The sequence below is a fragment of the Acinonyx jubatus genome, chromosome A2 (genome assembly GCF_027475565.1).
Source record: "Acinonyx jubatus isolate Ajub_Pintada_27869175 chromosome A2, VMU_Ajub_asm_v1.0, whole genome shotgun sequence".
Classification (NCBI taxonomy): domain Eukaryota; kingdom Metazoa; phylum Chordata; class Mammalia; order Carnivora; family Felidae; genus Acinonyx; species Acinonyx jubatus.
The window spans coordinates 24,055,367-24,196,716 of record NC_069383.1 but is presented as its reverse complement, the minus strand read 5'-3'; the positions used below and the strand labels follow the sequence as shown (position 1 = coordinate 24,196,716).

Genomic DNA, 141,350 nt, shown 5'->3' with positions numbered 1-141,350 from the left:
GAAACATTCCCAAAGGGGAGAACAACATTGGGATGGACAGAGCAGGACCTACACAATGTGGAGAAGTTTAAAATAAAGGAACACAGGGTCTTTGCTTTCTTTATCTGGGGATTTCCTTATCTGGAATCCTTCTACCCAGCCCTGGGGAGCTACTGTGCCTGGGCAGCCCAAGGTGGGGGACACGATCTGAGGCCTCCCCAGACCTGCTACCTGCTACAGGTCACACCACAGCCACAACCTGCGAGAAACAAGGCAGCAGGAAGTTTCCTTCCTTATGCAGAAGCCGCCAAGAGGCAAGTCTAAGCCAACACCAACACATGAACTGGTGTGTGGCCCACACTGAATTCAAAGGTGCTGAAGGATCCTAAGTGGGGCTGTGGGTTCACTGTGGGGATTCAGGAAGAAGGGCTGGGTGTATGGGGACCTGTAGCTATTGTCTCAGTGAGATCAACTGAGACCCCCCCCCCCCCAGATGCAGCCAGACGTGAGTGGGAGAAGGCAGGATGGTGACAAAGTCTGCAGGGCTGACCAATACCTGTGACTGTGAAACTCCCTCCCCTGGTGCTACCCTGACCTCCCATTCCCACCCAGCTGCTGGCTGGGCCTGGCTTGGCCACCTGCCCCCCAACATGCCTGGGGGGGAATGTGTGTGCAGCTCAAGGGTGGCATCGTGTGGTCATAGTGAGGTAGTGCACCCCACAGCCTCCAAAGTGCTCCACTTCTAGGTCGCTCCACCAGCGAGACCCTGGGCTGGACTCTGCTCTAGGAGGGCAAGGTCTACAGATTTTCCCACAGAACCAGGGTTTCTTTGAGAAGCAGTCCTGAGACTGATGAGGGATGGTGGAGAGAAGAGAGAGTGGCCACAAGGAGTGGTCACCGCCCTAGAAAGGCAGGCCCCCGACTGAGCCTAGGAGTGTCAGCTCTGGGGAGGCACTGGCTTGCTGCCTGTGCATTGTGACGTCTCTGCATTTGTGCGTATGTGTCCATCTGGCAATACGTTGTTTGACTGAAACCAGCCGTGGTTGCGTGCCCCCTACCTAACCCACCCAAGCAGATGGGAGGTGTGCTGAGAGCCTGAGGGTTGAAGTAAGTCAACAAGGATGTGGGGGTGGAGGAGTAAGTCTGCTAAAAGGCTGAGCCTTTGGGAGAGGGAGGAAGGAGAGGGGGAAGTGGCCTGGAAAGGGCAAAAGAAAGTCAAGAAAGGAACAGGAGAGAGGGGGAGAGCGCGCGATGACATGGGAAGTCTCTCCAGGTGGCTGGTGTCCCCCAGCAGCACCCGGCGAGGCATCCTTCTGATCCACGCTGGGCCACCCTGCCGGAGTCTCCTTGCATGGGTCCACTTCCTTCTCTGGGCTGCTACTTCTGCACCTGTAAAATGAGACAAAGTGCTGGATTCGTCTCAGCCATCTCCTCCCCTCCCAGGCCACCTCCCCGGCAGGCGAGGATGGGGGCCCAGCAGCGGTCCTTGAGAGGGGGAGCCGTTGAGGGCACCGGAGGGTGTGCCGGCCGAGGGTGGGGGCAGGCTGAGCGTGAGCGCCAGGCTCTGGGAAGAAGGAGTCAGAGAAATTACCAGTAATGAAAACCTGTAAGTTTCTCCAAAATACCATTTAAATAGAAATGTCAAGTGCACCTGGAGTTATTACACCCTGGAATCCGAATGACATATAGTCCGATATACCAACGTGATAATATCCCGAGCATGTATGGCAATACGGCCGTGCGTTAATCCTGCCTTTTTCCACCGTGAGCTTGCGCATCCCACGGGGCCTACAGAGCCTCCTTTGTTCTTCCCAGAGGTGGCTTCATGCCGATGGGGCCTGTGTAGTCGCAGCGGGAAGACCAACGTGCTCCCAGAATGGAGCTCTTGTGTCAGTAGCAGGGGCATGGACAGTTGTCACTTGGTGCTTTCATTTTTGCCCAATCTGGGGTGTGACCTAGTCCCCTGGAAGCTGCTAGGCCCGACCACCAGCCCCTCCCTTCTCCGCCACCCTCCCACTCTATCCTTTCCTTCTCCCACTCCTCCTTCCCCGTCTCTTCTTTCCCAGCAGCTAGGCCTTGTTCTGCCAAGGATACCCTCAGACATGGTTCTTCCCTTTGAGAGCCCCTACGGGTAGTGGGTACTCCTCCTGCTGGCTATGCTCCTTAGCTGCAGGGTTTGGGGCTGGGAAGGGGGAGCAGATCGTTGCATGAGCTGGAAGCAGCACGGTTAGTGGTTGGTGGGCAGGGGGCTTTCAGAATAGGGACAGAACATCCAGGCCAGTACAGCACCTCAGGATGGACCCTGGGCTTGTCGTACCTACAGCGTAGCCCGTGCCCGTCCCCAGGATGTAAAGCCACATTTGCTCTTAGAGCAGGAAATCTTCCGGACTCCTTTTAAGGAAGTGGGATTTTTAAGGTCAAGGTTGCACAGTTCGCACAATGCAGGAATCCCTTCCCAAACCCCATACTCCTGTGCTCAGCCTTGTAGGACAACAGGTCTAGAAGTGTAGTCCCGGTATCAGCAGCTTCAGCATTACCTGGGATCTTATTAGAAATGCACATTTTCTGGGCACCTGGGTGGCTCAGTCAGTTGGGTATCTGACTTGATTTCAGCTCAGGTCAGGACCTCACGGTGTGTGGGTTTGAGCCCCGCGTCAGGCTCTACGCGGACAGTGTGGAGCCTGCTTGGGATTCTGTCTCCCTCTCTCTCTCTCTCTCTCTCTCTGCCCCTCCCCTGTTCTCTCTTTCTCTCTCAAAAATAAATAAATAAACATAAAAAAAAAAAGAAATGTACATTCTCAGGTCCCGGTGCCAATGGTTAGCGCTGGTGGGATCATGAGAGAGACTGGAGGAATCTAGAGGTTGGGAATAAAAAAGGCTGGAGATATCAAAGTAGCCAAGGAGTAAGGTTTTGCAAGGGAAACTTTGGGGGAAGGTAAAGAAAGAAGAAAGTAAACCAGACACTGGGCCTTCCCTCCGGGCAAAAGGGCAGCCGACATTTGGCAGGAGGCCCTCCGGGACAGAGGTGAGCCCTCCAGCCCCCGCGCCGGGAAGAGGTGCTGGGGAGGTCTGGGGGCAGCCTACTTTGAATGCTCTGGTTTTTCCAGATATCTGGATGAGGGAGACCAACTAATCGATTACTCTGAGTCACGAGATCAGGAGGGCATGGAATAATTGGCTGGAAAAATGCCCCTCCGGATGATATTTCTGCAACTAAGAAAAAGACATTTACAAGCAGTCTGTTGGAGATACAAAGAAGGGAAATTCTGACACAGAAAATGGAAAATCACAGCACCATATCCGTTACTGCTCATGTAAATGTGTGCGAAATGCCATGGGAAATTTCTTTCCTTTTTCCAATTTTGAAATATTTCAAACATACAGAAAAATATAAGGAGTAATATAACAAAAGCCTTGCACCCACCACCAGAAATAGCAAATGTGAACTTAGGGCCACGTTCATGTCGGATTCTTTAAAAAAAAAAAAAAATACAGCCTTACGAACATGGCACAGTCCCCTTTGTCTCCCTTTTCCTTCCTCCAAAGATGCAGGAGCTATCCTAAAATTGGTGGGTATTCTTCTCGTACATATGTTCATACTTTATCACATATGAATTACTCATACATGACACCTAGCAAGGTTTGGAGTGCTTCTTAATTTCCATAAGTGGTATCACACTGAACCTATCACTCTGGAACTCACTTTTTTATCGCCTAACATGATGCTTCTAAGGTCTGCTCATGTGGCTGCAGGAAATCCAACTCATGCATTTTAACTCATGAATAACAATAAACTGTATAAAGAGACCACAATTCATCCATCAACCATTGGACATTGAAGTTATTTCTTTTTCTTTCTTTCTTTCTTTCTTTCTTTCTCTCTCTCTCTCTTTCTTTCTTTCTTTCTTTCTTTCTTTCTTTCTTTCTCTCTCTCTCTCTCTTTCTTTCTTTCTTTCTTTCTTTCTCTCTTTCTTTCCTTCATCATCTCTATACCCAACGTGGGGCTCGAACTTATGACCCTGAGATCAAGAGTCACCTGCTCTTCCGACTGAGCTAGACAGGCGCCCCAACTGAAGTTATTTCTAATTTTTCACTGTCCCAAGTGATTCTGCAGTGAATATCCTTGAACTTGTTTTTCTAGAGTATGTCCCTAGAAGTGGTGCTGCTCGCCCTTGGGAGAAGGCATTCCCAGTTATAGACATGTTGCCAAATTGCTCACAAGCTTGGCTGGACCAGTTCACGCTGCCATCAACGTGGGTATGATACATCCTAACGCGTTCCTTATTCAGTGCGCTCCTGGGTTGTAGTCTTTCCTGAATGTAAAAGCAATTATAAAGATCTTCTCAAGTTCATTTCTGACTTTTCTCCTAACTTTACTTTCTCTTCAAGGCTTCGGTTCTTCAGACACAAATTCTCCTACCACTGGGGTTTTCCCGAATCTGAACCCAGTGGCCAAGAAGAGATGACTGGCATGGGCACCGTAAGGTGAAGTGGTGTGTGTGTTCGTTCGTGCGTGTGAGTCTGTGTCTGTATCTGTGTGTGTAGCTTTGTACCAAAGCCAACAGGAAGACGGACTGGGCAGGGTAAGTCTTTCACAATGTCTGCTCAACAATGCATAAAACCAGGAGAAGGGTACCCGGTATAGCCTGGAATCTACTCTCATGCCCCGGGTCCCTTCCGCTCCCTGTCTCATTTGGTATGGGTTAGGGAAAGACTGGTCCCAGGACGTCAACCTGCCGTTCTGTCTTTCTGCTCCCCCCCAACCTCCAAATACTTCCTAAGCCATGTAAACAGGGAAAGAGGTGTGCTGTGCAGGGGAGGGACAGTTCCCGCGTGCTCCATCTGGGGGAAAGGGCTGACTTTTTGGCCCTGAGCCGAAGAGCTCTCTGTCCGTGCCAAGGGCTGCCTCCTGCGTCTGGCCGTATAGGGTTGGGAGGACTGCCAAAATCCTAGCCTGGACAGTGACGATGGACAGCCTAGGTCATGGCCACTGACCCTGACCCTCAAGCCCAGGGCCGTGCAGAAACGGTCTGGGCTGCCTTCCCTCCTGGGCCCTGAAGCAGGGAGCCTTCAAAGCCCCTGAAATAAACTTGGGAAGAGGGGGATAGATTGAAGGGACCTCCACAAAATCACCTGTCTCACACTAGAGGTATTTGAAGAGGAAGGAACCCAAAGTGAGCGAAAAGTTTCAGTTCACAATTCCGAGGAAGTACGGAGGGCCTTGATCCGAGGACTATTTTTGAATGGGAGTTTTGTTGCCCCCTTAATGCTTTAAGTATGGCCAGCATGAGGTGTTTGTTGGGGAGGGGGGGGAGTACTGTATTTATCCTTCTTCAAAAATATGAAGCCTGAGACCCTTGGCTTTCTGGTTCCACAGAGTCTATTGGCCCTGAACAGCCTGCCCTCGTGGGCAACAGGTAGCTTACTTCAGGCTGGAGGATACCCTTATGCCAAGGAGATCCCCAGGGGAGACCTCACCTCTGAGCCCTGGTCCACCGGCCAATGAGGATGGGCGGAGGTGACGTCACTACATCCTGTTTCCCAGCCCAGCCTGAGAGGATGGCACCAGCTGAGGAAAAGAGCCAGTGTCAGTGACGGATGCCATGACCGATGTCAGTAGAGAAGTGGTGTAAGGCAGATGAGTCAGCAGCAAGTTTAAGCAACGAACAATTGCACCATGGGGTGTTTCTCAAATTCTTGTCTACTTTTAGAAAGTATGCAATACCATTCAGCTGAGCATCTTGATTCTGAAATAGCTACAGAAAATGTGAAAAATGCTGTGGGTGAAGATGTGCCCGCCCGTGCCTCTTTTCTAAAACAATAGTCAACAATTGTGCTGCGTGTCCCTCAGCAAGTCTTCCGACCTGGCTGTTCCTTCGTTTCCTCGTCTGTAACATGAGGGGAATGTATGAAAAATGTCTCTGGAGATTCCTTCCAGTCTAACATTCTGTGATTTGGTATCATGCTCACATTCTTAATCCTGGCTGGGTATACACAATGCCAAGAACACCAGCCAATTCAGTTGGTGTGGACAAAACGTCCCCTCCAATCAATTCTTTGGCACAGTGTCGATAAAACAACTAGTTAATTGACACAATTTTTCATTTCACAACTGGTTGCCCTGGCATCAGCTTGACCAGCGGTTCCTCCGCGGGGGGTGTCCTGACAGGCTGCATGTCTGGAGCAGTTATAAGGTGTGTCACAGGCAATTTGCTGTTGCTAACGAACTACCGAGGTTTTGAAGTGACTGATGAGTTTTTTATCAATTAGGACAGAGTCAATGTATGCCTGTGATAATCTCTATCACTCACTTGCATTCTGATATCCTACCCCATAGGGAAGGAGAAGGGTGGGACCTCTAGCTTCCAGCCGGGGATTGCCTGTGGTCCTGAGCCAATCAGAGATGCCCATGGGAGGTTATCGTGTGTTGCACACGTGAGTATCATCCGTCACCTGCAACGTGGCACTTGAGGATGACTGATAGAAACCTCTGATACGTAGTTAGACGGCAAGCTTTGGAGACCGGGGCCCCGGAACAATCTGATCCGGATGGGGACGGCCGTCAGTATCCTATGATCCAGCTGCAAGCCAATGGAGAAAGAAAGCGCTGAACAGAGTACAAAATGAGAGGCCTGCTCATTACGCCTATCTCTTGATCCAACAACTATTTCACCATAATCCGTTCAGAGTTGGAGAAGGGGAAAGGGGTGTGTGAAATCATGTTTATTGAGCATGTAGGTGCAAAGTCCTGTGTCAGATACTCATGGCAGGTTTCAGTGCTACCCGCCGTGTACTTTCTGTTCTTGGCTGGCCAGTGGGATTTGCACTTTGTGGTTTGGAATATTCATGTAATATTCGGCCCAGTGACTTGCAAGTACAAGCAATGTGCGTCAATTCAATGCCGCCGACCTGGACTGCTAGCTTTAGACCCTCCAGAGTCTCCCCTTCCTCTACCGTAGGGACTGGCAACAAACCAGGGGCTGTTCCATCATCAGCTGACTCCTGGGGGACTACAGAGCAGAGTCCCCAGCCAACTGTGATGCACATGAATGACACATCACACGGGAGGATAACGTAAAACTTGGTTGATATAAGCCACGAAGATTTTAGGGTTGCTTGTTACTATAGCACGACCTAATTTTATGCTGACCAATGCGATGTTTTGTATTACATGGTAACGTAGTGGGAAAATGTGAGCTTTTGAGTTTAAGAGACTTGGCTCGAATCTTAACACTCACTGACCTTGAACAAATCCATAACTTCTCTGGGTCTCAGCCTTTTCATCTATAAAATAGTAGTTTTTGATTCCAATCTCGTGATGCGATTCGTTTTGGAAATGGTATTTATAAAATACCTAGCACAGGATTTGGCACATAATAGATGTTCGATTGTAATTATTTTAATTTTCACTGATTCCTCAAAATAGGCCAATGGGTAAACAGAGACCACAGGAGTATAAGAGGAAGGCTCATTAATTATTGATGTTTCAAATGCCATGATACGTTACAGGGGACACTGGCCAGGGACCCCAAGGGTAAGCGGATGTGTGAAGTTATCTGTGCCCACCCTCCCCCAAGCTCAGAGAAGCTCTAGAAAGGAGAAGAGGCCCCAAGGATACCATGTCCAATTTAGCCTTTCTATTGCCAGAGGAAAGGAGGATTTCACTTACAGAAGCGATTCTTGATAACTTCAGCATATAGAACGAGAGTACGGCAGTGGTGTAGGCTGGAGCACTGTTAGTTTCACTGAAGCTTGTTATCCTATGAAGCAAAGTGCCAGCCAAGGTCTTTCCCAAAGGTCCAATGAGCTGAACTCTTCCCTCAGATCAGCTTATTAGTAGCATCATGCCCACTTCAGCCAGCTCACTCAGGACCCAGGAATAATCTGGAGAACAGAATACAGAGGAAGGGAGACGAAGAGAATACACATGGGGTGGAGGAGGGGGGATTGAGGGGCCCTTTGCCTCCTCCTGCTCCTGACCAAGCCTGGCCTGATACAGCAGCAGGGGCAGAGCCGGGGAGAAGGGGACAAACTCTACAAATCAGAGCCTGCCTGCCTTCTCCCTTCTTTCTCCTTCCTTCCTTCCTTCCTTCCTTCTTCCTTCCTTCTTCTTCCTTCCCTCCTTTCCTTTCCTTCCTTTCCCTGCCTGCTTTCCTTCCTTCCTTCCTTCTTTCCTTCCTTCCTTCCTTCCCTCCTTTCCTTTCCTTCCTTTCCCTGCCTGCTTTCCTTCCTTCCTTCCTTCTTTCCTTCCTTCCTTCCCTCCTTCCTTCCTTCCTTCCTTCCTTCCTTCCTTCCTTCCTTCCCTCCTTTCCTTTCCTTCCTTTCCCTTCCTCCTTCTTCCTTCCTCCCTCCCTTCCTCCATTCTTTCTTCCTTCCTCTTTTCTTTCCTCCCTTTCTTTCTTTCTTTCTTTCTTTCTTTCTTTCTTTCTTTCGCTAGTTTACCAAGGTATGCATAGCTTTTGGCAAAGCCATTTCTTTCATTGGTAAAGCTATTCCAGGGATAGGGTAAAAGAAATCAAGTTTGTCTATGGGAAGAAAATAGCCCTCTAAAACCTTAGACAGCTATGAGAAATAAAAACAAAACTAAACATAAAATAAAAATAATACTGATAAAAACTTTGACCAGATGGGCTGTGGCTTCAGCCCCTCTATTGAGATGATGAAGTAAAAGCTTTCGCTGAAGTCAAAAAATTACATGTAAATATTGGCTTTTATAAAGCTGCAAGAGTCTGTAAAAATCCTCAGTGGAAGCAGTGGTCTTTCACGGTTGTGGATTACAGGGAGCAGTCTCCAGCTGCCTAGTCTTGCAGAGGAGAGGACACTGGGGACTCAGCTGACTGCCCCATGCAGTGGGGCTGCTGGAGGAGGGACACAGAGCTTTGAATCATCTATGGTTAGACTACATTGCGTCCCCTCAAAACTCCCATACAGGGGCGCCTGGGTGGCTCAGTAGGTTAGGTGTCGCACTTCAGCTCAGGTCATGATCTCACGGCTCATGACTTTGAGTCCCACGTCAGGCTCTGTGCTGACAGCTCAGAGCCTGGAGTCTGCTTCAGATTCTGTCTCCCTCTCTCTCTGTCCCTCCCCCACTCGTGCTCTGTCTCTGTCTCTCTCTCAAATATAAATAAACATTAAAAAATATGTTTTAAAATTCCTATACTGGAGCCCCAACCCCAGATGTGACTGTATATGGAGACAAGGCCTTTAAGAAGGTAAAGTTAAATAAGGTCATAAGGGTGGGGCCCTAATCCAATAGGACGGGTGTCCTTATGAGAAGAGACACCAGGGATGTTCACACACAGAAAAAGCCATGTGAGGACACAGTGAGAAGGCGGCCATCTGCACTTCTCACCAGACATTTACCCTGCTGGCACCTTGGTCTTAGATTCCCAGCCTCCAGAACTGTGAGAATATAAACTTCTGTTATTTAAGCCACCCAGTCTGTGGGGATATGTTACGGCAGGTCTGGCCAACTAACACAATCTACCGAGAATCGCTTGTTTTCTGTTTTTTGTCTGCTTATTGATCAGTTTTGCAATGTAAGACACCTTTCCACAATTCTTCAGACCCTCTCAGCCCTGCCTGAGATTCTCAGTGGTGCCAGTCACCCCGCTGCGAAACCAAAGGGTAAAACCTCGCAGGCTGAGTCACAATATTGGCAGATTACCATAGCGGGGGAGGATGGAAGCTGAACACGGGAGAACTCAGCTCTCTCAGCCTCTGGCTGTAGGATCGTGGACAAACTCTCGACCCTCTCTGCCTCAGTGTCCGTGTCTGTAAATTGGGGGCAAAAGTACCATCCTCCCTTACAGGATCACAGTGAGGATAAAGCAAGATAATGTGACAATAAGCCCATAGCACCTTGCTCAGGGAGCCGTCCTTCCTGAAGCCCAGGCAGCCTGGCGGGGAGCCGGATCTGCTCGCCCTGGCAGCGGTGGGGGTCGGGGTACCTGGGAGGGTAGGATCTTTCCTCCCCGGTGACCTGCACTGGGCGGGGGAGGAAGTTATCTGGCTAGGACGGCTCTCTTGCCATCAAGACCTGCCCCCAGTTGAATTCTTCTCTCTCCTGCTTGTTCCCAAACAAGATGAGAACTTCCTCCTCTGTGGAGAACGTTGCGCATCTTCATAAATAAGATAATGAAGTAAAGCTTTCACAGACAGCCTGGTTCTCAGCAAGCCCTCAATAAACGTTAACGATTCCTGTCTACACACCTCCCACCAGCCGTTTTCACGCCACCCCTCAGTGCAATTGTGGTTACAGGGCTGAGCGTAATTTGCACCCTTTAGATAGGAATGGCACTGAGGAACTTTATTAATCAACTTGGTGCGGCTTTTCTAAGAGGGAAAGCTGTGTTCACGCCCACGTCTTCCCCAAGCTTTCCCGAACACCTGGGATTAAACAGGCTGAAGCCCACCCCCTAGTGACTCCAGCCGAGGGGCAGCAAGGCCCGGCAGTGGTCCTTCCTGACCTCCTGATCTTCCTCACCACGTGGGCTGTTGGACAGCTCGGCTTTGTGGCTTTACTGAACTCCAGCCGGCTTGCCTCAGGGCTCTCGCGTCCTTCACCAGGACTGAGAGCACTCGTGACCGTGACCGGGAGGAGATAGAAACCAGCGCAGACAGGAGGAGATCTGCAGCCGGAAATGGCTCCACTGACAGGTGGACTGAACCCAGGGCGGGTTGCCTCACTGAGTCAAACTCAACGAGCTGCGACCTCTGGGCCGTGGTGCCGTGCGTCTGACACCCTGGGTCAGGCTGAAAAATGACCGAAAGCTCTTCCAGCACTTTTCTGCTTGAACTTCCCCGGGATCGTGCTGAGCACACGGGGATGCTCGGGTAGACGTCCCTTTTTGCTCTGTGTCACCTTCTGCTTAAAAAGTACTTTGAAAGCCATGTTCTGGGATGGCCTGCTTTGTACCCACAAAAGAGCAGGCTCTGCAGAGTCCAATGACATTAGGGGTCAGCTTACAATCTAACCTTGTCAGGGACCTGCTTGCCAAGGGACCTCTCAATGGAGATTAGAGATAACTAACTCCGCAAATAGCTGACACTGAGGAAGGAATTCAGGTAAGGAGACTCTTCCTGCTGATTCAGAAAAAGGCGGTCACAAGTTTTGAACATTCTAGAAACATCGCACCTCACTATAATTTACTCTCTCTCCTTCTCTCTGCAGACTACAAGGAAACAGGGCTAAGACAAAGACAAAAACAGAAGAAACCGAAGCCCTCTTCCGAGAAGTTATAAGGGGGTCAGGAGAGGTCCTTAATTGAACACTGGAGATCAAGGCTGGAGAAAAGCCGAAGACCAGGACCCTTGACAAATCCGATCAGATTTGGCACACAGCTAAGAAAGTTAAAAGACTCAGAGTCCGTGAATTCTCCAGAAGCCTAAGGAGGACCAGGCTTACACTAAATAAAGGACCCCAGCACGGGGAACGAAGACACCGGTTTACGCCTAGGTGCTGGCATTTCTCTGGCTTTCACCCCAACTGCATATCTTATTTAAAAATAATATTTTTAATTCTTTGTTCTTGGCTACTTTAATAAAAAGCCTTGTTTTCATTTATTGAAAGAATACCAGTGCCACTGATATCTGAAGCACACTTCAATCACTAATGCCTTCGGGGAACTAAGCCCAGCTTATCACTGATGCCTTCGGGGAACTAAGCGATTCAAGCCCAGCTACCTGGTGGCAGTTTGGTCTACGCACACAGACGAACCTCAAAAGGCCTAGACAATCTGTGTTCAAGAGAACGGTTGTTCTGTTCTGTGTTGTCAACCCACAGAGTTCTGGTAAATGCCGTAATGTTTGACCAGTACTCATTAATAAACCCCACCCTGGCAGGGAAAAGATTTTAAAGCCTGAAAATACGGATAACCAATGTTCTAACCACGAGTGAACTGACCGTGAGGGGGAATCGGACACAGCATTTCCCTGGGGTGATGCTCCCGAGCCTTAGGAAAAATGGGAGTAATCGGTCCAGGCAATAGGGCCAGAGGGAGGCCCAGGACTTCTGGCAGATCTTCTTCCTCTGGCTCCATTTGTTTAGGTGGAAGGGACGACAGGAATGTTCCCTAAAATCCTCACACACACAGATTGGTGTAAGTTCTGTAGCAGAGACGGTGGGGACGTTCTGTGCAAAGTGAACTCCGACTCCTTGCAGGTTCCCAGAGCCCAAGCAAGATCCTTGGGGTCCTGAGATATCCTGGGGCAGCTCCTTGGCTCGGAGATGTAGACAGGGAAACACTGGGATCCCAACAAAGAGATAGAAAAGTACCCGGTGTCAGAAACACATCTTTCTCACCAGATATCCATGTACTCGTCCACACTCCCAGCTCTTTTACCATCTCTCGCGAGAGAGACGTCAGGGCAGGATGTGGAGTAGAACTCCTCCAGCAGCCTGAGTTCACTGCGCGCGAATACGAGAGGCCTGGAGTTGCCAAAGCGGAGCCCCCGCGGCGGAGCCCCCGCGGCGGAGCCCCCGCGGCGGAGCCCGGCCGGATCTATGTTTCCCCATCGACCTTATGGATCCATCCATCCTCCCATTTGACTCCTCTTTCATTCGAAAGGGGGCTGGGACAGTTGGAAAGGTGTTTAGCCTCAGCACTGTGCCCTCCCCTTCCCTGCACCCCCAAGGACCCCAGCCACCCTTCGCTGTGATTTTTAATTTCATGTGTTAACCGGGCTGGGCCAAGGTGTCCGGGTAGTTGGTCACACCTTATGCAGGGAAGGGAAGGGCGTTCTGAGAGGGTGTTTTTGGGTGAGGTTAACATTTGATTAAGTGGACTTGGAGTAAAACAGACTGCCCTCTATAATGTGGGTGGGCCTCGTCTAATCAGTTGAAGGCCTGAATTGCAGAAAAAACAAACAAAAAAACGACCAACCATCACCAAGTAAGACAAATTTCTCCAGCAGACAGCCTTCAGTCTTGAACTGGAACGTCTGTCTTTCTGGGCCTCCAGCCTGCCAGTCCACCCCGCAGATTCTGAGCTTGTCAGCCTCCATAACCACATGAGCCGATTCCTTATTAGATTACCCTTTCGGTTGTGTTTCTCTGCAGAATCCTTACTAATACATTTGCCCACAGGAAAGTAGAGTGGGTCCCTGGGCCCAAATGTGGAGAAGGGATGGGAGTCCAGCCAGGAACATTTCAAAGGGGCCAGGAGCCCAGACCATCGGTGCGCTGCTTCCGTCCTTCATTTTCCAAAATATGATCTGTCCCTCCTCCCGCCCTGCTGACACCTACACCTTTTAGCAACCAGTGTGTCAGTGGCTTGGGGCTTTAGGGCATAGCTCCCCAAAGCCTGTTTGCTGCAGGTCACAGCCTCCTTCTTTCTGTGGGCCCGGCCCAAAAGGAAGGACTGCTCTTGGGCTGCAGAGCAGGGACCTCGGTGGTCGGGAGACGTGGCTAGTTGTTAACCAGTCCAACCGCAGGATCAGGAATGACAGCATTCGCCTCTCCTGCACACTGAGCTGCCGGGGGATGAACAGAGAATCACAGACGTGAAGTGCTCCGTGAACGGGACGTGTGATGCAAATATGAAGTGCTGTCACCCCAGAGTCACTCGTTTCACAAGCCCACTGTCTGCCAAGAGCTGTGCCGGGAAAGCCGAGGATGAAAGATACGATCTGTTCTCAAGGAGTTCTAGGGGCTGAGATGGACCAACAGACAAGGGAGTCTAATAGGGTGTGGGTGTGCCTGGGAGACCCGTGTCCTGGGTGAGACGGTCATGGTCCCAGAAGAGGGACTCCTTCCTCATCTCAGAGCAGTGGAGGAGGGCTTCCTGCAGGAGGTGACCTTTCTGAAGGATGGGCAGAATTTAGCCAGATGAGGAAAAAGGGGAAGGGTGTTCCAGGCAGAGGAACCTGCAGGTGCAAAGGCACAGAGAGCTGACACGTCTGGAGTTATGGCCCCCGGCCGTCAGCAGCCAAGTTTTGGGCCAGGAACATGAGGAACAGAGGATGAGGGTACAGCCTAGGGGATGTGGAGAGGCAGGTAGAGGCTGCTTCCTAGTCCCATGAGGACGAGGCCCTGTCAGTACACCATCCCACTGTCAAAGACCCTCCCCTCTCTGCTGACACTGGTTATGACCAAGAAAGCGCCGGACTGCCTCACAGCCATGGCTTCCAAGGTAGAATCTCACGGAAACCTCCCTCAGCACCAAGGGCAAGAACACACACACACACACACACACACACACACACACACACGTTAACACTCAGACAGCAAAACATGTCCAGAGACGCACATGGGGGCAAAACTTTAGGATCCTGACCATAATTGCCTAACACAAAAACGGCACACCCCCCACACACTCACAAACTAAAAATGCAAGGTCCTACTCAGAACTTGCCGACACAAAAGGAGCCCAGCCGCTGTCGCTGTCGCTGTCTTAGTCCCTGCCCCTCAGAACAGTCCCGCCCTCCCCACCATACCCCCTACAGAGCCCAGAGCCCACTGCTCCTCCAGTCAGCAGTCCCAGTTCGGATCCCACAGCCCCATTGCCCCCCCTCGCTCCCCCTCCCCCCTCCTCCCCCCCCCCCCCCCCCGCAGGGATGGCCCCGCCGGGTTCTTGTCACAGTGAACACTGGGAGCTGGAGAAGCATAAGCAGCAGTTGATGCTGTGCTTTGCAACCCCCTCAACCCTTCAATTTTTTTTTTTTTTCTGGAGAATACTTAGCAGTAAAGCCTAATTTATGAAGTCCCTAAAGATTTGAACTTTCCGCAGAATTGGCTGCAGTTTCTAGTGGGTTAGAGTCACACTGGAGTGGAGCAGAAGGCAGGAGCTCAGGAGCTGTGGTGGGGGGGGGGGGACCGGGAGGAGCCACAGTCTGGGAGCCACACACCAGGCCAGGGTCCCCCAACCATCTTCCTCCCCAGCAGGGAGCTGAGAGTCCCCAAGAGCATGCTGGGGGCGCAGGGGGAGAGTGTGACGCGGGGCGGGGGATGAGTCCAGGAAGGCAGAGGCCCCCCCACCCCCACCCTGAGATCTGTGGTTTGCGAGACCACTCATCACTGCTAACACCCTAGACAAATCCAGAAACTCCCCAAGCGCGTCCACCCTTCTCTCCCTCCCCGGGGCGCAAGATCAAGCATAGTTTTAAGACTATTTCTCAGATTTTGCTCAGGTCTGGGGCCACACCTGCCCTGGGCCCTGGGGTCGAAGATTCACATACCTTCCCCCATCAGGTACCACCTGAGGGCAAGGCCGAGATCTGCCGGGCAGGTAGGAAGAAAAAATGAAAAGCCAATTCTCCCTGTTGAGAAAACAGCAGAGACTTCCCCACTGCCACTTCTCTCCCTTGTCTTAGAGCATTTACTTTCAGAGATTCATAATTGCAAGGGCTTTCTCTGTCTCTCTGAAATGTATGTAAATCTTTTCAGAAGCTAAATAAGCCTCTTGCCAGCTTTATGACCCAGGCCTGCCTTTCTCAAGGACCCTGGATCCGTTTCTTTGAAATACAATCATCCGGGAAGAAGACATCGCCCCATCTCCTAGTTTCTGTGGGAGGGTCGGACCCTAACTTGGGCTCCAAATTACAAAACCAGCTCTTGTCATAAAAAGGCAAGATGTTTCCTTTCCTTGGAATAAAAGCAATTAGCAAACACAGATGGCCACCCCCAAAGCCAGGTGAATCGGGGAGGAACTCTGCGTGACAAACGGTGCTGTCACCCGATGGGTGATAGCTACTTATATAACAGGGCGATTTCTCTCCGTCTTTGCAAACTTTGAGCAGATTGCCTGTGATGGGCATCAGGCTCGGGTTTAATGCTAATTCAGTAAGAAACCTGGTTTTCTTTCCCTTCTTCCTCTGTGGAGAGGTTTGCTGGGTTCCGAGGAGACTTTGTCCCCCTCTTTCCTAAAGAGATTTCGGGACAAGGCCCAGCCTGGGCAGAGAAGGGAGGCCAAGGAGGCAGTTTGAGCAGGGGAGGGAGGACAGGAGGATGGAGAAGCCAGAGACCCGGGGCCCCCCAGCCCCAAGCCTGCCCTCCTCACGAGGCCCTTTGCCCTGGGTTCTCAGAGCTCTCCTTTTGTTTCCCCCAGTCACAATCCTGTTGAGCAGTTCTCTCCCGCTTTACATACAAAGCCCAGGCACGACAGGTGCCTGGTGGAGGCTGCAGATTCCCGTGCTCTCTTTCCCCGAGTCCCCTTTGTTCGCACCGAGAGACTCATTCATCTGGACTTCACTCGTGACCATTTTTTTCCCATCACTTTTCTACGCAAAGACTAAAGTGCACTTTGCTTTTCCTGTGAAGAAAGATTATGTCGAGTAAATTTGTCAACGAATTTGCGGGGAAGCATTTAATTGACTTGAGTAAAGACTTTTCCCGAGCATTGAATGATGTCTTTGCGCACCGGATTGTTGGATGTCGAGCCTTCTCTCCTTTGTCTTTCCTGCCCACGGCTGGCTAGGAAGCCCACAGAGGGTGGTTGCCTGTCCCCTGGTCTCTGACCTGCTCCGGCTGGGGCCCCTAGGCTGCCTAAGGGCCTGGAGAGGCCATTTGGTTCAAGCCTCTGGATTCTAATTCTCAACACAGGCCAGGCCACACTTTTCTCCATCACCTTGGGAGCTTTAAAAATGCACGTGCCTAATGCACATGTCCCACCCCAGAATTTCTGCCTTCATTGGGTGGTGCCCAGGGCAACCGTCTGGCTTAAAAGCTCCTGAGCTGTTCTAAGGTGAGAGGGGTGAGGGCTGAGAGGCAGCGTGGCACAGGTCAGGCCGTCTCTCTTAGGCTGCTCATTAAAGCACCTGGGCAGCTCTCAAAAAATACCAATGGCTGGCACCAGGCCTAGTGATTGTGACTTTTTTAGGCTCGGTTCAGACCTGGGCATCAGGAGACACTGATAGACAGCCAGGGCGAGAGCCATCCCGGCAGGGAAAAGAACCCTGACTACTCAGACTGATCACGACTAGAATCGGGGCTCTGCTGGGCGACTTTGAGCAGGTTGATTAACCTCTCTGAGCCTCAACTTTCTCATTCTCAACATCGGAATGGTGTTGCCCACCTTGCAGTTACCCACCTTGAAGCTGACATCTTGGGGGCTTTCTCCACGCTCCTGGCACTGCGTGGGTTAAGTATCTCAGTAACTCTCTCTCTCTTGCAAATTTACTGTCAGTAATCAACTGTACTACCAGTAAAAATTCAGTTTGTATTAGTACAAGGGGCTGCTTTTTGAGATGGGGAGCAGAGGATGCCAGGGCCTGCTGTCCTTCCAGTCTTGGGGAAGTGTCATGACAGTGGCTCCTTATCTGAAAAAAAAAGAAAAAAACCCATTTCATGGTGCTGGCACTTCTGAATCAAATTTCAGCTCATTAAATCCTCCCCTGCAATTTACCAGGAGAACTCTTGGCACATATTTAAATTCCTGTATGCTTGATGGTTAAGAAAGGCACTCTTTGCTATTAGAAATAATCGTATTTGTATCACAATATAAATATGAAGCAGCTTGGCTCAGGAAATGAGCCTCAAACTTAAAATCTGATGACACCGGGTCTACACCATTTGTGTGCCTTTGGCCGAGGTCCCTCACCCCCTCCAGCTTCCATTTGCTCCACTAAATTTTAATTTTATTTTATTTAAAAAATTTTAATCTAATGATTTATTTTTTATAAGTTACATCTAACTTAGCTAGCACATGGTGCAACAATGATTTCAGGAGTAGATTCCTTAAGCCTCTCACCCAGTTAGCCCATCCCCCTCCCACAACCCCTCCAGCAACACTCTGTTCTCTGTATTTAAGAGTCTCTTCTGTTTTGTCCCCCTCCTTGTTTTTATATTATTTTTGCTTCCCTTCCCTTATGTTCATCTGTTTTGTCTCTTAGAGTCTTCGTATGAGTGAAGTCATATGATTTTTGTCTTTCTCTGACTGACTCATTTCACTTAGCATAATCCTCTCCAGTTCCATCCACGTAGTTGCAAATGGTAAGATTTCATTCTTTTTGATTGCCAAGTAATACTCGATTGTGTATATACATATATATATACACACATACATACACACCACATCTTCTTTATCCATTCATCCATCGATGGGCATGCATTTGGGCTCTTTCTATACTTTGGCTATTGTTGATAGTGCTGCTATAAACATGGGGGTGCATATGTCCTTTCGAAACAGCACACCTGTACCCCCTAGGTAATGCCTAGTAGTGCAATTGCTGCTCGTAGGGTAGCTCTATTTTTAATTTTTTGAAGAACCTCCGTACTGTTTTCTAGAGTGGCTGTGTCAGTTTGCATTCCCAGCTCAACTACATTTTAGATTGAGAACCTAGAAAATGGGTTTGAAACGTCCGCAGCTCCTATGAAGAGCACACGTTTCCAGGGCTCGTGCCCGATGCCAACGTGCCGACATCAGCGGGCAGAAGGGTGCAGCTGCCCAGCACTGCCGGGCGTGCAGAGAACATTCTGCTCCCAAGGCCACCCTTCTGTCAGACTTTCTGAGCCTGATGTCAGTACTGTGATCGGCCAGGTGCGGAGGAGGATAAAGATAAATTAGGTGCGGATTCTGCCTGCTTACCCTCCAATAGAGTGTGGTCTCGAAGTTCAAATAAGTCATGCATGTAACTCACTCTAACACAGTGGAGAAGATGTCCCACGGCAGGTCAGGGCAGGTGCGCTAGAGGAGGTAGTGTTTTACCGTCTTGAGGAGGAGGGGAGTGAGGGTCATGGGGCAGGAAATGCTTCCTCCCAATGGCACAGATGCCAAGGAGCCCAGGATGCAAACAGAGAAGTGGAGTGAGTGAAGGGGGTGTAAAGAGAATCAATGGGAAATTGATGGGAAAGGCAGGCGGTTGGGGGGGGAGGGGCTTGGCTTACTTGTATCACAATATAAATATTCACCTCTATTCCTACAGGTGAGATTGCTGGTCGAAAGGTATGCATATTTTAAGGCCTTTGGTATACATTGCTCAAGTGCCCTCCAGAAAACATGCTTTCATGTAGGCTTTGCTGGCCGTTAAGGTGCCAACAGCCTTGACCTTGACCTGAAAATGCAGGACAAGAAAGTGCAGAGGCTGTGAGTTGGGGTAGAGTTTGTCATGTCAGTTCAACAAATATTTACCAGTCCCTGGGCTGGGGGTGGGCGAGCAGCGGGGAACAGACACAACCCTGCCCTTGGGGAGCTCAGTCTGGTGGGATAGACAGACCACAGTCCAGAGGCGTGGGCACATCTGGGCCTCCCTTGAAAGCTACAGGCAGGTTTTGGAGCTGGGAAGTCTGTCCGTTCTGAGTCTTTCCTCTTTGAGGAACTGCACTCACCTCCGCCGGGCTCCTGGGTTCCATCAATTCTGGGCAGGTTACCCGGCTCTCCAAGGGGCAGCTAAATTTTTTAGTTGCATATCAGCTGACACCACTTTCTGCTACATTCCTTGTCCCGGCCACTTTCCTTCAGCTTTGGGGAAGTTTGTAAGGTGCTTGGTGGCATCTCCCCAGCTCCCTGCAAGTGGTATGGCTGGGTCTTCTCAGGACCATGGGGTGTCATCAGGGGAGCCCTTGCAGTAGGCTTCCAAGGCCTTAAAATATGCATACCTGTTAACCCAGCCCGTGGAAATGATCCTAAGGAAGTAAGCATGAGTATGTGAAAGATTTATGTATAAAATTATGCATGGGAGCATTGCTTATGAGATGAAAAAAAAATCATTGAAAAGGATCTAAATTTTCAACCAGAAGAGATAGGTTAAACAATTTATGGCATAGTTGAACAATAGCACTATAAATTACATCATGGAAGAATATTTAACGACATGAAAAGAACGTTGAAGACAATTGAATAAATCACATTGCAAAACAGTATCCACTGGATGATCCTATTTGTGATAGAAAAAAGTACATATACACGTAGAGCGAGCCACACGGAAGAGAGAAAAGTTGTGCGTAAAAAATATAAAACATTAGTTGATTTCAGGGTAATGGAATTATAAGAAATGTAAAGCATCTTCTCCGGATGTGTCCTACAAGAAATGTTTGTGACTTGTATAACCAGAGCAAAAGATACTCTATTTTTTAAAGTGACATCTCCCTGGACACAGGACAAGACATGCCCAGGCAGGTGTCAGGTGCTGGGGAACCACATTTCTGGGAGCAGGCCCGGCCCAGGAGGGTCCTCCAGAGCTCCTAACCCTGCACGGTGCCACGCAGCAACCCTACTCACGCAATGTACTGCAGAAACGCGTTCGGCAGCCTTGCTCAGCCCTGGGCACACAGACCTTCCCACTCTTCAGCCTCACCGTGGATCATGACGGAACAAAGCAGGACTCGGACCGGCCAGTTGCATAAAAGCAGAATGGACGGATTTTCTGGTCACACTGTGTTCCATCCAGCCCAGCAGGCACATTTGAATTCCTTCCCTCCCTGACTGCTCAGCCCATAGAAACCTGGTGCCTTCCTCAGGAAGCCCTCCAGACTTGACCCCACCATGCAGTGTGCTCTGAATGCCCCTGCTCGAATTAATAGTTAACATTTGTAGAGTGGTTACCGAGTACTTTTACCTGAATTAACCCAAGCTGTCCTCACAACAACCCTATGAGGTAGGAGGACAGCGCTCTCATTACAAATGAGGAAACTGGCAGAGAGGGGGTAAGTAACTTCCCCGAAAGCACCTGCTAATAAATGGCAGAGTCAGGATTCAAACCCAGGCAGTGTGGCCCGAGGGTCAGCCCTCAGAAACACCATGCCACACAGGCACTCTGGCACACAATTGATGTCACAGTCATGTTTCCGTGGTGATTTTGAATTGTTCCCAGATTTTTCCTGGGAGACTGAATTCTTTAAGGGTCCCGGAGGAGGTGCTGCACACACCCAGCACAGTCACTACTCTAACTGCAGGAGAAGTGGGTATATCCCACTGAGCTGGCCTCTAGCTGCTGGAGCGTGTCTACAGGTGATTCTGCAAGCATCCTGGTAAAACACCTCTTTCAGGGACAGACGTCATGCTGGAGACTGGAAGCCTCAGGATGCGTCAGTTTTCAGCTTTCTTCTTGCCGTTTCTCTGCAGCACCTTCCCAAATGCCTGTTCAGTCCCCAGGTTCCTGGGGAGGGTCCAGATCTACACAGGATCATGGCCCGAGTCCTCCCACTCCAACCGCGAGGAGAGATTCGGTGAGGAAAAAAGAGCACGCAGCCCAGAGTGTGAGCCTGTTGGAGTCGACCTCTTGGCTGTCATTTCTTTCTTCAGAGTCTCCAGGCTGGATTCCAAGCCAGGATGGAAGAGGCTGTTACGACGCCTGGGCAAATCAGCACAACCATATTAACAGGGGTTATCTCAGCGTGGGGGGATTAGGGATGGCTTTTTTTTCATGGCTTTGCTTCTTTGCATTTTCTAATTTTCTGCAATGAACATGATTATTTGGGCAATTAAATAATTAAAGGCAGGAGGAGGGGAAAACCGTACGATTCTTGCTCTGTTCTTCACAGGGCTCTTTCTCCAACCTTCTGTAGACAGCCAAGCTCCAGGGCACCCTCTGCTTTGTGGGGCTTCCTCAGAGCTCCCTCTGAACTTTACCCCAGCAAATCTCCCCGCTTCTTTCACACCCCCCACTGCATACTGCTGTACTCAGACCTTGCAGATTACACAGCGTTTCACAGGCCTGAGCCTGCTGGTCCGCACAAACCTGATGTCATGAGAAGTCATCCTTCCTGTCTTTGAAGATGATGCCTGGAACCACATCTCCAGCCTTGGCGTCTCGCATGGACTTAAGCCCCGGTTCAGTGCTGGGTGTCCGCAACTGGCCATTCCAAAGAGCCACGGTCACAAGCATGGAGGCCCCAGCCTGCCCTCTCCCCGTCACACCCAGGTGCCTCCCACTTCCCTTGTCTCTGACAGCAGCACCGTCACTGAGCCGTAGGCAACAGAGTTTATGGAACCATGACTGCTTTTCCTTCCTAGGGCTGGTCATTCAGCCAACAGGGAGGGCTGGTGTTCTTGTCTTCAAAACATCTCTCGGGTCTTCCTTTCCTGTTTCCCCACGCCCCCTCACTCATGCTCCAGGACCATTGTAGAGGCCAACCTTACCATCTCTTCATCTCTGGGGTCTAGCACAGGACCCAGAACATGTATGCTCTCCATGTATGCTTCCTGGTTGAATGACTGAAAGAACAAATGGGCAAAAAATAATCTTTTCTAATTTTCCTCCATGATTTCAGCTTTTTCCTTGCAATCCTTCCTAATTTTTTCTGCCGGCTGAATCTCCCAGAATGGTTCCTTGACCATGTGAATCCTCTGTGGTGCCTTTAATGGTTCCTACTCTTTGTCAAGGCCCTTTAAAATCCAGCCCCTCTTTACCTTCCTTTGTAAAGAATTTGATCTCTCTCTCCCTAAGTCTCTCCTCCACTGACATGACCCTTCAGGTGTAATCCCATGGAGACCAGCAGAGCTCATGGTGGGTTGTCTGTCCACCTGGGGCACTGCGGGATTATCTGGCACCCTGACCCTGCTCTGCTCCACCCCAACCTGTGACAGGTGTATTTTCAGGAAGTCACTGTTGTTCAGTCAAGGTTTCTCTCATGGATATTTACCGAGGGCCCCCTATGAGCCAGGCACTGCTAAAAACTAGGGATACAAACATTTTCCCAAAGCTTTATTTACCAGTTTATAGAGCCCTTACTATATATCAGGTCCAGATCAGGACCCTCTTGGAGCTTACATTATCATGATGCAGGTAAAAATACAGACAAATTAGTAATTAACTGATCGATTGATTGACTGATTATACTTTTTGATTGGTTCTATGTAGAAATAAACCAGGTCCTCTAACATAATAACAGAGAGAACATCAGTCATCAGCAGAAATAACTTAGACCATTCGTGCATCTGACGGGCATTTATGGAGCCCCTACTATGTTATCCGGTGCTGGGTCAGGGGCGGGGAACGGTGAGGTGCCTACGAGAAGGCCTTTGCCCTTGGGGAGCTCATGGGTAAGGGGCCATATACATACCAGTCCATCCCCCCATATACACATATTTAATATTAATTTTATTTAATAGACCTATTATTTGACTGAAGTATCCAGTTGCTTTTTTTTAAGTTTACTTATTTATCTTTGAGAGAGAGATGGAGACAGTGAGCAAGAGAGGGGCAGAGAGAGAGGGAGAAAGAGAATCCCAAGCAGGCTCTGCACTATCAGCCTGGAGTCTGATGTGGGACTCAAACTCACAAAATCCGAGACCATGACCTGAGCCAAAACCAAGAGCTGGATGCTTAACCAACCGAGCCACTCAGGCCCCCCTCCAGTTTGCTTTTTTAGGTCCAATTTATAGGCCGGTGTAAACTCCTCCCCAATGTAGATTGAAAGGCATATTTCATACAAGAGAAGCTCCTTGGGATTACCTAAAACCAGAGCGGAGATTAAATCTCTGTCTACCTATCTTCTCCCTCAACAAAGCACAGGGCTCTGTGAGGCCACCTTCCAACCCCAGTGCACCGTTGTGATCCTGAAGCTCATGGCTGACATCCGTGCAGAACCACAGGGGCCACCTTGACTGACAACTGTGGCATCTAATGATGCCACTTGCTGGGCAAGTCCTCTGACTGTTCCGAATCTCAGGCTCCCACCTGTAACGTGGGAGTAGGACCTGCCCTACCTCCTTATGTGAGTTACTGCCAAGATCAGATGAGATTATGAAAGCGTTTTGAAAAAGAAAAAGCAGTATTGAAATCCAAAGGGCTAGATTACTTTTTTGTTTATTGTGAAGGTTGCCAAGGCTCAAACAAAAAGGACTTTTAAGTTTTACTACTTAATAGTAAGTCAGGTCTATCAGAAGTTTGATAACACACCATAGTTGAATACAGCACGCACTATTTGCTGTGTACCCAAGAGCCATTTCTACTCTCCTTCCAAGGTCGTTGAACCCTAACTCTTTCAGGTAAGGACAGAGCTTTGCTTCAACTACCTTGATCTGCCCCAGCCCCAGGGGGAGACTTAGGATTGGTGGAAATCAGTCATGGCAATCACATTCCACTTTGCCAGCGATTGGTCTAGGGGTGGGCATAAGTCCCGGTTCTAGCCAATGAGAAATAAGGGAAAATGTGACTTCCCTTCCCCAGCTTGAAACAGAATTTCAAGACAAGAAAACCTTTTGCCTCTGTCTTACTGGGCACTCATGTGAGGACATGATGGCCGAAGGGGTAGGATCTATCTTGCAACTGTGAAGCAATAAGCACAAGGACACAATGGAAGAATAGAAGTCTGAAGGAGCAGGATTCTTTTCTTCTTCTTCTCTTCTTCTTCTTCTTCTTCTTCTTCTTCTTCTTCTTTTCTTCTTCTTCTTCTTCTTCTCCTCCTCCTCCTCCTCCTCCTCCCTCTCCCTCTCCTCCTCCCCTTCCCCTTCTTCTCCCCTTCTTCCTCCTCCTCTTCCCCCTCTTCAGCTCCCCCTCCTCCCTCTTCTCCTTCTCCTTCTTCTCCTCCTTCTCCTCCCTCTCCCTCTCCTCCCCCTCCCCCTCCCTTTCCCCTTCTTTTCCTCCTCTTCCCCCTCTTCCGCTCCCCCTCCTCTTTCCCCTCTTCTTCTCCTCCTTCTCCTTCTCCTTCTTCTAAGTTTTACCTCTGAAGTTTATTGTAGGGTCAAACAGACAAAGCACAGTCAGATGAGGAAATGGAACATTTATGTGTGATTATCTTAGGTGGAAAAATTGTATCTGAACTAACAAAATCTATTCATACATACATCTATGTGCCTTTGGTCCAGGGATGTTTAGAAGAAGCAAAATCCTTGATGATACCACTGAGTTACTGCATCTGCCTTCCTCCAGGCTTCTAGTTATAAGAGATAACTAAATGCTGTTGCTGCTTAAGTCACTGTTACTTGCATCCATTTGCATATGTAAATTGGCACAATCTCTAAGGAATGTAACTTGGCAATGTATTTCTATTTGAATGTGCATACCCTCTGACTCAACAGTTGTCCCACAGGATTATCAGAATTTCTCCCACAGATATACTCACACATAAGTAAGCATATTTAAATAACTATTTATTCATAAGGATATTTAAATATAATTATATTAAATAGGTAATTAATCCAATGAAATATATTGATTCAAACGTCATGTATGCAACAATATGGTTAGACTGATGACAGCGCATCCATAAAATGAAATATATGACTTAAATGCATACTGGTAAGAAGTGATATTCTGAATATAGTAAGTGGAAGAAGTGAGATTAATAATGGTTGAAGCTGGATGATGGGGGTTTGTTAGGTCATGTTTTCTTATAAATGTAGTTTGAAGGGGCGCCTGGGTGGTGCAGTCAGCTAAACATCCAACTCTTGATTTCAGCTCAGGTCATGATCTCATGCGTGGTTCATGAGAGAGAGCCCTGCATCAGGCTCTGCAATGACAGTGTGGAGCCTGCTTGGGATTTTCTGTCTCCCTCTCTCTCTGCCCCTACCCTGCTTTCTCTCTCCCTCAAAATAAATAGATAAACTAAAAAAAAAAAAAAATAATAATAATAATAATAATTTGAAAAATGTAGTATGGAGATTTGAAATTTGCCAAAATAAAAAAAAAATTTCAGGGGCACCTGGGTGGCTCAGTCAGTTAAGCGTCCGACTCTTGATCTCAGCTCAGATCTTGATCTCAGAATTGTGAGTTCAAGCCCCGTGTTGGGCCCGGCACTGGGCGGGAAGCCTACTTAAGAATTTTCTTTTGTTGTTATCAAGTCAAGAGGCAGCAGAGTAGTAGTGTGTTTACCTACTATTAGTGTGGGTTTTTTTTTTTTTTTTAGAGCGAATAGATATAGGAAGGATATAACATGAATATATATGGAAGGACACACCAGAAATTGGTAACAACAACTGTTTCCAGGGAAAGAAAAAGGCCTGGGAAGAGACTGAATTTTGATTTCTCTTTGCCCCCTTTTGAGTTAAAAAAAAAAAAATCTTATATATTTCATTAAAAATAAAATAATATCAAGATTTATTAATGAGCCAGATGTGAAAATAGGTAGGTGATGGATAAACAGAGAGGCAGTCTGCAACCTTGCAATGTGGTTGCAAGAGCTGCTTGATGTTCCCACGGTAGCTCTGTTCAAATCCACCCCGTCATGCTGAGGCAAGAACCCTAGGCTGCTAAGGGCCCTGCAAATAAGCTAAGTCCTTACTTACAGCCAAGTTAGAAAGATGTTGGGGACAAAGAAAACTTGATGGCAATGACTGCAATAGCCGATACATGAAAACAACACAAAGCACCATTTTTTCAGGAGGTAAAATATTTCTCTTTGGTTTTTTTTAACGTTTATTTAATTTTGAAAGAGAGAGACAGTGTGAGTGGGAAAGGGGCAGAGAGAAAGGGAGACACAGAATCTGAAGCAGGCTCCAGGCTTCGAGTCATCAGCACAGACCCTGATGCAGGGCTCAAACCCACGAATTGTGAGATCCTGACCTGAGCCGAAGTCAGATACCTAACCGACTGAGCTACCTAGGCGCCCGAAAATATCTCTCTTTAAAATGTAATTCCATTGCAGACACTTTTTAAATGCAGAACGGCCCCAAAAAGAGATTAAAAATCATTTCTAATCCCACTCTCAGTAGTGATGCCATATATTTTGGTGTGAGTTTATGATCAGAAAACACTAATTTTGTAAGTGAATTCATTTTTTAATTAATAACAGTTTTTTTCAGTAAACTCTACCCCCAATGTGGGGCTCAAATTCACGACCCCAGGATCAAGAGTTGCATGCTCTACCGCTGAGCCAGCCAGGAGCCCAGTAATAGGATTCTTCCTAGTTCACAAAATAGAATGATTTTTCCTGCATCATTAAATATAGTTGGCAACATATTTTTTAATGTGTGCATATTGCTTTTATGTGGCTTTTCAATAATCTTATCAATTTCTTACGTTGGACATTCAGTTGGTTTCTGACCTTTTCAGTGGTAGTACAATGACAACTCACAGGCAATGCTAACAATTTCTGACTTCCACAAATATTAGCTCAATTTCCTGTCTTCCTTCAATAAATACTTATTAAATAAGTGCAAAACAACCAGGCTCAATCGAAGTAACTATGAAGGACATTTTTGAGATATTTGGGGGACTTTGACTGTAGACTTGCTCCTTCGCGATGCTAAGGAATTACTATTGTGTGATAATGGTCTTGTGGTTATGTGGAAATCCTTATTTTTTATTTTTTTATTTTATTTTTTTTTCTTATTTTTTAGAGTTACATACTGAAGTATTTAAGGATGAAATGACACAATGTTTGGGGGCACCTGGGTGGCTCAGTCGGTTAAGCGTCCAACTTCAGCTCAGGTCACGATCTCACGTTCCGTGAGTTCGAGCCCCGCGTCAGGCTCTGGGCTGACGGCTCAGAGCCTGGAGCCTGCTACCGGTTCTGTGTCTCCCTCTCTCTCTCTGACCCTCCCCCGTTCATGCTCTGTCTCTCTCTGTCTCAAAATAAATAAACGTTAAAAAAATAAATAAACAGGACTTTAAAAAAAAAAAGGAGAAGAAATGTTGTGATGTTTGTAATTTGCTTTAAAATATTTTAGCCAAAAAAATAAATGAAGCAAATACAGGAAAATAATAATTATTAAATCTAGGTGACGGGTATATTGCCTACTTTCCCTTATGCTTGAAATTTTCATTTAAAAATATGTCTTAGTGGCACCTGGGTGGTTCAACTGGTCAAGCATCCCACTTCAGCTCAGGTCATGATCAGGTTCATGGGTTCCAGCTCTGCACCAGGCTCTGTGCTGATAGCATGGAGCCTGCTTGGGATTCTCTCTCTCTCCCTCTCTCTTTACCACCCTCCCCCCAAAAAATTTAAAAAATAAGAACTTTTTTAAAAAAACCCTCAACATTATAAAAAATTAAATGCTTCATGCTAGGTCCTGGACTATGAACTGGGGATATAGCTGTGAAGAGAACAGACCCCTGCCATCTTGGTGGAGCACACAGCCTTAAGGGAACGTGTCTCCATCAGGAAGTTTCCAATGCAATCTGATGGTGCTGCCTGGACCCGTGTCAGCCTGGCTTTCCTGGTTCTCTCTACACCATCATCACTGAAGGTAAGTTTCCCCACATTTTAAATATCTACCTCTCAGCGGCCGTGAGTCTGGAGGAATCCCCAGACTGTGGTGCACTAAGAGTGCATGTCGGAAATCAGCTCTGTGGTGCATAGTGTCCCTGGGGCTCCATTCAGGAAACTTTTCCTGGGACCCCACATATGCCTGGCACTGTGAAGGTACCAGGACTTAGGAGGATGGCCAGACCCCTGCTTTCCACTGACAACCCTAGGAGGAAATGGAGGAGCTCACCCAAGCCAACGGGAAGGAAAGGAGTTGGCTGGGAAGGCCACCAGGACAAGCTACTTCAATGAGGGAGGAAGAGACCTCCCCAGTGCAATGGGGCGATTCCACTTGAAGAAGGGTTGGATGAGCAGTCCTGCAGGCCCGCCCATGACTGGCAGGAGCCAACGGGCAGCATATTCTCTAGTTCAGGGCTTGGCAAACTTTCTCTCTAAAGTGCTGGATAATAAACATTTTAGGCTTTTCAGACCAAGAGGCAACATCAGAGATACGTGGCTACAAGAGGGGAAAAATTCCCCCCCCCCTCATTTTTTTTGGACAAAATTCAAAACTGTATTTATAGTCCCCAAAATGTAAATTTCATATCGTGTCACGGGGCCTTAACTGTTCTTTGTATTATTATTTTTTCAACTCTTTAAAATGCAAAACCCATTCCTAGCTCAGGGCCATACCAAAGCAGGTGGGGGCAGGATTTGGCCCACCCACGTAACCTGCCAGCTGCTACCTCAGGAGATGGGTTGGTTCTTAATGGAAGGGTTTGATGTCAGAGCCGCACTTTGCGGTGGGGACGGGAACCAGCCGGATCTCGTTGTTGGCGCCTGGGCTCCCGGCCCATCTCCACTTACCAGCTAGGGGTTCTGGGGCAATCACTTAACCACCCTGGACGTCAGTTTCCTCGTCCCCGAAGCCCGACAGAGGCTCTCAGGCTGGGTTTCGTACATTCTCCTGGGTACGTGGGAAATACAGGACTCACGGGCGCGCAGAGCATCCCCAAAGGCTGCAGTGCCCGCTCCTCCTCACAGCTCTCCGGAGAGGGCAGCGCACCCAGTATAGCGCGGGGGCGGGCCCCTCACCACCCAGGTCCGCGGGCCTGAGCACTGGCAGCCGGAGCAGACCCCCATCCTGGGCGGGGGCGCGGGCTGTGCCCGGCGGGGCCGCTCCAGCTAGCACTGGCCTCCCAGGCGCTGGGGGCCCTCGGGTCGCGCGGCCCGCCCAGCTGTCGGTGCGCCTCCGCTTAGTGGAGGGCGCCGTCCGAGCTCCCAGCCGGCTTAAGGGAGCCCCTCGCCACCACCCTGGCCCCGAGAGGTCGGCATCTCAAGGACTTCCCGCTCCCGCCAGACGTTCCCAGCCTTCCGCGCCGTACCCGAGGGTGCGCGCGTGGCTCCCGGCGCAGCGGATGCCTTCCCTCGAGGCCCCGGACCCGCCGCCGCCCGGCCCTACGGTGTCCAACGCTGCCCGGCAGGGCGGGGCCGGAGCTGGCACTCGGGGTGCGCCCGGGCCTGCCGGCCAGTTGCGCAAGTTGTGCTCGGCGGCTATAAGAGGGGCGGGCAGGCATGGAGCCCTGGAGGAATCGCGGTGCCAGCAGCTGCGAGGTAAGGCCCCCGCACGCTTCTTTTCCATTCTCCGCGGGTCTTTCTTGGCAAGCGACCCCACCCCGCCCTTCCCTGAACGCCGGGGGAAACTGAGGCGGGCGAGGGGCAGGGCAGATGCCCTGGTTCTGGCCTATGGTGGCTTTGTACCAGAGTTCTATCGGGAGAGAAGGCAGCCGGGCAGATCTGGATTCGTGAGCTGTGCCGGTGCCCATGGGGCAGGAATCTGTGCCATGGAGCCAGCCAGGGTCCCAGGAGACTGTCAGAGCAGCCAGCCCCGCTGCTGAGATGCTTGGGAAATTGCCTTGAGCACACCCCCAAAGATCAGGGTACCCTGCCCCCATCTGGAGGCGATAAAGTTGAGGGTGCTGGGGAATTCTGGTATGAGCGTTCAGTTCCTGAAGTCTAGCTTCGCTCTGCGTAGAAGAATTCAGGCATCATTTTCCAGTGGGGGTCTTGATCGCCGAAGTCTGAATGCCAGTGGCTGAGGCGGAGGCCTAGAAACAGGACCACTGCGGAGTAGAGGTGGAGAGAAAACTGTCAGGAAGAACCTAAATATCTCAGAGAAATTGTTCTGAGTCTCACCACATCTGGCCTCAAAGCCAAGCAAATTGCTTTCTTCACGATGGATAAAATTGGGGTATTCTGAGGTTATAGAGCAGCGGCTCACCGGAAGTCCTATGGTATGTTTCTCATTGTTACCACCTCTCTGGTCAATACCGCAAATGCCCACTGTTGGCAGGTGAGACCTACTAGGCCTGCCTATAGTCCGCCTTCTCTCCTGGCTTGGTTTAGATTTCACTGTGGGTGTGGTTGCCTTTACCTTTCAATTTCTATAGCTTCAAGATGGTGGCATTTTGGAATTGTGAATCTTTAAATACAGTTACATCCAAGACAAGTGGCCTGCTTGTCATTTGAGAATACCAGTTTTGGAAAGGAAGAGATAGATGATTGATTTCTGCTAGAAGGGTGGTCCTGCGGGCAGAGGGCGGGTCCTTGCAGGCACCACCCTGGGAGCACGATGGCTCCCCTTTGTAGGAACTGACCTCTGTCATCTCTCTTATGTCCATTCTGTAGAGTTCCAAGGTGGGCAGCAGTCAGCTGGGACCGCTGAGAGCGAGGGTACCCAGTGTCTTTCTCACCAGGTTCTGCAGAACATAGTGCCTGCCATTCTGTGTCCTCAGGAGCAGAGAGGATGCCACGCTGATCATTTCTCTTATTTAGGTAGGGGGAAAAGGCAAAAGAAAAACAGTGGATGTTTTTAGGTTCTTCCCTCTTCAAGCGATTGAGGACATTGGGCTGAGGGGAACATTTCCATGTTGGCCAAAGGAGCGTCCTTCTCATATTTTGTACATCTTATGCCCAAAATAACTCTTCTTGGTATTTGGGGGAAATATTTCCCCCCCCCCCCACTCCGTTCCAGGAAATGTCTCCAAGCGCCAAGGACAGAGCCAGGGAGATTGCAATGAATTCCTGCCTCTCGGCCCCAGGCAGATGCCTCTCGTGTCTGAGTGGCCCATGCAGGGTGCGGAGGTGGCCACTTGGGAGAGCCCTCCTCACAGAACGCAGGTCATTGTCCCCGCTTCAGCCTAGGTGCCGCCCAAGGGAACAGAGAGGAGGGGCTTCAGGGGAGTAGAGTCCTTGTGTGTGTGCATCCTTGAACAGCATGCATGTGATTTAAAGGAAAGTCGAGCCAAATTGTCCTGCAGTCGGTCAATCAGTAAGCCCTGTCCTCCCCAGCAGCAGGATTCCAGAGCCTTGAAATTCTTCTTTGTCCGCACAGTTGTCTCACAGAACTAGAAAGAGGTTGTGTCTGCCGAAAAACAGCACACCTGATGCCGGGGCTCATAGAATTCTTTGCACTGATTCCATGTGTGACAACGGATGTGCCTTACTTCTCAGCAAACTGCATTTTACAGTCTTTCCTGCTCAGTTTGTCAGCTGCCTGGAACTGGATCGGTGATCGATGCCCAGGCGGACATCTTGCTGATGTCACTGAAGATTTCATCCCGCATCTGTGTGCACCTTGAGTTTGTTCTCTGGGGAGAAGCACAGACACAGTGGGAGAAGCCACGGTGGGGAGAGAAAGGCGGGGCAGCAGTCTCTGAGAAGGAAGGGCTGGAGGCCCAGCACGCTTCCTAGGGATTCCTGCTGGGCAAAAGCGAATTCTACGATGTGACTTTAAGATAGGGGCAGGGGCGCCTGGGTGGCTCAGTCGGTTAGGCGTCCGACTTCGGCTCAGGTCATGATCTCACGGTCTGTGAGTTCGAGCCCCGCGTCGGGCTCTGTGCTGACAGCTCAGAGCCTGGAGCCCGTTTCAGATTCTGTGTCTCCCTCTCTCTCTGCCCCTCCCCTGTTCATGCTCTGTCTCTCTCTGTCTCAAAAATAAATAAACATTAAAAAAAAAATAAGATAGGGGCAGGCGAACCACGGTAGAGGTAGTTTAACCTGGTGAGACAGGGAAGATCAGAGATGGGAGGGATTTTGTTTATTCTTTCAACAAATATTTAATGAGCACCTACTCTGTGCCTGGCCCGTGGGAGATGCTGGAAAAGTGGCATGCCCATGGCTCCTGTGCCCGGCAGACATCACAGCTGATCGAGGCACCCTCTCCCTTGGAGTCTGGATGCAGCTTCAGATTTCCCTCCACACGGTGCTCCAGGGAGCCGCTAAAAATTGATCAGACTGACACCAGAATTGAAACCAATTCGTAATCCTTGATGGGATCAGATCTAAGGGTGGTGTGTGATGAATGGGAAGAATATAATCCCCACACCCACACCCCGGCTGCTGGTTAAGTACGTTACTGTTTCTCAGACGAGGCTCTTGATTGCAAATAAGAGAAAACCACTCATGCTAGCTCAGTGTGTCAAACAGTATACGGCAACCAACATCTGAAAAACCAAACCCTTAGCAGGGCATCACTCATGGTAAGGGGGAATTTTCTTTCTTGATACTTGCTCCTTTTGTGTGTGTGCATCTATATGTCCCTTGGATATAGAAAAATATATCCAGAGGGTTGAAATATACTCAAGTGAGTGTAAGTAGAAGAGTATCTCACACTGGAGGCTAAGGACAGGGAGGGCCCAAAACCAAGAAGGTCAGGAAACAGAAAGAAGGTCAGGAAGGAGCACAGGCACTGACTGTAACTCACCTGTCAGCGGCTGAATGAACTCTGATCTTTCTCAGCCACTGCATGCACTTGAAGGCAACTGTGGCTACCCCGGAGCTTCTGAGCCCTCAGTAGAGACAAACTGGGCTCTCTGAAACCTACTTTAAATTCCTGGGAGAGATGCTAATTGACTTAATCAGGGTTTGGAGGAGGAAGAGGTAAGGAAAGAGAGAAGAGTATTCATGGTCTCTTGCCTATCACTGGTCATGCAAACATGGACTCCAGGGCCTGTGTGTGTGTGTGTGTGTGTGTGTGTGTGTGTGTGTTATGAGTAGGGCAGATGCCCCACAGGTGGAATCAAGCCTGGGACATTGTAGCTCTCTAGCCTCACATGCTCTACCCTTCCTCCATATTGAATCCTCCTGAACCCACCCTAGCTTTCCCCAACTCCACACTGTCGCCTTGGCCTGGAATGCCTTCCTTGTCCTCTTCCCCTTGGGGGAACTCCTGTCCTTAAAGTCTCAGTTCAAATACTGCCTCATTTGCAAAGCTGTCTTCACCTCCCCAGAGTCACCCCCTTCCTCTGTGCTCCCCAAAGTCTATGCTCATAACCTTTATGGGATTGGGTTAAGATGAGTTATTTAAGCTTCTGTCTGTTCCACTGGCTTCTGAGTAGCTTAAATAACCAGGATCCAGTCTTCCCTGTCTCTATTCATCCTTTGTTTTTTCCCCGTCCCCAAGTCCCTTCCAACTTGGAATTATGGAGAAAGGAAGGAAGGGAGAGTAAAAGGAAAGGATGGGAGGGAGCCCACAGGAAGAATTTCTGCCAGAAGGAGCACAGACCATCCAAAGCTTTTCCCTCATAATTAAAAGCAAATACTACATTATTTGAATTTAATTCACACCAGCACACTAGAAATTATTGAAGAAAGGGGTGTAGAAATCCCAATAGCTGGAGGAGAGAAGAAGGAAGAGAGAAATGTGTGCTGGGTTCCTGCTAACCTCTGACACTTTAAACCAGGAGATGCATGGGACTCTGGATAACTCAAGGCTAGCAGCCTCCACCAGCAAATTTTTCTGTGACTCTAAGGTCTCCCCATCGCCCCGACTGCTGTCATCAGAAGGCTATAGGCAGCCTGACCTTGGCCCAGCAAACCCTCCAGCCTGTATAAAGAGAAGCACCCCCCTATCTTGACATAACAGGCCCCACATGGTCTGCCTCATCCTCTAGGACCAGAGGGAAGGTGAAGGAGGTCACATGTGGAGGCCATCAGCTTCTTGGGGAAATGGGAGGTGAGCTTGTCTAGGAGGAGAAGGCAGAAGTGGGGGGGGGGGGTGGCACCTGCATAGACGTAGAGCAGGGCTGGGAGGAGTCCGCTAAGGATGAATACATGTGGGGCCAGCACTCAGGACCTGGCTGAACTCGGAGAGTGGGAAATTGTGCGGGGATCGGAGGTGTGGTTATATGAGCCTCTCCTGCTGGCCTTGGAACTGTTTTCTGTGATGACATTCCCTTATCTAGTGCTGCCCTGGGAGGCTCCATTTTCTGGCTTCTCTCTTTTCTTCTCCGATGCACCCATGACAGGGGATGCCAGAAGAGATGACAGGGAGTGGCAGGGTCTTAATTAAAGGAGAGGGAAGGCAGCAGGAGGCAAAAACTAGTGACCAAGAGGCCCAGAGGATGAGCAGAGAAGTGCGGGGTGGGGAGCCAGCAGAGTGGAGGGGAGGCCACTGACCACGCCTCCCCCAATGGTACCCATTTCCTCCACAGGCTCTGCTTGAATAATGGTCAGAGAGAAATAAAAGAGACAGGATGTTGTATCAACATTTCAGCGGCTCATCTTTTAACTAGCAGAAAATGACAGCTCCTAAATGTTCAAAACCGTTTTGGAAACTTCTAGAGGGAAAAGGTTTCGCAGCCCAGGCAGCTGGCTGACATTCGCCTTTCTCCTCCCCATTTCTCTCACCTCAGCTCTCTCCAGCTAGGCACTCCTGGGTCTCCATCTGCGGCCCCGTCCATCTGATTGTGACTCCCAACCCGAACTGTCAGCTGGATGGGTCCCCCTGAGGTCCCACCAGTCGCAACGAGCAAATCGGCAACGTCGCACCTCCCTCCTGCTGCCTTTGCCAATTTCCACCTCCATCCTTCGCGTCATCTGGGCTGAAAGCATTAGCCTGGGGACAGTCAGAGCCCCTCACTTCTGCAAAAGAAGTCTAGCCTCCCTACGCAGCACTCGGTGCCCAAGCCCTCCCCACCTCCTGGCCCTTTGCACCTCCCGTGTGGGCTGTGAGCCCCCGTGTCCTCAGCTCATAAGTGTTCTTCAGCCTCTGAGTCCTCAGCCGGGCTGCTCCTCTCCTCCACCTTCACGAACCCAGTGAAGTTCCTTCTCACTCTTACGGCCCTTATCAAATGCCACCTCCTCCAAGATGCCTCCTTGATCTCTTAGCTGGTGACAACAGCTAACGTGTTGACCATATGCCAGGCAAAGAGCTAGCACTTTACCTACGTTACTTCATTTCGTCTGCCGAACGGCCTCAAGTGGGAATTACGATTTGTATCATCCCCATTTTACAGCTAAGAGAAATGAGTCTGAGAGAGTTTGGCAAACTTACCCATGGTCCTATACACCCACTCAAGCAGAGTTCTGCTGAACTTCACAGCCCATCCTTGTACATGCGACTCCCTCCCCTCAGTTACCCAAGGCGTGCTATCTGTTTAAACATTCCTCCTTGCATTGTAGCTAATTATGTAAGCCAGTTGTTCAAGAGCACAGCTTTGTTCTTCACTTTTATCTCTAACAAATAATTCATGTTAATGTTTAACCACATGAAATACTGCGGTATAGTCACTGGGCTTCCGGAAAGACCAGGAGTCTTCAGCCAGTCCCTCACTAGTCCTGATTCCTGACTTCCTATGGCTCCATGCATGTCTTTTTTGTCTTTGTACCTGGTCCACAGTGGACGATTAATACATGTTAACTGTCAACTGTCAGCTGTCCATTGAGTAATTATTATGTATAAGGTGCTGGGCTCAGTGAAGTTATAGTCGCCGTCTTAAATTATTCCTGCCCTGTCCAGTCCCAAACTGTGCTCTCACCAGCCACCTGTACCACCTTCTTGGACCACAGCCAGACCTCACTCAGGTATTGACACTCAGATGAACCCAGGAAGACTTGATATCCACTCTTTTCTGATGCCCACATCCAGGTGTATAAATTAACTAGCATTAAATTTGGCTGCATTTAGCAGAGACCCATAGCGGCTTAAACAAGACAGAGGTTATGTCTCTCTCACACACACAAGTCCAGGGATGGGCAGTCTGAGGCCAGTATGTCACCTTGGCCCCACAGAGTCCTCAGGGAACTGGGTTCCAGCTCCCTACTCCATCATTTATAAGGTGAGGCCCTCGTCCTCATGATCCAAGATGGCGTCAGAATGCCGGCTGCTATATCCACAATCCAGGCATGGGATGGAGGAAGGGATGAGAAAAGAAGAGACAAAGGCACATAACCTGAGAGCTGCCACAGAGTACCTCTGCTGAAATTTAATTGGCCAGACCTTTTTTTTTTTTAATCTTTATTTTTGAGAGAGCCAGAGCCAGAGTGCAAGCGGGGGAGGAACAGAGAGGGAGAAGACACCGAATCCAAAGCAGGCTCCAGGCTCCGAACTGTCAGCACAGAGCCCCCCTTGGGGCTCGAACTCACGAACCACGAGATCATGACCTGAGCCAAAGTCGGACACTTAACGGACTGAGCCACCCGGGCACCCCTGATTGGCCAGACTTTCGTGGCGTGGCCAAATCTAGTTGGGAGACGCTGAGAAATGTTGTATTTATTCTGGATGGCCACATCCCCATCCAAACTTGGATATAAATTACTTGGAAAGAATGGAAGAATAGATATTGGAGACAACTAGCAGTCTCTACTAAAAGGGTTCGGTCTGTTCATGTTTGTGTACGTGCCCATGATGTGTGTTATGTGTGTGAGCACGTGTGTTGTGTATACTGGTGGGCCACGTTCTCTCCACCACTTTGATCCCAGATGGGCTTGTTATGAGTTCTCTGTGGAGCGCCTCTAAATCTGGCCTCTCAGGCAGATTGAGCCTCAGCTTCTCAATTCAAGGAACTACAATGTATTTTCTGCATCCACCGAAGCATGTTATCAGTGGTGAGAGAGGGGCTTGTAAAACTGTTTTCCCATTCAGGTGTTACAGGGTGGCCATTATGTGAGAGCGACTATGACCAGAGTTAATCTGGCAATAAATTCTCTTGGGAAGGAGGGTGTCATTAACGCAAGAATCCTAGCAAAGGGTACCGCTCAATCTTGTGCCGCAGGGGAAACGCCCCGAAATACCAGGCACCCTGTTGAGATGACCCAAGGCGAGGAAAATGCTAGATTCAGCGTTGGTTACAGGTAGTGTTGCCCCAGTGTTTTAAGCCCTGCCCAGTAATCACGCAATTCCAAGAAACTGCTGACCTTTCCTACCCCCACCCCACCCCCCACCCACCCTTCAGCACATACACACACAATATGCAGGGGCTTGACAGGTTCATCTCATTTACTCTTTTGAGCCAGTGGGTATTATTCCGTTTTACTAATGAGAATGGGATGCTGTAGGGAAGTTAAGTATTTGCCTAGAGACTCATAGCTAAAAAGGGCAGAGCTGCTGCTGAACCCTCGGGGCCTAACCACTATTCTCTCCAACTTTATTAGGATTTTGTGGAACCCTGTTGGGGGTTAGCGCCACTGAACTCCCTTCCACAAACATTTGGCGCAAGTGTTTACTTAGGTAATCAGTAGGTAATAGAGGGGGTGTCAGCTTCTTAAGAAAGAAAACAAGCACAAAAACGCCTGAAGGGCCCCCTCCTGAATTACCTAGTATTTTTCATATTTGAAGTTGATTTGGTGGCACAGTCTCATAGCTTCATCCTAGAGCCGGGTATTTGTTTCCAAGGGCCATGGTCTCTGGAGGTGCCTGGGTTGAACATTGGGGTGGTTTGTAATTTGGGGCTCTCTTTAAAGGCTGGAGAAATCTTAGGGTGGGGGGAAGGCACCCCAGGCTTTCTGCGTTAAGCAGAACCCTGACTCTGCCGCTTACCTGTTTGACTTTGGGCAAGTTAACACATCTTCTCGACCTTCGTTTTCCCACATCTATGAAATTCAGATGAAAAGCATACCTTTGATCAAGAATTATAAAGAAAGAATATATAAACAGCCACTTTTTTCTATTATATTGCCAGCATAAGAATTATACTAATATTGCCACCTGTGGACAGAAAATGTACAGTCTATTTTTATCAATACCCAGATGAGGCAGAACATAAAAAGCAGAGATTAACTTTTTGGCCATCTCCAGCACCTTCATGCTAATATTTACTTACATTTGATTATCATTTCAGGCTCATGCACACATACTTAGCATGGATCACAGGCTCGCATACATTTCACTTTATTACCTTTGTCTTTCGCGTCTCCTTAAAACTGCTGCTTATTCAAGGATCTGCATATTATTAATATTAGAATTCATTGTTCCATGACTTTGAAAGTGTCAAACATTCTGGACGAACATGTTAGATAGTCTCTCCTGCCTCCACCAGCTGTTTTCTGGCCACTGTGCCCACCACTGTCCACTCTTACTGACAGCCGCTTGGTCTTTAATACCCAGCTCAGGTGACACCTCTTCCAGGGAGCTCCCTTTGTACTCCTGTGATATCTTGCACTTGTCCTTCTTGTACAGTTTGTTCTGCCTGTATTGGAATGGACTGCTTCCCCTTTATCTCTCCTATTAAAGCATAAGCCACCTGAGAGTAGAGAACATCTATTATTCACCACTGTATCCTTGGTGCTCGGTGCTGTATCCGACACATTTGAAGACCTTCCACCAGTGCCAGGTGGGTTCAGGCTCCCAGCGGGAGAGAAAGGAAGTTATAAAGCCAGTGAGAAATGCCATCACAGAGATATCAGCAGGCCGCTGTGGGAGAGTAATGGAGAGGACAAGTAACATAATCTCTAGTAATAAGGGTAGTAATAGAGTACATTTCACAACACCTTTAAAGCTCTTGCACATGCATCATCTAATTTGATCCTCATAAAAGCCTCGAGGTAGGTATATTGCAGGAGATGGAGGTGGAGGTTTTCGTGGTTATGTGATGTGCTTAAAGTCATGCGGCTATTAAATGGCTGGATTCAGACCAGACCATAAAAGCTGGTTCTTTTCCTCGCAGCATGCAATAAAGTCAAATCGTCACCACCACGTCCATTTGCTCAGGCCCTGGCTTACTGCTCTGTGATCTATCCCACACCGCATCACAGAGTTGGTCAGGTCTTGCCTCCCCAAGGAAATGCATTTCATTATTGTACTTCTAGATAATGAATTGTCTTTGACTCTGAGGAGATGATCGCTATGGCGCAAAGCGAGTCTCCTTTTTATCCACATCTGAAAATATGGTTGGTCACAGGGCATATGGGTGTTTTCTGAGATCACCGGCGACTTGCTACGCGTGGTTCCTTCTGTTTGCAGGCCCGAGACGTACATCCCGGGAAGGAAAATGCTTTGTGGACCCTTGTGCCGATTCCTGTGGCTTTGGCCCTATCTGTCCTATGTTGAAGCTGTGCCAATCCGAAAAGTCCAGGATGACACCAAAACCCTCATCAAGACGATTGTCACCAGGATCAATGACATTTCACACACGGTAGGGAGAGCCTGGGAAGACAACAGGTTTGCCCATGGGGGAACCAGGACCTCAGATGTCAGCTGAAGCCTGTGCAGCCACATGTAGGGGCCATGGTGGCCTTGACTCCTCCCTACCTCACAAACAGCCGCTTCCTACATGCGGGCTGTATTTGGAATTAGGAAGACTAAATGTGAATCTCCACACTTTCGTTCTCTATCTGTAAAACCTTAAGCTAGTTCCTCCATGTCTTTAAGGCTTGGTTTCATCAGCTAGCTAGTACAGTCCTCACAGGGTTGTTATGAGATTAAATTAGATAAAGCAACTAGATAAACCCTCTCATAGAACCAGACCACAGTGTGCCTTCTTTAAAGGTTTTTCGTTGTGGGTTTGGTAGCCCCCAGTCTTAAAAGCCTGCTTGCTTACCCAGCAAGGGGCAATCTAGAGACTTCCACATCTCCTGGACACCATACGTGTCTGACAGTGGCCTCGGACAGCTCAGAACCAGAGTCTTGGGCATTTTATGGAGAGCAGCGTGAGTGTCCCTGCTTTCACGGTAGCTATCCGACAAGGCCACACGGGGTAGATCCAGAGTGTCCCAGCTTGGGTGGCGCAGAAAGTGAGGGCTGCAGGCCACCCCCTCCTGGTATCCAGCATTATTGGAGCAGAGGAGTGAGGCGGGGCCGGCCTTGATCCCTGAGGGGCCAGAGGCCTTGGAGGCCCTGACTGGGAAGGAGGAGTCCTCTGGGAATGGAAGGGTGTGAGGATGGCTAGGGAAGGGGCACTTAGGGAGGACCTCAGTGCCTGGGGAAGAGACTTAACTAAGCAGGAATCGGGCCTCATGGCTGGTTCTACAGCAGAGGTCATTTGGAGGAGGGAACGATCTTCGAAGATCCATCTGGAAGGGGAGGGCAGGATGATTTGGGGAGGGCAGGAAGATAGAAGTCCAGGAGATCAGCTTGGAAGCTTGGCAGTCCCCGGGGCACAAGAATCAAGGGCCTGGGCCAGGGCGGTGAGGAAGGGGAGAGGAGGCAGCCAAGAGAGCGGACCTCCACATTCATGGGAAAGGCCGAGAGCCTTGCAGAACCAACTTCTCTGAGCCCCTGCTCTCCCTTTTCCTCTCGCACAGCAGTCTGTCTCCTCCAAACAGAGAGTCGCTGGTCTTGACTTCATTCCTGGGCTCCACCCTGTCCTGAGTTTGTCCAAGATGGACCAGACATTGGCCATCTACCAACAGATCCTCACCGGTCTGCCTTCTAGAAACGTGGTCCAAATATCTAATGACCTAGAGAACCTCCGGGACCTTCTCCACCTGCTGGCTTCCTCCAAGAACTGTCCCTTGCCCCGGGCCAGGGGCCCGGAGACCCTCGAGAGCCTGGGCGGTGCCCTGGAAGCCTCACTCTACTCCACGGAGGTGGTGGCCCTGAGCCGGCTGCAGGCTTCTCTACAGGACATGCTTTGGCGGCTGGACCTCAGCCCTGGGTGCTGAGGCCTGAAAGACCTCTCGTCCCAAAGTCGAGGAGAGAACCCATGGCTCCCAGGTGTCTTCAGCAGAGAGCCTGTGTGGCCCCAGGCCATTAGTCTCTCACACCTTTGAGCCACTCTTCCAAAGGCATAAGCCTTCAAGGCACGAAACCAAAGATAGAATGCATGATTCCGTGCTCACCGGGAAGGGAGACCCACCCAGCAGTGAACCGGACCTGAGGATCTCACAAAAGCCTTCCTTCCTGTGCCACCTCCCCTCTCACCGCATGCTTCAGCGTGACCTGGGGTGATTTCAGGAGGCACCCGCTGAGCCTTTGGACCATCAAGCGAGGTTCTGTCTGAGAATTCTGAGAACACCATGACGGTTACATCCACATAGCTGCAAACTCCCAAGCAACCCATTATTTATTCTGCGTTTTATCCTGGATGGATCTGAAGCAAAACAGCAGCTTTTCCAGGCTCTTTGGGGCCAGCCAGGGCTAGGGATGCTGCTTCCAGCCCCGCTGGTGGGCCTGGCTAAGGCAAACCCATTTCTATGTGACTTGAGGGCTCTCAAGTTAGTTCTTTGGTAACTGGTTTTGTTTCTACCGTGACTGATGTGAAATTACAGTGTTTGCAATGGCATTGCCCTGAGCAGATCTCCAAGGACCAGGTTCTTCCAAAAAGAAGATGAATTTTGTCAAGTGTGATATATAGATGTGTGCACCTGGAGGTGGGGGAACGTGTTAGTGGGAAGGGGAAGGATCAGAATGTATTTTCTGAATTACATTTGTGTGATGGGCTCTTCGGATGGGGTGGAGTCATTTTCTCATCTCTGCAGCCACTTAGTGTGGTTTTCTGGAAAATAACAAAGGAGATGACTCCTTTGGGGGGGGGGGGTTGTGGGGTTTTGGCAGCCACCTATGGAGGGAGGCTGGGGACTGTCTATTGGGACAGTTGTGAGCTCTGGCCTTCTCCAATTGCGAGAGAGAGGTCTTTCTTATCAGGGAGTGAGGATCCCTCACTGGAGACCATGATCCCCAGAGCAGGGGTCCTTGGAATGGCCCTTGGAATGGTCGGGGGATGATCCCACACTGGATTTATTACATGGCAGTACCCCTACTTGGGATTTGCATGCCAAATTGTGGTTCTCATCAGACTGGCTCACCCAAAGCACGACCATGTTTCCTACCCATTTGGTGTGGATTTTTATTCCAGTGGGAAGGTCTGTGGGCTTTAGCGGGTGGTCCCAAAACTTGGGCCAGCAATGCTGAGTGCCAGGACTCCCGGGCCAGGCTGCCAGGAGCGCCTTTCCCACTAGAGGTCATGTTTGGTGGGATGAATGAACAAGGAGGCTTGGGTTTTCCACCGTCCTGCCACTGTTATGAGGCCATCACGTGACAGGTGGTGGATCTGTCCAAGGAAATTCGAATCAAAGCTATCAACGTTCAGACTGAGCACCTACTTCGCGCTCAGCCCTGATTGGTGCTATGGGCTAGAGAAGCTCACCAAGTAAACATTAAAATCCAGTCTTGCCCTCAGGGACCTTGCATTCCCGATGGTAAAAACTTTACACAGCAGCGCTAAGGCTGGCCTTTCACCATGGTAACCAAGCTGCTGAAAGAGTGAGCTCCTGCGCAGGTGGGAAATGCTGGGCGGAGGGTGGCAGTCCTCAGGGGCCCACTGGCTAACCCTGCTTGCACTTGGTAGCATTTTTGCTTTTCAGGGCCCGGCAGCATTAATTACCGTGTAGCCACATCCCTTTGAAACAGCTTGGCTGACAGTTTAAAAATGAGAAAATGCCTGAGACCATAACAGCTGATAGGTAGCTGGGCCAAGACTAGAGCTCAGGTCCTCTGGCTCCCCAGAGTGTCCCTGCAGCCAGGTAGTGCTCCCTGGAGGTACAAATAGGCACTGGGCAAGGGAGACCAGGAGTGATTGCTGGGAGAGAGGAGCTGGAGGCAACTTTGCAGGAGGTGAGGGATGTGAATTGCCTGGAGGGTGGAGGCTGTTTTGTTGGCGCTGAGACACCAGGGTGAAGGCACGTGCAGCCAGTTACAAAGAAAGGCAGACAAAGGACAGACGAGAGGGAAAGGGACACATGGAAGAGGCCTTCTGCGGCAAAGAAGTTTGATATCGAAAGGGTTAAGAGTTGAAAGTTCCAGAGCAGAGCGATTCATGAGATGGACAGAGTAAGGCCCGTTCTGGAGAATACGACCTAGATAATCACTACCACCCAGTCAGGCTGGGATCTTTTAAGCCTTTCATTCACCAAAACCGGGCACTGTGGCTTATTCTCAGAGTATAAAAGTTCTAAAATGTAAATGATTGTCTTTTTTTTGTAACTTCAAAAATTTTTTTGGTTGTTAAAAAAAAAAAAAAATCCAAATAAATTAACTTTGCCCCCTGGTCTTTGTTCTGCGTCACCCTTTGTGGAGGGGCTTTAGAAGAGCTATTGTGGGTGACAGGCCACGGCCTGGCTGGCCTCCAACCCCCACTGGGTTCAGCTCTGCCCGGGCTTGGCCACAGCCGGCCGCCAGTTATTCAGGCTAAAGGATTCCCCCAAAGCACAGAGCTGGCAAAATGAGCACATTCTGTGGGTCTGCAAATCAGCCTGGAGAAGCGCCAAATTGTTTTTTTTTAAAAAAAAAAAAGAACGACAACAACAACAACAAAGCTGTAAGCAAACAAACAACGTGCAGCCTAACAGCAGACCCAAGCAGGTGCATCGACCCTGGGAAAGACAGGACTCCTCTTGTTCCGGGCGCAGAGCACAATCGTCTCTGCAGTGCAGTTAGAACGTGACAGTTCCAACCCAGGGAGGACTGGAGGTGGGGGTGGGGGGCTGGCCCATCCAATAATCACTTCCATGGGCAATTTCAAAGTATTGACAGCGGCCAGTCCTTTCCTGAGTACTCGTTTAAGTGGTAGAGGAAAGGGAGACAGAGCTGCGGAATGAGGAGAAACCACAGCCGGGGGCGGGGGAGGGGGAGGGGGGTATCGGATAAGGCAGGAACGGCCTAAATGGGTCACTTGGCAACTCGGGAAGTGGCTGGCCTCTGTATCCGTGAAGACTCCTGTAGCTGCAAGTGACAGAAACCCAACGCAAACCAACTTAAACATAGAAGGATTTGGGGCGCACATTGCTTAGAAGCCCAGCATGGTCTCTTACAAGACTTTCCTCTGCACTCATCCCCAAGGACCTAGAAAGGTACCAATGCCATGACCTCTCCAGTCCCTGCCTGCCTGAGGTGGGTAGCAGGGGCTTGGGGACAATGGGTTTGCCCCTTGGTGGCCATCTGGGACTGTCTGAGATGTCTTGTTTCTGAGTGGGCATGAGTCTTAGTAGCTCCCCCAAGTGTCTGGAAGGCAGCCCGCAGTAACAGGGGTCTCAGAGCAGAGGCCTGGAAATGTCATTCCCTTCTCGGTGAGGTGGCTCCCAGGGTCAGAGTGGAAGGGTATGTTCTTCAAGTATCCTTCCAGAACCTTTCCCATCCTCAGGCATTCTCTTGCTCTCCCCCCGAGGCTGAGCTCACATCTCCCAAACAGCTGGCAGCGTCTGACCATGTCCAACCTCCAAAGGCAGGTCTTTTGCAGAGTCTGGTGAGAAAGAAGTCAGGTCAACCCAGCAGGACCTTTCAGAAGAGCCCCATCTCAGATTCGTGCACAGCAGCATACAACCAAAAACATGACGCCCCGTTTCCCCTCAAAGAATTTAGAGTCGTTCATTCCAGGCTTTTACCATCAAGATCTGAGTCTAGTGCTGTCTGACTACCCAGAGTCACTGATTAGTTCACTGGTACATTGTCACCCTCAGCTCTTTGAGGTCCTTCCCCAGGAATGCACTGTCTCAGACCTGAGATGGTAGCGTGAGTCAAGGATGGAAAGAAGGTGATGGAGCCTCCATGCCCAGCCCTCATCTCAACCCCAGCTCCCAGCACAGAGGGTGCCTAACCCCTAGGCCAGTTACTTAATCCCTCTTAGCCTCAGTTTGTCATCTGTACAATGGGAATGTAATATAGCACCTTCATCAGAGGTCTTTAGAAGATAGGACGATAAAATATTTGGGAAGCTATTAGCCCCATGGGTGAGGTACAAAAAGCAGTCAAAAAATCATGTTGTTGTTATCAGTACTAATGAGTCAAGGAAGCAAAAGGAGTGAGAATTGCTTTCGCGGACAGCCCTCCTTGAGATAGTCACAGCTTTGGTAGGGACGCCCGGGCACAGGGCTCCCCTGTGGCTCCTTAGGAAGCCCTCTCAGCCCCCACGGGGCAGCCAGGAGGTGAGGGGGAGAGGGAAGGTCCCAGTGGAGCAAATCTCAACCAGTGAGGAATGGGGGTCTGTGGAGAAATCCCCCAGCCTCCCACCCTCCGGAGGGGCAATTTTAAGGGGCAATCTGTAGGACTGGGGCCTGGGTGCACCCACCAGTCACATCCAAGGGGCATTCCTGATTGGCTTTTCCCCTTGCCTGGCCCCACTGTCCCTGCTCCTCGCTCCTGCTTCCTAGCGTCGCCTCCTAAATACGCCTCCTGCACCAGAACCCTTGTCTCCAGCGCTGCTTGTGGAGCAACACAGATCAGGCAACTACAGAGCAAATGGAGATAGATTTGGGTGCTGGGAGAACCGTGAAGCCAGACTCCAGAGAGGTGTAGGAACCACACGCCAGAACTCAGAGAACCGTCCCTAGGAGCCCAAGGGAGAAAAGGAGAGAGGGTTCCTGAGGAGAAAGGAAGTCCACTTGGGGAAAGTTTGACATGGGAAAGAAAGCGAGGACAGGAAAAGGAATCTACTAAATGGAAGAATTACAAGATTAATAAGGAAGGGAAGGGAAGGGGAAGGGGGAGGGGGGGAAGGGGGGAGCAGAGGAAGGAAGGAAGGAAATGAAAAGAGAAGAAATAAATATAAAGTTAACATTGCCAGGGTCACCTGGGTGGCTCAGTCGGTTGAGCGTCCGACTTCGGTTCAGGTCATGATCTCACAGTTCATGAGTTCAAGCCCCGGGTCAAGCTCTGCGCTGACAGCTCAAAGCCTGGAGCCTGCTTCGGATTCTGTGTCTCCCTCTCTTTGTCTCTCTGCCCTCCCCCCACTCACACTCTGTCTCTCTCTCAAAAATAAACATTAAAAAGCAAACAAAAAACATTGCCTGTCTTAGTGCATGTGGGCCTGCTAGAACCAAATACCTGAGGCTGGGTGGCTTGTAAACAACAGAAATTTACTTCTCACAGTTCTGGAGGCTGGAGCTTCAAGATCAAGATGCCAGCAGCTTCCATGTCTGGTGAGCACCTGCTTCCTGGTTCGCAGACCACATCTGTGACTGTGTCCTCACCTGGTGGAAGGGGCAAGGGAGCTCTCCGAGGTCTCTCCTATAGGGCACTAATCTCCTTCATGAGGGGTCCACCCTCACCCTAAGCACTTTCCAAAGGCCCCGCCTCCTAACACCTAACCTTGGAGGTTAGGATTTAACATGAATTCTGGGGTGACACAAACATTCAATCTATGGCATTGCTTTACGATCGCTGATTGGGGGAAAGATTAGGTCAAATCAAGGTAGTCTCAACCACTGACTATTTCTTGCATAAAATGTCTTCTTACAATAAAGGGACCTAATATTAGCATTTCTTCCTTCTACTGAGTTCCCATAGCCCCTGGTCACTCAGCACAGCTCACGGGGAATCCTTTCTGTTGAGGTCTCACCCCTACACCCTTCCCTGCCCCTGACTGTAAGCCTGTGCAGACAGAGTTGCCTCGCCCCGGGCCTGGCTGTTGTGTGTGGCTCAGTACAGGCCCCCTGCTCTTACTTGGTGACCAAAGGAACTGAGACTCCTATAGTAACAAGCCTGTTATATCAGGTCAGCAAATTCTATAAAAAGCCTGAAAACAGCCCTACCACGAAAGGGTAAACTTCTTAAAATTCTGCTTACTCTTGGGGTGCCTGGGTGGCTCAGTTAAGCATCTGACTTTGGCTCAGGTCATGATCTCATGGCTCATGAGTTCGAGCCCCATGTCGGGCTCTGTGCTGACAGCTCAGAGCCTGGAGCCTGCTTCAGATTCTGTGTCTCCCTCTCTCTCTGCCTCTTCCCAGCTTGTTCTCTGTCTCTCTCTCTCAAAAATAAATAAAGACATTAAAAAAATAAAAATAAATTCTGCTCACTCCTAACTTGCTCAACAAACTTCTTCCTTTTTAGTTCGAAGATACCATCCGTAAAAGACAACGTGAGACAATGATGGAAATCTGAGCAGGAATTCTATTTTAGATGATGAAGGGAATTATTATTACTTTTATTAGCTGTGGTGATGGCATGGTGGTTCATTATTTTTCAATGTTTCCTTACTCATTAGAAATTCAAACAGAGGGGTGCCTGGGTGGCTCAGCCGGTTGAGCGTCTGATTTTGGCTCAGGTCATGATCTCATGGCTCATGAGTTCAAGCCCTGTGTCAGGCTCTGTGCTGACAGCTAAGAGTCTGGGGCCCTGCTTCAGATTCTGCATTTCCCTCTCTCTGTCCCTCCCCTGCTCATTCTCTCTCTTTCTCTCTCTCTCTCTCTCTCTCAAAAAAAATAAACATTAAAAAAAAATCTCTAAAAAAAAGAAATTATATATATATATATAGGGTTAGATAAACAAGGTCAATAACATGTTGATAATTGTTAAAACTGGGTAATAGGTACACAAGACTTTATTACAGCAAACTCTCTACTTTGGGGCAGGATTTCCAGATCAACGCTTTAGGGTAAGGTGCAGTCCAGCCTGGCCCCTCCACGGGTGGAAGCAGGAGGGGGTGAAGGGAAGAGGGAGAAGGAGAATACGATGCGGAGCTGAGTTGTATTTAACTTCACATTTGATTTCACTGCCTGGCAGATGTCCCAGGGCCTGGGGGGCTATGACAGACTGTCAGTGTGGGTGTGAAGCAGCGAACTAAAACAGAGATTTAACAAATCAAACAAGGAGACAGTGGTGAGAGCCAGCTGCAAGATATTGGAGAGGCAAGTCCTGATGCTTATAAGAAAAAGCCAAAGGAGTGGACATTAGACCCTCGGGCGTTGCCCTAGCTCTGCTGGGCCTTGGGGTGCCCCATGGAAGCCACGGAACTCCCCTTCTCCCTCCCCAACAGGGAATTGTGGTGTCCCCACCCCATGGCTGTCCCTCTGTATTCAATACAAAGTATAAGGTGAGAAGCCCTGAGATCATTCGTGAAGGAAAATGGGATTCCTGTGTCTTTTCCCCAGCTTAAGTTATTGTAATAAAAAAACACTTCATTCCTACCTTCAAAACCTTGTCCCCGGGGTTCTGGATCTGGCTGCAGCCTGGAGCAGGGTCATCCCTTTTCTCCCCTGGCTTATGGCAGACCCGCCCGGTGTAGGAGCAAATCTCTATTCCTCTCCACCCAGCCACCCGCACACCTGCTACAGAAACTTCAGGAGATTCGGAGGGTTCAGAGCGGGGCAGGCCAAGGGACCTACTCAGAGGGAGAGTGAGGCTTCCCCCTTTGGGTCTAAGCCAGAGCCCTTGGCACTGAATACTGTTAAACCTCAGACAGGCCCTTCCTGTCAAAGGCCAGTGTTTCATCTCAGGCAGATGTCCCCGAGGAATATCACAGACCAGAAAACCAACCCTGAGATCGCCTCGACTGTCCCATCCTATTTTTGGCCGTAATTCCTGAGGAAACCCCAACCCTCGTAGTTTCAACTTTTCTGTTTATAAAATCTGTGTATTTATCTGAGGGAAAACTAGCAGGTGCAGCATGAGTGAAGCTCCCCACCCCCACCCTGCCAGGCCAGAGACAGTGACAGAAGGGGACACCCCTGCTCCCTTCCACACTTGGGCTTGGACCTCCCATAGGACTCAAAATCTGGACCTGGTCTCCACAGGCCAGTAATTATTTGGAGATCATGGCAACGGCCCAGAACCCCCCTCCTTACTTCAGGATGGAGAGATTTGTGACCTTTCATTCCTTACAAGAGCAAGGCAGCGTGTTTGTTATTCGTCCCACATACTGGATGATGGCTTAGAGATTTGGCCCAAGACTTGCCCAAAAGCTCGTATCTGCGGATGAGAACCTGAGCCTCCAGACTCGCCAGACCCAGAGGGATATAAGTGTCTATCTATCCCCCACCCCACCCAAGCCCACACCCACGTACGGATTTCCGGGTATCTTCTGTTTGCCGTCCCACTGCCTTCCCTCCCCATCAGAGGGACAGCCATCTGGAAAAACACTCGCTGGCCACGTCACTGTCCTAATGTGAAGAGCTCGCAGTATGGGTTGCTTGTGCACAGACACACACGGCGTGGAAGCAGATGCCTGTGCAGAGGGCTCCAGGGTTCACCCTCCGTGTGCTTACCTTCCACCAGCACTCCTGAAGCTCCCCGCATTAGTCACCTGTCCTGTTACTTTTCCTGGGCAAGGAGCCCTTTAAACACAGATCAGAAGGAGCACCTGGGTGGCTCAGTCAGTTGAGCATACGGCTTTTGATTTTGGCTCAGGTCGTGATCTCCTGGTTTGTGGGATCAAGCCCTGAGTCGGGCTCTGGGCTGACAGTACAGAGCCTGCTTGGGATTCTCTCTCTCTCTCTCTCTGCCCCACCCCTGCTCCTACTTGCACTCTCTCCCTCTCAAAATAAAAGCTTTAAACAAAATCGCAGACCAGAAAACCAATGCTTGGGGCTCTTGGGCAGCTCAGTTGGTTGAGCGTCCGACTTTGGCTCCGATCATGATCTCGCCGTTTGTGAGTTCAAGCCCCACAGGGGGCTCTATGCTGACAGCTCAGAGCCTGGAGCCTGTTTTGGATTCTGTGTCTCCCTCTCTCTCTGCCACTCCCCTGCTCACACTCTGTGTGTGTGTCTCTCTCTCAAAAATAAATAACTTTAAAAAAAAGTTTAAAGAAAAAAGAAAACCAACCCTCACCCGTCTACGTCCCCTGACTTGTATATATTTTATTTATACATTTGTTAACATTTCCCTCCTACCTCCGCCCACCCCACCCCACCCAACACATATAAGCCCCTGACAGGCAAGGATGCTCTTTGGGTCTGTTTTCTTTTCTTTTAATGTTTATTTATTTTGAGAGAGATAGCATGAATAGGGGAGGGACAGAGAGAATCCCAAGAAGACTCCAAGCTATCAGCCAAGAGCCGGGTGTGGGGCTCGATCTCACGAAGCATGAGATCATGACCTAAACCGAAGTCAAGCATCAAACACTTAACCCACTGAGCCGCCTAGGTGCCCTGGGTCTGTTTTATTTTCTACTCTATCTCTAGCACATTGGCCAGATCCTGGCCCAGAGTAAGTACAAAACAATTATTTGTTGGCTGAATGGGTAATCCGACTTCTATTCAGAAGAGCTGAATGCACACATACACTTTGCATTTGGGCCATTAAGTTTAAGAACAGAAGAACACCCATGAGGGGAGGCAGAATTCTGGGCAGTCTGTCTACTTAGATGATCCCAAGACAGATATGGTTGCTAAAGCCTTGCCGTGTGGACAATGCTGGAGGAAGATTGGAGGTCAATAGGTAGAATTTAGCAGAAGGCAAATTTGGGCTTAAACTCACAGTTGGAGCTGCCCTACCATAGGGGTATGGGCGAACTTTTGCAGGGAAGCATCCCATGAGTCATGACTTTTAGTCTCCGTTCCCTTAAGTAGTCTCCTTCCACATCAGAGCCTGGCCATGTGACTTGCTTTGCCCAATGGGATAATTACCATTCCATTGCCAACCATTCCGGTTGTATTAAGCATATTTTTTTAATGTTTATTTATTTTTTTATTTTTGATTAATGTTTATTTAAAAATTTTTAATGTTTATTTTTGAGAGAGAGAGAGAGAGTGCAAGCAGGGGAGTGGCAGAGAGAGGAGACACAGAATCTGAAGCAGGCTTCAGGCTCTGAGCTGTCAGCACAGAACCTGACGTGGGGTTCAAACCCACAGACCCATGAGATCATGACCTGAGCCGAAGTCGGACACTTAGACTGAGCCACCCAGGTGCCCCTATTTTTTTGTTTTGTTTTTGTTTTTGTTTTGTTTTGAGAAAGAGAGAGAGAGCGCACAAGCAGGGGAAAGGCAGAGAGAGGGAGACAAAGCAGGCTCCAGACTCTGAGCTGTCAGCACGGAGCCCGACGTGGGGCCCGAACCCACGCACTGCAAGATCATGACCTGTGCCGAAGTTGGATGCCCAATCGACTGAGCCCCCCAGGCGCTCCTAAGCATGTTTTTAACTATCTGTATTTTCTGATGCTTTGACATTTAGGGGCCTTGTTGACGCTAGAGGGACTGCACCCTCCATGGTTAGCTAATGCCCAGAGATAACAAACAACTCAGCAGGGAGCATTCCTTCCAAATGCAAACTAACCAATCAGCCACCGCCTCTGTTGGGCTCTCACACTCAGGGCCACAACCCCCTGCTCTAATCACCCCAGGGCCAGGTAGCAGATAACTAGAGCTAGCCCCTGTGCCTTAAAATCTGCCAAGATCATTCAAACTGGCCAATCCTAAACCTGCTTTCCCTGCCTGGCCTTGCTTTTCTGGTGTGGTTAAACCAGTGCCCAAATCATGTCCATAGGAATCATTCTCTAACTCTCAGTTTTGCTTCCTTCAAAATTGGGGCCATTCTTAGGTGGTGGCAATGGTGACCACCAAAAACTCCAGGCTTCTGCTCTGCAGCTTGGCAACTCCCCAAAGAAGAGAACTTCTCCTTCCTAATTATTCCAGCAAAAGTCTCAGGGCTGACTCTCATTGGCTTAGCTTGGATTACATGCCTCTTGCTGAGCCAATCGCGGTGGCCAGGGGGATACAGTACTCTGGTTGGAGAGATTTGAGTCATCCCAGAAACTGGGGAAGGGCTCAATCCTACTTGGAATGAAAATGGGTAAAGGGTAATTTCCCAAAGGAAAAAAGGGTTCAATTGCCCAAAAGAAAGAGGAATGGATTCTGGGAAGGCAGCAACAACAGACAACCTGTCCAGGAATGCTCTGAGCTTCTCTGTCCTGTCCTCTTTGATAGCCTTCCGGAGCCTTGTTCCAACATGGATTTCTTTCTACGAGAGCAAAGAGAGGGGGGGTTCACTTTGACCCTTTACTTACTCATGTGAAGAACCAAAACCAGTTACAACTGGCTTTTAACTTCAACCACACAGCGTCAAATTAAAAAATGATGTTTGACCTCAGGCTTTGAAGAGGGTGTGACAATTGTCCTTGGCCCTGAGAACTTCTGAAAAGAATGGAGAATATTTTTTGCTACTGGTTATATTGGATTGGGCCTTGGTATGAAATCACCCAAATTGTCATTGTTCACGTTAGGCTTATTCTATTGGTCTCTCTGCTTTGTCTGGGGTCACTCTTTTCCATTGAGAAAATTGGTTCCTTTTCTCCTCCCTTATAATGGAGCTCATGCTCCCAGTACTTTATCTTATAAGGCATGGCTGGGTGCTTTACAATAAGCATGATGCCCATAACAATCCTTTACAGTAGAATAACACCTTCCTTCTAGAAAGGACTTTCACTCATTATTGTATTTGATGCCCACAATAACCAGGGTGTTGGAGTGTAGTATTATACTCCTCTTCTTTAGATATGAAAATAGACTCAGAGAGGGCATGTGACTGGCTGAAGGTCACAGAGCCCTGTCGCCTTGGGCAGAAGGAAAATGTTGGCAAGGAATAAACAGGCATTTCTTCGAGGCTTCATTTATTTACCAAGATTAGACTTTATTGCTGCAAAGCTGATCAGGACTAAAACCCCAGAGGAGCTAGTTTGCAGTATGCAAACTACAGTAGCTCAGAAGGACCAAAACACAAACAGAGTCACAGGGCCACCCACAGCCATGACTAGAGCCCAGCCCAGCGTGTCCGCCCTTGGGCTCATCCACAAGCAAGGCCAAGAGATGCAGTCCCAGCCCGGCCCCCTGGAGAGAGGTTCTCCATTCAGCACAAGCACCCGGGAGCCTACATCTGTGGCTCAGCTCTTCTGTGGAACTCCTCTGCTCCTACCTAGCTCCTTCTCTCCTCAGAGAGACTGGTACTTGGGCCACAGATGGGACTGAGGCTTTGGTCTACAGAGAGGGAAGGGATATGTCTGGTAGGGCCTGGAATGCTGGAGAGATCTTAAGCCTGAGTAGATACTCCAGGCTGATATACTTAGGGTTTCCCTTCCAAGGACTCTCTTCTTCCTGACCCACCACCTTGCCTTTTCCCTCTGTGCCCATCCTCTGTGCTGAAATCCCAGTCAGAGAGCTAGCTGGCAGTCCTCTTTGGTTTGGTCGCCACACAACTCACAAATTCTGCTTGCCACCGAAGAAAAGAAGGGACTCAGAGTAGCCAGAGGAGACAGTGTCCCTTTCACGGGAGGAAGAGCCTCTGGGGAACTGGGGGACCCTCCTCCATTCCTTGTCCTGCCTCTGGAAGCTTCCAAGCCATCCTTTCACCCAGACACTCTGGACCCAGGACAGACTGGCCAGAGAGTAAGTGACCCAACCCCAGAGCACTCTGGGAAACCTTCTGTGTTGGCCCCAGACCCCACGACGGGGAGGGTAGTAGATTTCCAGCCTTATCTGAGATGAATGGGACAGGGCTCATCAAAGCCTGCCTGGGCCAGAAAAGAAGGAACCCAGTGAGCTCACTATGCCTTCCCAACATCAGCGAAGCCTTGCCTAGAGGATCCAGGCTGTACGCTGTTGGGACACCTCTATTCTAGAAGTTTCCGCCAGGTGGCAGAGAAAAATATCAGATGCCAGAAACGTATCCATCTGAAAGGATTTCCCCCACAGGACAAAAAACAAAAAACAAAGAACAATCATACCTTCTCCCAGTTAGAATGTCTGCAATTATGCACCCCCTATAAGTGGAAAAAGGAAGCCAGGACTAATCAGATGACACCACTCTGGGAACCCAATGCATCCCAGCACCAATCTTTTTGAAAAGCTCCATATGGGAAGATACAAATTCAATTTGTCTTGTCTAGGGGAAAAATGAGTTTTAAATATGTTAGATCAAAAATGATATCTTATGTACCAGACATTAGTGATCCAGAACGAACGCCTTGGGAGAAAAATTGCCCTGAAAATTTTAAGTATTCAGGCTGCTAAAGAACTAGGAATTTATGCCGCAGTCCAAGCACAGAAAGTCCACACTGGACACCCACATGTCCCAGACTGGGCCACAGCCTCAGACAGAGCCCTGGTTCCTGAGGACCGGCCTGGCAGTCTCCCTCAGTAACACCTCTGCCCACCTTTCTGGGACCTGCCGTTTCCATGGCTTCCTGTTCAGCTGGGTTGCCAAGGCCCGAAGAACTGGGAAATGCCCCGTGGAGCCAGTCCAAGGCCAGAGCAAGTTGGTAAGGGATGGGGGGAGAGAGAAAAAGAGGCCCAGTTTCCACTGGTTTCTCAAGCCTGGTGGACACCAAAGCTATTAAAAGGCCAGTTTACAAAAACACTGGAGGGCACTGGTTGTTCTCTTCCAGGACAAGCTGAAGGGACAGAAAGCCCCAGGAAGATCTGGGTTCGAATCCTAGCTCTGCCAGTAGCTGGCTAGTGCCAAGGGTCTTGGACAAGTCTCTTCTTTCTAATCCGTGGTCGATAAAACAAAGAGTTGGCTCTCAATGACACCCAGGTTGTCTTTCAATTCCGTGACAAAGATATTTTTCGTTCTTTCTGCTCTCTCTTTCTTTCAAGAGCCTGTAGAACAGGGTAAGAGCACAGTCTTTGCAATCAGTCTGCATGGGTTTGAATCCAGGCTCAGCTGCTTTCTAACTGTGTGACCTTGAGCAAATAACTTAACCTCTCTGTGCTTCCATTCCTGCTTCTGCAAAACGAAGATGACAGTCTCTGTCTCGTAAACATGTGAAAGGATGAGTTAACTTTCGCAAAGGCCTCTGGGTAGCTCCTAACACGTAGCTGTTCTTTACTGAGCAATTACTGCATGCCAGGCTCCGTACCAGGCATAATAGATACAGAAATAAGCCAGAGAGATACGGTCCTTGCTCTCCAGGATGTTATTGTCTCCTAGCAAAATGTTGCCCAGGAATTTCCTCTCTTATGGTCACTGGTTTGTGTCCCAAAGGGCGGGAGACTCCTGGCATTCTGCCTTTGGCGTGGGGTTGGACAGGGAGTGAGTCCCCCCACAAACCCCCAAAGCACGCACCAGCTGCCCGACATCTCGGCTTTTTTCCTCCCTGCTCCTTTACTGCTTCCCACTCCAGATTCTACTTGCAGTCTGACTTCACAGATAATAGAAATAAATAAAATCTGCAAACGAGCCTTTCTTTCTCCTCCCTCACCCCTTTCTCTCTCGAATCTTCTCCTGTCTCCACTGGCTAGTATTGCATCATGCAGCCTCACAGCCTCGCTCCACTTGCCCCGTTTGGGAACTACAAGATCCCTCGGTGCCTCCCTGCCCTCCTAAGAACACACTCTGGCCTCGCTCTTCCTAGAACCGGATGCAGCCATAATCTCCTTGGTTAGTGAGGACATCGGCTGTGGGAACATTCGGCTTTGTTTTCCCCCGCGGGACAGGGGCGGGGGCCGGGGAAATTGCCCAGCTCCTGCACAGTCAGCGGGGAAGGTAATAGGGATTAATCCGGGCGCGGCCAAATGCAGATGTGGCCCCAGCCCAGGAGGGAGGAAGAGCAGTTGCTGTCTCAGGGGCCAGCTGCGGCCCGCAGCGGGGGCCCAGGGACAAGAAGGAGGCACTGGCCCGGAACCGGCAGCCCCAAGGGGTTCCGTGCAGCATCCCGGAGGTCTGGGGCTGCCCTGCCCGGCCCCGCCGGGCCAGGAGGGCTGGTTGATTGATGCCTTCAATAGACATGCTGGGAACTGGCAGGCCGAGTGTTTATGCCCAAATGCACATTGGCTGTTTAAGGAATTCCCAAATCCCTCGCTGGAGACTAGATTATGAAAAACATTTCCAGAGGAATCCTGTGGCCTCCTTGCCACTCTGCTCATCCTGGGCTGCCAGTGGGTGGGAGGGTTGGGGGACGAGTGCAAAGGGCAGCCCTTTGGCCAGTCCTGGCAGGTTCTGGTCAGTCTAGGGTAAAGACAGTTGTAAACATTTCTTGGGTGCCTACTATGTGCCGGACTCTGGAAAAACAAAAACAATGGAGAGGAAAGAGAGGAGCTCACACCCCCATGGACAGACAGCTGCACAGAGGGAAAAGGAGGCTCCCGGAGTTGTGGGAACACACAAAGGTGGCCTTTGGGGTCCTGATGCCCCTGCCATACCCTCCCCACTCCCTCACCGCTGCAGGTGCCAAAATCCTTTCCCAGTCACAGCGACTTAATGAAGGGTTCCTTCCATCATGATTGGTTTAAAGAGGAAGTTCTTTTTTTTTTTTTAAGTTTATTTAGTTATTTTGAGAGAGCATGTGCACATGCAGTGGGGAGTGGGGGAGGGGTGGAGAGAGAGAGAGAGGGAGAATTCCAAGCAGGGTCCACACATCAGCACCCGACATGGGGCTCGACTTAGGGCTCAATCTCACAAACCATGAGACATTACCTGAGCCAAAATCAAGAATTAGATGCTTAACCAACTGAGCCATGAAGGTGCCCCTATAAAGGAAGTTCTTGAAACCTCCAAAGCCTCCAATAGTAAGGGTGTTGGGGCACTATAATGGAAAGTTTTTAGGAATCCTGACAGATCTGGGGAAGGGGAGGAATCTAGGGGAAGGTCCTCAATAAATCACACACTGGCCTGAGTCAGGATATTTGGGATGTGGTCCATGCCTTGTCACTCTAGCTGGGTGAGTTGGGGCAAGCAACAGAAACTCTCCAGCCTACCCGCTGGGGTTCTGCACTGTTTAGGTGACATGGCAGATGGGACTGGGAAGGGGGAAGCACAGTGGGAGCCTTTTCTGTCTTCAGACCACAGTGATGACACATCCCTTCCTCCCATACCTAGTGTATACTTGCCGCTGAGTTTTGTTTTTTATTTTAAGTGATCTCTACACTCATTTTGGGGCTCAAACTCAGGACCCTGAGATCAACAGTCCCATGCTCTTTTGAATGAGCCCCCCAGGCACCCTGCTGCTGAGTTTTGTATGGATCACTGTTCACACTCATTTATATGTAAATAGTTGTTGGGGCACCTGGGTGGCTCAGTCGGTTGAGCCACCGACTTCAGCTCAGGTCATGATCTCACAGTTTGTGAGTTGGAGCCTCGAGGCGGGCTCTGTGCCGACAGCTCAGAGCGTGGAGCCTGTTTCAGATTCTGTCTTTCCCTCTCTCTGTCCCTACCCCGCTCATGCTCTGTCTCTCTCTGTCTCTCAAAAATGAATAAACGTTAAAAAAATGTAAATAGTTGTTGAAATAATACAATATTTAATGAGGGTAAACAGAAGACAAAAGGCTTTTATGCTTAAGTGTGTGTGTGTGTGTGTGTGTGTGTGTGTGTGTGTGTAGGGTGGCGTCTTTGTAACTGCCATATTTTGTGACCCTGCATCAGGCATCTGAAAAGGCAGTCTCAGGGCCATCCAAAACAGGCTAGATGGGAGCCAAGTTGCCCTGGGATCTGGGCAGGGGAGGTTATGGGTCTGCGATGCCCAGTTGCCAATCTTTCAAACTGATGTTCCCAGTGCCTGGTGGCCCAGCAAACGCTGGCCCTTCCTCCTACCCCACTGCCATGATGTCTGGGCCACAAGGACTCGCATCCTCACCAGACTTCCACCCCCAGGCAAGGCTGACCAGAAGGCCCAGCCTCATCCTCCACCCCTGATGATCAGGAATATGCACTTAACCTCCTCTGCTATCCCTTCCGTCCATCCCAGAAACCACCCCGCCTTGGGGCTGACAACATGTGTTCCTGCTCTGCTTCTGGGCTTCTAAGCCCAGCTGAAGGGGGAGGTCAGGAAGCGAAGTCTAAAGTCTGGGGCTCAGGTATAGAGGCTGGGCTCGGGGAGAGCAGCAAAGTTATGTAAGAGGATTAACAAGAATCCTGTGCTGGGAAGCCAGACACAGCCATTCTACCTCGGATGTTGGGTGGCCCTGGACACGTGGGTTCACTTCTCTGGACCTCAGTTTCCTCATCTGCAAAATCTGCATGCTGGACTCCATTTCTTAGGTCTGCTCTAGATTTACCCCTGTACGAGTCCATAAATAAATGTATCAGGGGGGAAGACACCCAGCCAAGTCATCCAGCAGCCAGTTATAGAATTCTGAGCCAACATACCAATATAATGTGTGGAAAACAAATTTTATTTCATGTGCCAACTCAGGTCTGTGGGTAGTGTCTCTCCGGAGTGCTGGGTGAAGAAGGAATCTGAAGCCTTATCCAGCAGGAGACAGGATGGTTTAGGGTTAAAAGCTGGGCTCAGAGACAGCCACCGCTCCCCTTAAGAGCTGTCTGATGTGAGCAAATTACTCAATCTCTCCCAGCTCTGGGCTGGTTGTGATGGTGAAAGAGATAATGCACAGTGAAATCCTCGCGTGGGGTAGGCACATAATGCCCCACGCAGATGCATCAGGGCTGTCTGCGGCGGGCATAGGAGGGTCAGGGAGGGAGGTGGGCCAGGACGGAGCCCTGCCCTGTCACAGTATCTCCTTTCTCACATCGCAGTGATCATCCTGGCTGTTCACCCTGTTTCTCCCAGGGGTGAGATTAGGAATCTCCCTGGGATAGAATCAAGTCAGAGGAGACGGCCCATCCCCAAATCCTCATGAAACAACTACGTTGCTCCTTTCTTTTTCTTTCTTAAAATTTGTTTAACATTTAGTTTTGAGAGACAGTGAGACAGAGCACATGTGGGGGAGGGGCAGAGAGAGAGAGGGAGAGAGAGAGAGCGGGACACAAAATCTGAAGCAGGCTCCAGGCTCTGAGCTGTCAGCACAGAGCCTGACGCGGGGCTCGACCTCACAGACCACAAGATCATGACCTGAGCCAAAGCTGGCCTCCCAACCAACTGACCCAGCCAGGCGCCCCTTTTTTCTTTCTATCCCGGAGGAGATTTATCATTTCCAGAAATGCCTTTGCGGCGCCCCCATCCCGCTCTTCACGGAGCCCACCCTCTGCCCCTTTCTAGGGCCAGACGGCAGGAAGTGGGTGGCAGTCTCTGGTCCTCTGACCTTGTCCCGGAGGGGCTCAGGCCTCTCCTTATACAGGTCTTCCTCCAGATCCCGGTCCTGCCCCTGGGCTCCAGAGGTGCGGGTGCTAAACGCACGGCCACCAGACGGGCTCCTTCCCAGATGCTCACTAACCGCTGGGTCCAGGGAGAGAATTCCACCGGCTCAGCAAATTTCCCTTTGTTGTTGGTTTTGTCTGTTGGCTCCCCTCCCCCCCGCACCCCCCCTTTCTCTTTTTCCTTTCTTCCCTTGAGTCAGCAACGCAGAGTCCAGCGAAGCAGATGGGGTGAAGGGGGATAGACGCACCCCCGCGCAGGCCCTCGGGTCCCTTTGCCTCGTCCCAGGCCAGCCCCGCGCTGCAGACACCCGCGCTTCTGGCCCTCTTTCTTGTCCCCGCCCCCACCGCCCCACCGGGAACTGAATGTCCGCCACTAGCAGGGGATGCAGGTGCCTGTCACCTGGGGTCTAGCTCCCTGCAAAGCCTCCTCCTTTCTCCTTAGCTCGTTGAACCCTGAAGACTCCAGAAACTCTAAGAAGTGCTTTACATTGAACTCATTTCAATCTCACTACAAGTCTGTGAGCGATCCTATTATTATCGCACACTGTTGCTGTCAGCAGGCAAACCAAGCAATAATAATAATATAATAATCCGAGCATAGCAAACCAGCAATTTTTCATCTGAGCATTAAGAGTTGAAGGGATATTTGAAAGGCTCCTGCCCACAGAAATATTACCCTACACTCAGGTCTAAAAGTTTACCAGTAGATGTATTTAGCAGGAGTATGTCCCATGCAATATTTCTCTGTTGTTTGTCTGGGATATACTTGTACTAAAAAATGATCTGTTGTTTATCTGTAATTCACATTTAACTGGGCACCCCGTATTTTGATTTGCTAAATCTGGCAATCCCTTCCCGCTGGGGCCTGGGAGGTGGGGGGAGGGGGGGGGAGAAGGGGTGGGAGGGGTGGGAGGCCCCAGGTCACTCCTGTTTCTGCTCCATTCTATTGATTATACTCACCAGGATCTCTTCTTCTTCCTCCTCCTCCTCCAGCACTACAGCCTGTTGCCAACTTCACGAGCCCCCACCCCGGCTTGCTTGCCCGGCAAGCTTGCCCAGGCGAGCAGCTTGCCCCACAGCTGGCCATCCAGGATGCTGCAAAAAGGATACGGGGTCTTGTCCAAAGTCCTTCCTCTGCAGCCCTAGTTCCATCCTGATGTCAGAGAGGAGAAAGACAAGAAAGTGTAAGAGGATGCAGAGCAAAGCTTCCAGATGTCTGTGCTGAATTACCAATGGAGTCTACCAGAGAGCCAGTAGATTGATACATTCATGCAGCACGTGGTTATGTACCAGGGATACGGGAGTGAACAGCACAGCACATCCTGGTCCTGATGGAGCACACATCTAGCAGAACCAATTTCTAGGTAAGTAACGCCAGGTGACAAAGGTCATGCCGGGAGACAGCACACAGCAGGGTCCCAGTGCACCCAGAGGTCAGGGGGCTGGGGCAGAAAAGGACCCCTCAAAGAAGAGATGAGCTGAAACCCGAGGGCTGAGCAGGAGGTCTCCAGGTAGAGGGTCACAGTAGGTAGCTGGGGGATAGAGTAACAATATTTTTGAAGTTTCCAAAACAAGAGAGAGGCTCTTGGAAATATTATGCTGAGTGAAAAAAGCCAGACACAAAAGGCCACGTATTGTATGATTCTCTTTGTATGAAATGTTCAGAATCGGTCAATTCATAAAGAAAAAAAGTAGGGGCGCCTGGATGTCTCAGTTAGTGAAGCATCCAACTCCTGATCTCAGCTCAGGTCATGATCTCACGGTTCATGGGATCAAGCCCCCCATTGGGCTCCGTGCTGACAGCAAGGAGCCTGCCTGGGATTCTCTCTCTCCCTCTCTCTGTCCCTCCCCTGCTCTCTCTCTCTCTCTCTTTCTCAAAATGAATAAATAAACCTTAAAAAAAAATAAGAAAGAAAGCAGATTAGTGGTTGCCAGGGCTGGGGGATGAAAATGTCACAGGGTTTAGAGAGAGGTAATGGTTGCACAAACTTGTGGCTATTCCAAAAACTACTTAATTTTACACTTCAAAATGATGAATTGTATGGTATGTGAATTATGTCTCAATTTTTCAAAAAGGGGTTGCGGTGGGAACCTGAGGCCCTAATGAGCAGCTAAATGAAGCCCAGCTCACATGGGACGAAAGGGAGAGGTAGGCCAGGCCAGATCCTTCAAGATCACCTTCAGATGGACTTGATCTGAGGGCTGTGGAAAACCAGGGGAAGGTTTGAAGCTGAGACTGGTCAGCTTGTCACTTTAGAAAGACCCCTCTGGCTGCAGTGTGGAGGGTGCATTGAATGGGGGCCAGAAAGACCAGTTAGAAGGCTGCTGCCATAGTCTAGATGAGGGATCGTGGGGACCTGAACCGGGGCAGCAGGGAAGGAGAGAAGTAGGATTCAAGGGAGAGACAGGCGGAACGACAGGGCTGGGGATGGCTGGATGTGGAGGGAAGGGTGGGAAGAGGAAGGAGTGGGGTGTGCCCCAGGGAAACGGATTGGGAACCACTTACCGGGACAGGGAAGCCTGGGGGCAAGCCCAAAGGAGGGGATGTCTTGAGAAAAATGGTGTGGTCCACCTTGTGGAACACCACAGGGAGTCAAGCAGGTGAGGACACACAGGCGTCCACTGGATTCAGGGACAGCTCGGTCACTGATGACCCTTGAGGGGACAGGGCTGGACTGATAAGAGACTGAGGCAGATTGAGGAGGATGAATGGAGGAGGAAGAAGCAGAAACTGATTCTTGGAAGAGGTTTGTGAAGGGGAGAAGTAAAACAGGGGTAGAGCTGGCAGGGTGGGAGGGAAGCAACTTGTTTGAATTCTGAGAGCCTGGACAGGCGGCTGTATAGGGTTTCTAAGGAAGTGGGTGGAGCCAGGAGCACTGGCCTCCTTGTGGGAGGAGGGATGGACCGGTTTCTGGTTAGCAAGAGGGAAGAAGAAGGGGCAGAGCTGAGGTGGGTGGTGCCAGGGTTTGTAAGTCCGGAGATGAGGGAAGGGAATTGCCACACGACTTCTATTTTATCGCTGAAGCAGGGGACAAGGTCAAACGCGGAAGCTCTAGGCAAAGGAGAGGGACTGGCCCAGCATATGTCTGAACTGGCTCAGAGAGCCTAATGTTAAACTTCCCAGGATGTTGTGAGCCGGTTGTTGAACACAGCTGTTATTAAATTCTAGTAAATCCTCACAAAAATGCTCAACTATTTTTTTTTTTATAAAGGTGCAAAAACATTTTGCTTTTTCAGTGAGTGGTTGCAGTTGGACCTCATCAGAATGAAAAGCTTTTGCTCTGTGAAAAAACCTCCTTGAGAGGATGAGAAGACAAGTTACAGACTGGGAGAAGATACTTGCAAACTACGTACCTGACAAGGGACCAGCATCTAGAACATATAAAGAATTCCCAAAACTCAGCAGCGTGAAAACCAAACAGTTCAATTAGAAAAACGGGCAAAAGGCACGAATGGACGTTTCACTGAAGACGGCATCCGGACGGCAAATGGCACATCGAAAAAGTGTTCAAGATCATTGGACACTTTGAGAAATGCAAAATGAAACCACAATAAGATAACATGGCACACCTACCAGAAAGGCTAAAATCAAAAATAATGGTAACACCAAATGCTGTTAAGGATGTGGAGAGACTGAATCACTCATACATGGCTTTGGGGAATGCAAAATGGTAAAGCCACTCTGGACAAGAGTATGGGAAGTTTCTTACAAAACTAAGGGACACCTGGGTGGCTCAGTCAGTTAATTGACTCTTGATTTCAGCTCATGATCTCATGGTTTGTGGGTTCAAACCCCTCGCCCGGCTCTGTGCTGACAGCATGGAGCCTGCTTGGGATTCTCTCTCTCTCTGCCCCTCCCCTGCTTGTGCACATGCTCGCTCTCTCTCTCTCTCTCTCTCAAAATAAATAAACTTTAAAAATAAAAATACATTAAAAACTGTTACATACTGTATAATCCCATTGCTATAACATACTTGAAATGACAAAATTAGAAAGATTGTGAGTTTCCAGGGATTGAAGGGTGGGTGGAGGGAGGGCTGCAGCTTTCAGGGGTCCTTGTGATGAAGCTGTTCTGTACTTTGACTGCGGTGGTCACACAAATCTGCACATGTAATAAGACTGCATAGAATTAAATACACAGAAACACAGAGACGTACACAAATAAGTGCGTGCAAAAGTGGCAAAATCTGAGCAAGGCAGATGGATTGTGTCAATGTCAACTTCCGGGCTGTGATGTGTCCTATTAGAGGTTATCCCTGGGTGAAGGGAGCTCTCTGTATTATTTCCTAAAACTGCACGCGAATGTACACTTATCACAAAATAAAATATTTTAAAGATTAAATTATATAAATTACAATGAAACACATTATGTTTGAACCGATGAACACTGGAAACGACTCACTTCCTAATTATGTCACTACTATCTATGCTCCAGAGGCTAGTTACATCTATTGTATCTACATGGTCGCTGACTGATGTCCTGCTGGTAGCTTGAAATGGGCCACGGTGGGAGTATTTATAGCGTAAGAATCAGCAGACACCGTAAATCAGGGCTCCCCCCGCCCCTCGCCACCACAGAGCCCGTTGTTTACTCTGCCAGCACACCACCGGGCTGGCCTGCTTGTTGGAGTGGAATCGTCTTTCCAGGGCACAGAATCAAGAGTTGCCTGGAGACACAAGGATTGCTAGGTGCTGCTGTGGTGGAGCTGAGGGTGGAGACCATGACTTCAAGGTGGCCCAGCCGTCCCAGCGCTGTGGAAAGCTGTTGACTGCCTTTGTTGACGGTTGGGGCTTTGCCAGGTGCCTGCAAGGGAAGGACAAGATGGAAAGGGAATCTGGGATACAGACAATTCGTGCTTGAAGCTGGAGTGTGGAATCTGACCTGGGAAGGGGGGCAGGTGAAGGCAGTGGGGACTGGGTGATGGGGACGGTGTGAAGGTGTCCGTGGGCCAGAGGTCCCAAAGAGCCTGAGGAGCGGCGGTGTTGCAAGTGACTGAGCATGTAGCCGAAAGGGTGGGGTCTGCAGTCAGGGGGACACAATGGCCGCAGGTGTTATCTCAGGGGGCACGGTCCTGGGGATTCTGAATGGGCTGGGGCCACTGGATTCCAGTGCACAGCGTGGCCACGGGTGTGGGCTGGAATGGAGGGCAGGGCCCTGAGGATAAGGAGCCCAGGAGTTGGACATTTCCATGGAGGCTGGTGTCTCCAGGGACGGTGGCAGGACTTGGATTAGAGGGAGCACTGGGTGAAGAAGAGGATATGGGGGAGGGAACAACGGAGGGAGAAAAGGACAGAAGGGAGGGGAAAAAAAAGAAAAGTCTGCTTAGGAGAGGCAAGAAGGAGAAACTAATGTGTAGAGCCGGAGGGTGTTTGGGAGCACCATTTAGTGATATTAATCGCCTCTATTTTCATTAAAAAGGGCTAAAGGGCTTGGTGGAGAATCTAAATTCCCCCAGGGACCAGACTAAATTCCTGTCTTTGTCATAAGAGTCTGAGTGTATCAGATGCTTCAGATTGTGTCCCAAATCACAGGACAAAACATAATCCAGAAAACAAGTGTCCCGTCAGTTCACTGGACCACCCTGCTGGAAGCTCCCAGAGGATGAGTGGCTGCCTCCAGGGCTTGTCTGAGGGAGGAGGCTTCAAAGGCAAAGAGGCATCAACCGGGAGGCAGGAGGTGGGACCAGATTTCAGCTGGCCAAGTCTGATTCCTCCAACAACCCAAACGGGGACCCAGAAAAACCCCTGTTCAAGCCCTAGGAATGTAAGAACGGTGGGAAGTTTTCTCAAATTGCAGGAACCAGGTCTTTCTTACTCACATATGGATTCGTGCTACCCAGCCCAGTGTCATGTATATAGCAGGTTAGTGGGTGCTCAGTAATTGTTTGTAGAATTAAACAGAATTTATTTGAAGGGAGAGCATTTCAGTGGAAGGGTGGGGGCCTTGTTATGCTTCCCTTCCAGCCAGATTTTAAATTTAAGTTTGGAGAGGGAAGGAAATATTAGCACAATTAACTCTCGGACGGTAGGCTTCCGGCTCTCTCCGTGGAAGTTTTCTTCCCGATGGAGGAAAGGTGGGAAGAGCCTTCCCTTTGCTTCTCAAATTGCCCCAAGGGCCCTGCTGCTCCAGCAGTCTGTTCAGGTCGCCCTCCGCAGCTAGTGAGGGCCGGGCGCCCAGCTGAGCACTCTCCAAGTAGCTGACCCCGTTTCAACCTCACCACTGCCTCCGGGGTGGCGGGGGGCTGTTGTTACGTGCCGTCTGACAGTCAGGACCTGCAGGCTCAGAGAGGCCCCTGGCTGACTGGCCAGAGGGGCGGGCCTGGGCCACGAAACCTCCTTCCACCCTCCCAGCTGGAGCCCACTGCCGCTGCCCCCCAGCCCCAGCCCCTGGACTGAAGTCACAGCAAGTAGCCCTCTCTTCCCCAGCTCAGTGATCCATCCCTCTGGATAAACACCTGCCCCGTCTGTCCCCAAAGCCTGTGCCAAATCACGGTCTTGTCCTGTGTAGGTAGAGGGGAAGGCAGGGGACGGAAAAATCCAGATTCCACTTTGGAAAGAACTTCAATTTGGGGGCAAGGGCAGGGTGGAAGGAGGAGAGAAGCATAGGAAATGATTTAGAAACAGCTGAACTTTGGAAAACAGCAGAAACATCTCTCGGGTGCTGCAGAGGAGTGCATTTTTCAATGAAGCTGTGCCAAGGGACTGAAAAATTGCTTATGAGCACAGGACATTGGCCCAGGGAGCAGTCGAACTGACAGGGCGGACAGAGCTGCTACGAGGGCAGCTTGTTCGGAGGCAGCAAAGGAAACTTGGAGCACATTCGTAATCACTGAATTCCAGGAGGTCACCAAGTTCTACAGCCCCTCAATAATGTGACTGCTGCATAGGAGGGAGACCAAATCCGAGGGCCACGGAATGCTACGGCCACTGAATACTATAGTAACCAAATCCTACACCTCACATAGAAAATTCTGGTGTTAGTGTTCCAATAGATTAGGTCCTCCTTGACAATAATGTTTGTTAAAAGAGTAACAGTCTTGAGGCCCCTGAATTCACCAGTTGGTCTACTGTCTGGGGAGCCACAGTAAAACGACAGTAGACATAGGTTGGGACCGAAGGGAGGGGAAAGGGAGAGAAGTCCTCCCGCCAAGCCTGGAAGCCAGCCCACACTCGTCAGCCCCGCAACACTAAAATTGCTCGTGCCTGTGTTTGGTCAAGGTGGATGTTTGTGGCCAAGAGGGATCTGGGTTTTAACTGTGTTTGGGATTTGGAAAGGAGAAAGTGTGGGGTTTTCGATTTTACCTGTTGGCCACTCTCCTGGGCAGCCAGGGAGCCCTGTTTGCCTGTGACTTTTCCCTGGCAGCTCACGTTGGCCATCCAGAGAGACTCCAGGAGGTGGAAGACGGCTCGGTCTTAGTGTGGTGGCCGCAGTCGTAGGAACTCGCCATGGTCAAGGGCCTCTCAGGGAAACTGCCTGCAAACACAAGGGACCTTGGCAGGGCCTCCCCTGCCGCATGCGGTTCTCTTGCAGAGCCCGCATCGCCTCCCGTGCTGCCCCTACCCCCGGTCTCCACGCCCCTCTCTGCCCTCCCCGAGCCTGCCACAGGAGGACAGGACCGGGTTGTGTCCCCTCCCCGTGTTCCCAGGCGATTTCACCGAGGGCACGTGACAACTCCTGACAGTTGCCTTGGGCTGAGCGTGCAGAAGGGCAGACAAGAGGCGGTCAGAGGGGGCCGAGGCCCAGTTCTCGTGTGCCTTCCCTTTCCCCCACACCCCTCCATTTGGCCTCACCCAGGGCTCCTGGGGTGGGTCACAGTTGTGAGGGACCCCCTAGGGCCCACCCCCAGCACCCCAGTCCCAGGCAGAATTCCCGCCTGCCCTGTGGCACCTTGATTCTCCCCTGCCTGAGGGGTCACTGAGGAGGGGGAAGTGGCCGCTGGTCCAGCTGAGGGTCTACAGGAAGAGGACAGCCACATGGCCACGGCCTGAGGTGTGGAGGCACCCCCTGAACTGATTCTTCTGGGCGGCGAAGAGATTCCAGTACTGCCTGAGCCCCCGGGGTTTGCTTTCTTCCTTCCTTTCCTCATCACAGCGATCCCCGTTCGTTGCGGAAAGTACGGCAAATGCAGAAAAATGTAAAGAAATGTAAAAACAATAACGGATGATCCGTAACCCCGAAGCAAGCGCGGGTAAAAGTTGCACAGACTGTCTGCAGCCTTCTCTGCTGTCTCCCTTCACGTGGCTTGTTTCTCTTATCAGCAGGTGATAAGCTGTCAGCCCCGGTGCTAAACGCTCCAAATACTTCGGGATGCTGTTTTAAAGGCTGTACGTGACGGTTAACTCAATCTTGTGTCAGCTCGACCGACCGGGCCGTGGGTTGGCCGGATTACATCTTACTTCTGGGTGCGTCTGTGAGGGTGTTTCCAGATGAGACTGGCATTTGAATTAATGGGCTCAGTAAAGCCGGTTTTCCTCCCGAAAGTGCGTGGGCCTCATCCAATCCACTGAGGGCCTGAAACGAACAAAGGGCAGAGGACGGAAGAACTCGCCCCTTTTCTCTGCCCCGACGTGGAAGCTGGGCATCTCCCCCCATCTTCTTCTGCCCTCAGACATTTCCCACCCTCAGCTCCCACAATCGGCTCCCAGGTTCTCAGGCCTTTGGGCTCAGACTGAATTACACCACTGGCTTTTCTGGGTCTCCAGCTTGCTGATGGCAGACTGTGGGACTTCTCAGCCTCCATAACCAAATGAGCCAATTCTTCATAATAAATCTCGGTAGATAGAAAATAGATAGTTCTCTTCTCTGGAGAACCCCAGCTAATGCAAAAGCCGTATCATATATCTACCCACGTATTTATTCAAAATGAGGTATTGAAGCAAAGGGGGAAAAAAGAGAGACAACCCCCAAACGGACTCTTAACTATAGAAAATAAACAGAGGGCTACCAGAGGGGAGGGGGGATGGGAGAAATAGGTGAAGGGGATAAGAACGCACTTCTCGTGATGAGCGCTGAGAAGTATCTGGAAGTGTTGAATCGGTATATTGTACACCTGAAACTAGAACCACGCTCTATGTTAACCACACTGGAATTAAAGTAAACAAACAAGCAAGCAACCTGCTTGGTCCACTGGAAGGAACAGACGACACATCACACATAATGATACGGGGGAGGGGCGCCTGGGTGGCTCAGTTGGTTAAGTGTCCAACTTCGGCTCAGGTCATGAGCTCACCGTTCATAAGCTTGAGCCCCACGTCGGGCCCTGTGCCGATGGCTCAGAGCCAGGAGCTTGCTTCGGATTCTGTGTCTCCCTCTCTCTCTGTCCCTCCCCTGTTCATGCTCTGTCTCTGTCTCTCAAAAATAAATAAACATTGCAAAAAAAAAATTTTTTTTTTTAATGATACGGGGGAAGCAGTGAACGCCTAGGAAGGGTGCCCAGTCTCCAGCATGTGTGGTAGATGTGGAAGGCGGAGAGGAGAAAGGCTTCCAGAAAGAAGCTGAGAATCAGCTGGGAGAAGGAGGGAAAAGTGGGCACTCTGGAGAGAAGGTGTGGAAAGGAGAAACAGCCAGTGGGGGGCAAAAACTGAAGATGTAAAGTTTAGTTAGAAGAACAGGAAAATGTGGTCAAGTAAGCATGGCCCCAATTAAGAAGAGCTCTTAGTACTTCCAATAAAGTTGAACCTTTATCCTGCGGCTGATAGGGAGCCATCGTGAGGATGTAAGCAAGGGAGAGAGTGACATGCATGTTAGGGACGTGACCCCAGCTAAGGACGGAGCTTGAGATGACCCGTCTAGATGGCACCTGTCCAGGGTAAGCAAGGTCTGGCTCACGCAGTGGTGGCAATGGGCAGATCAAGGAGAGGCAGCCTTGAGAATTATTTAGGAGGTAGAATTTGTACAGCGTGGCAATGTCGCGTTGAGGTGAGCAAGAGAGAAGTCTACAGCAACCTTGAGGTGCCTAGCTGGGATGATTTGGTAGATCATGATGCCACAAACTGGAACAGATGATGTAGGAAAAGGAGTGAGCTGGCAGGTATTTTAGTTATTTCTATTCCTGCATTAAAAACCTGCTTAAAATGTGGCCTTAAACAACAATTTATTATCTCTCATGATTCTGTGGGTTAAGAAATGGGCTGAGTACGGGGCGCCCGGGTGGCTCAGTTGGTTGAGCGTGCGACTCTTGGTTTCAGCTCGGGTCAATGATCTCACAGTCTGTGAGTTCGAGCCCCACATCGGGATCCACGCTGGTAGCGTGGGGCCTGCTTGGGATTCTCTCTTTCCCGGTCTCTCTGCCCCTCCCCTGCTCATTGTCTCTGTCTCTCTCTCAAAAATAAATAAATAAACTTAATAAGTGAGTAAGTAAATAAAGAAAGGAAGAAATGGGCTGGGTACTTCTGTTTCACACTCTGGGGTCATTCACTTGGCTGCATTGAGCCATTGACTGGGAAGGTCCATGGTCTTACTCACATGCCCAGCCTCTTGGTTCTCCTCCACAGGGCCTCTCTCTCCTCCCACGTGGCTAGCATCTGTCTTCTCCTGCCTTCAGACTCAGAAGAGGACCCAGGAGAACCTATGGTGAAGTTCCATCCCTATTCTGAGTCTGAGGGCCGGAGGAGACCAATGCCTCAGCTAGAAGACAGTGAGGCAGAGAGAAAGAATTCATGGAATGCCTGGGTGGCTCAGTCAGTTAAGCGTCTAACTTCCGCTCAGGTCGTGATCTTGTGGTTCCCGAGTTCAAGCCCTGCATTGAGCTCTATGCTGTCAGCACGGAGCCTGCTTTGGATCCTCTGAAGCACTACAGCCACCCACCTCCCATTCCAGATGGAGGATTCGTTTCCCTGCTGGGAGTGCTGGCCGCTCACAGCTGGGTCTCTCTCCAGGAACCGTCCTCCCCCAAAGTTACACCCTCTCAAAGCACAGCTCCCACCCAATGGCTGGAGGATGTGGGGGCCAGCCCCCCCACCTCTCTTCAGGACAACTCGGAAGGGCCATCCCCGCTGGAGAGCTCCCCCTGGGATCAGCTGATGATTCTGTTGTAGCTATGCCGCAGTTCAACTTCTCCTCTGGTCCGGGCCTCTTCCCTCACTCCCGCTCCCATAGGGATGCTGCTCCCAATCCTTCCCTGTAACTAGACACAAACCTCTGTCAGGATGTGTCCCGCCAGCGCACGGAGGCGGAGAAGGAAGAGGCTGAGCTCTGACTGGGCCAGGAAGAGTTAGAGAGAGCCTCTGGAATGGAAGAAGAGCCTCCCACAGGCAGCAAGGTTTCTGAGGCTGCAGTCTGAGGGAGAGGTCTACATGGAGTGGGTAGAAGGAGAGGATCAAGGGACGAAACACTGACCTAGCCGATCACTCATGTTAGGAATTTAGGTCCTCTCCAATTTTCATTGTTATAAATAAAAAACATCAGAATACACGTCTTGATACCTAAATTCTTTTGTCCACAGTTCTAGTCACTTTTTTTTTTAGCCCAGATTTGAGCACTGAAATTGGAAATTACAGAATATAAGCATTCTTGAGGCTACCAGAACTGTCCAAGGCCCCTGTTCACATCGCCCTTACACAGCATTCATTCTCCTTCAGCCAAACTCCTAAATTTATAAGAGACTTGATTTAGGGAAGGTCATTGATTCAGCTAGAGAGTTAATTATTCATTTGAATTGGTTTGTGCAAAAGGCTCCAGAGAGCCTACAAGAATAAATTGAAATGCTATTAGAACTAACAGGCGAATTTAATAAAGTGGCTGCATGCAAAATTCAATAGCTTCCTCATCAACTAGCAACAACCAATTAGAAAATAAAGTGGGGGGTGGCAGGGGGTAGAGAGCATAATTACAACAGTAATAACGGTAACAAAATGCTCAGGATTGACTTTAGCAACAAACATGGGAAACGGGAAAACTACATCTTAAAACTCTGTGAACTTTCTAAAACACACGCTATAATTAATTAGATAGAAAGACATGCTATGTTTCTAAATGGGAAGAATGAATGTGCTATAGCGTTAACTTGTTGATTTAACACCATCCAATTGAATGTCCAAGGAGGTTGTTGTTTTGTTCTTGTTAAACATGCCACAGTTATTCTAAAGTTTACTCAGAATAAATACACAGGCAGGAATGGCTAAGAACAAACGTGAAAATGAGTGAAGGAGGAATTTTGCTTCATCAGATATTAAATAGACAATGAAGCTAAAATTGTGAAAATGGCGTAGCCCTGATGCAAGAATTGGCGGATGCCCCCGTGGGTCACGCTCACAAGCAGAAGCTAGTGTGCAAGGATCTAGTGTCTGATGAAGTCCATGCCACAATCCTGGTGGAAGAGGAAGCATTATTTGGTAAGCGGTGTAGAGACAACTGGCTAACCATCTGGGGGAAAAAATGATACCTTCTCTCCCACCACACATCCAAATAAATAAAATTCCAGTTGATGAAAGCATTAAGCATTGTTATAGGTTGAATTGTATCCCTTGGAAAAGCTTTTTATAAATAAATAAATACATAAATAAATATATATGCACACATTTTAATAAAAAATTATATCTAATTAAAAATTATAACGTAATATAAGATATTAAAATTATATATAATTTATATCTATATATTTTATATATTTCTATTATATATATATTATATATTTCTATTATATATTATATTATGTATACATTTCTATAATATTAATATATAATGTAATATAATATTAATATATTAAATATAATATTAATAGATTTCTATTATATATATTATATATCCCAACTCCCTGCACCTCAGAATGTGACTTTATTTTGAAACAGGGTCACTGCATATGTAATGAATTAAGATAAGGTCATGCTAGGACATGGTGGGCCTGAATCCAGTATGACTGGTGTCCTTATATGAAGACAGCACGTGAAGTCAGAAGAGATGGGAGTCATATCCTCCCACAAGCCAAGGAACCTTGAGGCTACCAGGAGCTGGAAGAAGCAAGGAAAGAGCATTTCTGAGCAAGCATGGCCCGGTCCACCATCCCCCGACTTCTGGCCTCCAGAACTTGAGACAACACATTTCTGTTGTCCTAAACCGCCCAGTCGGCGGTACTTTGTTACAGCCGCCCAAGGAAACCAACACAAACGTATAAATTAGAACCATTAAAAACATTCAAAGAAAATATAGGAGAAAGTTGTATATACTTTTTCAAAAGCAGTAAGGCCTTGATAAGCATAAAAGCAATGGAAACAATTCAAAGGGAAAATCAATACTTTTTATACATTAAAAAAACTTAAAGCTACATAAGAAATAGGTTTATCAAAACTAAAAGGTGAACAGCAAATTGGGAGAGTAAACTGCTACAAAAGGACAAGTGGCCATTATTCTTAATGTATAAGACTCTAAAACCCCAGTAGAAAATTGGGTGAACAACCCCCACAGACATTTCACAAAATGGGCATGACCGTGAACATTAAAAATGTTAATAATCATTAATTTCATTAATAATCAAAGCCACGTCAATTAAAAGGTGGAAATTTGCCTTTCAAATTAATAAATATTTTAAGGGTGCCTGGTGGCTCAGTCAGTTAAGCATCTGACTTCGGTTCAGGTCATGATCCCCCAGTTCCCGGGTTCAAGCCCTGCATCAGGCTCTGAGCTGACAGGGAGCTCAGAGCCTGGAGCCTGCTTTGGATTCTGTGTCTCTCTCTCTTCCCTTCCCCAGCTCACACTCTGTCTGTCTGTCTCTCTCTCAGAAATAAACATTAAAAAAATTTTTTTAAAAACCCAAATTAGTAATATTTTATATGACAGTACACTTAGTAAGAGAATAGTAAAAATTGTCCTTCCTCCCATCATATCGTTCAAAGTATAAATTTCTAGTATTCAAAGCATAAAATTCTAAAATTTTTAGAATGCAATCTCTGATACTGGGTATAGAAAGTTTTAAAAACTCATATCCTGGGGCGCCTGGGTGGCTCAGTCGGTTAAGCAGCCAACTTCGGCTCAGGTCATGATCTCGCGGTCCGTGAGTTCGAGCCCCGCGTCGGGCTCTGTGCTGACAGCTCAGAGCCTGGAGCCTCTTTCAGATTCTGTGTCTCCCTCTCTCTGACCCTCCCCCGTTCATGCTCTGTCTCTCTCTGTCTCAAAAATAAATAAGCGTTAAAAAAAAATTTTTTTTAAATAAATAAAAATAAAAACTCATATCCTTAAAAAAAATTTTTTTTTAATTTTAGAGAGAGAGCCCATGCTCCGTGTGGAGCCTGACATCAGGTTTGATCCCACAATCCTAGGGTCAGGACCTGAGCCAAAATCAAGTGACAGACACTCAACCCACTGAGCCACCCAGGCATCCCAAAAGTTCATACCCTTGGACCAAGTGATTCTCCTTCTAAAAATCTATCTTCAAGAAGCAAGTAAAATTTAGCCAAATATTTATCTACAAAAATGTTCATCACTGCACAATTTATAATAATGATAAATTAGAAACAGCCTCAATATCCAACAAGAGGGGAATCATTGCACAGCGTGTAATGTTAAATTATATAACCATTAAAGGAGGTGATTTCAACTTATTTAATGACATGGATGTATTTATAATAAAAATGTAAAACTAAAAAGCTCACTATTACATGTATGTTACAAAACACACACCTGCAGGGGACAATAGGAGATTAAAATGAAACAGAATATCTTTTCTCCTAAACAGCATGATTTATAGATGGTTTTAGTTTTTTTATTGCACGAAATATATGTAACATACAATTTGCCATTTTAACCACTTTTAAGTGTATAATTCAGTGGCATTAAGTACATTTACAATGCCATGCAATCATCACTTTCATCCATTTCCAGAACTTTTTCATCATCCACATGCTGAAACTCTATACTCCTTAAACAAAAGCTCTCATTCCTCCTTCCCCCAGTCCCTGGTGACCTCTATTCCAACTTCTGTCTCTATGAGTTTGCCTATTCTAGGTACCTTATGTAAGTGAAATTATACAAATATTCTTCTTTTGTGGCTTATTTCACTTATCGCCATGGACTGAATGTTTATTGCCCGCCCCCCTCACCATTCATATATTGAAATCCCAATCCCAAGGTGATGGCATTTGGAGGTGCGGCCTTGGGAAGAGAGTGGAGCCCTCATGAACAGGATTAGTGTTCTTATGAAAGAGACCCCAGAGATTATCATCACCACTTCTGCCATGTGAAGTGACAGTGACATGATGACCATCAGTGAGAAAGCAGGCTCTCACCAGACATAGAATCTGCAGATGCCATGGTGTTGGACTTCCAGCCTCCAGAGCCACGAGAAATAAGTTTCTGTTGTTTATAAGCCACCCATACGATGGTATTTTGTTACCACAACCTGAACAGATCATGACAGTTGGCATAGTATTTCCAAGATCCATCCATGTTGTGGCATGTATCAGAATATCATTCCTTTTTTACACTTGGTTAATATTCCATTATATGTAACTTACATACCACATGCTGTTCATCCATTCATCCATTTGGATGACATTTGTGGACATTTGTGTTGTTTTCCCCTTTAGACTATTATGAGTAATGCTGCCATTAACATTAGCACACTCGAATGTTTGAGTTCCCGCTTTCAATTATTTTGGGTATATACCTAAGGAGTGAAATTGCTGGATCATATGATAATTCTATGTTTAACTTTTTGAGGAATGGTTGGTTTTAAGTCTTAAAAATTTTCTTCTGCATTTTTCAGATTTTCTCCACTGAGCGTGCATTATTTTTATAATCAGAGGGAAAAAATGAACATATTATTTTCCAATGCCTCCCATTGCTTTTCTTTCTTCTCTTTACACATAAAGCACTGCTCCCATGGAGCCAAGCAAAAGATTGCTCAAATTTCCCCCTTAACTGAGAGCAAGGGCTGCACACATCCACAGAATGACTATTCCAACATGCACCTGGGATTTGTTTTAATCAGGCATGGTAAGATGTCGGGCATGGAGATGTTGCCTGTTTTTTTTTTTTTTTCATTTTATTGATATATAATTGCCAGATAACATAATGTAAGTGTAAGGTGTGTAGCACGATGATTTGATGCACATATAGATTGCAAAGTGATTACCATAATAAGGTTAGTTCACGCACCTATCGCCTCATATGTTGCCATGACAACTGCCTTTACAAGAATAGCTTATTGCCTACAATTCCCAAGCAGAGGGGTCTGCTGTGCCACACAGGGAACCAGAGTCATTCAGAAGGCTGAAGGAGCAAGGGGAAAGCATAGGCACAAGCGTTTATTGTGATTTCCATGGAAAAGGCAAGGCAAGCCAGTGTGGACAGATTTAGGATTGGCCAGTTTGAATCATTCCAGTGGGCTCTGGGCTAAAGGGGAGGCCCCTCCTTGTTGGGTACCTGGCCCAACAGGTGATTTAGGGCAGGGGGAATACTGACTTGGTGTGAGAGAGGTAGATAAAGGAGGTGGTTTGCATATGAAAAGTGCTCTCAGGCAAGGTGTTTACTATCCCTAGGAATGAGCTAACCCTAGAAGGACCATCAAAGTCCCAAGACGGCAGAGCATCATAAAATGCAGAAAATAAAAAACACGATTAATGCAGTGATGTGTGTGCAAGATTTCTCTTTAAAGCTGTTTGTAATAGGAAAGATTGGAAGCCAGTGAAATTTCCATATAAGGAAATAAGGAGCTGGTTAAATGTGATGTCACAGTAATAGAATCAAATGCTATGCAGTCATGAAAAAGAATGGAAGGATCTCCAAGAGGTGCCACAAAAAGGAAAAAACCCTGGTGCAAAACACCAAGGTCTCCATCATATGGACCCAGGTGCTTGTAAGTGCAGAGAGTATCTCTGGAAGGACGCCCAAGAAATTCTAACACGGGTGCCTCCAGGCAAGGGAACTCACTGGCCTCAGGACCAAGGTTAGGAGGGATAGAGAGGTATTATATCTTTTAATTTTGTGCCATGTGAGTGTGTTGTTTATATCTAAAAGAATTATATTAAGATTTTTAAGTCATGGGCACCTGGTGGCTCAGTTGGTTAAGCATCCAACTTCGGCTCAGGTCATGATCTCATGGTTCATGGGTTTGAGCCCCACGCTGGGCTCTGTGCTGACAGCTCAGAGCCTGGAGCCTGCTTCGGATTTTGTGTCTCCCTCTCCGTCTGCCCCTCCCCCGCTCATGCTCTCTCAAAAATAAACATTAAAATTAAATTTTTTTTTTTTTTAGAGAGAGCATGCTTGCACACGAGCAGGGGAGAGGGGCAGAGGGGGAGAGAGAGAGTGAGAGAGAATCTCAAGCAGGCTCTAGGCTCAGTGCGGAGCCCGATGCGGGGCTCAATCCCACAACCCTGGGATCATAACCTGAGCTGAAATCAAGAGTTGAATGCTCAACTGAGTCACCCATGTACCCCTATATTAACATTTTTGTTTTAAAAGAAGTGGGGAAAAGGCCAGAAGCCCTATTATACCTGTTATAGTTTGACCTGTATCTTCCAGAAAAATATACTGAAGTCCTAACCTCTGGTACCTGTGAATGTGACTTTCTTTGGAAATAGGGTCTTTGAAGATGTAATCAAGTTGTGACGTCATTAGGGTGGGGCCTAATCCAATATGACTGGTGTTCTTAGAAGAAGAGAGAAATTTGGATACACACACACACACACACACACACACACACACACACACACACAGAGGAGAATGCCATGTGAAGACCAGACTCAAGTAAAAGGTGGCCGAGCAATGTCGAGGGAGAGATTGAAGTGATACATCTTATACCTAGGAATGTCAAGGCCAGGGATTACCAGCAAATGTCAGAAGCTAGAAGAGCCAAAGGGCAGATTCTCCCTCTGAGTCCTCAGAAGGAACCAACCTTGCTAATACCTTGATATTGGACTTCTAATCTCCAGAACGGTGAGACAATAAATTTCTATAATTTTAAGCCTCCCAGCTTGTGATGCTTTGCTATGGTAGCCTTAGGAAGGTAATATAGACCCTTTCTCAACTCCCCCTGGAAGCCCCAATTTCCTGGTTATAATGCTGGCAAATGCTTTGAAAGAAGCTCAAGGTGGAGGCACAATTTCTGGACATGAACTCTCAAGGACCATGCAAACTCCTTCCAGCCCGAAGCTCTGGCCTCTGGGTTCCTCTCTGTCCCTCCTCCAAGGAGCAGAGCAGGCTGAGAACCTGGGTCCAGACCAAACATCCGGGGGTGAATCGGGGCTTGGATCCTAGAATGTGAGCCCCAAGCTGGCTGGAACTGAATTCTGTTCACTGCCCTCAGCAGCTCCTATAGGAGCACCTGGCAGGAAGTCGGTACTCCATTAATAGTCGTTGAGTGAAGGGAGGCGCAGTCTCTCTTGGGTCTCACTTGATCATTAAATAAGCACACTAATCAGCATCCACCTCCTGACCTTATGAGGATTAAAGACGCTAATGCCCCTGAAACCCTTAACAAGATGCCTGGAATATAACAAGAGCTCGGTAAGAAGCAGTTATTAACACTGTTACATTTTGGCAAACAAGGCTGTTCCCTATAGCAAAATTGGCAAGGTTTCACCTCACATGCCAACTCATTGTAGTTGTCGGGTGAGTTTGCCTAGACTGTTGTGTTGAAAAGATGCTGAGGTCAAGTCTGGGCTGGGTGGCAGGAGCCAGCTCCTCACCAAGGTAAAACATGGAAACCAGACAGAATGTTCTCCCTGCCGTGTTGTGCAGAAGAAGGAAAGGCTGAGGAGGGCAGGTTGCCCTGGGGCAGAGTCTCGCCCACACATCTGGGTCTCCCTGCAGAGGTGGGGCCAGTGCTGTGCTCCTACCCCGAAGGACAGGGTGGGCTCCCTCACCCCGGGCAGGAAAGAGGTGGAAATTAGCCAGTGATCCGGTAGTGGGCAAACCCTTCTAGGACAATCGGCCCTTCTCCTCCTTCCTGTGAATTTACCCAGGGCACTGGGTGCAAAAGACATCATGGAGCCCCTTCTTCCTATGCACCCCAGATACTGCTGGCCCCGACCGAGGACTTCCCCACCCTTCACAATGCTTCTCCAGTCAGTACACACTAATAGTTCTGCAAAGTGGGCTTTATCGCCTCTACAGATGAGCAAAGGCTGGAGTGTCTGAGTGATGTGTCCAAGGTCACCCTCTTGTCCCTTGGCCTTTATCCCGTGTCACCACAGCCTCCTGGGGAGATGGGCTGTGAACAGCGGGGGAGGGGGCGCTCCAGCGTCAGGGAGGGGCAGCCCCACTCTCTTTCCTTCAGCACCACTGGGGACACACTTGGCTCTGCATGGCTCCCGTGGTGCTTCTTACCCTTGGGAACTTGGAATCTCTTGGAAGGAGACTTGGCCTTTCTCTGGCTTTCCTTCGTTTGTCCCTCACTCCACTGGAGCAGGTCAGATTCTTCACTGCCTTCAGGAAAGGGGATACTAGTCCCCTGTTAAAACCCTACATTGCCTAAAGCTCACCAAGAGGGTCAAAACCCAGAGGACCTGTGGCAGGTTTCTGGGAGCCATGTGGGCCCTGCCCCCAAGAACATTGATGTTCCCTGGAATGTTGGGGCACGCTGGCTCACCACTAGGGGCCTCCCCCCTCCACCGGCGATTGCTCTCACTGCATTCACTTAAATGCCTGCTCTCTACATTTGCCCTGGGAGCTGGTCAGACAGAAGGAAAGACACCGCCCCCCACCCTCCTATAGCTGTACCCCAGCAGAGAGGACAGGCCCAGAAAGAGACTGTCAGTGGCGCCACTGAGGGATCTATTGGTGTTCCAGGTGCACAGAGGGGACGGGTTCAGCTAATTAGGCTAGGTCCAGGATGTATATTTTGAACTATATGGAAATGCATGGGGTGCTTGGTGCAGGTGGGGAGTCTCCTGTTCCAGAAGGTGTGCGAGCAGGCGGCAAAGGGACCTCCTGTCTACCTACACAGATTTCCCTTGTCTTCATCTGGGCCCTGGGTGCGGGGAAAGGGATGGGATACGCATTTGCTGAATGAGATGATCCTTAGCAGATGCCCGACTGAGTGCTCAGGAATTGTCAGCTGCTATTTTCTGAACCACTGTACTTGATTGAGTTTAGGGCACCTATCGTCTTGCGGAGAGTAAGAGAACAGGAGGTAAAGGGTTCCTCCCCTTCGCCAGCCACATGCACACACAGCTGGCCACAGGGCAGGAGAGCCCGGCAGGCAGCTGTCCCCACAGACGGGGAACAAGGGTGTGTGATTTCCTGAGCAGCCTCTTCAAGCCTAACATCCCTTTAATAGTCCTCGTTAAGTGCCCACCCCGCTCACCCCAGAGATTTTCATGACTATGGAAAATAGCCATTATCTGACCTCCAGGGCAATGAAAATATCTGCAAAATTCCAGGAAAGGCTGTTATAAAACCGAGTAGGGCCAATCCACCCTTACAGAAATGCAAAGCCAGGGTAAGGAGGAAATCATAAAGTAAATGTATTCACTGCTCCAACTCTCTTCACCTATTTTGATGTATATGAGTACATTTGGCCTCTGGTAGCATTGGAGAGGGAGAGACAGGGAGAGGCAGAGGGAAAGAAACAACAACAAATATCAGTGATGACTCCTTTCTTTTGCCCTGGAGGGGAACGGAGGTGGTAAAGCAAAGGACTCAACGTTTAAGTTAATAATTTATCATGAAAACTTGGCATTATTGATTCCATGAATGAGGTTTTAAAAGGTTTTGCTGCCATCCAAAGAACATGTGAGAATAAAAATGTCCTTCCCTTTCTTACCACGTAATTTGAAAAAGACAAACCGTTTTTTATCCTAAAAATGTTCGATGTACCTGGCAAAAAGTGTTTTCAAATACAAGACAGCTCCTTAAATAGGCCCCAGAGATAACTTGGGGCCAGGTTGGAGTCCTGCTCTGGTCCCAGCTCAGGTGGCCAGGGGATCTTAGGAGGGGCATCCAGTTGTACCAGCTGTGAGACGGTGGGAGGAACGATTGCCCTTTGATGACCTCAGCCAGGACTGTGGCAAAGGGCACCTGAGGGGAGAGTAGGCAATGGCTCTGAAAAAGCAGCCCCCAGGGGAGGAGTGGCGCTCCAACCCAGCCCGCATGGGGGTGGGGGGGTGGGGACGGTGGGTGCTGATGCTGCTCTCCACCTGTCACAGCCGGACCACCTGCCCTCAGGCAAGCTTCTCCAACCACCAGGCCGCCCCCACTCTGCCTCTGGGAAGGGTCAGGAGGCGAAATGAGAAGGAAGATGTTCTCTTTTGTGTTCTTTCTCCCATCAAGGAAAAGCCCCTCAAGTCTCGAGTCTCGGCTGCCCTCTCCCATGGGTGAGGGGGGGTGGCTGAGGTTGATGGGCAAGCCCCAGTCTTGCTTTGCCCACACTCCACTACGACACTGTCAAAACACAAAATTCAACTGAGTAAATCTGAAGACCTAATGGATTTAATTAAGCAATTCATGAATAGCACAGCTCCCATCTAGCTGGGGATGCTGGTAGAGGGGAGCTGCTGTGATGATGTACAAAATGGAAGGTTTTTATAGGAAGGAGTGTGGAGCAAGAAAGTTATTAGCAGAAGAAAAGAAAGGAAAAGAAAGGCAAAGTCACCTCCCCTAAGGTATAAGGACAGGGGTCTAATTAGGTGGGCTCATCATTTTTCTTTGGGGGATGGAGAGGGCCCATGTAGTGCTTATCAGAAAATCCCTGATTGACAGGCTAAGATTCACATTTCTGGGGGAGACCGAAACTGCAATTAGGTTAGGCGTTAAGCCCGGGTTTGGTGACCTGGCTTAAGTGACACCATCGTGGGCCTGTGGTTTGCCTGGGGTCTGATTAAGCGAGGGAGGCTGCTTCCAGACTTCCAGTGGACATCACCGGCCTGGTAGGAGCCAAAGCACTCCGCCTCTAAGTTGTTCTTCATTTCTGGGTGGCGTTACTCAACTCTGAGGGAACACAGGCCTGCTCTGCTCCCCAGAACCCTGCTGCAGAGCCGGTGGTGTGTTATGAGGGCTAGACAACCTCACATACTTGGCAACTGATGGCCACTGGGTTACTGGAGCAGTTACGTTTGTTGGGACGCTTTTAAAAGTTACTGTCTACAATTCTGACACCAACTACAATTCTGCACCCAAGTCCAACGTGTGGATTTCCCCAGACTACGCGATTCTCCGACACCGGTTCAGTCGTCCTGCAATTCAATTCTGACACCATCTACCTGGAGATAACGTCAGATTCCACAGGTTAAAGGGCTCAGTTCTACAAGACTGCCTCCCACCTCCGCCCCCTTTAGATGCTGGTCACAAGCCCAGGTTGTCACCTGTGCTTCTGACCAACTAGCTATAAGATCAGAGGTTCCGGCGAGCGCCCCCCCTCACCTTGGGTTTGATTAATTTGCTAGAGTGGCTCATAGAACTTACATTTTACTCACTAGATTGCCAGCTTATTATAAAAGGATAGAACTCAGGAATCGCCAGACAGGAGAAATGCATAGGACATGGTATGGGGAAAGGATGTGGAGTTTCCATGCCCGCTCCAAGTGTTCTACTCGCCCCTAATCTCCACGTGTTCACCAACCTGGAAGCTCTCCAAAACCCATCATTTTGGGTTTTTATGGATGCTTCATTACGTAGGCCCAAGTGACTAAATCATTGGCCACTGGCGGCTGAACTCAATCTCCAGCCTCTAATCACATGGTTGGCTGTTCTGGCCACCAGCCCTCATCCTTAGGTGCATCCAAAAATCACCTCCTTTTTTTTTTTTTTTTTAAGGTTTATTTACTTATTTTGAGAGGAGGGAGGGGCGGAGAGAGGGAGAGAGAGAATTCTAAGCAGACTCTGTGCTGTCAGCATGGAGCCCAACACGGGGCTCGAACTCAAAAACTGTGAGATCATGACCTGAGCCCAAACCAAGAACCAGATGCTTAACCAGCTGAGCCACCCAGGCACCCCCAAAAGTCACCTAACAGAAGACACCTTAAATTGCTCTCTTCACAGGAAATTCCAAGGGTTTTAGGAGCTCTGTGCCAGGACCAGGGGGCAAAGACCAAATATATATTTATTATAAATCACAATGTTATCAGAAGGTTGCACCAGCATTCTGTCCTCTCATTACAACAGGAGAACAACGTTCTGGACCTCTCTCTCCATCTAAGGTGCCAAGTGCCATGACAGGGTCTTCCCAACATGAGCTAGCATACAAAGAATCTTTTCTGAAGTGGTCTCATCAAGACACAGCATCTGAATATCTTTTGGTTGAAGAGTGATGTGGACAGTAGAGTGTCAATCCAGGAGAGAGGAAAAGGAGGGGAAAATGGAGAGGTTGGGAGTGAGCAGACACTTGAGAATCTGTTTCTTACAGCTAGGTTTTTGTGGAAAGAGCCTTTAACATCCAGCCCTATGCAGGAGGGCGGGGAGTCCCTTGGGCAGAGGGGGACAGGAATCAGATGGGTTCTGGCCACAAGGCAGACCAAGCAGCATCTGAGCAGACCGAAGGTCAGACAACAACGCAGGGAAGAGGAGGAGGACAAAAGGAGAGATGGGGAGGAACTGACATTTATTGAGCACCTACTGTAAGGAAGGAGATTGAGCAAAAAGAAAACAAAATGACAAGCTGGGGAGAAGTCACTGCAGCAGATATGTCTGGTTTACCCCTCGTCTTCATCATCCTCGATAACCAATCTCTACGGTCAGCCACGTGCCAAGTCCTGAGGCTGGGATTACAGGAAGCAGGTCCTTGCCATTGGAGGCTCACAAGTCTCCTTGAGGAAGCAAGACCTAAAGATACGACAAGCCATAGTAGCATATGCTCTGTCAGTGGATGCCAACTAGTTAAGTGTCAGAAACTGAGGGAGGGATTGCAGTTCCCTGGTTTGGGGAGGGTCCCCGGGGAGAAATCCGGCTTGAGTTTGGATGCTGGGTAGCACACAAGTGGAAAGGAGGGACAAACTGGTGTGGACAAGAACAGCAAAAAGGACATGGGTGGTGTGTTCAAAGGACTGTGACCAGCAGTTTATTATTCTTGTTCTATCACTTTGTGTTTTGGGGCCCTTTCACATACATCACCTCCGGAAATGACTCTCTTGTCCTTCATAAGCCCAGCTAAACCCTGAAACGGATGGCCTTCAGGGAGTTCCACAGAATGAAATGAACTCCTACTATGTGTAAATCATTGTTAAGTATTGCAGAGTATGCAGAAAAGTGTAAAATATAGTCCCTGCCCTCAAGGGCAGAAAGGATTTTCCTTCTGTCAGATGGCCAGTGAAAGAGATTTGGGATGACTCTGCAGCAGTGAAGTCCTATGTCTGATAAATGGCAGCAGGTTCTGGGCAGCATGGACAAGTCCAAGGAAAATTAGATTAGCCATCTATCAATGTTCCACTTGTGGGTGGTCCAAGGTATTCTGGTGACTCTGCAGTCTTCTTCTCAGAATTAGTTACCGGGCTCAGTCCTGTGTCTTCCATATTCTTCCCCAGGACATTCCTTAAGCACAGAAGCCTGTCTGCAGCCAAACACCAGTTCAGAATCAGAAGCCAGAGTAATTGCAGATGTACCCATAACCCACCCATGGCTGGGCCACTGAGTAACACCCCAATCAATGAGCAGTCTCAGACTCCGCAATTCATACTGGTAAGGAAGAGGCATTAGCACAAGAACGAAAGAACCAAAATAAGACCACACATATGGATAACTTCTAAACTGGTCAACCTTGGACAAAGAAGTCTGAAAATCTCTATCTGGCCTGACAGAAACACAAAGCAACCTCATCCTGGCCCTTAAAGCACCAGCTAGGTCTGAGTACGAGAAAGCACAGGTGAGCACCATCTGAAACTAACTGAAATGCAAATTCATCTTGGGCATCCTCACAGTCTGATGACGGAGCTGCTGCCACGTTGGAGCGGAGAAGATTCCAGGAACTTTCCAAGCAGCATGGGCGGAGTTGCTACTTATATGACAGAAAGGGCAGATGTCTGTCAATCGGTTCTCAAAAAGTGAGTTATGGGGATATAAAGCAGAGAACTAGCCACATGGGTCAGTCAGTAGGCAGAAGACTGAAGATGGCCGGGACTCACTCTGGCATATTTGACCTCCTGCTTCCCCAGATGACTGAGGGCTAAATAGATGGGATCTCTGGGACCTTGAGGGTCCGGGCTCTGAATGTTTGGTTGGAAAAAACTCTTTTCAAGGCTAAAACGTACCAAAGGATGTTTGGACGTATTCTGAAGAATGAATTCACATTCAGCCATAAGAAAGAATGAAATCTTGCCATTTGCAGCAACATGGATGGAGCTAGAGAGTATAATGTGAAGTGAAATAAGCCAGAGAAAGACAAATACTATATGATATCACTCATATGCGAATTCAAGAAGCGAAACAAACGAGCAAAGGAAAAAGAGAGAGAGACAAACCAAGACTCTTAACTAAAGAGAACGAACTAATGGTTACCAGAGGGGAGGTGGGTGGGGGGATGGGTGAAAAAGGTGACGGGATTCCAAGTACATTTATCATGACGAGCACTGAGTAATGTATAGAATAGCTGAATCACTATATTGTACACCTGAAACAAATGTCACACTATATGTCAGCTATACTGGAATTAAAACTTAAAGAAAAAAAGAGAATTCATACACTCTAACTGTAACAGAAGCAGCTGACAGATCTCACTTCAAGACAGCTGAAACACAATGCTAGCTGCAGGCTGACCCTAAACGAAGGGACCGTACATCCTGGGTCAGAGCGGATTCTTCAAGACCACCAAGTAGCCCCCCAAAAGCAAAGAAAGCACACAATCTTACAACTCTTTATTTAACCAGGCTACCAAGCAGGAAGATGCTACCGAAACCTGCCAGTCTGACTGATGGCATTCGGTCTTGGATGTTAACAAAAGGTTTGTTGTTGTTGTTTAACTACATACCTCCACCTTCATGTTTAATTCAGAAAGTTCCATTCCATGAAACTTTAGGCCCTGAGGCAAAGAAGTGAGCACAAGTCTTGTGCATTAATACTCCCAAGGCAAAGGTAAATGGAGCTGCCCAGATAACCCGTGGTAAGGTGTCCCCAAGGACGATACCATATAAGGAATCCGGTTGTTGAGAAAGTGATGACTGGTCCACATATCACTCATATCACTTTTTAAAAGAACTGAGCAATAACTTTCCAAGCAGTTGAACGATGTTTTAAACATACTGGGTTGCTAAAGCTATCAGAAGAAGCATCCAGATCTAAGAGAATAAGGCAAAGCTATATGAATGAACCCCAATTTTTATCTATTCTAAATATGAATTTATACTTTTGAATGTTAATTAAATATATTTGTATATCCCCAAAAAGTATCTGGTGAGCAGAGTTGGCAAAGGGAAAACAGGTTAGCTGACCGGCAGGTGGTAGATATTCTTAATTATTATCATACCTATATGATTATTAATATATTATATACCTATATTATTATTATTATACCTTAATAAAGTATCTTACTCCCTCCACAGTGCACAGACCTTCCTAGGACAGAAGTGTGGCCAAGCTATTGTAAGAACGTTTCAAACTCGCCAAGTCTCCAGTCTCAAGATAACGCTGGAGATACAGCCCCTGTCCTTTTGTTCTCTCCCAAGAAAGGTTTAATTAAATATTTCCAAGGTCTTTCCTTTATCCATTTTTAAATCAATAAAGGGCATTTTTGACCATTCACTGCAAGATACTGCATTGGCCATATCCCAAGGGTTGCAATGATTCTGAAGAAAACATCATTTATTACAGCATCAGGTTGGACTAGAGAGTCCAGAACTTTGGACAACATTTCCAACTCTTCTCTGACCTACTGAGTACTGTTTCTTCCTCTGCCCATTTTTTTTTTCATTCAGAAAATATTTACTCATTACCTTTATGTGCCAGGTTCAATTCCAGGTGCTGTTGTCTCCAGGACCAATGAGAGATCAAGTTCCTTTCACAAAGCATACATACTAACTAAGAGAACAAACAAATAATTTCAGATAGACCTGAATGCTAGAACAAAAATAAGCAGAGTAACACAGTTCAGTGATGGGGGCAGGACAGAGGAGAAGAAAAGCCCTTCTTTAGCCAGGAAAGAGCTCCAGGAGGGGTTTACAGCTCAGTTACAGATCTGAGTTGATTAGCAAAAGATCTGAGGGAAAAGCTCTCCAGGTGAAGGGAACAAACACAAAGGCTCTGAGGTGGCAGAGACAAAGGAACTGGAGGAAGGCCTGGCGGGAGAGATGGATAAAGACAAGTAGGGGAGGTGATAGGGGCTCCAGAACTGAGGGCACGGCATGTTACAGGAAGGAGTTAACATTTCAACCAAAGTGAGATGAGAAACCACTGAAGGGTTTTAAGCAGGAGCTACACCATCCCAACCCTGGGGCAGCCTTATTGAGGACCACGGGTATGAAGGACACTAAACAGAGAATGAAGAGGTTTTCTCTAGAAAGGGGCCTCAGGGACCAGGGTGAGACATGAAGCACATCTTCAGGTCATCCTGGGGCCAAACATTAATGGGCTGGCCAATCCTTACCCCCTCCTCTAGCCCAATCCCCTGGAACCGGGATCCCCTGGCAATATCATGGACTTACTCTACTCGGACTGTTCCAGACATGGAGCAGCCACACTGAAGTTCTTCTAAAATCTGATTCCTTGTGACTTTTACTCATCTGCTTCCACGTATCCTTCTGGGCTCTACTAAAAGCTAATAAGACCCCAAGAATTCCCTTCTCAGGCATGTCAGTACGAGTTTCCTTGAGTTACTCATGTGACTTTTTAAACTTTTTATTATGGAAAATTTCAAATGTCCACAAAATCAGAGCGAATAGATAATCTCCATTTACCTACAACCAGCTTCAACAATAATCAACTCGTGACTCACTGTTTTCCGTCTGACATTTTTATTTCCTTCGCCAACTTGGTCATCACATTTGTCTTACACATGTGCTCTGGCCAACCCAGAGGCCTAGCAGCTGACTCACCAGAGACATCCCTTTCCACTACAACAGCCAAACAGTCTGATTACACGTGTGGCAGCCACACTGTTGCTTCATAATGTGAATTCGGTGGACCCGACTTTCCCACCAGAACTTATGCAGTAGGGTTTTTGAACCCAACTGAAGGAATTTATGTTTGTTCCCAGTGATTTTCACCTTATCAGGTTTAGCCCATTCCTCAGGCTATCATGATCTTTTTGGATCTACACTAGTATTTATTCACCATCCCTCCCAGCTTTTGCGATACCTCTAAAATTTTGGAAGTAACCAATCATCTCTATCCTGAGTTTAAAAGAGGAGTATGGGGGCACCTACCTGGGTGGCTCACTCGGTTGAGTGTCCAACTTTGGCTCCGGTCATGATCTCGCGGTTCTGGAGTTCAAGCCCCAGATTGGGCTCACTACTCTCAGTGCAGACCCCACTTCGGATCCTCTGTCTCCCTCTCTCTGCCCCTCCCCAAACTGTGCGCTCGCTTGCGCTCGCTCGCGCTCTCTCTCTCTCTCTCTCTCTCTCTCTCTCTCTCGCAAAAATAAAGAAAACATTTAAAAAAAAGGAGTATGAATTACAATGAATGAGTTAGAAAAAGAGCAGAGCCAAAAAGGATAAGAGAAAAACTTTACATTCCTTACGCTATAGACAAGAGTCTGTGTTTGGTTCAAGGCCACCCATTAGGTTAAGGGCAGGACAGGCTCGACCCTAGGCTTCATGTTCAGAGCTCCTTCCATCAGACCTTACCTCTGTAAGTCCTAAGGAGGAAAGAAAATGTGGGTTATCACCAGCTAGGCTAGTGTCTGTGGGGCACTGCAGACTGATTTCTACTCAACTACTAATAATAACCCACTCATCTGGCAAACAATGATCAGATGTTGCTCTCTGCCAGGACTCACTGCCCTCAGTGACTTTCCCAGTCACTGGGAGAAAGTGGGGGAAAGAGAGAGCAATCTCTCAGAGATTAGGCTGGAAATCATTTTTCTCCATTCTTACTTAATGCCTGCAGTATGTGGAACTATGTAACTGAATGAGAGGAAAGTCAAAAACGTTCATTAATAATAAAGGATTCACATCTATTAGAAATGATCATTTGTTATTAAAAAAAGCCACAAAAGATCTCATTTAAAGAAGACCCTTAACAAAATAGACATCTTAAAAATTCACCCCTCAAGAATGCTCTTTACAATTTTTTCCATTTGAGAAACGAAGGATTAAGTGAGTAACAGTTATAGACACAATTTACACGGTAACCTGGATAATACACAAGAAGCATCCAAATGTTTTTCTGAGCTTTCTCTTTGTGGTTCACTAATCACCCACCGGGGAGGGCCCAAAGTTCAAACATGCAGAGCCCAGGGGGCCTCTCACCAAAGTGGTGGTGAACTGGGTAGGAAAGGGAGTGTCCTATCAGAGAATAACATGAGGGCGTGGAGGGAGATCTGGGAGCTTTACCAAGAAGTGCACAATCCAGCTTCTTATCCAGTCTGCTACCATCATCAACTATCAAACCATTTGCTCCTCTTCGCAAGAGGTGCTCCTTTAGAAGGTCCCAATAATTTCTGCTTATATTGTTCGACCAGCTGGTTGAAGCGGATTTCAGTCTTATTTCCCTTAGCTTTTCTCCTAGGTGTCTATAAATGAAATAGGGAAAAACAAGATTATGAATTTCAAGCACTGAATATCACCTTACCCTTAACACCACCCAAGAGAGAAAATAAGAAATCCTGTTCACCACAAGAGGTGAACTTCCAGAGAGTGACCCTTAGAAAATGCAAAATGAATTGTCCACTGGCAAGAAACCAGACCAGGAATGCCTAAGAGAAGGGCCCCTCTAAAACACTGCAGGTGCTCCTGAGCTCTAGCCCTTAGATGCTCACGTGAGTCTTCTTGCAAAAGAGTCAGCCCAGAGTCTAGACCTTCTCGCTGGCCCTTTCCCTTAACAAGAATACTGCTTATGGGATTTCAGAGACAGAGCTCCATAAGATAGTACAACATGGATCAGACTTCCCAGAGACAGATTCCTTGAGGAGGAGGAGAAACTAATGCTTCCTTTGCCCTTGAAACTTAACAGAAAGGGACTAGGGAAGGAGAAAAGAATGCTTGACCTCAGATGTTCAAGAATGTAGAACAACCATTTTCTACTAAAAGAAACTAGGGCTGCTTGGGAAAATGGCTAATGCCAGGACCAGGGGAAAAATTATGTAAGATGAGCTGCAACATCGGGTTGTACCAGAAAGCAAGGACACTACCACAGACAGGCTCATATCAGAAAGCATCGAGAGCCACCCTGAAGGGCCTTCTGCTGGCCTAAGATGGGACAAGAATAATAACTATATTTGACTGAAACATATCAAGTATACAAAAACTTACGAATCTATAGTACTAAAAAAATCTCACTGGTAGGGCACCAAATCACTACTCTGAAAACGGACAAAGAAATGAAATCAAGCATTTATCCTGCCTTTCCAACACAAATGGTATTGCATGGTAACCAAATAGTTGACAAGGGAAAATTCTTTTCTCTAAAGTTCTACTAAAACAATGTAGAACTGAGGAAAAACAAAAACAAAAACAAAACCCTAAAAAACCACCATCTGGAACCCATATTGAAATCACAGATCTAGATAGCAATCATCAGTATGTGCTAAAACCATCAGGTGAGAAGCTGATGGGAACTTTACAAACAGAAGACAGGCAGACAACCCCTAAGCCTACAGATCTACTGATCAACCCCTGAGCATCACTAAACATGGGGCAACCAGACATTATGTGCCTTAGGGTGTCAACGCACCAGAAAGCACCCAGCACTACCCATGAAATACTCTTGCCAAGAAAAGTGAACTTGAGGGGCACCTGGCTGGCTCAGTTGGTGGAGCGTATGACTCTTGATCTTGGGGTTGTGCCTTCCAGCCCCATGTTGGGTGTAGAGATTACTTAAAAATAAATAAAATCTTTCAAAAAAAAAAAGAAAATGGAACTTGACTCTAATCAAGCTGGTACATCTAGCTACCAGTTTACAGGCACTACATGGTTATCACAGGAACAAGTTAAATGATACCACAAGGAAGCAAGCAGCTAAAGTTAAAACGTAATACATTCTAAAGGGCAAATGACTCAGTTTCTCCAAGGAATTATCAGCATGGAAAAAGGGAGGTGATAAGGAAGAGTATTATAGGGGGAAAAAAAGATTTAAGAGATATAAAAACCAAATGTAATGTGTGGACTCTTTCTGGACCTTGATTTGTACTAGCCAACTATAACAGAACATTTTTGAGGCAACTGGGGGCATTTTAATATGGGCTGCATATTAAATGATATTAAGGGCTTCCTATTAATTTCATTAAGTATGATAATGGCATAATATATGTATATTTTTAAGGCCTGGTAAGTTGGAGATGATTCTGAGGTATTTTTCTGAGCAATATACCTCATTTTCTTATAAGGCATATTTATATGCGAAGCAGTTTGCTTTAATATGTTGTGGGCAGGGGACAGTATGTATGAGGAATAAGTAAAATAAGATAATTGTTGAAATAGAGTAACTGATACACTTGGTCCTCTCCACTATTTTATTTATAATATTTATTTATTTTTTATTTATTCATTTTTCAACATTTTTAAGTGCTCTCTATACCCAATGTGGGGCTCGAACTCACGACCCTGAGATCAAGAGTCAGCCAGGTGCCCCTATTTTTTTAAATTTAATTTTTTTTTTTTTTTTTAGTAATCTCTATACCCAACATGGGACTCAAACTCACGACCCCAAGGTCAAGAGTTGCATGCTCTTCTGAGTTAGCCAGGTGTCCCAGATTCTCTCCACTTTGAAAACTATATATTTACCTCAACATCCTCTATAAAGCTGTAGTCCTGCATGTAGCTGCAATCCAGAAGCCCTTTCTTTTTGCTTAACTAATCAGGGCACAAAAGCGGCTGCCAGTCCCGGGCAGAGCTATGCTATACCAAAGCCTGGTGCCCTACGGAACTCACCTGCTTGGAAGGTAATTTCTGCTTCTCTTGCTTCTGCTGGTTTATCTGGGGCTTTGGCTTTTTGGGAGGGAGAGACTTCACTTTGCCTTTGTCCCGGAGCCTGAAATAAGAGGTCAAGTAAGTGTCACTCTGAGTTCTTCCTCTAACTGGCACCTCTGAGGCTGTCTAAGCCAGAAGATAAAATTCCTTTTTTAACACTGGCTCTAAGTCCATGACAAGTCATTCTAAAAAAGAATACTGTAACAGAATATCCTAAGGCTCAACATTTTGTATTTGTTCTTGTTTCAGCTTAAAACCTCACAGGATCCTCAAAAACCTTCACTTATTTAACAAATATTTTGTAAAGACTGACTTTTGTGGATAGCACTAATCCGTTGCCTCAAATAGGATCTGCAAGATAACCTTGAGTAGGTGGGCCTCAGCCAACAGAGACAGCCCTGCAGATGGGAGGAGGCTCTTCAGAAGAGGGAAAAAGGCACGAAGGCCTGCCCTAGAAGGCTGCCCCGAGGTCTCCTCTGCTAGTGCTTCTTCCAGCCTCCTGGTGGTCCAAGAGCACATCTCTGCTAGTGTAGAGATGCCTGCACACCAACCCCTCGTAGGGGACTGACACGGTACTAAACATCCCTTTCATCCAAACAAAAGCTACAATAAGAAAGCATTAAGTGAGAACAAACCCTTTTAGAAGCCACCCACTGCTCTATGCCACAGTCCTGCATCTCACCTGATTTTGGGGCCTCGGTGTGAGGGGAGCACCAGGACCTTCCTTCTCTTCTTTCCATCAGGCAGCTCCACCTGCTCCACTTCAGCCTTGGTCTGGAACCCCGTCCACGAGGTAGAATGCACCTTTCCCTTCTGCTCCAGGGCGGCCTTGCTTTGTTCCTGTGTGTGGTTTTGAGCTGCTTTCCGCTGCCGGTCTTTTCCAAGCACTGGCTGTTCCTGCTGGGGCTCACCAGTTGCAGGCTTGGATTTCACTTTTTGCTGCATAAAACAAGAGACTGCCATCAGGTTTCTGGATGAGGCTTATTTGCTGGAAACACTCAGCAGAAAAGGAGCTTTATGTGAGCATCGTGAAAGCAGGGGAGTTTTTCCCCTGAATAGTTACAAATTATAGGAAAGTGAATACATAGTAACAGATGGTTACCAGTTTGGGGGACATAAAACCACTACTTCCCTCCCCATATGCAGAGACAGGGGAAAGTACATGTATGTCCAAGACTCAAAAGCCAGTAGGAACATGCCAGTAGCATGGGACAATTACCAAAGGTGTAACACGTGTGTGAGAGGAATCCCAGAGGGAGAAGAAATGTTTGAAGTAACCGGGCTGAAAGTTTTCCAAATTTAGTGACAGATACTAAACCACAGATCCAGGAAGCTCAGCCAAATATATACCAGTAACTCAACACCCAGGCACATCATACAAAACTGCAGAAAATTAAAGACCAAGTGAAAATCTGGAAAGTAGCTGGGGGGAGGGGGAGGGTAGAGAATACCTTACCTACAGAGGATTACACTGAACTCTTCAGAAACCATGTAAGAAAGAAGAGAACACAGAAATATTTAAAGTTTGGGCGGGGGGGGGGGGGAGGGGGAGTCACCAACTTAGAATTCTGTATCTAGTATAATTATCATTCAAAAGTGAAGGAGAAATAAAGATTTTCTCAAAAAAAAATAAAAACCACACACACACACACACACACACACACACACACACACACACCCCAAAAAACTAAAAGAAGGAATCTGTCACCAGGGGACCTATCTTGCAAGAAAGGCTAAGTGAATTTCTTCAAAGGAGGAAGATGACCTAGCTCAGAAACTCAAATCTACATAACGAAAGGAAGAACACTAGAGAAGGAATAAATGAAGTGAAGATGCGGAAAAGGTGCTATGAGAAGGAAGGCATAAGGTGTTACAGATTTATGTTGCACTGTAGTAGAAAAAAAGCAGATTCACATGAAATTAGTGTAATAATTGACACAACAAAGATCTGCTATGAGCCTGTACTGTGCCAGTGTCAGTTTCTAAGGTAAGGGTCCAGAGGGAAAGAACAGTGTTTCCCTTTCAGTACTTTCGGCCTAGTGGAGACAAGAGACACACAAACAAAGCAAAGTGAAAAACTAAAGATCTTAGGGAAGTTCACGAAAGTACAAGTAAGGAGGTCTTACCTCTTCTGAGAGAGGTAGAAAAATGCTAGAGGAAGCACATTTGATCTGAATATGAAAATTGTGTAGAAGTATCCTTGAGCCAAGGGAAAGGGGCAATTTTACACAGAGCAGTATGTACACAAGTATAGGCAACAAAAGAGCCATCTGAGTAGTTTTCTAAGTCACTAGCTTCAGAATCACTCCACAGCAACAGCTTACAGCAGTAAATAAGTCTACATCTAGAACAACAAAGCTGCCTTGAACAAGAACCAGATCCCAGGTTTTCCGACCCAAGACCACTGTATTAACCACCGAAACTGCTCTTCTATTGGTCAGTCCACCATACACACCACAAAGAGTACAAATGTTTGGTATATAAGCAAGTTTAGATATGCCATCAATGGAGGCTGTAGGAGTTATGGTATCAAGAATAACCTGGCCTCCTACGCCCTGGAGCAAGATGGGTAAGAAAATGAGTGCTGACCATGCACTGTTACCACTTAATCCCTGGCAATCATGCGAGGTAGATGCTGTTGATCCTATTTTACAAATGAAACTGAAGCTGAGAAAGGTACTAACCTGCTAAGGAACTCAGAGGAAGAGCCTGAGCCCGACCATGACCGTAAGTATTCCTGTGCTTGTTCTTTCCTTGACACCACACTGGCTTAAAAACAACACTAAAACACTATCAGGCATCACACTTCTGGAGCCATCTAAGAATTCTGGAAGAGATAGATGAAATCTACAGCAATGTAAAACTTTCATCTGGGCCACTACTTCTGACATGTACCATCACCAAACACTGTACTGGCATTGCTCATTGCTAATAATATCAGCCTGATTCTCCCCTCTCCTTCCTTTCCCTCCTGTGGAGCTATCACAGGATAGGCTAGCAGAGGAGAAGATGGCCTGAGAGTTCTAGGGAACTAAGAGTAAAGGGTAACAAAGAACCGATTCAAGTAGAGAGACCTATTTCAAGGGTGCAGAACCACAAACTGAACAAAACAGGAGTTTAAATATATTGTTTTAACTGAAATAGTTTTTTTTTAAGCTTATTTATTTATTTTGAAAGACAGAAAGTGTGCACGCGAGTAGGGGAGGGGCAGAGAGGAAGAGAGAATCCCAAGAGAGAATCTGCACTGTTGGTGCAGAGCCTGATGCAGGGCTTGAACTCACAAACCGTGAGATCATGACCTGAGCTGAAATCAAGAGTTGGACACTTAACCAACTGAGCCAAGGTGTCCCTGAAATAAATTGTTTTAACTGAACTGTACACTTAAAAATAGTAAATTTTGTGTTATGTGTATCTGACCACAATTAAAAACAAACAAACAAAAACAGAAAAACATTTCAGTGCTGTACCAGGCTGCGCTGAATCCTCAGTTCCTTTATTTTAAGTTTCCTTCGATCTTCCAAAGAGAACTCCACTATCGGTCTCTGTGTCAAAAGGAAAATGTCATTCAATAGATTTCTTAATTTCTGAGTGCAATGACCTAAGCTGTCCTCCACTACTCTCCTCTCTCCTGCTCACTTACTCTACTTAAAGGTAGGGGGCCAGTTCCGCAAGCAGGCTGTCCAATTTAGATTTCAATTCCTTCTAATCATCAGCTGAATCACTGCTATTCCCTCCACCAACTGGCTACTCTTCCCCACCACACACAAGTCAGAGGACACTGGACATAAAGGAGAGAAATGGTTTTCTGCAAATGGCCCTCAGAGGATCAGGTCTCCCCACAGGAAAAGGCTCACCTTCAGAGGCCCAAAGATCTCGGGATTGTTGTTGATGTGGCGAAGGGCTGTCAGGGCATGCTCGTGCTCCTGGAACTCTGCAAAGGCGTAGCCCAGGGACTGACCCTTAACCTTTCCATGCGCTCCTTTGAGATCTCGCATCACCCTACACTAAGAGTACAGCAAGAAAACAAAAATCCTTGATTACAGGATAAGAACATGAACAGATTCACTAAGTAATCAGGTTACTGGAACAGAATCCTGATCTATATCACCATCACAACAGTCATACTGGAAAATATACTTACCAGTGTCTGTCTTAATAGAATACACCTACTAGAAAGCACAAAACCAATTAAATAGATACCTTCTGGCTTTCTAAGAGTTTACAGAGACCAACAAAAACCTATATATAAGCACGTAAATAAAACAAACTTCCTCCCCCCAAAATTATGACAGCTAACTGCTAATAATACATATAAGTTGAGAGGTTTATAGAACTTTAAACTATACAAGTTATCACTAAGGATGAAGCACCATCCATAGATCTCATCACTGAAGAAACCACTGAAAAAGGAAATTACTAAAGAAGGGAAAGAAGGCCTGATGGCTTTAGTTAAGAAATACATTCAGGTGTGGGGAAGAACCTGCCTAACATATAACCTAGAAAAACAGGAAGAAGCTTCAGCTGGCTTTGCTCAGAGCTCAGATTGTCTCTGGTGTGATGTTTCCTTAAATCCTTTACTTAAATGTAACAAGCATCCTGGGGCATTGAAGATACCATATCATTGCAGTCTATCTTAGGATACTGTTTATATGCTATTACTCCTAGAAGCTGTAGTTACCACATAATGGAGAAATGTAGGTATTAAGGACATGTGGATGCTGCATCTGGTATACTTCTGGTACTTCTCTGTCCCTAGAGCTGTGCCATGTACTGTAGAGAAACCAAGAAAAGCGTAAAATGAGGTTCCTGTCCTCAAGAAGCTTATAATCTTGCTGACATACTATACCTTCATGAGGTGAGCATATGAAAGAATTAAAGAGAAAATTCAATACAGTGCAAACACTATAAACTCCTAAATTTTCCTAACTGATGATGTACAGGCACTTACTAAGTATTGTGGATGCTGATATGAGAAATTTCACAAGTGACCCCTACACCAGTAACACTTTGAACAGTTTTACTAAGAGCAGTGTCAGATATGTGCTGATATGTTCACATTCTCTCATGTAATTCCCCAAATACCAATGCCATACATTTTAAGAGATTTTCCAGGATTAGGAAAACAGCTTATAGTCACCAATCAGAGCAAAGCAGATTTATAATACTGGCTACGTACTTATTCAACAGGTACTGATGAGAGATGACTATGTTCCAGGTACTCTGCCAAGGACTAGGAACAGTGGGATACCTACTCTCCAAGAGCTCAGTGTGGTCGGGAGAAATGACTGGCAGACAATTACAGGACAGTGTAATAGTAAGTGCTATCACAAAGGGTTACAGAGGGTGCTGTGGGGGCAGGGGAACAGTGTCTGCACTCACTGTGTAATCAAGTCTTGGTCTGAATCCAGTGTTTGTCTAATACAACTGTTGAAGACCCGTGTGGCTCTCTGTGCTTACCACATACCACTGAGGACTCTTTTTATACAGTACGGGCCTAAATGGCAGTAAAATGTTCTTCTAAAGACCAAACTACACAGATTGTTTTCTCTGCAAAAAAAATTAACATTACAGCACCTGCTATGATGCTGAGCACATAGCAAGCATGCAAATTAATTCATGAGGCAGACACTTCCTCGCATTCTGCTGCAACTTGGACAGTGTGTGTGAAAGGCTGTTCTTTTTTTTTTAAGACTGTCATTTAAAGTTTTTCTTTATTTTGAGAGAGAGAGAGAGAGAAGGGGCATGAGGGAGGGGCAGACAGAGAGAGAGAGAGGGAGAGACAGAGGGAGAAGGCACATGGGGGTGGGGCGGGGGGCGAGAATCCCAACCAGGCTCTGTGCTGTCAGCACAGAACCTGACTCAGGGCTCAATCCCATGAACTGTGAGATCATGACCTGAGCCAAAATCAAGAGTCAGACGCTTAACCAACCGAGCCACCCAGGTGCCTCTGAAAGGCAGTTCTAAGAAGAGAAAATAAACAAGCAAACGTGAAAACTACCTTAACTGTTGACAACGTGTCCAAAAAAAACGCTGTCAATCTGCTAGCACCACAGTCTGAAATAAATGCTCAATACGACCCATGATGAGTACTGAAGTTGTGGGTGGGCAGGGCCAACTCTCACCTCCTTGAGGCGCACCCCTTTTTCCCCTCGTGTGGCATTCAGCAGCAGCTTTCTGAGCTCTTTGTCATCCACAGCCTTTGGGAGGTTGTGCAGGCACAGCCTGGTCTGGGAGACAAAGATATTCTGGTCCTTGAGTTTCTGATGTTTCAGCAGCTCAAACTGAAAGAACAATAAACTGTTAACAATACAATCTACCTTTTAAAAATGCAGGTTCCTAATTCTCCAAAAGGAACAAACTGTGACCAACCCCCCCCCCCCTCAAATCCAATAACCACGCATATAGAAAAAAGAAAGGAAATCGCCCACCCGCAGCCTTATGATGTGTAGCCTAGGGAAAGACAGGTTCAAAGAGGCCAGATGGTGCGTATGTGGTAAGATCATGGGCTCTGGATTCAGACTAAATTAGAAATCCATCCTAACTGGCGAAGTTACATGAAATTTTTTAAGCCTCAGTTTTTCCCCCTACAAAGTGGAACTGTAGATCAAAATACCAATCTCTCAGCACTGATGTGAGGCTGAAATGAAGTAATACACAAAAAAATCCCAAACTCAAAAGCTGGCCTAAAGCAAATAATACATAATCCTGTGGTTAACGTCTATGCCCAGTCCTTATCTGTCCACCAACTCAAACTAATTTTCTAGTTTTTCCAAAAGGATGTGGAATTTATTTACAGAATACTTGCTAGAATGTTGTCTCGACTCTGCCACCTTGAGGCAGAAGACTGTCTATGATCACAGAGATGAATTCTGCTTCTAGAGCACTGGCCTCAAGGATGTTGCACCAGTCCCAGGGGTCCACTCTCCAAAGTGAGAGGATAACATTCTTTTCCTGCTTTGTTTTTAAAATTAGGTTAGTAGATGGGGGCGCCTGGTTGACTCAGTCGGTTAAGCGTCCAACTTGGATTCAGGTCATAATCTCACTGTTTGTGGGTTTGAGCCCCATATCAGGCTCTGTGCTGACAGCTCAGAGCCTGGAGCCTGCTTCAGATTCTGTGTCTCCCTCTCTCTCTGCCCCTCCCTAGCTCCTGATCTCTTTCTTTTTCTGTCAAAAATAAATAACATTAAAATTTTTTTTTAATTAGATTAGTAGAAAAAAAGTTTTAAATTAAATTTTTTCTTTAATCAAGTCTCATTTCTGCTGTTCCTTATTTGGTAAAGGTCCTAACAAATTACAAAATGATCAGTCTCTGAAAATGAATATTAAAGGGTTATTTGAAGTGGCTCGCATGCCTACGTTCAACAGTCTTAAAAGAAACAACTGTGAATTATGATGCATATAATCCAGTGAGTTTTTTGCTAGAAAAATTCATTCTAAGGGAAAATTAAACGTGTCACTATCACATTGTGATAGGCAATGTGATAAAGGGCATATAATGCCCCCCAAACACCATGGTTTCTAGATGTTCACTACTAAAAAAGTTGTGAACATGAGTCTAGAAACTGTACACCGAAAAAACACACTGCCTCTTGGTGTCATTATATTCTCATCTCTGTTCTCCATCTCTGTACCTTCAGACTCCAAAGCTAATTGTCTTTTTTTTTTTTAAACATTTATTTATTTTTGAGACAGCAGATACAGTGTGATTGGGGGAGGGGCAGAGAGAAGGAGACACAGAATCCGAAGCAGGCTCCAGGCTCTGAGCTGTCAGCACAGAGCCCGACACAGGGCTCGAACTCACAGACAGGGAGATCATGACCTGAGCTGAAATCAAGAGTTGGCCACCTAACCAATGAGGCACCAGGCACCCCCTAATATGATTTTTCTAATCTGAACATAACCTCCTACCAAAAAAGGACATCTTAACTCTTCCAAGAACCCCATCTACCTCTTTCCCTACTAACTCCAGCCTATTCTCATCTTCCTTTCTTACGTCATTCTGTATTTACACTGACACTTAATTATACACAGCCTTGGCCTCCATGCTGTAGAAAGCATACTATATGGCCAACACTTACTGCTGGGCATCGGGAAATTACACAAGAAGATCCAGTCCTTATAATGGCATACAATGCTCATGTATTATGTTCAGTGTTGGCTTCTTAGCTGTTTCATCTGTATGTTTTCCTCTAACAAGAGCATAAGCAGGGTCTGTGACTGATGCTTAGCTCTCTGATAAGCACCTCCAGCATTCAACAGTTATTATTTACTGATTTGTACGAAGTCATGCAGATCCCGTAGGCTGGCGCCTAATCTACCCACCCGTTCTCTTTTGGCCATATCAGCGGCGCTCACACCCTCAGCAGCCTTAGTCCCAGCACGAATCACTGCAGAAAGAGGGAAAAAGGCCAAGACATCAGCAAGGGAATTTTCACTGAGCAACAAGAGGAATGTGATTTGAATGATGCAAGCTCTTTGTACAGGCCCAGAGGACTATGCTGGCCAGGACATAGTGGCATTTGGGTAGGTCCAGAAATAGGCTACAGGGCTAAGTTCTCAGCTCTGAGCTGCTCTCAAGGACTAAAAACTGAACATTTTGTGAATTTGTTCCTTTTCTCCTTCCCTCCCCTCAAAAACTTCATGTGCATGCCCGAAGTCTAGTGGAAAGGCCTAGAGGAAGGTCTGAAAGGAAGTACATTTTAGATATTTGGAATACAAAACCGCTCTACTTGTAACCTGCCCTTGGAATTTTACTGTCCCTCATGTATTAAGTACTGTACTTAGTACTGCCAGTAGAAAGCAGTGAGTTAAGCCAACCCGAAAACAGCAATATGGCCATAAGAGGCCTAGAACTGAAGGCTAACAGCCTTACATCACCAGTCCAGGCTGTGCAGCTGTGCAGCAGGTGGGCTGACAAATACTGCATGACCTAGAGGAAGGGATTTTTTTTTTAATTGAAGCTAATTTCTGATTATCTTTCTGACATTAAAGGAAAGGTACTGAGCACACAATTTATATTCATAATCCAAAAAAGCAATAATTTTAGTGATAATTTTCAACTCCTTCAGGAAAATTATCAGAACTCATGACAAGAAGCAAAGGCAATTTGAATTTTTCCTCCCTCTTTGCCCTGCTAATCCTCTGATCTAAAGGTCTAAAAGCTAGCAGGCAGACAAGAGATGGGCGAAGTCTTCCTAACAGAAAGCTACATCTGCTAAAGTGGAATAATATAATGATGTTATATTATAAGCTATAGTGGAATAATATAATGCTGGTAAGGAGGACATGTGGGTTTTCAATTTGAAACATGCCCCCAAACATCCTACTGCTGCTCACCACCACTGCACAGGGCCAGCTACTCAAGCCTGGTTCACAGCTCCCTCCCACTACTCACAGCCTTCTCTGGCCAGGTAAAGGTTCCGGGTTCCAGTTGGCTTCTTCACCTTCTTTGTCTGGAGCTTTGCAGCCTCGTCACGCGTCACGGCCAAGTCGATTCTGAGCAGTCGGCCATCCAGTTTAAGCCCACCACCCTGTAACAGACCGCAACTCTCTCTCTTAAAATTCATAATGGGTAGAAATTAAGCACCTAACAAGGAATGCCAAGGAAAGGGAAAACAGCAAACCCCAATTATGCCGTGGAACCCAACCCCTAGGATGTTTTAGCCCAGGTGGGTGCAGGTGGACCACTGAGTCTAATACTTAGTATAGCTGTGCAAAAGGCCACGTGTAGGGGTGCCTGGCTGGCACGGTCGGTAGAGCATGCGACTCTTGATTGCAGGGCTGTGAATTCAAGCCCCACGGTGGGTGTGGAGCCTACTTAATTAAAAAAAAAAAAAAAAAAAAAAAAGCCACGTGTACACTTAGGGCAGTTAGCAGTGATTTATTTTACAGGAGTTGATTAGTACCAAAATAGGCCCGAATTAAAGAAAACGATCTTTAAATTCTAAAGAAAGCTAACAAAATGGTAGTGTTAACTCTACTTAAGAGAATTTAAGAGATAATGGCAATACAGGATAATTTATCTCAGAACAATTTATACTGGGCTATAGAACACACAGAAAAATTCTCCATCACCCATACATTTTCTCTCATTTACTCCACTTCATAGATGACCTTAATCCCTTCTTGTCCCAACCTTTCATGTCATCAGCCTAGGATAGAGGCTGACGTACAGACAGTAATCAATAAACATTAGATACATTTTTAACCTGTTTCCTTACTTATAAAATAGGTATAATAATTTTACTTACGTTACATACCCCTGTAGAAGTGATATAAGGATTAAATAAGGTAATACATATAAAGCTCAGTGTCTAACACACACTAAGTTCTCAGTAAGTGTTGGCCTTATCTTATTACATTATTGACAGTAATCATCAAGCTGTATGTGAACAGCAGACTCTGGCCTTTGGAGCCATTATCCCCTAAATTATGGAGTGAAAGAAATGTCCTCCTTACCTCAGTCTCTGGAGAAGCAGCTTCAAGGCATTTCTGCGCTGCTTCTTGAGTCATGAACTGGGCAAATGCACAACCTGCACAGAGACAAAATTAAGTGACATGCCAAACTCCCCTGGCCCACCAGGGTGCCAAAGATAACACTACACATGGCGGCAGCCTGAGACGAAGTGGACAAGACTCCCATCTTGTTAGGGTGCCACGAGACAGGCACCGTGTCGGGCACTGAAGGTTCAAAGGCAGACAAAAGAGGACAGGTGCTTATCATGAAATTTTACTATTACTTCATCATCTTTTCCAAAGCTTCTTAGAACTTCAGTCTCACCATCGCTCTCCTTAGTAAGAAAAAGCCACAAGATATGGTAGAGAAATTCCACTCGATTCAGCATCACTTACTGCTTGCCTTTTAGAGGAGTAAAAAATGAGGCAGGAACCACTTAACCTGAAATTAATTACATATCTCACTGTCATCAAAGCTACGTGGGAGACATCAGATATGGGCAGACTGACCTCTTGGAGTCAAAGTCCCTGGCCTCTATCGCATGAATACAGCAGTGAACCAGAAAGCCATAAGCTCAATTCCTGACTCATACTCTAGAATTTGCAAAGGCACACCTCTGACTGGTTAGACGCAGGGCCAATCAACCCACCCTAATTTCTGCTACTGATAAAAAGCAGTTTTTATAAGCAAAGAAAAAAAGTTCACCTTATAGTAGACTCCAAAAAAGAAATACAAGTCTCATAATATTTTGCTAGTATTCCTTTATACAAATTTAAATATTCCCTCATATATGAAAAAAATGTCAAACTTCCTAGAGCTACTGGGGCACTGATTGATCTTTTGTCCCCTACAAGAATGAATGGCAGCAGACTGACACAACACATGTGGCAGGCCGACCCAAAAGTCACCATCCAAGTGAGGTCTTCCCTGCCTCCTCCAGGCAGAGCCAAGTACCCCCCGCCCTCGTCCCCCTCAGTCCTCCAATCACATCTCTCTATTACAGCACTGGTCAGGTGGCATTATCTCAAACAGAATGAGTGTCTCAGGAGTAAGGCCCATGTTTCTTGGCTGTTTCTATATTGTTAGCACCTATCATAGTGTCTGGCATTAACAGACACTCAATAGAAGAAACGAACGATACAGAAAGAAAGGAAGGAAGATGGAGGAAAATGTTTCTAATAGGCAGAATAACTTATTCATCCAATTTGAAGAAAATGTGTACTTCTCTCTGAATGGGTAAGAATTTTATTACTGGAATTCCCAGGGTCAGTATTGGGTTTAGACTTAACACTTTCCTAAAGTCTAAATTTTTAGCTCTCCTAGACAGCAAAATGGCATGCTGACAGAGATAAATGGTAGGAGGAGGCCAAGGCTGTGTGAGTAGGCAAAAAAATTTAGTATGAGCTAGAAAAAGACAACACATTAAAAAAATAATGAAAACTATGCTTACTAAGATTATTAACTCTGAGCTAATATTAATAGACCAAGAAAGAGACTGAGCAAGTTAAGTATTGACTACATTCTGAAAATACCAACCCAATACACTACTGCGCTCAAAAGAAACAAAAGATATCATCAAAGTAAAGCAATATCCTACAGTACTTGGAACATTCTATGCAATTCTAGTCATCTGTTTTTAGAAAAACATACTGGAAATGGAGAAGGTCCAAGAAGTATAGTTGAATATTAAGAGTTGAAAGCACCTTAAGTGATTACTCTAGTTGAACCCATTCATTTTACAGATAAGAAAATGAAGCCCGCAGTGGTTAAACAATTTGCCAAAAATCACCCAGCTGGTCTATGGCTCAGCTACAATTAGATCCCTAATCTCCAGGAAGCAGTTCAGTTTTCTTTGCATCATACTGCCCTATTTATATCTTTTTGGCTAAGCAAAAACCAAAACCAATCAGGTTTCATCAATTTGGAAAGTAAGGTTTAGAATAGAGGTTCTGTGAATCCTTGAGTAGATTCCAGAGAGCCCACAAACCCTCAGAAGTGGCATTTTTCTGGAGAGAGGGTTCATAGCTTTTGCTAGATCTCAAAGGAATCAAGAATCAGAATGAATTAAGAACTCACTGCTTTAGGAGAATGATTGCAGTTGATGAAATCAAAGATCATGAATAGGCTGTAAAGATGCTGCTTACCTAACAACAGTATACTAAAAGGAATTGTGGCCAATCCTTAAAGTTCAAAGGAAATAGCTTCAGGAAAAAAATCTAAGGCAGCAGTCCTGCTATACACAGTTTTCCTTCTGACTATTGCTGCTGCAACAAAATTTCTGTTAGCTTCCATCTCTAACAAAAGCAACTGAAAAAGATCCCAGTAATTTCAAGCAATGTGGAATGATTAATACCCATGAGATGCTATCACATTTGAAATTCAAAGGAGAACAACAAATGGAATTCATTACCCTAAAGTAAATAAGCAAGGGCTTAAAAAGCTTAGACAAAATTGTGGCTGGCAGCACCATTAAAGATGCTGAGTGTGATATCTTAGAAGACAACCTCAGAATGTCCTTGGTGCTTCTATGGGCCACAGAAACCCGGGCTGGGTGGACCGTAGACCCCTCAGAATGGCACACGTTGTGCTCTCATGTAACCTAGTCAGTGCCCATGGCAGCAGTCTCAACCTTTTTAGGACCTGCCAAGCTGACAGCAAATACCTTTAGAATGCTCTGTGTCTGGATGTAAGACGACACGGACGTATTTGAGATCTCCAAATTGCTGGAGGAGCTCCCCGAGTTCTTCTTCCTCTGAGTCAAAAGACAGGTTTCTACGGAAGACAGGTCACAAGAAAAGCCAATTACAAAAGTGAGATCCTGTGTTCTAGTACAAGGTAAGACACCAACTGAAGTGGCACTCTTGCTCACGGCCACCCTCTCTTGTTCGGGAATAGCACCAATGCACAGGGCGGCCTCCACCAGCCTAGCCTCTGCTGTGTGATTCTGTCCCTCAGCCATTATTGACTGGCCTTTCTGCGTCCATCAGATTCTCTCCCCCAGGAATTTAAAACTTGAACAGGCATATAAAAAGACCAGAAGCAAAGATGTAGATTCATTTCAAAATAGTAGTACTCAACCCAAAGGAAACTCCTGGGAAGCTGAAATCTGAAAATATTCTATAGATTGATCTGGGTGGTGGTTACATGGACACATATGTATGAAAAATGTCACTGCACTGTACGCCTAGATTAATGCACTTTACAGAATATATGTTATACCTTAAGAAGGAATAAAAAAAAAGGCAGTGTCCCCAGAGAAAAAAACCCCAGCCTCCTACAACTAGGGCCCCAAACATCCCAGATTTTCATCTCCTTAAGGTTTGTTTTTTTGACACCTTTGATTCTGTGAGCCACCCATGTTCATCCAACAAACAGACTTTTTCACTTAAAGTGACCAAAATTAGTTTCTCTTACTACAACCAAAAGAGCAGGCTAATAAGAAAAGTCAAGATACACGTGTGTCTATCTAGCTCTCTCAATTACTCACTTCCCCCCTTGCATTGCTGTGAAAACTAGGTTTCAGTTAAAACTATATAAAAGTCAGAAAATCCTAAAAACAAAAAACAACAAACAAACAAAATCCTTCAAATAATAACTCAAAAGCAAAACATGGAAAAGTTTACTAGCTACATGCAAAACAAGAAAAGAATAAGTATTTCTCTCGACGTAATTAAAAAGTGTTGGAAGATTTTGTTCTACTAAATTTCAATACATTCTAAAGATCCTTCATTTTCCCAGCTATGAACATCCTTCCAGGGTAAAAACAAACAAACAGTCCCAAATAAATATCTATAATTTTACTTCTCTTAGACTCAGTTAACAACCCCATAAACAATTCCATCTTATGAAGTAATCGAGACAAAAAAATGATGTTCTGCAATAAGACATATCCTAGCCATGTAATTTTTTCTAATTTGCATTATGGATAGTTTTCTCTCTCCCACCTCTTAACTTTCCTTAGTTTTGTGTTTTTTTTTTTTTTTTAATTTTTTTTAACGTGTTATTTATTTTTGAGACAGGGAGAGACAGAGCATGAACAGGGGAGGGTCAGAGAGAGGGAGACCCAGAATCTGAAACAGGCTCCAGGCTCTGAGCTGTCAGCACAGAGCCCGACGCGGGGCTTGAACTCACAGACCGCGAGATCATGACCCGAGCCGAAGTCGGCCGCTTAACCGACTGAGCCACCCAGGCGCCCCCCTCAGTTTTTTATTAATTAAAAGATGTAGGAATGTTAAGAAATGGTATCCTTGGGATTGAGGTCACAGGCTCTTAAGTGTGACAGTTCTTCCTTCCTATCAGACAGAATCCTCTACAAACACAAAATTATTTATATGGCCAATTCCAAACAGTAAAAACAACTATGGAGAGACACTGTGTTAAGGCAGAAAATGGGCTACAGCATGGCTTGTATAGGTTAAACCCACCTTTATAAATAGCTATGATGTGGGCATGTGTGTGGGTGTTCTCTGAGTAATAATTAAGGTTAATATTTTTGGGTGTGTTTTTGCTCACTTATTTCCTCAATTTCCCACAATACGCACAAATTACTTATGTATAAAAACAATCTTAAAAAACTACAGGAAGGGGCTCCTGGGTGGCTCAGTTGGGTATGCGTCCAACTTCGGCTCAGGTCACGATCTCATGAGGCCCACATCGGGCTCTGTGCTGACAGTGCGGAGCCTGCTTGGGATTCTCGCTCTCTCTCCCTCTCTTTGCCCCTCCCCCGCACGCCACACACCCTATCTCAAAATAAATAAAACTTAAAAAGAAAAAAAAAAAGACTTTACAGGCAGAAAGAATACACATCTTTAAAATATGACCCAAACAGCCCTAGTACATCGGCACTGAAGAAAAGACAAGAAGGCATGCCTCAGGTATACTGAAGACAGCCTGACTCTGTGAAAAGGCCAATCTACCACAGACTAAAACGGCAATGACAACATAAAATAAAACCTATTTCCACCTGACTCCCTCCTTAAGTTTCCCTGGAAACAGACGGGATGCCTTATTCTACTCTGGATAAAGGTGAGTTGGCAAGAAGACAGAAATTACTGGAGACAAGTGATGTCACCTCTCCCCAGTACTTCCCCTAAAACAAAGGCCAGAAGCAAAATGTTTCTAACAGCTGAAGAATTGATTTGTTCCAAATGATGCTACCCAAATTACAAAGAATGAAATGTAAATGAGGATAAAATATGAAGATCCCTGCTATTTATCTATTTATCTTCTGTATATAGTTCTGTTTCTCATAAATTCTCACTGTTGGCTATATTCCTAGGACCCGATATATTAACGGTCTTAGAGGCATCTGATTTTCTGGCTTACCTAGAAGAACTAGTACAAAAAAAAAAAAAAAAAAGAAAGAGTGGGGCACCTGGCTGGCTCAGTTGGTAGACCATGCAACCCTTGACCTCAGGGTTGTGCGTTCAAGCCCCATGGTGGGTGTAGGGATTACTCAAAAATAAAAAATTACTCAAAAATTACTCCATTTTAAAAAAAATGGAGAGACACAGAAAGAAAGAAAGAAAGAAAGAAAGAAAGAAAGAAAGAAAGAAAGAAAGAAAAAAAAAATCTGTGGAGACAACATAAACAGCAGTTCTCAAGGTACAAAAGCTCACCTGATAAAAACGGTCTTCCCTTCATTCACATCAGAGGGTAACTTCCTCTTCTTTTTCTTTGAGACTTGTACATCTAAAGTAAAAAAAAAAAAAAAAAAATAACAAACTGAAAAAGACTTAGTGCCACCCACATGACAAGGGGTTACTCCACAGATATATAAAAATCTTGCATAAACGAATAAGAAAAAATCTAGTTAAAAGTGAACAAAGAATATACAACAAAACACTTGAAAAGATGCTCAAACTTACTCTCATAGCACAAGAAATAAGATGCTATTTTTCATTCCAACAGATTAGCAGAAACCAAAAAAACTAATGAAATCCAATGTGGTAGGGGTGTGGGGAAAAAGACATTCATACATACTATCGTGACTGTATAAACATTTAGAATATTTGAAGAGAAAAAAATACACATTCACATACACAAGGATACACTATATTGGATGTGCGTGCTCACACACATTTTTCGTTACAAAGGTATTAAATAGATACACAAGAAACAATTAATTTGGGTGTCTCCAGAGAGGGGCCCTAAGTGGCTGGGTACAAGGGAGACTCACTGATTTTAAAAATAGACATATATGCTTACATATACATAGAAGACTTCTGAAACAATGTGAAAGAAACAACAGTGGTTACTCTGAGGGACTCTTGGGGGATTGGTGAGAAACTTTTTTTTCAATTTGAGAGAGAGAGCATATGCATGAGTGGAGGAGGGACAGAGGGAGGAAGAGAGGGACAAGGGGACAGGGAGAGGGGGAGAGGGGTTGAGGGAGAAGGAGAGGAGAGAGGGGGAGAGGGAGAGAGAAAGAGAGGGAAAGGGAGGAGAGGAGGAAAGGGAGAGAGTGGGAGAGAAGGGGGGAGAGGGGGAGAGGGAGAGAGAGAACTTCAAGCAGGCTGCACACTCAACATAGAGCCCAATGTGGGGCTCAATCCCACGACCCTGGGATGATGACTCGAGCTGAAATCAAGAGTCGGATGCTCACCCAACTGAGCCACCCAGGTGTCCCAAGAACATTTTACTTTCTATATTACACTCTTCTGCACTTTCTTTTTTAATTTTCTGCATTATGTATTGGCCCAGTAATTTTTTCAAGGTAAAGAATGGTACGAGATAGATGAACATGGCTGTTGAATGCAAGGTCTCATAGTCCCCTCAGTATACAAGCTTCTTTGATTCTAAGGTGTCTACCATTCTCTCCTCATGGAAAAAGCTTATTTCCTCATTTTTTTATATGGCCAAACCAATATGCCAGACTTAACCTAAGGAACCAGTTATTGGCCATTCCTTATTCCGTAATGACCTGTCCTCCTTCAATAAACAAGTTGAGTTTCACCCAACATTCTTTATAAAGGTAGCAACAGGGTTTGATTACAGTTTTACAAAATGCCCCAAGAGGCCCTTTATCCCCATTTTAACTCCTAAAAGTTATCTAAAATCCACCTCAGTGTTAGGACACAATATCCTGCTGATCCAGTTATTCACTCACCTTGGATAAGCAAGAGACGTAGTACCTCAGCATTAAGCCAGGTTTTAAGTTCCCTGGGAATCTTCACCCTCAAACATCATGCCAAACGTATTTAAAAATCAAAACAAGAACCTTTAGAAGGATTATCAGGTATCCTTTTTAGCACATCTGACAGAACATAAGTTAGGATCCTATTTAAAAACAGGCCTGTGCTGAACTGCTGCACATTTCTCAGTGACTGATTTCACTTTATTAAAAAAAAAATTTTTTTTTAATGTTTATTTTTGAGAGAGAGTGAGAGACAAAGCGTGAGGCAGAGGCAGAGAGAGGAAGACAGAATCCAAAGCAGGCTCCAGGCCCCTGAGCTGTCAGCACAGAGCCTGACGCAGGGCTTGAACTCAAGGACCATGGGATCGTGACCCGAGCCCAAGTCGGACACTTAACCAACTGAGCCACCCAGGAGCCCCTCGGTAACTGATTTTCAGTGCAAAGTCGTCTACAAAGATCCCAGGCAAACCTTCATCCTCTTGCTGTTCACTGTCGGTGTCACTCTGAGCCAGTTCGTCTCCATCATCGACGCTATCGCTTTCCTCCAGGTCGCTGTCCTCGTCAGAATGATCCTCCTCGCTGCTCTCTACAGTTGGGGCCTTCTTGATGGCTCTGCAATGGCACAGTTCAGAACTGACAGAGTTAGGATCTAATCCTATCCAACTTCATGACACGCGTCACCACTGCGGTGATGGGGGCAGGGAAGACATCATGCTCCTCCCAGAGACCATCCTAAATCTTCCTCCATTATCTCCAACGAGCTGAGCTGCTTACTTCTTTGGAATTTGTGTAGGCTTGGTCACCCTTGCTTCTTTATTGTCCTCCCCCACCTCCTCCTCCTCTTCTTCCTCTTCTGTACCATCCTCTTCTTCCCTGCCATTCTCTTTACTTAATTCCTGATGTTTAGCTCCAAGCCTCTTCTCACCTACACATGGAAGTAAAGAAAATTAGGAATTCACTTAGTATCCAAAACAAGGTTATTTGGACAAGAGTAACTGACACCCCAAGTTCCTAGTTCCTCGGGACTAGGGCTAGGACCTTAAGTGCCATTTTCCCCCAGTATTTTTCTTACTGTATATGAGAGAAAACATGAGGGAAAAAAGCTAAAACAACAACAAGAACCCCTCATCACAAAGACTGCCTGGAAGCCTGTCCCATTCATCAGAAGCCTGAGGGAAAATCAGACTCAGAAGGAGAAAAGCAGCCACTGAGACTCCACAAACAGCCTGCCATCGTGCACCACAGCCGGCAGGGTGCTCACCGTGGAGCCCAGGCATCAACTTTAATCTCGGTGAGTTCTGTTCTCTGAGCTCCTGGTGGCTTAAAAGCCAACTGTTTTCTAAGTAAAACTTAAGTTGTAAGTCTCCCTATTCATAATATTCCATCACCCTCTATTATGAGAAGTTGGGAAAAGAGAGCCAGCAGAGGGGAAAATGAACTCAGGCCCCACTCCTCACTCACGTTCACACCCAGGGGTGGGCTTAGATTCAAATGATCCTATGTTTTGAGACTAGATCACCAGATGGCACAACACGAATCAATAAACAGCTCTACGCTCATTTCTGAGCCTGTAGAATTCAGAGTTTTTCTTAAGCCTCAGTCTCATTCTTTCCATTAATCTTGTGCTTTTGGTATCTTTCACCCAAAATTCTGACAGACTAGCAGGTTCCCTTATAATTTTACCGTAGGTAGAGTTGTTTCCATACTCACCTCAGGACATACAATCCCTCCTGCCCACCACCACTCCCTCTTACCTGGTGCAGAGGCAGACTGTGTATTTTTATATTTATCCTTTGCCACGGCCCAATCCACAGCCACTGTCCGCCCTGTCAGACAGAAAAGTAGCGTCAGAAAGGTCTTCCTCTTTTTAACATCTCTTATAAATGACTTCCTATTCATCAAAGACATCACCAAAGATGGCCCAAGTCCTGCCAACCAGTCAGAAAAATGGAACCAAAACAGACAAAGAAACTGCTGATTCAGAGAATGTTCGTCCTAAAATAAAGCTCAGAGTAGCCTATCCTTTTTAAACCTTAAGCTTTTATTTTTGTGTGGTGTTTGTTTATTTTTGAGAAAAAGAAACATAGAGTACAAGCAGGGGAGGACCAGAGAGAGAGGGAGACACAGAATCCGAAGCAGGCTCCAGGCTCTGAGCTGTCAGCACAGAGCCCGATGCGGGGCTCAAACTCAAGAACTATGCGATGATGACCTGAGCTGAAGTCAGACATTTAACTGACTGAGCCACCCAGGTGCCCCTAAACTTTAAGCTTTTTATCAATAAGCAGTTATTTCACCTTTCTATACAACCACCGCACCTGGGATGAGAGAGTAAAAAAGAAAGAAAGAATGCGAACAGTGCTTACAGTTAGACAAGTTTCCAGTTAGACTAAGCAAGAGGCAAAACAAATATCTGGAATAATCTGCAATCTACACAGAAGTTACCAAGTCTGTCAGAATTTTGGGTGAAAGATACCCAAAGCACAAGATTAACAGAAAGTTACCAAGTCTCTAAGCCAAGCCCTTCTTTAGTACCTGGTAAATGAACACCCCGAGTGGCCTCACAGTCCGTTTAACAGCCCACAGGTGCTGAATAGTGATCATGACACAGAGGGAGAAATCTGCAAATCCCACATCCCCTAGACAGCAACCAGCATCTATCAGTGATTATTTCAGGGACATTTTTTCCATTAAGGATTTAAATGCGCACTCATAACCAAATAAAGACAAGTGAATAATGTCATGGGTTCTTTCAAGTTGAACCCTAAGATCAAGCACTAGGAATATTTCACCAAAACAGCTTCTATATTAGCAGTAAGACTCTCAACAAATCAAACACCTTTTGAAAATGTAGAAAGTGGGTTACTGTGCTAATTCCACTCAAACACCAGAAATATCTGGGTGAACAGTATGGGTATAAAAAACTTACCTTTTATCTCTTTCATGTTCATGCTTTTGAGAGCTTTTCCTGCTTCTAGGAGGTTTTTGAACTGGACAAAAGCAAAACCACGCATCTTTCCATCTGTGTGCAGATGTACAAAGAAGTTAAGAGACAGCAGGTGAGGAGCCAACAAACACCAAGAAGGACACTACAGCAACCGGGCTGGAAAGATGGCCCAAGTCTTGCCAACCAGTCAGCCCCGAAGCAATAGCTAATGTCCTCCTGCTGAGTATACCCTGGCTCAAGCTTGGGGAGAGCAATGCATTTCCCTAAACTGTAACTTGTCTTCTAAAACCAGTTCTAATCTAACTAAAAATGCCATCCAGGAAATAAGCACTATTTTTGAGTTTTTGCTGTGTCAATCACGGTGCCTGATACTATATGTGTGTGTGTGTGTGTGTGTGTGTGTGTGTGTGTGTATAGTATATATATATATATACATAGCATATATATGTATGTATAGTATATATATACATATATACTATATATATACACACACTATATATATACTATATATATGTGTGTGTATATATATACACACACACACACACATATATATATATATATATATATATACTATATATATATATAATATCTCCTATCATCTGGGGCTCACAGAGAGTATGACGTGAACCTTGTATTTCTATTTCAAATAGTGGTTAGTTCAAGGGTGAAATGGAAAAAGACCATTATGTTACGTCATCTTAATCTAACTCACAACAAATGATGGCGTGCTAGTACCTGGCTTCCTGGGGATGCTTACTTCCAGGACAGCTCCATATTGAGCAAACACCATTCTCAGGTCATCTTCTGAACACTGACACCAAAAGTGAAGAAAAAGAGATATTATCACAGAAAATAAACATGAAACATCAACCATTAAATTAGTCCATGACGAAGAGCTTGAATATTTTTACTCTTTTACTTTTGAGACTAGGACATAAAACATCTCTGAACAGAAGCCACCTTGCTTTGTACCTAATAGACAAAGAGAACAGATATCAAAGAGCTCTTCCTCCCTCCTCCCTATCTCAGCAGTAGTGTCCCAAAAGGAAGGCATCTTCACACTTACTATCCTTAATTAGTCCTTATTTATACAGGCCCATTTTCTGTATTCAACAAGGCTACGACTCATTCCCAGAAGGAATTATGTCCAATTAGACCACCCTGGTGAAGAGTTCAACCAATGAGCACCAACAGCCTTCAGAACAGGTAGTGTTAGTTTTCTCTGTCACTCACCTTAAAGCTTAGATTCCGAATAATTAACCTGGCTTTCTTATCAGCCACTTTGGGTTTTTTTGGCTTCAGCTCCTTCTTTGGGGACTCTGAATTTTCTAAAAAATAAGAGGCAACAGAATAAGTCTATGATCCCAAACCACTCACCTCTAGGCCCAGAACATCACAGGAAAGAAGCTACTAGCAAAAGATGACATTTCCCACAGGACTAAGTATGGCAACACCCAGGACCACCAGATTTCCAAAGTTAGAGTTAAATAAAAGACAAAAATGAGTAATAGAATACATTAGATGATTTTGGACATCAAAGGGAAATTTAGGAAGCTTTCAAAGCAGAAGCTATCCCCCCAACCACCCACCTCTTCTTCCTCACCCTAAGGGAAAATTCCTTTAAGTTACTAGAAACTCACCATTTTCCCCCTTTTCCTTGGACTTCTTCCTCAGTTTCTTCTTGGCAACAGTCACATTGATCTTACAGCCTTCAAAGGTGGTAATCTCCTTGAGGGCCCTCTGAACATCTTCCAGCATAGAAAAAGTGACATAGCCAAAGCCTCGACATGCCTTACTTCCTGAACAGTAGGGGAAAGGGGCAGAACTGTAAGCCAAGAGCCCTAAACCATTAAATTGGCAATGCCCTAAACTAGCAGATACTGTCAGGCCATCCCATTTATTAGTTTGCCAAAATTCTCAGGAGGGACAAAAATGAGATTGGTATCCATGGCCCCTTCCCCACTTTGCTCAGAAATTGTCAGGCTTCCTCTTCTAATTTGGTGCCTTCACTGTTAGCCTCTCTTCTTCTTCCTTTTCTGATCATCTTGAGAATATGGAGGGCCCATGATATCTATTACATCCCCAGTGAAGAACTCAACCTCAAATAGAATGGAACATCACCAGAGAAGGTGGGAAAGGGAAGTATGGCAGCTTTGAAAACTACAATATAATTATGCAGATCAGAAATTAATGCCTGAGGCCCTGACAAAAGAACCTCAATAAACAATAAGCATTGCTTTGGGAGCCTGCAGATACTATTACCATTATTACCAAGCCTTAGCAATCAATATCAAATCTAACCTTTTTCAAACTAGCTGTAAATCTCTTAACTCACTTTTATCTTCAGAACCACACTAAGGTAGGTAAAGTGAATACTATCATCCCTTCTTTCCAAATAAATAACTTAAGATGGAGGAAAGTAAGTGAACTGGCTAACGCACCAGAGTGTTAGTAGCTGAATGAATTCCTCATGACTAGCCCCATGTTCTTTCCATGGGACTCCACCAATATAAAGGCCACAGAGAAGAATATTAGGACCAACCAGATGAATAGTTGCAAATAAAAACTGTAACCCACCTTTGCCCTTTCTGGTTTGCTTTTTCTTGATAACATTTTTATGTACTAAAATGTTAAGTCATTTACTGCATCAAAAAGGAAAAAGACAGACCAAGTAGTCCGCCTATGACCCAAAGAAGAAATACATGCTCTGCTTCTTTTTGAACTACACTCGAACCTACTTCAAGGTAGAAGCCCTCAAACACAGGATGTTGATCCACATATACTGGTTAAAGCTGACACTGCATTAGGAAAGCATACTGTGATTTGGAGATTGGTGTCTTTTTTCTTGGGACTCCTTCTCACAAAAGCCTGCCCACTCAAAGTCAGAAAATTAGAACAAGAAAAATCAGGGCTCTTCCTGATCAAAGACAAAGCAGCTGAAATGTAAAGCAGTTCAGTACCAAAATAAAAGTATGTGCTCACAACATATTTGCACAAAGCATCATATTTTACAACCATCCTGTAAAATTATTCCCATCTTAAAGAGGTGAAGTCACCTCTACTAAGACCTCATCCCACCCACCCCCAACCCCCACTCCTTGTTCCCATCCCATTAAGTACAACACTCTTTCCAACACATCTTGCCTATCTGGACAGAAAAATACATACTATTTTAAACAGGGAATAAAGCTTTGTATTTCTTAAGATCTAGACCACATACACAGAATACAAGGTAAGGTTATACTCTGTCTAAATTCTGAGGACACAAAAGAGAATTCCCATTCAATGGCCTGTTCTTCCCTGGGACAGAACCACCAAGCACTGGACAGTTTGACAACCACAGTAATGAATGTAACTTATAGTAGAACCCAGTACACGTATGCCTTTTTTATATAAAACCAAAGGGATGCCTGGCTAGATCAGCTGGTGGAGCGTGTGACTCTTGATCTTGGGGTTGTTAAGTTCGAGCCCCACACTGGGTGTAGAGATTACTTAAAAATAAAATCCTAAAAACAAAAACAAAAAAGTTTTACGAATACTAACCCTTTACCACGTATAGATAGATACACTCTATTTAAAAAAATTATTGACCCACTCAAGACCCACTAATGAGGAATGATCTGCAGTTGAAGAAACATTGCTGTGGAGCCCTCTCATCTCTCACTCACCCATATCTATCCTTAAAATGACAAAGAACCAGGCAGGTGTCATAGCCTGTAGAGCAATCAGAGCCATGTCGACAATCCTAACTCTTACCTCTGTTACTAACAAAATAGAAGTTAATGATGGAGGATTATTAGCACACAAGTTAGCCTGTCTACTCACATACTCAGATACCACGGGGGGAAACAGGGATCCTCAGAATGCCAGTTTCCACCAGTTGTTCTGCTGCAAGGCAAAGAAGCAGCCACTTACAGAGACAGACTGATGACTTAGAAGGGAGTGAAATTTAACATCAGGTGCCTATCAAGTGTCCCCTGAAGTCTAGGTTAAGAAGAAGGAATGCTTCTACAATTAAACCCTTACAATTCTTCCTCCTTCCAATACATGCCAACCCTTTCTCCTAGTGATGCGATGAGCAGCACCCAGAGTATAAGCCATGTAGCAATATTCCACAAATAAGCAAATATCCCCAGTGGCTCAAGCCAAAAATCTTGGGAGTCAGACTTAACTCCTCTTTTTCTCATACCCCACATCTCACCCATCAGCAAATCCTCTCGGTTCTACCTTTGAAAATATCCGTATTCCAATCACTTTTTACCACCTCCACTGCTACCATCCTGGTCCAACACAGCATATTTCTTACCTGGATTGCAAGAGGCTAATGTCTGGTCTCCCTGCTTTTGTCCTTTTCTCCAAGGGCGGCCTCAGAGGATCTTTCAAAATGTAAGCCAGATCATACTTACTGCTCCCTATCCAAAACTAGTAGTTTCTGGTATCAGAGTAAAAGCCAAAGTCCTCCAAAATCTTTGCAATAGGTCCTACATGATCTGGTACCCTAGAATCTCATCTCCTAATTCTCTTACCTTCACTCACTTATTCTGTCATCCTGTTCTTGCTGCTATTTCTTCAATATACCAGGAGTAGTCCTCTTTAGTATCCTTGAGCTTAGTGTTTCCTCTGCCTAGACTCCTCCTCCCGGACAGACACATGTTCACTCCTTCATCTCAGGCAGGCCTTCCCTGGCTACTCTATAGATAACTGTCATTTCTCACCGCCCAACCCTCCCCCCCCCCCCCCCACGCTCGCCAACACAGAGACTCCTTATCCTTATTTTTCTCCTTCGTATTTACCACCATTATCACTATATATATATATATATATATATATATATATATATATATATATTTTAATGTTTATTTATTTTTGAGAGAGACAGCACAAGCAGAGGCAGAGAGAGAGGGAGACAGAATCCAAAGCAGGCTCCAAGCTCTGAGCTGCCAACCACAGAGCCCAACTCGGGGCTCGAACCCTCGAACAGTGAGATCATGACCTGAACCAAAGTCAGATGCTTAACCGACTGAGCCACCCAGGCGCCTGTATCACTATACGTTTTGCCTATTTGTTTATTGGCTGTCTTCTCCATCTTGAAGACTTAAGAGCAAGTTTTTTGGCTTGGTTTGGGGCACTGCTGTATCCTAATGACCTACAACAGTGCCCAGTACACAGCAGACATTCGAAAAATATTTACTGAATAAATGAGTAAATGAATAACATACTAGTTAGGAGCTTCGGGTCTCATGATCAAATTCTGGATCTATTACTTACAAGCTGTATGAACTTAAACTAAAGTTACCAAATTTCCCCAAGCCCCAGACTCCTGTCTGTAAAATGAGGTTAAGACTGTCCACCCAAGACTGTTGAGAAAATTAAACGAGATTAACACGAGTGGAATTCAGCACCGTGCCTGGCACTCAGTTGACTCTCAACAAGGTTCATTAAAAGTTAACTATTACATTGTTACCAAATGAGACAGCATGTGTGAGCGCGCATACTAAACGGAAAGCGCTTTGTAAACCTAAGGCAATGCCTTGACTTTCAGAATCGGGCCTCTACGGACTCTTCCAGAGCCGAGTCAGTTTAAAAAAGAAGCTCAATCCCCCTTCCCTTCTCATTGGAGCGGGTCAAGAATTCTACGGCTCGCTGATGTCCTCGCCGGGATCCCGCTCCCAGGAACCCCGGCCCTAGCCTCAGCAGCCCCGCCCCCTTACCTTTCTCAGTCACCACGAAGCACTGCTTCACCGGCCCCACTTGACTGAACAGCTCCTCCAGCTGCTCACTGCGGGCCGAGGGCGGCAGGCGGCCTACAAACAGGGTCAGCCCCGCCATGAGGCTGGAAAACGAAGGCGCGCGAGACCACAAGCAAACCAGGCCCGCGCACGCGAGTCAAGGAGCCGGCTTTAGCAGGCCGACCACGCCAACCTGCCCGGAGATTCCGGAAGTGCTCATCATTCAAAAGAGTCCGGAGGAAAACATGGTGGGAAGGGAGAAAAAATGTTCCGGAATGAAGGGGAAAAAAAAAAAAAAAAAAAAAAAAAGGTGCCGCCCAGGAGCGGAGCTTCTTGAGCGGGTCTCCACCCCTAGTCCCAGTACTTTCGCCCCGTCCCCTACACCCTGGGCTACTGTAGGGAACAGGAATCGCTAGCTCCTACCCAGTTTATTTTGTTGTTGTTGTTGTTTTTCAAGAGAGAGAGACAGAGTGTGAGCATGGGAGGGCAGAGAGAGAGGAGACACAGAATAGGAAGCAGGCTCCAGGCTCTGAGCTGTCAGCACAGAGCCCTACACGGGGCTCGAACTCACAAACCATGAGATCATGACCTGAGCTGAAGTCGGACTCTCAACCGACTGAGCGACCCAGGCGTCCCTCTCCTACCCAGTTTAAAATCTCACTTCCAGGATTATGGATCCCAAAGTACCACGGCAGGCAGAGGAAGTCGTTTTTTTGCTCGAGGCCTTACATATATTGGCTATTTAATAAATACTTTCTTTAGGGGCACCTGGGTGGCTCAGTCGGTTGATTATCCGACTTCAGCTCAGGTCATGATCTCTCATGTTTGTGAGTTTGAGCCCTGCTTCGGGCTCTGTGCTGACAGCTCAGAGCCTGGAGCCTGCTTTGGATTCTGTGTCCCGCCCCCCCCCCCCCCCACCTGCTTGTGCTCTCTCTCTCCCTCAAAAATAAATAAACATTACAAATTTAAAAATAATAAATGCTTTCTTTAGTGCCACCACAGACTCCCAGATTATGTGTAAAAAATGCAACCAGAATGCACAAAGATGCACACATCAAACACATTATTTGAACAATTCTCATATTCTCAGAGAATATGAGACATCTGTCACACTATAACAGATAACTATAACTGTGCCAATGACAAACAAAATATAGCTGCCAAAGCGCACACACACACAGATCACACACAATCATTCTTTCAATAAATATTTACTGAGCTCCTACTATGTGCCAGGCACTAGGATACAATTGGTGAGCTAAAAAAAGAGAGAGAGAGTCCCTGCTGTCATGGAGAATCAAGTCTAGTAGGGGTAGACAGACATTCATTTAAAAACTTTACAAATAAATCATAGCATGCACACTACAAGATAACATGGGAACATACCCAAAGCAAACATAACACATACACATAGACCCAGAAGGCAGGTCCTCCCAGAGACAGGAGAAGACCTTCCTTCGGGTCAGCTTATGGGTCAGACCCAAGGCTGAGGGATCTTACTGACCAGTGGGAGATCTGGGTGCCCCTAGAATCTGGAGGGCAGAGACTATTTGCCATTTCACTGGGTTCGGGAACCAACCTGTGTGCAAGACTGCAGTACCCTGCAGGACATCCAGCTGAGAAAATGCACTTTTTCAATAATGATTTTTATTTTATTTTATTTTTTAATGTTTATTTATTTTTAAGAGGGGGGGAGGGGCAGACAGAGAGGGGAGACAGAGGATCCAAAGTGGGCTCTGCGCTGACAGCAGAAAGCCTGATGCGGGGCTGGAACCCATGAACTGGGAGATCATGACCTGAGCCAAATTCGAATGCTTCGCTTAACCCGCAGAGCCACCCAGGCACCCCTCGGTAATTACTTTTAAGTGGTATAATCTGAACACACGGTAGGTAGAAAATTCAAAAAGTACAGTGAAAAGTAAGTTTCCCTTTCTCTTCAAACCCCATTTGCTTTCAATACATTTTGGATAGATGGGATGACTGATTGATGGTAATGGCAGGGTGGGGGGAGGGGAGAACACTTAACTTTAGTTTTATGAAGCTATGGGGCGCCTGGGTGGCTCAGTCTGTTGAGCTTCCGACTTCAGCTCAGGTCTTGATCTCACAGTTCCTGAGTTCAAGCCCCACACTGGGCTCTGTGCTGACAGCTCAGAGCCTGGAGCTGTTTCGGATTCTGTGTCTCCCTCTGTCTCTCTACCCCTCCCCCGCTCATGCTCTGTCTCTGTCTCAAAAATAAATAAACATTAAAAAAATAAAAAAAAAAGATTTATGAAGCCCCAGCTCCAAATAAATAGTGTATGCTCAAAAGAAAACACCAGTTATTTTTAAACACATAACTCAAGAGACGAAGTACTCAAATACAAAACAGATTTTTAAGGCTGTGGGGTTAATCCTATCCAGGATAAACAGAAACAAATAGACAAAAGAAGTAAGGTGGGTCATTGAAATAAAGTTGGTTTGGGATTCCACATTCCTCCCTCTTCTTTTCTCCTCCTCTTCTGCCCACTCACCACTTTAGAAATCAAAATTCTATCCCCAAAAACTAAACTGCAAGCTTCAGGGCTCTAGCTATAGGGAAGACTTCCCAGTGCTGGCTGCAGTACACACAGGGTAAAAAGAACCCTTAGAGGGCTGTTCCAACATCCCTTTGGGCTACCCCTACAGTGCTGTTTTATTATTTTAATCTTTTTTTTTTTTAAGTTTATTTATTTTTGAGAGACAGAGAAGAGAGAAACACAGAATCCAAAGCAGGCTCCAAGCTGTCGGCAACAGAGCTCAACGCGGGGCTCGAACCCACAAACCACCGCAGGATCACGACTCAAGCCGAAGCAGGCACCCAACTGACTGAGCCACCCAGGTGCCCCCCTACAGTGCTGTTTTAAATGAGTGTTGTCTCACTCAGACCATCCTTAGAGAACAAAACAAAACTGTGTGCCTGTGCCCAACAGGGGGCAGCAGCCACTCACAATGCGGAGGACTTCTCTGTCCCCAAAGGAGGACATAGATTTCAGATACCCAGTTTCCGACCTGCCCCTCCCCCCCCCCCCCCCCCCCATCTCGGGCTTCCAGCCTCAACCTCAGCCCCTCCCCTCCTACCCATTCACATCTGGGAGGCCACGTGGTGCTTCAGTCAGGAATATTTGCTCATCCATCTACCCAGGACACACGCAGGGTTCTTTATTAAATAGCAGGAATTGTGGTGCCCTGCACCACATCAGCAACGTGGCATCCAGGGGAAATAAATTGTTGGCTTCTCTCTCATCCATCACTGTGCAGGAGCCCGGAAAGGAAGGAAGAAAGGCCTGGGCTGTGCTCTCTCCCAGCCAGCCTCTCCCAGGCCCCATCCTTCTGGTTCCCTTCCCCCTTGCAAGCCAAACCTTCATACAATACCACTTCATACAATACCAAACCTTCATACAATACCATTTACTTCTTGTTCTTAGCACCTCTCACAGCTGTAGTTAGTGCTATTGTAATTATTTATATGATTGGCTCTTTTATTTAATATTTTATTTTTAAGTCATCTCTACACCCAACGTGGGGCTTGAACTCAAAATCTCAAGATTAAGAGTCACATGCCCTACCGACTGAGCCACCCAGGTGCCCTTGCGATTAGTTCTTCAATGTCTGCCCTCCCCCAAAGGCCTTCAGGTTCGTAAGTTCCGAGCTGGTGTCCACCTCGTTCACCTCTGTCTCTTCAGCACCTAGCACGTTGTAAGCATTCAATAAAATGTTTTAAAGACATTGAGTAAACAAGGGTGAGTCTGTCTCTCAGTCCCCTGCAGTGCTGAGAACTGAAGCTGAAGGGTGTACGCATTAGGATCTACCTGGGCTCCTCTGGGAAACCTGCTTTGGGTAAGGGCTGAGGCATGGGACAAAAGGGAAGGGTTGTCTCACCAAAGTATTGGCCTCTATACAAAGTCGAAGGGCTGGGGTCATTCTTGCTGAGGAAAAGCAAAGAAGTTGGAGCTGGTGAACACTGAGCTATATCCCTCCTCCTTGTCTCACCAGCCCCATTCAGAGCCTCCAGACAGAACAGGAGTGGGTGTATGGAGGGGGGAGAGACAGATAGACAGGCCAACAGACTGACTGGGGGTATGTGGGCTAGGACTGCTCTATCAGAGCGCGTGTGCATGAACTCCGGGGTCCCCTGGTGGGTAGAGTGAATGAGCAGGCTGGCAAGCGTTAGGGCAAGGAAGAGGTGGCCGAGAGTTGAGTGTGAGCAGAGGCAGATGGGAGCATAAGTGGGGAAGAAAGGGAGCAATTTATCCGAGCAGCAAGCACTCCTTGCGTGAGACAAAGCAGCTCCGATGCTGGGTCCACTACGGGCGGCTACGACAGCAGTGAGAAATGCCTGTAATTAGGAGGCTGGCAGTTCTCTGGGCCTCAGCCCAGAGTGACTATGCAGCAAGAATTTCTGAGCCAAGTTGAGCCAGGTGATGGAGGAGACACGGTCAACACCACTCTAGTTCCATCCCCTACGGTGCCTGCCCCACCCTCTTCTCATTGTCTGCCCTACTATGACCCTCACTCTCCCCAAACATCACTGACTCTTCCTTCCTCTGAGGTCCCAGACCCTGGACACGCCCCTCAGGCAAGACAGATCTTCATGTGCAAGGAGAGCAGTGCATTAATTCTTCCACTAGTGCGTGGACCTGGTCTGGTGAGGGCCCACCCCTCCGGGCCTCTCTGCTTTCCTTCTGGGTCCCCCGCCTTCCTCCTCGGATTCCCAAGAGTTGATGGGCAGACTTGGAAGAAAAAACACTCCCATTCCTGTTTTTCCACGTCAAGCCCGATATGTTGTGCCCCTCTAGGTTTCCGTGTGATGTGCGAGACGTCTGCCAGAGCACTGGCAGATTTTCACTTTCAAACCTAATCTTACGACCCTGTTTTGGCGCCACTCCGAACTTCCTGCATTTTAGCCAAATGACAAATGCACTCTGCAGAGCGCAGAGCCAAATGCTCTGAACAAGGGAGGGGTTACAGAGTGCCTGGTGGCCAGGGTCTCTGCACGGTGAGTTCTGCTTTGGTGAGTAGGACCGGGGCAGGGGTTTGGGAAAGGCAGGCTTTCTTCAGGGAGGATCTGCACCTGTGGGAGATGAGTGCCAGGGAAGAGGGTTTGTGAGTCCGACCTTGAAGAGGCCCTATTGGTAGGTGGAGCAGGTAGTTTCCTCTGTGAATCCAGAAATCCTCTGTAACATGGCAGGGAGATGGCTGGGGATCCCAGATCAAAGTGATCCAGCCCTTGACGTATCATTTCCGTGAAGGACTTTACCACCAACTGGTCCCTAGCCAGCTGTCCACCACAACCTGCAGCCAGACTCCTAGGAATGCAGACATTTCCACCAGTGACCGTGGAGTTCCCGCCTCACCTCTCAAGGCCGGTTTCATCTCTGACAAGCCACTTCCCAGAGAGTCAGAGGGCCTTCCATGGGTCACTCCCAGGACCCTCACTCATTCCAGCTACAGGACAATACTTGCAGTCAGGAAGGAGGGTCACTGGGGTCTGAGATGAACTCACCCCACCCCAACACCGCTTCTCTTCCCGAACTGATGGAACCACTGCTGCTGTTGCCTCATCTAAGCTTTTCCAAGAAGATCAGACCTTTCTCTGAAAATATTTTATTGATAAATTAACTCTGAAAGCGTTCACCTCCCACCCAACTGCTGTAGAGTCTCCTAGATGAGCTATGGACCCTTCTATGGGGAAGGATCACATGGAGGACAGGAGGCTCACTCATACAGGAATGGGATTCCTGGGTATGGCAGAGGTGGGTTTGGGGACTGAAGCCGGTCTCGAGGTCCTCTGAGGACAGCCCCTCTCACTCAGCACCAGAGTGGGGAGTGGTGGTCAGGAGTGGAGCACCTTGGGGCTTTATTGCTGGTGAATGCCAAGGAAAGTGGGACCCCTGCCAGCCTAGAATTGCAGCAGAGGGCATCAGAGCCCAGGGCTCCAGAGGAGGTGGCACTAATTCCCAATCAACAGAGCCTGGCTGCTGACCCACCCACCCAGGGACCCCTGGATGGAGAAGGAAGCGGGGAGAGGTATCTGAGCCAGGCAGGATTGAGGAAGGGTTACAGTGTGCAGGTCTCGGGCAGAGCAGGCGCCAGGAGGGGGCGTAGGCTGGTGCACCTAGGGGGGGCGCCTCTTCACAGGTCTATGGTGTCGCTGCCCACGCTCAGCTCGTCGATCTGTCGGCAGGCGTCCAGGAATTGCTCCTGCAGCAAAGCTTCTGCGGCCTGCAGCTCAAGAGTAGGCTCTGGGGAGTCGCGGGAGGGGGGGGACAGGGCCTGGTAAGAGCCTGAGCCCGGGAGGCTAGGGCTGCTTCCCGAGGGCCGCGGGGGACTGAGGACGCAGACCAGCGGACAGCGTGGAGGCCTGTCGGGGCTGGAGCATAGCAGCATGGACGAGCTGTCCCTCGAAAGTCCGCACAGTGAGCCGGAAGAGGCGCTGCTGCCCGCGGGCCAGGCCCCGGGAGAGGGGAGCTCCTGCGGTGCGGGAGAGCCAAGGGCCTCCTCAGACCTCTCATTGGGTCCGGCCCCGGTCTTCGCCCCCAACGAGGCGGTGCGGTAGAGGCCCAGGCCAGGCAAGGCTTCCCCGTAGGCAGGGCCCTGGAAAAGGCCGGGAGTGAGCAGGGCCTCGCTGCAGAGGGCCTCCTCAATGCTGCGCCGCAGGTTGATTGGGGAGGGCGGGCGGAAATCCACGGTGTAATCGCTGCAGGGGGAGGAGGCCGGAGAAGGGGCCGGGTTGGCCGCCGCGCCTTCGAAGCCCCGGCAGCCGCCTCCCTGGAGTAGGAGGTCGGGGCCCGGCCCCGCCAGGGCGCACAGCTGCAGCAGCTCCGCGTCGCCACGCGCGATGGCGCCACCCAGGGGCTCCTTGTCGGGGGGCCCGGTGACCCAGCCCCCGGGCAGCAGCGGGGCCGCGTGGCCCGGGGACAGGCGGAAGAGCTTGGCCCAGCAGCGCGGCGGCACACGGGGGCTGCAGAGCGCCGGGTAGAGGCCCAGCAGCGCCAACGGGAGCGCGACGCCCACCTCGCCCAAGCGCAGGCCTAGCTGGAAGGCCCACCAGGGCCAGGGTCCCTCCAGGCCAGGTTGGCCGCCATAGCCCAGGGCGTGCAGCACTTCGTAGCCCTGCAGGGCTCCGCTCAGCAGCCCGAAGGTGCCCGCCACCGGGGCTGTGCGGGCCGCGCGCCTCCAGGACTCGCGCGGGGCGAAGGGGCTGCGCGCCTGCGGCAGAGGGGTGGCGCCCTTGAAACCAGACCCTCCCAGGGGCGCTCCGGCCCGCCGCCGCCTTCCCCCCCAGCAGGAGAGCGCCAGCAGGAGCCCAGAAAGGAGGGCGGCGAGGAAGGCGTGCAGTCCGCGGGAGGCGAGCCGCAGGGGCCGCAGCGGGCGGTGGGCCGCGCTCCCGAGGGCGGCGGCGGCCGCCAGCCCCAGCCCCAGGAGCAGGAGCGCGGCCAGCCCGGCGGGACACCGCGGCGGGCGCGGCCGGGCCAGCAGCAGGCAGGCCAGGCCCAGGCCGGCGGCCAGGCAGGGCAGCGGAAGGTCCTGCAGCAGCAGCCAGGCGAGCGGGGGCAGCCGGTCGCGGTGCCCATAGGCGTCGTAGAAGAGCGGGAAGGCCCGCGTGGTCCCGGCCGACAGCAGGAGCAGGTCCAGCAGCGCCAGGCAGGGGGCGCCTGGCGGGCAGCGCCAGGGCAAAAGGGCTAGGGCCAGCAGCGCCAGCAGGGCCACTAGGCCGAAGAGCGTGCCTACCCCGTACACGTGGGCCTCCCAGGCCAGCCCCCAGCGAGCTCTGGCCTCTGCCCAGTCGGCCTCCAGGGTCAGGAAGAAGAGGGCCCTCGGGGCCACAGGAGGCTGCCCCTCGCGTTCAGGCAATTCTCCCACGCTGCAGGACCCTGGCCCACACTCTGGCTGCACGGAAGGCTTCCCAAGGCTGGCAGGAGAGGGGTCATCTGGGCCAGAGGTGGGCCTGGTGGGGTCTGTGGGCAAAGAACGTTTGTCTGAGGCAATTATGCAGCCCTCCTCCTCCCCTCCCCACAGCAGGTGACCTGTATACCAGTCAGAGTCTCATAGCATCTAGGACACCCCTGTCTGAAATACAAGGCTCACCCTCTCAGCTGCTCGCCTTCCCCTCCCCATCAAACTCCTCACACAACACTTTCAGCTCTCATCCCTTCCCCCCATCCCTAACCCACCCCCCACCCCTGCCCCCTGCTTTGTTCGTTTCCCTTCATCACTCTGTGATTGTACTGAAAAGAGTTTTTAAGAAGCCACAGAACTTTACAACCGGAAGGACCTGGAGAAGCCCCCTCTAGTTCAATCCTCTGACGAGAAAGAAAGCTTGATGAGAACAAAGATTTTTGTTTGCTTTGCTCACATCTGAATCTCCACGCCTAAAATGGTACCTGGCCCAGAGTTGGCACTGAGCAGATATTCCCTGAATAAATGAATCCTCTTTTTGCCCCATGAAAACACCGAGGTTCTACAGAGAAGCGAAGTGACTTGTCCAAGGTCACAAATCGGCAGAGCTGCCACTAGAATCCAGATTGAGGGGCGCCTGGGTGGCGCAGTCGGTTAAGCGTCCGACTTCAGCCAGGTCACGATCTCGCGGTCCGTGAGTTCGAGCCCCGCGTCAGGCTCTGGGCTGATGGCTCAGAGCCTGGAGCATGTTTCCGATTCTGTGTCTCCCTCTCTCTCTGCCCCTCCCCCGTTCATGCTCTGTCTCTCTCTGTCCCAAAAATAAATAAACGTTGAAAAAAAAATTAAAAAAAAAAAAAAGAATCCAGATTGAAGCATCAGGCCTCTTCTCGTGATTCCAGAGCTTTTTCATGACACTGATTTGCTTACCTCTTATTCTGTGCCCCTGACTCCCAACTCCCACCTTGGTGCTAAGAGAAGCTTCCCTTGCCCCTTTTCAACTGCCTCCCCCTTTCTGTCTCTTCAGGAATAGCCCCTACACACACATGCATGCAGGCAGCAGGGGGAGAGGTAAGACATTCCCGTCCCCAGCACCTGAGGAGAACACAACCTTTCCCATCCACAGGCCTTCCTGTCTGCCACACCCCCAACCCTTGGCTTACTCATGGCCATCGTCCCCATCCTGACTCAATCACAAAGCCATTGGTCTAAGACTCTTAATATATAAGCCACTTCAGTTCTCCATTTTATAGGTGACATTGAGATGGACTCCCCGGGGGGTCTCAAGGCTACCCTTGAACTCCCAGGAAGGAACCACTGGGAAGATCATAGTGGGATAAGGTGCCATCTTCGTGAGTGAGCCCCTCAGGTGCCCTAGGGTTTGCTAACTTGGGCCCCTAGCCCCACTCTGTGCACCAACACCTTCCCCACCCTCCCTGGGGAAAGGGAAGTCAAGTCAAAGAGGGTGAGGAGTAAGATCCCTAATTTACTTTCCTGGAGCAAGAGAAGAGTTGGAAAGAGATCCAAGGATTCTTCCCACGGCCAAGCAGCAAAAGAAGATGCTTCAGGCTGAACCTCTCCCTACTCCACCTAGCAAGCTCAGCAGAACGGCAGCTGCAAACACTATGGAGGGAGAAACATGGTGGTGAAGGATGGAGACACCCTGGTGAGGAGGGGAAGGTGCACAGGAGGCAGATGCAGAATGAGGGAGGGCGGGTCTTCTGACAGCCAGACCCCTGCCCCAGCAGTCTGGCCGTGCTCCAGCCTTGCCCCAGCTGTACAATATAGGAAGACCCCAGGTGCACGCCCACCCCCAGGCACTGCCAGCTCAGGCTGGGAACATGCAAAACACAGCAATCCTGAGGACAAGGAAAAGGAGTGAGGGGGGCAGAAAGCAGCTCTGGAGAGAGAGGAGGGGAAGATAGAATCAGACAACTGGGGAGGGCAGAGAGGGAGCAGCCAAAAATTAAATATACACAGCTTGCTGCCTACTGCAAATGGCAGTATGTGCCCTGGTTCCTGTTCCATCACATTCCTCAAGTCTGAATTGGGGAAGAGCACCTATTGCATAAGGCTGTTAGGAGGATAAATGGACGACGTGTCCAAAGCTCCTCCGAGTGCCTGGTGCATAATAAGCATTCGAGATGTGATCGTTGTTGGTATCATCATTATCAGCTAATGTTTATCACCGATCAGTCATCGGTTTGTGTCCGCGGGAGTATGACTATTTCTGGCCTCAAACTAGTTCTGGATTTAACTAACGAAAGGCTGCTGTCTCTCAGCACGTCCTAAACTTGCTTAGGAAGACCACCGTTAGTCAAATGAGCAAACATCAACACATCGTTTCACTGTGCGAACCCTATCTGAAGAACACCATTTGGATGGACTGACCACCCCTGAGTGCCTAATGAAGACACAGACAGGAATTAAAAGGGGAACCATTCAGCTGGGATGGCTTGCTCCTCAGGGGTAGGCATCAGTCCCACATGAACAGGTTCAAATACTTGCACCTCCTCCTTCAACCCCCTTCCTTCGTCCTCTCAGATGCTCTTGCCCAACCACTTCTGGAAAGTGGATGAGGTCGCTTGGCGTTTCCTCGGCTTTAGCAGGCTCTGCAGAAAGGCAATGAGACTGTGCCCGGGAGCCCCACAGCCTGAGCCAGCCTGGCACCCCTCACGGCCTCCTCTTTGCTCACTGTGCAGACAAGTACAGCTCTCAGAGGTCTGTCCTACCTCACCTTCCTCTAGGCTCCACTTCTTACCCAAGGGCCAAAAGAAACCCCATCTGTCACCTCTGTCCCAAAGCACTGTGGCAAGGAGAGCAGGTATTGAACATTACTGAGAAGCCAGAAGAAAATCAAAAGCAGAAAACAGGCAAAGTGTAGGCGTAGCTCAGGTGTCAGAGGAGGGAGTTCTGAACTAGGAGCATTCCTTCCTTGGGAGACTGGGCATACCCTGTGTACCCGGGGTTGGGCCATGTTGTAGGCAGGGACAGGCAGAGAATACCCAGCTTCTGTCTTTGGAGAGTCCATTATGAGCTCATCCCCTGTTTTCCCACTTGAGGCTTGCCCAGAAAGAGCCCTCAGTCTCCCCCAGAGGAGTCCAGAAGATAGTGACTTCCTAGATCCCTCTCTGGAGGAGCCCTCTCTTACAAGGTAGTCCCACTCTGGCCCTGTGGCCCCTCTTGACCTCAGGGGCAAGAAAGGAGATAGGATGTCAATGTGAGTAATTGGTAAGGTCACAGCTGGCTGGGATGGAGTCAGGGAGAGGGGCCTGGTCGATTTATGGAAAAGTCAGGCCTGATTATCTACCAGCTGCCCAGATCAAAGGGCTGGGGAATCTCTCTCTCCCAATAGAAGCTGTGGTCCATTCAGCGGCCTGGCCCCATTCCTCTCCCCACCCCCACCTCTCGGATCATAGAAAAGTGATCCTCTTTGTAAGGGTCACTGGCATTTGAAATACTGGACAACTGTAAAGGGCACAGATGGCAGCCAATCAGAATAGATGTCGGCCAGGGTGTCCGGGGAGTGGAGGGGAGCGAGTGCTCAGGGGGCTAAGCCCAGCAGGTACTTATCAACTGGTAGGAAAGTCTTGCGATATGTTAATGACCTGCACAACTTCTTCCAGCTGCATGCTGGTTCTGCCCAAGGTGAAGGGGACCCAATTCAAAAGAGAGGTCCTAGAGTCAAAGGTTAACCACACCTAGGTTAGAAAGATCCCAGAGGAGACAGGGACTCCCCTTGTCCCCTAATACACTGCTGGCTTGAGCAAGGCCCCTTGGCCTTCTCTTCAAGGGGCCTGTCGCCCTCCTGGGTTTATCTGAGAGAACTAGCCAGGAAGAGGCTGAGTTCCTGCAGCCGTCAGTAAGGAGGGGGTAGGGGGTGGGGCAGCGAGCTGCGCTTCCTCTGATACTGTCCAGACTCATTAAACCTGCCTGGCCAGCACTGTCACCGAGGCTGACAGACCGCCAGCCAGCATCCTTCCCCCGGGGCCACAGAGCCTGCCCCCCAGCCCACAGCAGGTCTCTGGATGGGGAGGGGACAGCAGCCTCCTCGCCCACATGCCGGGAGCGCAGTGACTGCTCCGGAGTGAGCTACAGTCAGGTGCTGTGTTAAGTCCGGAACTGGAAGGAGCTGGGGGACCAGTGCTTTCCACTGCGGAGCTGGTTCCTACTGTGAAGGGCTGAGTGGATTCACAGCTATAGTAAATGCTTTGCAGAACAAGGCTGGGCCTAGGGGTCCCTCTTCGTGGCTCCCTTGGCCTCACCTACCGGAGCCTGAGAGTGCTCTCTGCCCTGTGGGTCATGGTGGCCATCACATCTTGGCGCCAAGGTTGCGGGGTCAGAGAGGTAGGCTCTGAAGGTGCATCTGGGATGCAGTAAAGGCAGAACCAAGGTTAACAGCTACTATTTAAGAAACTTCAACTTCATGCCCAGCCTCATGCCAGGAGCTTACATGCTCTGGAAGCTTCACAATAACAAGATAGGTACTATTATTAAGCCCTAGATACTCGAGCAAATTTAGGCTCAGGAAGAGTTAATAACTTTCCCGAGGTCACCCAGCCAGTTGGTCAGTGAACTGGGATTCTGAGCCAAGTCTCAAGATTCCAGAGCCCCTAGTCTTTCCTCTGCACCACCAGCCTGTCTGGGTGCATGTTCTGAAAGACTCCTTTAAATAAGGGTGGCGTCTGTCTGCTGAAGGTCTTCTCTTCACTGTCTTCCCAATGAGGGGCCCAGTTCTGCCCATATCTGACAACATGTCATGTCAGATCAGACGGCAAAGGAGAGAGCCCCAAGGTTGGGGCGGGGGGGGGGGGGGTGGGTGGAGAGGCAGGCCGGGCAGACTGGAGTGAAGGGTGGAGTTGGTACTGAGGCTGTGGGAAATCATGAAGGAGTCCCTGTGTCTGTCTGCCTCTGATACATTTGTCTACATCCTGCGCTGCCTGTGGTTGCAAAACTCCCGGGGGACCATTACTTAACTCTGTGTGGGACCGTCCCCAGCAACACTTGTTCTCAGACCATTAATATGAATCGCCATGGTGACGATGAAGAGAATGGTGATTATGATTATGATGACAACGAAATAAAAGAGCCCCAGAACGCCAATGAGTGGCTAGCATGTAGTAACTGCTAAATAAATGTCACGTGCAAGTGAACTGGACACTTACCTAGTGATGCTGTTGCAACCGTGACAGACCTTAGGGAAGCAGCTGGGTCCAAAGGGCCTGAGCTTGGGAGCTTTCTCTCCAGGGGGGTTGGGGGTGGGGACACAGTGGTGCCAAAGAACCCTGCAAAAGGAGCACGTGGGGTTCAAGCACTGTCCTGCCAGCCAGCCTTGGCAGTTGGGGCTTTGGAGAAAATCCTGTCCTTCCCCAGATCTTGCCCTAAGGGAGCCAATGTATACCGAACAGGAATTGTAGCCACATGTACGCTGGGAGGTAAGCTTCAAGGACCAAATCAGACTCAGTATGGCAAAGAGGGCATTTCCCCATAGGAGCAGTGGCCCGTGTCCCAGGCCCGGGGGGGAAAAGCAACACAGAGTCAAAGAAGACAGGGAGGTCTGAGTAGGCCCCTAGCACAGTGCCTGGCACATAGAAGTGTGCCCTAAGTGTTTGTTGCAACAAAATAAACACTCACCTGGAGAATCGGAAACTCTAGAGGCAGAGCTTGGGGATCGAGTGGGGCCTAGAGGGCTTGGGCCTGAGAAGTTCCGCAGCGGGGACAGAGTAGTGCCGAAGAACCCTGCAAAAGGAGCCCGGGCTGAAGCTTCCTCCTACCTGCCAGGCTGCCCGGCAGGGGCTCTTCTCCAGATGGGGTAGGTACTCACCAAAGGGTCCCAGGCGCCCAGCAATCTCTGCCAGGCTGGCCCGCAGGCTGGGCAGCAGGGGCAGCGTTCGATGCCCGAGCGTGGGGGCTGCGCCTGCTCTCAGTGCCATGTCAAACTTCAGCTCCAGCTCGCTCTGGCGGAGCCTGGGAGCACTGGATGGAGGTGCCGTAGCTGTCAGAGCAGTGTCCCAGGTGACAGTGCCCATCCCGGGCTGATAGGGAGCAGTGGGCCGGTCAGTGGGCCCAGAGAGGGGGAATGTGGACTCTGGAGACTGGGAGGAGGCCCAGGGCGTAGAGCTGCCTTCAGCAGAGCCCCACTCCGGGGGGGAGTTCCCAAGGGAGCCCACCAGCAGTTCCCAAATGGGGTCGGTCCTCAGCCCCCTGGCCACCTCTTCCTCTGGCTCCCGGCTGGGCCCAGGAGAGAGCGGCTGGGTCTCTGTGACAGAGATCCCCCAGGCAGCAGCAGGTCCCCGAAGGTGGAATTTGAAGTTAAGTCCCAGGTTGAGAGACAGCATAGAGGCCTCACTCTGAGGTGGTGGGGTCAAAGTGGTGAGAGGGACACCCGAGACGGAGGAGACAGGCTGGGGGCCCACAGGAACAGCAAGCAGGACCCAGCAGAACAGCCCCAGACAGCCATGCCCTGCCATGGCCCCACCTGGCCTTGGGTGGTGGCCTCAGTGGGCAGGGGGCTCAGTTCTTCAGCACCTTTTGAGCTTGAAGATCCTGGAGAGAGGAGAGGCGCTATGAGCGCTCGCTGCCTGGGATCAGATGCCCCAGAGAGAGGTTGCTGATCACAGAGAAGCAGGTGGTGGGGACAGGACGCAAAGGGCTCTGCCCAAGGAGAGTTGCCAGCTCCTCCCTCCATTCAGGACCAGAACAGATCTCTTCCCTGCGGTTCCCCTTCTCTTCTAGCTAAAGCCCCTCTCCCAAAACCCCTGCTCCCCAACCTGCTCAATCTGGGGGCTGGGGCCTAAAGGCAATCAGCTGCCCTCGTTCTCCCTGATAGCTAGGGGCGGCACTCAGACTTCCCGACTCAGATCCTTTCCCTCCCTCTCTTCTGTCTCGCCTCCTGTCCTCCCTCAGATATTTATTGAGGCCTACTACGTGCCAAGCACCCTTCTGCTAGTACAACTGTGAGCAAGCAACACTCATGGAGAAGCCTCACGCTGCTCCCACCCCCCACCCTGGGCTCCAACCTGAGATGTTGGCACCCTCTCTCACTCAGACCCCAAAGAACACAGGGCCCTGGGAGGGGCAAAGCGCAGAGCCCAGCGATCAGGCTGAGGTGGAGAAGGCAGCCAGGCTCCCGCCAGAGAGGCAGGGTGCCCTGGTCTGGCAGAAGCTGTCCCTTCGGCCTTTCTCCTCTTTCTTGGGGCTTGGCCTGCTCCCTTCCCCTTAACCCTAGAAGCATTTGGGGGGAGGGGCAGCTTGGCCAGCTCCGGCTTCCCGGGGAAGATGGCCAGGCAGGCAAGCCCGGCAAGGGGCTGCTGCAGCCGCGTCCTACCTCCTCCCTGAATACCCCCTCCATGAACACACATCTGGTGGGGGAAGGGGAGGGTGAGCCAGGGATACACGTGCACCCAGCCCCCTTACATCACACACAGCCACACCTAGCACCCGTGACACACTCACCCTTCACACACCCCTGCACACACACGTGTGCACACACCCACATCCGATTCTGCCAAGCCCCCTCCCTCTTACCACGGGTTCAGACCCAAGCTCTGTGAGCTCCCAGCCTCCTCTCTCTCTCTCTCCCTCTCTCTCTCTCTCTCTCTCACACACACACACACGCACACACACGCCTCTCACAGACACGCACAGTGTATACAGTCACACAGAGAGGCACACACACCCCTACACACACATTCACACACTCCGTGCAGACACATCACACACCTTCGTCCCCCTACACACCCACCACCCCTCGAAGGCTCGCTCGCTCTCTCGCTCACGCTGCTCTCGCCCTCTCTCTCCCCCTGCCCGGACCCGCCGACCTGTTCCTCTCGCTCCCTCCCGCAGGCGGGTCTCCTCTGCCAAGTCCCCCGAGAACCGGAGGTCGCGGCGGCCCAGGCGCCCAGCTGGACAACGCTCCGCCGAGTCTCGCCCGTTCTCTCGGTCGCGCCCGACGCCCCCTCGGCGAGTCCCGGCGACCGCGGCTACGCCGCCACACTGCCCCCGGTCCGGCTTGGCCCTGCCGGCGACCCGCAGCGCGGTCCCCCGCGGCCGGCCCGGTCCGGCCCTGCGCCCCGCGCTCCCTCCCCGCGGCGCCGCCTCCTGGCTGCGAGCCCCCCGCTCCCCGGCAGAGCCGCCCGCGCCGGGCTCCGCGGCAGCCGCGCTCTGACCGCCCTCCCTCCCTCCGCCAGCTTCCCTCGATCCCGCCCCTCCCTCCCTCTCCCCTCCCCCTCCCACCCGCGGCCCGCCCCCTACCCCGGCCGGCTGGCGGGCGCGCACCGCAGCGCCCAGCGCCGCCGCCTCTGTGCCCGACGCCCCGACGCGCGCTCATTCACCCGGCGCCGCCAATCGGCCGCGGCGAGCGCGGAAGCCTCGCTCTCGGCCCGGCGCCGGCCGCCGCACACTCCCTGGGCGGCCCAGCACACACATCCGCACGCCTTCCTTCCCCGGGAAACACAGCCTTGGGCCGAAGCCCCGCGCGCGCACACGCGTACACACACACACACACACACGCGCGCGCGCGCGCGCGCGCGCGCGCGTACGCGGCAGCCTGCCCCAGGACGGCACCCCGGGCCGGGAGAACCACGGCGTTTGTTAAGCCGTGAGTAGAAGTGTAATATCTCATTAGTCCTCACCACAATCCTCTGGGTGTCCCCATTTCACAGATCGGTAAATTAAGGCTCAGAAAAGTACCGAATTTGCCCAAGATTACACAGCTTGTCAGGGACCTCGTACCCAGTCTCTCTGCTGCCCTCTCTACAACCTGGTTGGTGGCTTTCGACAGTTGTACCGCTACACGGGAGTGCCGGCAACACTTCACAGGTGAACTGCAGGATGTCAATCAGTGTGTACCCTTTTTTTTTTTTTTAAACTGATCTCCCCCAAATGTATGCCAGCGAGAATGCTGAGCCTAAACTGCATGTGAGCCGTGGATTATAACTTTTTTCCAGTAAGAGATGAAAGGAGAACAGTGAAGTCAGAGTGTGCAGCTTCAGGAATGTGAAAGCCCAGGCCAAGGCCAACCCAGTGTTGAAGATGACAAATGAGCAGAGTGGTCACTGTGGATACTTTATGGACCCTATTATACTGTCCCAGCGACTGATTTAAGTAGTTCCAGCTCTTCTGTTTGTATTATCTTGGGTCTCTAAATCCCTCCAAGTGTTCCTCCAAAAATGCTAGTATTTAGGGGCGCCCGCTGGCTCTGCCGGTAGAGCATGCGGCTCTTGCTCTCGGGGTTGTGAGTTTGAGCCCCACGTTGGGCGTGGAGATGACTTGAAAATAAAATATTTTAAAAATGCTGAAACAAAATAAAAATAAATACTAGTATTTAAAAGTATCAAGAGAACATAAAACAGGAGGCTCCTTGCAACCCATAAAGCTGTCCTTCAAAATCCAGACATCCCGTTGTGTTCCAAGCATTTGTGCTGGATGCTTTAAGAATATCCTCACTTATTCCTTATCACAAGCCAGAGAGAGAAAAATTATTGTCACTGTGCTATGGCCTTGGATGTGACCCTGACCCCTTTTCCATCTCCCCCTCCCCTGCTGCACTGTAAGGTTGGGGAGGGGCTGCTGAAAGAGTTACCTAGGGCAGGTTCTGTCTCAGTCGCAGAGATCTCACATAGAGAGCTCACATAGTCATAAAGAGCTCACATAGAGAGATGCCCAGGTTAGGTGCTCAATGAATATTAGATGAGTAAATAACAAACAAATGAATAATTCTGGGGTCCTTTGGACCATGGGTTGTGTTTCAGAAAGGCATCTAGGGCTCACCTTCTCATCACAGAATCCCTTCAATTGGTGTAAGATAAAATCAGGCAACCCACTGATCCCTTTTCCAGGGGATGCCTACGATGAAGGCTGGTATTTCTTCTGGGTCGCTAAACATAACATTGCGAAGGGCATTCCCTGGATGCATCCTCTGGGATCGCTATAGGATCCCTGTTTTAGTAGGGATCCTCCCCCCAAGCCCTTTAGGGGCTGCCTGAAGGCTGCATACTGGGATCCAGCCTCTAGTTTTCTCTCATATACTTAATAAAAGTTATCCTGCTAGAGACACTTCCCTTGAATCCTCCTCATAGAAGGGCTCATTTCCTGCTAATCGTGTTCACTTAGACACTTCTAAATGGAAAGACAGAAATAAACACACCCCAGAACATTAAAACAGCAATCTTCCATGACCAAGTAGGGTTATTCCCAGGAATTATATTTTAAAAAACATATTGAAAAGGGAAGTTAGGGTTTTGGGTTTTGGGTTAAGATGGTGATTAAATGATATATCTAATTTCACTCCCTCCCAAAACCCCACTAAAATTTCAATAAAGAAATTTTTAAATCAAGAGATAAACCCTGAAGGATAGAGAGAGCAGGAAAACAGACAACAGCCACAGAATTTTTGAAGCAGGATGGCAGACAGCCATGCGGTTACTGACTTATCAGCCCTGAGGAAAAAGACATCTCAACTGGCAGTGGGGAAAATGGAGCCAACTTGATTTACATTGCAAGGTTCTCAGAAGGCACACAAACTCCCAACCAAGGTCCCTCTGGAACTGTGGAAGAGTTTGCTAAAATAAAGGCCATGATGAAAAGCAGTTAAATCCCTAGATTTCTTCCCTAACTCCAAGCCAGGGGACTACAAGTCCCTCCCCATCCCAGCCATGGTCTGGAAGATTTTCCTCTGAGGATGGTAAGATAGAGAGGGTAATTGGGGGCGCCTAGGTGGCTCAGTCAGTTAAGGGTCCGCCTTCAGTTCATGTCACGATCTCACAGTTCATGAGTTCGAGCCCCGCATTGGGCTCTCTGCTGTCAGCACAGAGCCAGCTTCAGATCCTCTGTCTCCCTCTCACTCTGCCCCTCTGCCACTCTCCCTCTCTCTCCCAAAAATAAACATTAAAAAAAAAAAAGAGCGTATCTGGATTGGAGAAGCTTCAAATGCAGTTGTGAACAGAGATACCATACTGAAAATACTAAAAACAAGGGGATTAAGTGACCATGTCCTATGGCACAGAACCCTAGCCTTCTACTGTTGGGGTCCCAAAGTGCTCAGAGTAGGACCTTTGCTGTTTAGGCAGGAAACTGGAAGATTCTACTCTGGGGTATTTCACCAGCCCTAGAGGGAAGACCTAAAGATACTAACATAGAGGTTTCCCCCAAAACAACCCAGCTGTGTCACCGTACAGTGGCAAATCCAGCCTGTGAGTTGGCTCAGAGTTTTTGACTAGCCCTCTAGCCCTCCACAACCTTAATCATGGCCAAACATTCCCAGACATGCAGGAAATTTTCTAATGCAAAGAGAGAGACAAAACAAACAATAAGAGAAGTAACTTGCAGGAAACAGGTTATACAGAGAGAAGAAAGGGTCCAAAAAGCCCATTTTTAATATCCTTAGAGAGATAAGACAAGATAGTACATCTATAAAACAAGAACAATATGCTATACAAAGGAACACCCAGAATATAGCAAGAGCAACAATTGTGTCTCGAAAAATAAAATCATGACAGCAGAAACAAAACGTCAGTAGAAAGATAGGAACATAAAGTTGACTAAATCCCCCTAAAAACCAAGCAAGCATACTAAGAAAATAAAACAAAAGAGTAAAACATTACAGGACAATTGCAGGAGTTCAACATCAAAATAACAGAAGCTCCAATAAGAAAAAAGAAAGGTGAGGGGCTGGTGCCTGGGTGGCTCAGTCATTTAAACGTCTGACTCTTGATTTTGGCTGGGGTCATGATTTCGCAGTTCTTGAGTTCAAGCCCTGCGGAGGGCTCTGCTCTGTGAAGCCTGCTTGGGATTCTCTCTCCCTCTCTCTGCCCCTCCCCCCACTTGCACTGTCTCTGTCTCTGTCAAAAATAAATAAACTTTTTTTAAAAAAAGGAAAAAACAAGGGGCGCCTGGGTGGCTCGGTCGGTTAAGCTCCTGACTTCAGCTCAGGTCATGATCTCACGGTCCGTGAGTTTGAGCCCCACGTCAGGCTCTGTGCTGACAGCTCAGAGCCTGGAGCCTGTTTCAGAGTCTGTGTCTCCCTCTCTCTCTGCCCCTCCCCTGTTCATGCTCTGTCTCTCTCTACCTCAAAAATAAATAAACGTTAAAAAAAATTAAAAAAAAAAAAGGAAAAAACAACCCAGGAAAATGGAAGAGAAGATATTCCTCAATGAACTAATTTGAGGAAATTTTCCAGAACAGAAGGATGTGAGTTGCCAGGTCATTAAAGGTGTGTCCACTAAGACCCAACACTTTAGATGGAAATAAACTCCCACCAAGGCAAATTAAAGAGAAGCATCTAGAAACTTCCAAAACAAAGTAACATACAAAGGATTAGATACCAGAAAGGCTTTGGATTTCTCAACAGCAATGCTAGAACTTAGGGTGACCTTGCCCACTGACGTTTGCAGAAAAGGTTCTGGTAAACTCTCAGAGAAGCCAAAGCCACACCAAGAACCAGAAGCTCTGCTCGGCATCCCTCTTCCTGGAAGTCTCCACCTAGTACAAAACCATCCTGTCCTTTAGCAGCTAGATCATTCTTGCTTCTCGGCATTTTTTTAGGAACACGCACAAATGTGGTGAAGGCATAAACGAAAGCTGCATGGGGCAGCCCTCCCCTAGGAGGGCAGAGCTTCTTCCCGGGCGGCCAGAAGGCCAGTGCCTGCAGGTGACTGCCGGCTCTCTCCAGGAGACACGAAGAATGTAGAAGTGAATGGAAGGAACAGCGGTGAAGGGAAGGAGGCCTGAAGAACAGAGATGGGGACCAAGGGGTCCTACCCTGCTCTGGTCCCCATCCTTCTTTCCTCCTGCCACCAGTTCCTAGGCTAGGGGAGCTGAGGCAGGCTGGCAGAGGGTCCCTCCAGTGAGTTCCTGCATTTCATCTCTTTGTGTCTTTAGCTCTTGGGGATTAGGGTGGAGAGGGCAGAGGTCAGGGAGGTCTGCTGCACACATTATGTTGTAATTTAAAAAAAAAAAAAAGAAAGAAAGAAAGAGAGGACCGGTGCTTTAATCTTTTGACAAGGACAGCTGCTCCCAGGAGTCTGCTTGGTGGGTCTCTATCTCCTTGTTTCTGCAGCCCTTAGACTTAACTCAACCTTACTGTGCTCCAGTGTATCAGATTCCTCATTTGTAAAATGGGGATAATAGTAGCCCTTCCCTCACAGAGTCACTGAGACCACTAAGTGAGTTAGTATCTATGAAGTGCTTTGAACACAGATGTACCGTAGAAGCGTTTGCTGCCGTGTTACTATGGTGTTAGGGTTCCAGGAGTGACAAATAAAGCCGCTGGGCGGGGGCTGGGGGGGGGGGCGGATGGAGGCGGAGAAGTTTGGGGGCAGGGGACCGAAGAGATCGCGGGGTGATGGGGAAACAGGGGCAGCGGGGACAAGGGGGAGATGAAGGTGTCTGGGGGAGGAGGATTCCTACCAGGGGATGGGCCACAAGGGCCGCACTAGCCAGCAGGTAGAGGTAAAGAGGCTGTGGCTGGGAGGAGCTGTGATACCATCTGTAAGCTTGATCTGTTTAAGTTTTATAGGGCAGAGTAGGCCCCAGGGAAAAGTGTCCTGATTCTCACATCCCTGTGAAAAAGCACACGCCCTGCTTAGAGCAGAGGTCCCCTACTCTGGACCACCCAGGCGCAGGATGGGGGGTGGTGCTGAGCGGACAGGTCCATGGCCGAGCTGGGGGCTCAGCGGCAAGCCCCTCCTCCCACACATGTGGGGAGGGGGGGGAGGCAGACTCAGCCGGGCTTTGGTGTTGGACAGCCTGAAGCCTTCCCACAACTGCCAGGGGGACTCAGCTGTTTCCCCGCAGCAGGGGGAGCGGCCACCCTGAGCCCCTGCTGCCCGTGACCCTCCCCCTTCCCTGGTTGTGTCCCCATCCTTCGCGGGCTCAGAGGACAGAGAGGAACAGCCGAGGGGCCTGTGGGGTGGGGGTGGAGGGCGCTGGAGGCCACACCAGAGCCGCTACTTTGGCACCCACGTGAGGCCTGGTGAGGGTGCCGCGGGAGGGGGGCACCCCCTTCCAGCAGAAGAGAAGCCAGCAGCCCTAGCACAGGCCCCATGCGCTAGCTCTCCTCAGCGGGCTTCCCTCACCCCTGCCGCCGAGGGCTGGGAAGGAACCTTAAAGCAATCTCTGTTCCTCATCTCAGCCCTCCTCCCTGCTTCCTGAGACGCGATGCCTTGGTTATGTAAATGGCAGGATGACCAAATGGCAAAGTTGATGCTGGGGACACTCAAAAATCCACCTCGCCTCCCAGAGGGCCTGGGCTGGGCAGGGAATGAGGGAGGGGACATTCTCTGTGTCTGGGCTGCTGGGAGAGAAGAGAGGAACCCTTCTGGATACCTTCTGGTCCTTTCTCTCCCTCACCAGCCCCTCCTATCCTCTCTCCTGGGCAAGGAGTGGGGAGTTCGCTACCAGGGTGCAGGCTGTGGGTACAGAGGCTTGTGTTCTACCTGTGTCTGCCCTCTGCGCCGTGCCCCCACCACGGGCATAGCCCCTGATCAGCTGCCTGCAGGAACTCCTTGGTAGAACCTTTCCAGGAAGAAGGGCACAGGTGAAGGGGACAAACCGGAAACACTATTGCTTCAGGCTATTGGAGCAGATTGCTTAAAACACACTTCTGGTTTTACAAGGTGAAAGCAGCCATTCCTCGAATTCTATCCTCAATTCTGACACCCTAACGATGTGTCTGAATCAGTCTCGCTCGGGAACCAGAAGACCCGTGTTCCAGTCCTGTCTTGGGCAGAGCTGTGAAGAATGTTCCATGGCTTCTCTCAGGACTGGGCCACTGCTGATAGGAGGGTGAGGTCATGTGTGCAAAGGGCGATGACAGGAAGAGCTTGGAGGACGGGGCCACTGGGAGGCCTGGAAGGTGATAAGGGGACCCAGAGGTGAGGAGAGCCTGCTTCATTCATCCTGGTCCCCCTGAGGAAGGCTGTGCTCCTCCCCGAAGGACCAGACTGCTAAGAGTAAGGAAGCGTCCTCACAGCCATTGTGTGCGTAGGAGGCAGGGTGGGGGGTGACATGGGAGGGAGGGCAGCCAATGATATATTCTCAGAACTCAGAAGCATTGAATCATTGAAAGGATGCAGGGGAGAAGAGGATAAAGGTGGCTCCTCTAGAGCCATGCTATTCAGGGTGCTCCATTGACCAGCCCCTCTTCCCAGCACGTCCTCACAGCCTCCCCCCCCCCCACCCCCCTGCCGCCATGGCCCCTGGTGCTGAGTGAACTCTGGTAACAGGCTGGTTCAGAGAAGGAAGCCCAGGAAAGGGGGCTGGGGGCAGACCCTAGAGCAGGATTTCTTGATCCTTAGAAATTGAGCCCCTTCTGAGAATCTAGTGGAAATTCTGCTCCCTCTGCCCAGAAAAATGAACAGACAGACACACAATCTTGGCACACACAGCAGGGGGGTCATAGGTCCTCCGGAGCCCATCCCTGAACCCCAGTCCACAAATCCGATCTTTCCTTCTGTCTCAGCATTGCCCAGGTACTTATTCCTGGGTGCCCCACGCCAGGGCCCCAAGGGCAGAGACACAACCCCTGCCTCAGGGAGCTTGCAGGCCAGATCAGGATGCAAACCCCAGGGACTTGGAGCCAAAGCAGAGGGCTTCCTGGAGGAAGCGCTTTTTTCCAGGCTGAGGAGACAGCCTTGGGATCACAGCAAACCCACAGGCTCTGGAGTTAGTCAGGCCCTTCATCTATAGAGTGGGGACCTATGCCCACCTCACAGGGATGGTGAGAGATAATATTGATGGTGTTTAGCATGGGGTAGAACGAGGCTCATCATAAACGTGCTGTAAATACTCCCTCAGCTGTGGAGGAAGTGAGCATCCTGGCTAGGTGTGGAAAGTTGAATAACGACCCTCCAAAGATGTCCACATCCTAATCTCTAGGATCTGTGAATATGTCACCTTACGTGGCAAAAGGGACTTTGCAGGCGTGACTATGTTAAGGGTTGGAGGTGGGAGATTATCCTGGATTATCCTAGTGGGCCCAATGTAATCATAAGAATCCTTATAAGAGGGAAACAGGAGGGTCAGAGTCAGCGCAGATGTGAAAATGGAAGCAAAGGTCAGACAGACAATGAGCTGCTGCTTTGAAGCTGGAGGAAGTTGCCACGAGCCAAAGAATTCAGGCAGCCTCTAGAAGCCGGACAAGACAAGATAAAGGGTTGTCCTCTCAAGCCCCTAGAAGGAGCACTGCCTGGAGGATCTATTTTCGATTTCCAACCTCCACAAATATAAGATGATAAATCTGTGTTGTTTTGAGCTAAGTTTGTGGTAATTTGTTACAGCAGCAACAGTAAACTAATACGCTAAGCCTTGCCAGAAGAGG

General features: G+C 48.3%; 3 protein-coding genes and 2 long non-coding RNA genes across 11 annotated transcripts; 2 read left to right on the top strand and 3 right to left on the bottom strand.

The window, feature by feature from the left end:
• The first annotated feature begins 3,901 nt into the window (after positions 1 to 3,901).
• LOC113604137 (uncharacterized) lies at positions 3,902 to 11,492 on the top strand. Its single transcript, XR_008296668.1, has 4 exons — positions 3,902 to 4,236; positions 4,369 to 4,464; positions 6,317 to 6,414; positions 11,153 to 11,492. It is a non-coding gene; the product is annotated as an uncharacterized LOC113604137 (long non-coding RNA).
• Positions 11,493 to 29,468: 17,976 nt separating this feature from the next.
• LEP (leptin) lies at positions 29,469 to 43,251 on the top strand. 3 transcript variants are annotated; one of them, XM_027075406.2, is made up of 3 exons: positions 29,469 to 29,599; positions 39,228 to 39,399; positions 40,508 to 43,251. In XM_027075406.2, the coding sequence occupies exons 2-3, from the start codon at positions 39,256 to 39,258 to the stop codon at positions 40,865 to 40,867; spliced, it is 504 nt and encodes a 167-aa protein (XP_026931207.2). In that variant the 5' UTR covers positions 29,469 to 29,599; positions 39,228 to 39,255; the 3' UTR covers positions 40,868 to 43,251. The 3 variants fall into 3 exon arrangements, with proteins under 3 accessions (XP_026931207.2, XP_026931208.2, XP_053074099.1); XM_027075407.2 differs by having other exon boundaries at positions 40,511 to 40,939; XM_053218124.1 differs by lacking the exon at positions 29,469 to 29,599 and adding an exon at positions 29,684 to 30,279.
• A 586-nt stretch (positions 43,252 to 43,837) lies between these two features.
• LOC113604139 (uncharacterized) lies at positions 43,838 to 87,473 on the bottom strand. 2 transcript variants are annotated; one of them, XR_008296666.1, is made up of 7 exons: positions 87,153 to 87,473; positions 85,725 to 85,805; positions 69,896 to 70,060; positions 66,237 to 67,446; positions 59,895 to 60,087; positions 46,059 to 46,168; positions 43,838 to 44,442 (listed from the first exon to the last, which is right to left on the bottom strand). It is a non-coding gene; the product is annotated as an uncharacterized LOC113604139 (long non-coding RNA). The 2 variants fall into 2 exon arrangements; XR_008296667.1 differs by having other exon boundaries at positions 46,066 to 46,168.
• A 414-nt stretch (positions 87,474 to 87,887) lies between these two features.
• On the bottom strand, positions 87,888 to 117,342 carry RBM28 (RNA binding motif protein 28). Of its 2 annotated transcripts, none has more exons than XM_027075408.2 (19): positions 117,101 to 117,342; positions 113,030 to 113,188; positions 112,623 to 112,717; positions 112,125 to 112,200; positions 111,372 to 111,464; positions 110,200 to 110,271; positions 109,220 to 109,370; positions 108,915 to 109,078; positions 106,929 to 107,001; positions 103,973 to 104,082; positions 101,313 to 101,386; positions 100,249 to 100,384; positions 99,177 to 99,241; positions 96,977 to 97,135; positions 94,709 to 94,858; positions 94,322 to 94,396; positions 91,537 to 91,793; positions 90,816 to 90,915; positions 87,888 to 88,459 (listed from the first exon to the last, which is right to left on the bottom strand). In XM_027075408.2, exons 1-19 carry the CDS (start codon positions 117,216 to 117,218, stop codon positions 88,325 to 88,327), a joined length of 2,262 nt encoding a protein of 753 aa, XP_026931209.2. In that variant the 5' UTR covers positions 117,219 to 117,342; the 3' UTR covers positions 87,888 to 88,324. The 2 variants fall into 2 exon arrangements, with proteins under 2 accessions (XP_026931209.2, XP_014942382.3); XM_015086896.3 differs by having other exon boundaries at positions 108,915 to 109,057; positions 117,101 to 117,341.
• A 5,382-nt stretch (positions 117,343 to 122,724) lies between these two features.
• PRRT4 (proline rich transmembrane protein 4) lies at positions 122,725 to 133,143 on the bottom strand. 3 transcript variants are annotated; one of them, XM_053218122.1, is made up of 5 exons: positions 132,853 to 133,143; positions 130,857 to 131,578; positions 130,667 to 130,771; positions 130,198 to 130,317; positions 122,725 to 125,115 (listed from the first exon to the last, which is right to left on the bottom strand). In XM_053218122.1, the coding sequence occupies exons 2-5, from the start codon at positions 131,500 to 131,502 to the stop codon at positions 123,269 to 123,271; spliced, it is 2,718 nt and encodes a 905-aa protein (XP_053074097.1). In that variant the 5' UTR covers positions 131,503 to 131,578; positions 132,853 to 133,143; the 3' UTR covers positions 122,725 to 123,268. The 3 variants fall into 3 exon arrangements, with proteins under 3 accessions (XP_053074097.1, XP_026931210.1, XP_053074098.1); XM_027075409.2 differs by having other exon boundaries at positions 122,725 to 125,094; positions 132,853 to 133,141; XM_053218123.1 differs by lacking the exon at positions 132,853 to 133,143 and adding an exon at positions 132,052 to 132,815.
• Positions 133,144 to 141,350: the final 8,207 nt, after the last annotated feature.

What these genes read in the sequence shown, in the direction of transcription:
- PRRT4 (XM_053218122.1), bottom strand. Translation starts at nt 131,502, where the DNA reads ATGGCAGGGCATGGCTGTCTGGGGCTGTTCTGCTGGGTCCTGCTTGCT. An exon ending in TGGGCGCCTGGGACCCTTTG is followed by an intron (nt 130,772 to 130,856) that starts GTGAGTACCTAC and finishes CTCCTTTTGCAG; the next exon opens with GGTTCTTCGGCACTACTCTG. An exon ending in TAGAGTTTCCGATTCTCCAG is followed by an intron (nt 130,318 to 130,666) that starts GTGAGTGTTTAT and finishes CTCCTTTTGCAG; the next exon opens with GGTTCTTTGGCACCACTGTG.
- LEP (XM_027075406.2), top strand. Translation starts at nt 39,256, where the DNA reads ATGCTTTGTGGACCCTTGTGCCGATTCCTGTGGCTTTGGCCCTATCTG. An exon ending in TCAATGACATTTCACACACG is followed by an intron (nt 39,400 to 40,507) that starts GTAGGGAGAGCC and finishes CCTCTCGCACAG; the next exon opens with CAGTCTGTCTCCTCCAAACA.
- RBM28 (XM_027075408.2), bottom strand. Translation starts at nt 117,218, where the DNA reads ATGGCGGGGCTGACCCTGTTTGTAGGCCGCCTGCCGCCCTCGGCCCGC. An exon ending in AAGCATCCCCAGGAAGCCAG is followed by an intron (nt 111,465 to 112,124) that starts GTACTAGCACGC and finishes ATCTGCACACAG; the next exon opens with ATGGAAAGATGCGTGGTTTT. An exon ending in CACCGAGGCCCCAAAATCAG is followed by an intron (nt 90,916 to 91,536) that starts GTGAGATGCAGG and finishes CTCTTATTTCAG; the next exon opens with GCTCCGGGACAAAGGCAAAG.